The sequence below is a fragment of the Phoca vitulina genome, unplaced genomic scaffold (assembly GCF_004348235.1).
Source record: "Phoca vitulina isolate PV1807 unplaced genomic scaffold, GSC_HSeal_1.0 scaffold71, whole genome shotgun sequence".
Classification (NCBI taxonomy): Eukaryota; Metazoa; Chordata; class Mammalia; order Carnivora; family Phocidae; genus Phoca; species Phoca vitulina.
In genome coordinates this window covers 9,186,427-9,328,154 of record NW_022589774.1, presented here as the reverse complement: position 1 = coordinate 9,328,154, position 141,728 = coordinate 9,186,427, and the positions used below count along the sequence as shown (strand labels likewise).

Genomic DNA, 141,728 nt, shown 5'->3' with positions numbered 1-141,728 from the left:
CCCCCCCCCCCCCCCCCCCCCCCCCCCCCCCCCCCCGCCAAGACTCTGTGGTCACTGTCTCTTGGCCCAAGCCAGATATATTACACAGGCCATATCAATAGAAACCTGTTTTGCAAGCAGAAATACTACATATACCACTATGTTGTTAGATACAGGGTCCCAAGTAACAATGATACAGGGATATCCTACTCGTTTAGAAAATTTTAAAGATTTTATTTATTTGAGAGAGAGAGGGTTAGCACCTGCACCAGGGGAGGAGCAAAGGGGGAAAGAGAGGGGCAAAGAGGGAGGCAGTTGGAGAGAGAAGCCCTATGCAGGACTCAATCCCAGGACCCTGAAATCATGACCTGATCTGAAACCAAGAGTCAGCCACTCAACTGACTGAGCTACCCGTGTCCCCATTTAGAAAACTTTAACCAAAAATTGGACTAATTCAATGATTAGGAGGAAAATTAACACCAGGGACACATGGGTATATAGATTATAAATCCCACTTTAGAAAACATTCTTGGAATGGAGGTAACAGTACAAAATTTGAGGGAAACATTCAGGAACTCCTAAAGAAACAAATTATTATGCCTACTGTTTCACATTATAATAATCCAATCCAGCCTATTAAAAAGCTGGATGAGTGTTATAGATTTACAGTAGATTATAGGAATTTAAACAAACAACCTCCCCAAATTGGTGGGGGGAACCCAGATGTAGGTGCTATCATAAACAATATCACCACTGGATCTAGAACTGATTACATGGGGATAGACTTATCTGACATGCTCTTTGCTATTCCAGTTGCTAAGGAGAGCCACCCATGACTGCATTCACGTGATATCAAGTATACTAGGTTATCAACAAGATACCTTAACAACCCCAGTAATAGCTCATAACCTTCTAACACAAGACATCCAGGTCTTACAGCATTTCTTGTATTGATGACATCCTTATTTATGGAGATAACTTGGAACAGCAGACAAGAGTCACAATATAGTTAATAGAATACCTTACACTCAGAGGATGGACAAATGACTCAAATAATGTCCAAGGACCCCACACTACAGCAAGATTTCTAGGTATAATTTGGTCCTCTGAAGGCAGAAAAATAACTCACCCAGTTATAAAGAAGATAGCATACAAACTCCTATCACAAAAGCAGCAGGTCACAAACTGATAGACCGTTTCAATATTGGGAAGAGCACATACCACATAAGAAGATCATATTAAAACACATTTATAAAATAGGAAAAGTAGGGAATTCAGATGGACAGAGACTCAAGAGGCAGCCTTAACTTATTTCAGAAATGCTGTCAGAAATTTTAGTACATTGGTACCAGCTAATGAGGACTCTAAATATAAAGGAAAGTACCTATATTCACAGAGGATTGCAAATGGTGTCTGAGGATAAAAACACTACAGGACCCCAAATTTTACCTGATAGAATTTTGAGCTAAGTACCCATGCTCCAAGAACAGATACCAATCATTTGAAAGTCTCCCCTGGGCACTTGATAAGGCCCTACAAAATACAGGCCACTAACAGAAAATAAGCCAATTACACTTAAACTCCAACAGCCTATTCTGGAGTAAGTAAAGGAGACCCCTGACAGAGGGGGACGACTTCTGACCATAAAGTCCTAACATGGAAATTGTATATTTCTGAATGGGATAAATAGAGGGAGTGTTGGCTAAAACTGGTCATTTACTATCCTCCCAATTTACACTGTTTAATCTGTATTCACCTATGAGAAAATCAACAATAGATCCATGGATATCATGTCCAGATTTTAAAAGAACAGGAACACCTTGCAAGGTGTGTAAAAGATACATAGAAAACTTAGCATATAACACACATCACTGTCCTTCATGGAATACATGAGGCTTCTATCTTTTTTTAAAAATTTTTTTTATTGTTATGTTAATCCCCATACATTACATCATTAGTTTTAGATATAGTGTTCCATGATTCATTGTTTGTGCATAACACCCAGTGCTCCATGCAGAACGTGCCCTCCTCAATACCCATCACCAGGCTAACCCATCCTCCCAACCCCCTCCCCTCTAGAACCCTCAGTTTGTTTTTCAGAGTCCATCGTCTCTCATGGTTCTTCTCCCCCTCCGATTTCCCCCCCTTCATTCTTCCCCTCCTGCTACATTCTTCTTCTTTTTTTCTTTCTTAACATATATTGCATTATTTGTTTCAGAGGTACAGATCTGAAATTCAACAGTCTTGCACAATTCACAGCGCTTACCAGAACACATACCCTCCCCAGTGTCCAACACCCAGTCACCCCATCCCTCCCACCCCACCCCCCACTCCAGCAACCCTCAGTTTGTTTCCTGAGATTAAGAATTCCTCATATCAGTGAGGTCATATGATACATGTCTTTCTCTGTTTGACTTATTTCGCTCAGCATAATACCCTCCAGTTCCATCCACGTCGTTGCAAATGGCAAGATCTTATTCCTTTTGATGGCTGCATAATATTCCATTGTATATATATACCACATCTTCTTTATCCATTCATCTGTTGATGGACATCTTGGCTCTTTCCACAGTTTGGCTATTGTGGACATTGCTGCTATAAACATCGGGGTGCACGTAGCCTTTCGGGTCCCTACTTTTGTATCTTTGGGGTAAATACCCAGTAGTGCAATTGCTGGATCATATGGTAGCTCTATTTTCAACTTTTTGAGGAACCTCCATACTGTTTTCCAGAGTGGCTGCACCAGCTTGCATTCCCACCAGCAGTGTAGGAGGGTTGCCCTTTCTCCGCATCCCCGATGAAGCTTCTATCTTACACCACATGTTTCTACCCCAAGAATATGGGAACCTATGTTAATAAAACCTGTCCTGGTCATATTGGAACTTACAATAATAGGCTATGTTCTGAAATTTAATATGCAGGATTTTCAAACCAGATATAGATAGCCAAATTGTGGTCCATTTTATCCATTTTTGTTTATGCTGAATGCACAACTTACACCAGAACCAGATTCATTACAAGGAAGGAGACCTTTTTAGTTTATTGTTGGACTGGTAGGAGGTTTAATTGGGAGAATAATGGCAACTGCCTTTTCTCAATTTGAAGTAGATCAAATCACATTAAACTTAAAAAAATTTGAAAGCCAAACAATCTGAATTTAACACAATGCAATGGCATTGTTGGGTATACATAGATAAAATTAGCAATGTATTATACAAAGCAAATTTCAAGTGAAAGTAAATAGAACAATGGAAATCTAACACAAAAGTTGGAGAGAATGGTAGAAATAATGAAATACTAAAAAAGGACATAAAACATGTTTCTTTATAGATTGTTCCATTTCAGGTTGGTTGATACGCGGAAAAGTCTTAGAACAGCTATAATCTCAGGGCAATACTGGTCACCTTAGATAACAGACAGCCCAACCAGAAGTAGATACCACATAGCCTAATGGCTGTGATTCCTTGGGCAACTATGAAATTAGAATATTGGCACTTAAAAGAAAAAAACACGATAATGAGTTTCCACACTTTTGTGGCTCCCCAATACCAACAGGGAAAGTGGAAGACTACAGGCCTCAGAAAGCACCCTTATAATTGAAGGAAAACATGTTCCTAAGGATATGTTGTTGGAATGGAACCAAACTAACTTTAGCACTGCTAGCCTGTGGATATAAGTACCTGTGACTATGGGCTTGATGACTCCTCCACAAATTCTATACAACATGGGAAACTGGACCAGGATAATGTGCACTAAGCCAAACTCCACCCTAACCTATCGGAGTCAAAGGAAAAATAAGGAACATAGGATGTGTAAAACCATAACAGGTAATGAATCCCACTATAGAAAGAACAAGATGTTATTCCAGATAATAGAAGATAGAGGAACTATTAAAACACCTGGAGAAATATTTCACCTTGGACCTCTTCAAATTAATCTAATAAGTGTAAATCATACATTAGAAAACTTAGGACAGGTAAAGGCACATTTGGAAGATGAGACCAATAAAGTCAAAATAACTTTGCAGGGATTGAAAAAGAACAAAAACATGCATTCCTTAAAATAGCAGCAGAGTTGAGTCTGATACTGTGGCATTCAAAGATGTGCAAGCTTGTATCCCCAGGAGTTTTATACAAATGATATTTACTTAGAAATAGATGTACAAAGGCCTGACATAGAAAGTGGTGAGCCTGGAAATGCTAACAGGACATCTCATTTAGTCAGGCATGTGCAAGGCTTGTCCTGTATATGGTCACAAATGTAAAGATTCATTTTGTAGAAATCTCAGCTAAAATTGAGCAAAACATGACCTCAGAATGTCCAAAGGAAATGCCTTTTGTGTGTGTGTGTGTGTGTGTGTGTGTATGTGTGTGAGAGTGACTTAGGACCTTGTTAAAAACTTAATTTTTGGGGCGCCTGGGTGGCTCAGTTGTTAAGCGTCTGCCTTCGGCTCAGGTCATGATCCCAGGGTTCTGGGATTGAGCCCCGCATTGGGGTCCCTGCTCGGTGGGAAGTCTGCTTCTCCCTCTCCCACTCCCTCTGCTTGTGTTCCCTCTTTCGCTGTGTCTCTCTCTGTCAAATAAAATCTTAAAAAAAAAAATAAATAAAAAAACCTTAATTTTCCCTCCAAGAGATTCCAAGACATGGCTGAGTGACATGCTTTATCATGTGATAAATGGACTTGTGAAAATAAGTAGACAATGCACAAGAATGGTGGTGGTGGTGGTGGGCTGGGATTCATATTTATTCAACATGTGTCCAGTATTTTATTAGGCTGTTACATATTTTTTACGTTGACACAATGCTTTCCAGCCTACAGAATACTTGCATTCTTTCATTGAATCATCCTTGACATAATGTCAAGCTGGCTCCCTCCTTTAGTTCTTATAAAATTTTGTTTATTGACTTTAATTAAGTGACCCCACTTAGAAGTATACAGGTATTTATTAGAAAGTTTGAATTAGTCTATGAAGAAGATAGCAATTCCACAGGGGGATCTGGCATCACCATCCTGGCCACTTGAAGATGGTGGCTGGACCCCAGGGTTCTGAAGTCACTGATATATGGAATAGATTGTTTCACAGTATTACACTTCATTTTTTTTTTTTTTTTATGCTGGAGAATTTAATTTCTAATTGATGACCTCCAGGATTGCAACCCCCCCCCCCCATCTCAGATGGGGGCGGATAGGGCTTTGCTGATTGTCACAGTTGAGGTGCCAGGACTGAGTTTGGGGGACCCCACTTGGCCACCCCCGGCCAGGACAGAGTGGCAGGTGCGGATGAAGCTGGAGCAGCAGCAAGAGGAACACAGGTGGGTTTGCGGGAGATCGGGGCACAGTGGCGGCCAGCTGGGCCCATCCGCCCACCCACCCTCAGGGCCCCAGACCCCCTTCCTCCAGCCCCAGCCGGCCCTGGCTACCGGGGGCTGGGGCCTCCTGATTAGGTCCGCAGGAACCCCCACCACCAGGGTCGACGGTCTCCAGCGCAGGGCAGGCAGCAAGCCGAGGCTTCGAGGCACAGACGATGGGAAGGCCCAGGGACCGGGCAGCCCAGAGGGCCCCTCCTCATTACTGCCCTGGCTGCCACCGTCATTGCTGCTGTCGGGGGCCACCCGGGGCAGGCGGCGGCTCTGGGGTGAGGGGCTGTGGCTGGCAGCACGGCGTCACGGGATGAGGGCCGCAGGACAAGGCCAGGGAAGCGGGCCAGGCCGGGGCTGCCGCTACGGTGTCTCTTGGACTTGCCAGGGCTCGGGCTACGGGACTTGGGTGCGAGCCGCTCCAGGGTACTGTCATCCTCATCCTCTGAACTGGCGCTTGAGCTGTCTGTGCTGCTGCTGGCCGGCTCCGAGGTGGGCAGCGCGATCTGGAAGGGCTCAGTGACACCGATGAGGACGCTGTGCGTGTGGCTTTAATAGCCCAGGATGAACTCTCCACGGCCCTCGGGCAGTGACTCCTCACTGACAGTCACCTGGTAGATGCTCCCATCCACATCCTCGTGTGTGGCTCACACATAAGCCACGTAGTCCTTGCAGTGGTGGAAACCCACCTGGGGTGAGAGGATTCAGGATGGTGTCTCCTCTGTTTCACCGTATTACACTTCTCTTCACTTCTGCTCTAGACTGGAAGCCACCCCCCCAAGACCTCCTCTCTGTATGTACATCCTTATCCCCCCATGGCTGATTCAGGCAGCCCTTGTAGGCAGGTCAGTGGCCTTAAAAGCAGCTTCTTTCCCCACCCCAGAATTACAGACTGACTGGCGTTTCTCCTATGCCATTTAGAACAACATGAAAAACTAGTGAGTGGGAAATAAGGCAAAGAGTTCTCCCCCCAAAAAACACTGGTCTTACATACTGCTGTGCCAATATCCATGGCAGCAAAGAGTCTCCAGAGGGCAGAGTTTATTTGCCATTGTCCTTGAACTGTGTCTTCAGTTTGCTTCTCCAGTTTGGTGACCCAAGGTAAGGAAGAAATCATGGTCCTCCATGGTGAAGTTCTACTAGCCCCGAGGTGTGAATAGCAACCAACCTGCCTCTTTCCCAAGTTAGGTGGTGTCACGCCCATTCAGTGGATGCAACACAGATTCAGATATGTTCAATGATTTGCCCAATGACACAGCCAGGGCCAAGGCAGGTCAAGGCCGGGGTCCTTCCAGATTTCAGTCCAGATTCCAGTCCAGATTCTTGTATGTTCTTGGATGGGAAGTGAATTAAAAGCAAAACAAGACTTGTTGGGTGTTGGGTTTCTTTTTTTTTAAATAAGTAAGGTGAGTCAAAAATAACCAGAACAGAAATAAACTTGAGTTTTAAGATACAAATTAATTTTTAAAAAGAGTAATCAAATTTATTATAAGATGAATTGTATCTTATAAATCTAATTTGTATTATAATTCATATTATTTGATAAATAATACCATGAGAGCATCAGAAATTAAAAAAAAACACCCACACACTCATTATGATAACAAAGTACTTTAATATTCCATATTCCACCTCACTTTATTTACATGCATGGAAGAGTTTTGCATAATTGACATTCTATTGTATTGCTCCATTGTGATGCTGCTTTTTATTTTTTTATTTTTTATTAACATATAATGTATTATTTGTTTCAGGGGTACAGGTCTATGATTCATCAGTCTTACACAATTCACAGCGCTCACCATAGCACATACCCACCCCAATGTCCATCACCCAGCCACCCCATCCCTCCCACCCCCCTCTACTTCAGCAACCCTCAGTTTGTTTCCTGAGATTAAGAGTCTCTTATGGTTTGTCTCCCTCTCTGGTTTTGTCTTGTTTCATTTTTTCCTCTCTTCCCCTATGATCCTCTGCCTTGTTTCTCAATTTCCACATATCAGTGAGATCATATGATAATTGTCTTTCTCTGATTGACTTATTTCGCTTAGCATAATACCCTCTAGTTCCATCCATGTCATTGAAAATGACAAGATTTCATTTTTTGATGGCTGCGTAATATTCCATTGTATATATATATATATATACCACATCTTCTTTATCCATTCGTCTGTAGATGGACATCTAGGCTCTTTCCATAGTTTGGTTATTGTAGACATTGCTGCTATAAACATTGGGGTGCATGTGCCCCTTCAGATGTGATGCTGCTTTTTAAAAAACTTAATATATACAAGCATAGAGTCCCCCCCCCCAAAAAATTGGTCTTATATACTGGTGTATATTGATTTATAGTATTTAAAATGACTGAATAATATTCTATCAATTATGTTATCAAAGATTATTTAAACATCTTTTGACTTATTTTTATTTGCTTCCTTTTATTAATATGAATAACATTCAAAGAAGCTACTCTAAGCACATAACTTCATCCTTTTGCAAATAAAAAATTATAGTTGTTGCTTGAAATATGTGAAATATGTGTCTAAATGTGTGTGTGTAGGTTTAATTTTAGTTCATTGAAGGAAAGTTAATTTAACTTAATTTTTTTGAAGATTTTATTTGTCAGAGAGAGAGAATAATCAGGGTGAGCGGCAGGCAGAGGGAGAAGCAGGCTTTCCACTGAGCAAGGAGCCCAATGCACGACTCAATCCCAGGACCCAGGGATCATGACCTGAGCTGAAGGCAGATGTTTAATGGACTGAGCCAACTCGGGGTTCCAGGAAAGTTAATTTTAGAAAAGAAGAAAGGAGACAATAGATACCACCTTGTAATCCCAACACTTAGAATAATTACTGTTAAACTTCTGGTATTATAAAGATGCATATTCTTTTGTTTTGTTTTTATTTATTTGACAGAGAGAGAGACAGCGAGAGAGGGAACACAAGCAGGGGGAGTAGGAGAGGGAGAAGCAGGCTTCCTGTGGAGCAGGGAGCCCGATGTGGGGCTCGATCCCAGGACCCTGGGATCATGACCTGAGCCAAAAGCAGACACTTAAACGACTGAGCCATCCAGACACCCGAAAGATGCATATTCTTTATGTAGTTATCAAGTAATATTTGGGACTCATATATATATATATTATTAATAATAGCTTGAGTCATAGCATAATACTGCTTCTGCATCCACTTCCATTCGTGAATATTTTCTCATTTTATTAAATATTTGTTTGTAGCCTGCACCATGATTTATTTAATTGCATCCTTCTTGTTGGACACTTAGTGTTTTTTTTTTTAATTCTCTATAGTAATGACACTACAATTATTTTGAAATTAGTCTTTGTAAATACCTATTATTAGTTCTTTAGAGTTAAATTTCTAGAATTGGAATAACTGATTTAAGGGTCTTCATATTTTTGTTTTATATTACAATATTGCTTTCCAGAAGAGTTGTACCACATAAACTTCTCCTTTTTCTATATGAGGGTGTCTTTTTTCCCTCAGGCTGGCAAGAGGAAGTTTCTTTATTTTAAAAAAAGAAGAAGAAAAAACCCCCCAAATATCTCTGTCAATTTGGTAGGTAAAAAATAGACTCTCCTGTATAATTTTGGATTTCTGTGACTACTCTGAAACCAAAAATTTATATCCTCCATTTGTGAATAATATTTTCATGTAAATGTTCATGTTATTTCTCCATTTAAAAAAATTTGAGCTGCTCACTTTTTGTCATTTTTAAAGAGTTCTTATATAGACTAATGATATTAATTCCTTTATCAAATATGTTCTATGCATTGCTCCATTTAAATTATATTTGAATTTTGTTTATGTAAAATTTTGATGAATAAAAACTTTAGATCTTTATGTATAACAATATATCAGCAGCAGAACACTCCTTATGCTCAAGTTCACATGGAACATTTAGCAATATAGACCACATTTTGGGTCATAAAACACACCTTAACAAATTTAACAGAATAGAAATCATACAATGTGTACTTTCAGGCCACAGTGCGTTTAAACTAGAAATCAGTAACAGAACGGTAACTGGAACATCCCCAAATACTTGGAGATAAAATAACATACTTCTAACAACACACAGGTCAAAGAAGAAAAATCAGAGAATATTTTAAAATATTTTTAACTAAATAAAAATCAAAATACAACTTATCAAAATCTATGAGATACTGCAAAAGCACCACTTAGATAAAAGATTATATCATTGAATGCATATGTTAAAAAATAAGAAAGACCTAAAATTAATAACCTAAGTTTCCACATTAGGAAACTGGAAAAAGAAAAGCAAACTAAATCTAAAGTAGGCATGAAAAAAATAAATAAGAACCAGAGCAGAAATCAATGAAACTGAAAACCAGAGATTAATAGAGAAAATCAATAAAATCAAAAGCTGATTCTTTGAAAAGATCAATAATATCAATAAACCTCTAGCCAGGCTACTAAGAAAAACAGAGAGGACAAAAATCATGAATATCATAAATGAAATAGAGGACATCATTACAGATCCCATGGACATTAAATGGATAATAAAGGAATACTATGAACAGCTCTAGATGACAACCTAGATGAAATGAACCAATTCCTTAAAATACACGATTTGCCAATAATCACCTAAGAGGAAATAGACAATCTAAATAGGCCTATATCTACTAAAGAAATTGGATCAATAATTAGTACACTTCCAAAAGAAAAATCACCAGGCCCAGATGGGTTCATTGGTAAATTCTATCAAATATTAAAGAAAGAAATTATACTAATTCTCTACAGTCTCTTTCAGAGAATAGAAACAGAGGGAATACTAACTCATTCTATGGGGTCGGCATTATCCTAATACCAAAATCAGACAAATGTATTACAAGAAAAAACACATAATCAATATCTCTCTTGAACACAGATGCAAAAATCCTCAACAAAGTAATAGCAAATCTAATCCAGTAATATATACAAAGTGTTATATACCACAACCAAGTTGGATTTATCTCAGGTATACAAGGCTTGTTTAATATTCAAAAATCAGTTAATGTAATCAATTACATCAACTGACTAAAAAAGAAGAAAAAACTACGTGATTATATCAATAGAAGCAGAAAAAGTATTTGCAAAGTCCAATACCAATTCATGATAAAAATCCTCAGTAAACTAGGAATAGAGAACTTTTTCAACTTCATAAAGAACATCCACAAAAATGCTACAGCTAACATCTTACTTAGTAGTGAAAAACTTAAGCTTTCTCACTAGGATTAGAAACAAAGCATGGATGTCCCCTCTCACCAGTCCTTTTCAACATCATACTATAAGTTCTAGCTAATGCAATAAGAGAAGAACAGGAAATAAAAAGTATACATTTTGGGAAGGAAGAAATAAAGCTGTTTTGTTTGCAGATGACATAATTATCTATGTAGAAGACCCAAAGAATCAACAAAAAATCTGCTGGAATTGATAAGTAGTTAAAGCAAAGTTGCAGGGTACAAAGTTAATATACAAGCACCAATCATTTTCCTATATACCAGCAATGAACAAGTGGAATTTGAAATTAAAAGCACAATACCAATTACATTAGCACCCTCCAAAATGAAATTCTTAGATATAAATCTAACAAAATATGTGCAAGATCTATATTAGGAAAACTACAAAAATCTGTTGAATTAAATCAAAGAAAAAAGTAAATGGAGAGATATTCTATGTTTGTGTATAGGAAGACTCAATATTATCAAGATGTCAATTCTCAACTTGATCTATATGTTAAATGTAAAGTCAATAAAAATTCCAGCAAGTTATTTTGTGGATATCAACAAAATTATTCTAAAGTTTATATGGAGAGCAAAAGACCCAGAATTGGCAATATAATATTTAAGGAGAAGAACAAAGTCAGAGGACTTAACTTCAAGACTTATAATAAAGCAACAATAATCAAGACAATGTGGTATTGGCAAAAGAACAGACAAATAGATCAGCAGAACAGACAAATTTATCAATAGATAAAACTGACAAATAGATCAATTTTCAGAATAGAGAGTCCAGAAATAGACCCATATAAAGGACAAAGGAGCAAAGGCAATACAATAGGGCTAAGGTAGTCTTTTCAACAAATGGTGCTGGGACAACTGGAATCCATATGTAAAAAAATCAATGTAAGCCCAGACCTTACACCCTTCACAAAAATTTACTCAGAATATACTACAGATCTAAATTTAAAGTTAAAAATGATAAAATTCCTAGAAGAAAAACACAGGGGAAAACCTAGATGACCTTGGGTATGGCTATGACTTTTTAGATACAAAACCAAAGGTATCAACCATGAAAGAAAAACTGATAAGCTGGTCCTCATTCAAATTAAACACTTCTGCTTTGTGAAAGACAGTATCATGAGAATGAGAAGAGAAGCCACAGACCAGGAACAAATATTTGGAAAAGACATATCTGATGAAGGATGTTCTCTAAAATTGTACAAAGAACTCTTAATTCAAAAATAAGGTAATGAATAATTTAATTAAAAAATAGGCAAAAACTTTAATGGGAACCTCATCAAAGAAGATATACAGATAGACAAAAAGCATATGAATAGATGTTCCATATTATATGTCATAAGGGAAATACAAATTAAAACAAGAACAAGACACTGCTACACACCTACTAGAATGGCCAAAATCTAGATCACTGACAACACTGAATGGTGGTGAGGATGTGGACCAACAGGAATTCTCATTCATTGTGGATGGGAATGCAAACTGGTACAGCCATTTTGGATGACAAAACTAAACATATTCTTACCATATGATCCAGCAGTCATGCCACTTGGTATTTGCCCAAAGGAACTGAAAACATGTCTACCCAAAAACCTGTACATGGATATTTACATCAGCTTTATTCATAATTACTAAAACTTGGAAACAACTAAGATGTCCTTCAGTAGGTGAATGGATAAACAGACTGGGACATCCAGGCAATTAACTATGATTCAATGCTAGAATGAAATGATCTGTCAAGTCATGAAAAGACATGGAGGATCCTTAAATGCATTTTACTAAGTGAAAGAAGCCAATATAAAGAGGCTACATATTGTATGATTTCAATTATATGACATTCTGGAAAAGGCAAAACTATGGAGACAGTAAAAAGATCAGTGGTTGCCAGCAGCTATCAGGGGAGAAGAGATATATAGGCAGAGCACAGAGGCTTTTTAGGGCAGTAAGAATACTCTGTATGATACAGTAATGATGGCATGTCATTATACATTAGTCCAGACCCTTTAGATGTACAACACCGAGAGTGAACTCTAATGTAAACTCTGGACTTTGGGTAATTATGATGTGTTAACGTAGTTTCATCAGTTGTAACAAATGTACCACTCTGGTGGTGGTGGTGGGGGTGCTGATAATGGGGGAGTTATGCATGTGTGTAGGGTAGGAGTATATGAGAAATCTTTGTACCTTTCCCCAATTTTGCCCTTAACTTAAACCTGCTCTAAAAATAGTCTTAATTAAGAAAATAATTTGATATAAGGATGGATTTTTATTCAACTATTACCAAATTCAGCTGCTGTAGAAAGCAAGACATACCTATAATGCTGATTTTTGTTTAAGATTATATAAGTCTCAGTGTTATTATGCTAAATGGAAAGATGCTTCATGTTCATGGATTGGATGACTTAATATTAAGATGGCAGTACTCCCCAAGTTGAACTGCAGATCACAAAAAATGTTCTAAAATTGTTTGTATTGATGACTGTACAACACTGTGAATATATTTTAAAAGATGTAAAATGTCATGTAGCTATTTCCTTTGATGATACCAAAAAACTGGATCTAGCCCAGAGAAGGCTGACTAGAATGACCAAGAAGACAAAGCCCTCTGTACTTATTCTCATTGCCTATTTTCTCTCCTTCAGCAGTAAAATGTATGTGGCACCTGTCAGTAGTTCTCAACCCTGGCTCTATGTTAGAATCACTTGGGCTCCATCCCAGACCAATTAAGTCAGAACCTTTGCGCGCCCAGGTTCAATCTTTTAAAAAATCTCCCAGGACTTCAGGTTTCTGATCCAGCATATAAGGAGCTTAGAAGTCATCACCCCATTCTATCAATAAGTAAAAAAACTGAACAAACTAAAAAATCAACAAGCCTTCTTAGATCAAAGGAGGAAGATCACAGGGCAAACTGAAACAGACAGGTGAGTACAGAGAATCTCAACTTACCAGAGCAGAAACCCACCTCAGTGAGAACCAAAAATGGGGGGAGAAATTCAAGCTGTAACTGATAAATTGCTAGAGGTTCTGTAAGGACAAGTTGGGGATATAAAACAAAACAAAACAAAACAAAACAAAACAAAACAAAATCCAGGAAGACTCAATCACAGGGGCAGGACTCACAGTTTTGTGCATTTTACCTCCAGGAGCTCTACCAGGTTCTCACAGTAAAGATCAGAGAAAAATCCCTTTGGGCTTCCAGGAGAGGGAGGCAAAAAGTAACCATTTCGAACACACCAGAGAATTCTGAGAAAGGCATGCCCACAAGAGAAACTATTTTACCAGATCTAACATATTGGGGTTTTATCAGAGTCTAACCAACCCAGGTGAAAGAAAAATAGCCAACTCCAGCTACTCTAGACTTCCATATGGGAGAAGGCAAATACACAAATCCAGCCCCCTCTGGCCATCCTGGACCACCTAAATGGGTAAAGATTAAAAAAAAAAAAAAAGGAAAAAACTGCTAAGCATTTGCAAAATTGACAGCCCAGCAGCACAGGCTCACTAAAAGCCTACAATCTAATCATAAGACTATGCAAGCATACCTTGGATATATCGTAGATTCAATGCCAAACCATAACAATAATGTGAATAAAGTGAGTCAAGTGAATTTTTTTGTTCCCACTGCATATAAAATTTATGTTTGCACTATACTGTAAACTATTAAGTATGCAATAGCATTTTGTCTAAGAAACCAATGTCCATACCTTAATTAAAAAAATACATTATTGCTAAAAATGCTAACCATGATTGAAGCCTTCAGAGATTCATAAGCTTTTTGCTGGTAGAGGGTCTTGCCTCCATGTTGATGACTGCTGACTGATCAGGGTGGTGGCTGCTGAAGGCTGGGGTGGCTGCAGCAATTTCTTAAAATATGACAACAGTGAAGTTTGTCACATCGATTGACTGTTTCACAAATGATTTCTCTGTAGCATGCAATACTGTTTGATAGCATTTTACCTACAGGAGAACTTCTTTCAAAATTGGAGTTGATTCTCTCAAAGCCTGCCATTGCTTTTTCAACTAAGTTTACACAATATTCTAAATCCTTGGTTGACATTTCAACAACCTTCACAGCATCTTCACTGGGAGTAGATTCCATCTCAAGAAACCACTTTCTTTGCTCATCCATAAGAAGCAGCTCCTCATCCATTCAAGTTTTACCATGAGATTGAAGCAATTCAGTCACATCTTCTGGCTCCACTTCCAATTCTGGTTCTCTTGCTCTTTCTACCACATCTACCATTATTTCCTCTACTGAAGTCTTGAACTTCAAAGTCATCCATGACAGTTGAAATCAACTTCTTCCAAACTCCTGATAATGTTGATATTTGGACCTCTTCCCATTAATCACAAATGTTCTTAATGTTCATTTGTGAATAGTTTCCTGAAGGTTTTCAATTTACTTTGCCCAGATCCATCAGGGGAATCATAGCAGCTATAGCCTTAAGAAATGTAGTTCTTAAATAATAAGACTTGAAAGTCAAAATTACTCCTTAATCTATGGGCTGCAGAATAGATGTTGTGTTAGCAGGCATGAAAACAACATTAATGTCATTGTACATCTCCATCAGGACTCTTGGGTGGCCAGGTGTATTGTCAATGAGCAGTAATCTTTTAAAAGGAATAATTTTTTTTTCTGAGCAATAGGTCTCAGTGGGCTTAAAATATTCAGTAAACTATGTTATAAAAAGATATGTTATCATCCAGGCTTTGTTGTTCCATTTATGGAGCGTAGGCAGAGTAGACTTAGCAAAATTCTTGAAGGCCCTAGAATTTTTGGAGTGGAAATGAGTATTGATTTCAACTTAAATTCACCAGGTACATTAGCCCCTAACAAATGAGCTTTGAAGCTAGGGTTTGACTTCTCTCTAGCTATGAAAGTTCTAGATGGCATCTTTCAATATAAGACTATTTTATCTACAATCAAAATCTGTTGTTTAGTGTGGCTACCTTCATTGATTATCATAGCTAGTTTTTCTGGATAACTTCCTGCAGCTTCTACATCAGCACTTGCTGCTTCACCTTGCACTGTTATGTTATGGAGATGGCTTCTTTCCTTAAGCCTCATGAACCAAACTCTGCTAGCTTCATACTTTTCTTCTGCAGCTTCCTCACCCTTCTCAGCCTTCATAAAATTGAAGACAGTCAGGGCCGTGCTATGATTAGGCTTTGGCTTAACGGAATGTTGTGGCTGGTTTGATCTTCTATCCAGACTACTGAAACTTTCCCCGTATCAGCAATAAGGCCATTTTACTTTTTTACCATTTGTGTGTTCATTGGGATAGCACTTTTAATTTCCTTTAAGAACTTTTCCTTTGTGTTCACAACTTGGCTAACTCTTTGCTACAAGAGGCCTAGCTTTCAGACTGTCTCAGCTTTTGACATGCCTTGCTCACTAAGCTTAATCATTTCTAGTGGGAAGACATGTGACTCTTCCTCCCACTTGAATATATAGAGGCCATTGTAGAGTTATTAATTGGCCTAATTTCAATATTGTTGTGTCTCAGGGAACAGGGAGACCTGAGGGGAGAGAGGCAGGGGGATAGCCACTTGGTAGAGCTGTTCTATCAAAATACACATGATACTTATGATTAAGTTTGCTGTCATATATGGGCAGTTTGTGGCTCCCCAAAACAATTATAATAATAACAACAACATCAAAGATCACTTGATCACAGAGAACCATAACAAATATAGTAGTAATGAAAGAATTTGAAATACTGTAAGAATTTCAGGAATTCCAAAATATGACAGAGACCTGAAGTGAACAAATGTTGTTAGAAAAATGGTGCCAATAGACTTGCTCAACATAAGGTTGCCACAAACCTCAATTTTTTAAAAAATGCAATGTCTGCAAAGTGCAGTAAAGTGCAATAAAACAAGATGTGTCTGTAGGATGTTCTTTCTTCTTTCACACCATACCACTACATTATAAAAGGCCTGTTTACCACAGTCTTTTTTTTTTTTTTTTTTACTAAGTACATCATGTGTGGCTTTCAACAAAAAATTACAAGGCATACTAAAAGGCAAACAACTCAGTCTGCAGACAGGGCAAGCATCAGAAACAGACCAAGATATGGCAGGGATGTTGGAATCATCAGACCACAAATTTAAAACCACTATGCTAAGGGATCTAATGCAAAAAGTGGCCAAAAGACAAGAACAGATGGGTAATGTAAGCAGAGAGATGAATATTCTAAGAAAAAATAAAAAATAAATGCTAGAGATAAAAAAAAAAAACTGAACAGAAATGAAGAATGCCTTTGATGGGCACATTAGTAGATCGCACATGGCTGAGAAAAAATCTGAGCTCGAGGTTTTGTCAATTGAAACCTCCAAAACTGAAAGGTAAAAAGAGAAAAAACTGGAAAAAGGGAAGAGAACATCCAATAACTGTGGGACAATTACAAAAGGTATAACATTCATGTAATGGGAAAACCAGAAAAAGAAGAAAGGAAAAATATAAATATTTGAAGCAATAATGATTGAGAATTTCCCCAAATTAATGCTAGAAGCCAAGCCACAGATCCAGGAAGTTTAAAGAACACCAAGAATAACTGCCAAAAAAACCCTACACTTAAGCACATCATATCCAAACTACAGAATATCAAAGATAAAGGAAAAAATCTTGAAAGAAGCCAGAGGAATAAAACACTCTAGGAGCAAAGATAAGAGTTACATCTTACTTCTCAGTAACCATGCAAGCAAGAGGCAAAAAGAGACTTCTCTACAGACCTCCATTAGTTCACCTGTAAAATAAATCTTGTGATTTCCATCCCAGCTCTCACATAGTAAATGGTCCATGAAGGGTCTTGGATATTTTAAAGTATCTGTTAGGGGCTCAGGAGGAAAAAAGATTTTTTTTACCTCCTATTAATAGTAGATTCATAGGACATAAAGAAATCCTCCAAGTGACTATGTAGAAATTACACAGAAATTCATGGGTTTGTGGATGTCCTGGCTACTCAATGCTCATGAACCACATGAAGAAAAGCATTCAGATTTTTTTCAGGATTTAACTCTTCAACTATGTCACTCCTGGTCAATCATTTCCTTCATGTTCCAGGAAATTTAGGGAAAAGGTAGAAAGAGGGGGAGCAACCAATGTCCTCTCTGCCAGCTCTGTGCCTGGCCCCATGCAGTGCACTTGGCCTACATTGTTCCAAGTTGGTTTTCAAACAAACCTTGGAGGTAGACATTAACATCTTTATTTTACACTTGTTGGGACTCAACAAGGTTAAGTAATTTGCTGATGATTGCAAAGGTACTAAGCAGTGGAGATGGGATTTAAAACCAGCCTGCCTCATGGAAAAGCATAAGCTCATAGGAATGGCAGCCGGGCCTCCTGGCCTGGACTCTTGTTCAGGGGAGGGCCCCATGTGTCAGAGCTTCTGGATGGGCCTGGCTGGTCCATGGTCTTAATCCAGAATGGGAAGTAATATTTCCATGAATTTCTTGAATTGAAAATGACCTTAAGAGCCTCTGGGGAGCAACATATTGTTTTCCTGTGCCCTTTCCTTTAAGAAGAGTTATGGGAGGCCCACCAATTGCGAATATGGATATCTTTTATTCTGGTTAATGATCTGCAGCTCTGGTTGAAGTATAGGGGTGAGGACTGGCACCCCGAGGTACTACACACAAGCTGCCCCTTCCTCTGCAGCAACACTTTGGACCAGTTGGAGGCTTTCAAAATGAAGGACAGACATCTTTTCACACTTTTGTAAAAAGAGGGAAGATTTTTATGTCATTTCCTGACACATGCAGCTGGAAGGCTTCTGAAGATGGAAGGTGGAAGGTGGATCTCTGTCTCTCTTGCTGTTTTCCCCTGCCTCTTTCTGTTACTGTTTAGTTTGAATGGGTTGTATGAACTTCCTCAAAAAAATAGAGAGTTCTTAAAGTATCAAGAGTTATTGGAACATAAAAAAAAATTCATAAGGACAATTTGATATTTCTTCTTTAACGGGCTAGTCACAATTAGATTTGATTACAGATTTGATTTTTCTGGTAAACATCACGGTCTACACTAATTGTGAAGTCAGCATGATTAATTGGAAGGTCAGGGCAGGCATAAAGTGCACATTCTCTTTTTTCCTCTATATTCTCAAACCTAGCACTGTTCATTTACTCATACAATCAGCATGTATTTATGGGGCAACTATTATCTGCATGTCACTATGCTAGGTATTGGAGGCATAAAGAAAAACAGAACATGGTCTCTGTCCTACAAAGGTTTATAGTTTAGTAGGTGAGGGATCTATATAAACAAGGATCTCCAAAGAGGGAGAAAAAGTGTTGCAGAAGCAGAGGAAATGGTGGGAAGAGAGAGGAGACAACCAGGAGGTGTCACTGTTGCGATGTCTCTTATCACCAGGTGGAGTGGGAGAGGGAAGGACGTTTTACACTATGTTGCCGGGGAATGGAATGCATAAGGAAGAGAGGCAAGAGATAAATCTGGAAATCCAGATTGGGGTCAAATTGTCAGTGGTCTTATATAATATGTCATTAAGGAGTTGAGGCTTTTTCAGTCAGGCAAAGAAAGGTTGACAGCCAGCAAGGAAACAAAACCTCAGTGCTACAATTACGAGGACTGAATTCTGCCAACCACCTGAATGAGCAAGGGGATGGATTCACCCCCAGAGCCTCCAGAGAGGAATGCAGTTCTGCACACCTGACATTAACCTGATGAGTCCCAGGTCAGACTTCTGACCTATAGCACCATAAGATAGTAATTTTGTGTTGTTTATTGGTAATTTGTTATGTTAGCTAGAACACTAATACTAGAGGAGGCCAGCATCCTTCCCTGGCCTTTTCCTTTGATGCCAGTGACCCTCATGGGCCTATTGTTTGGACTTCTCTTCCTCCCTTCTAATATTTTCTAAGATAGACCCAGGACCCAAATATAATTACAAGGGGAAAGAAAAAGTTTAAAGCAAAGATTGCATTTGTTGGTCTGTGGGCCAATGTTGCCCACAGCCAAGTTTTGTTTGACTTGCATAGTATTATAAAAACTTTAAATTTCATGTTCTTTTTCTCTTTTCCTTTTTGCCTTTTCTCTCTCTCCTCCTCTCTCTCCCTCCCTTTCTTCTTTTTCTTTCTTTCCTTATATTTGTCTTAAGTTAGGAAGCTCTGGCCACACTGAGGGTGACCATGGGATGAGAACTAGCCAAAGATTCAGAAGTGGTGTGTTCTAGTCCAGACTCTGCCACTTACTACCTGGTGATCTGGGGAAAGCCACTTACCTTCTGTGTGTGTCAGTTTCTTTATCTGTTTAAAAATAAGTAATTTTTAACTTGGTTACTCACAGGGTTGTGAGGATTTCCTAAGAATGGAGGTGAGTCATTGTCCAAATGGGAGATCCTAGCATTAAGATCCCATCTGTTTACTGTTGATAAAAACAGCACCTTGTTTACTAGAGTGTTTAATGCCATCTACATACATTTGTCATGGGATTCTTTGACAACCGTGAGTCAGAGATTTGCTCAAGGACATGCATCTCCAGAGTGAATTAAGAACTCAGGTCTTTTGACTCCAAGAGTTAGGTGATCTGGTACATGCCCATTGTGGAAAGACCATCTCTGACAGGACCCCCAGGATCAAGGAGGGTAGAGGTGCTTCTGTTCATGCTCTCTGCTCACATCTTATCCACTGAAGTCCCATCCTACCATGTCTGGGCTGACATCCCATTGATCATTCCAGGGCAGATGAGACCAGGGCATTTCATTTCTGACCAGAAAGTTTCTGTCAGTGTTAGGAGGCTTCTGAAAGATGATGTGCCTCTGTTGGGAGCCTGACTTGACTACTTTTTCTCCTTTTTGGTGCCAGGTAATTTTGGTCTGAAGGAAGAGAGAAGAGTGGCCAGTTATTAGAATGGCAATGAGGTAACTGGCATACTCTGCTGGTTTGTTGCTGTCATTCCCTTTAGGAATGGCAGTGGTCCAAACCAAAACCCTTTGACCTCAGGATAGAGCTCCTTGCATTCTTATTCTCACCTTCCTCTCTAAGAACTGTTAACCCCTGAAGCTATGCATTGTCTTTCTGTACAAAGAACTCCAAAGTTCTTTCCTTTCAGGCACCAGCACAGGCAAGTGATACTGGGGCAGCTCTAAATTCCTGTTGGCCTTGTAGAAGGTCTGAGAAGGTGGGACAGCTGGTGAGGAAACCAGGCCTTCCAGTCATGGAGCCTGCTATCTATAACCTTAACTTTCAAGCAGCTCTTTGGCCCAGTTGTGTTTTCCATGACCTCCTGGGGATTTTCTCAGAGCCCTAACTTAGCATTAATTCCACTTTGGTGTTTGTACAGAAGTGAGTTAGGCTGAATCAGATTTTGACAGGCTCAAGTCCTTTTTGCTTTTATTGCCAATATCCTGCCCAGTAGAACAATTCTTCTTCTTCCCATTTTATGCACCTTACCTTGAAGGCTGGAGTATTAGGGAGGCTGGTAATAAAACATCATCTAGGATACTCTTCCCACAGCAATAATGTTCTCCTGGAAGGTGGGTCAGGGGATCCAACTTCCTAAAAGTGCCTGTCTTAGTTGGGATACCCACAGAGAAACACTTCCCTAACTATCTTGACTATAGGACTCTCTGGAAGAAGCAAGCTCAACTTCTTGGTTTCCATATGCTAAGGAGTGTCAGGATGTGGAGCTAGGTCTCTGGGAAGTTTCTCCCCCATCTCCCATTGTACACTTGGACAAAGCAGCTCTGAACTGAGGAAGAGGACTTCTGACTCATGTCTACCCTAGGACAGGACACAGCTGCGTGGTGGAGAGCACATGTCTTGATGGGGTAAGGTTGCTAGATGAAGCTAAAGATAAATATAGAGAAGCACCGCTTCAGAACTCAGGGCACAGGCACTCACTGGAGGGCCTCCAGCCCAGGAAGGCCATCCCAGAACAGCTTCCAGGGAAACACCTTCAGGGAAGGAGTTGGGAAATGGAAGGTGAAGCAGTGATGCTCCAGGGACATTAAGGAGACCTGGTTTGAATGCTGCAAAACTTTTGGTCTTAGGAGACATTTTATCTGGATGCAAAGGTCATGATGCCAACCCCATAGACCCAGGGAAGTAACATAAGGAGATTAAGCCAGATGAACACTAGAATCACAGAACTTTAGGGCTGTTCGGACCCTATGGATCATGGGCAATATTCCATAGTGTCCTTCCCCATTAAGCAATGAGGGGACATATGCAAATGGGCAGAAGAGGCAAGCTGGCATTTTATGTCTATAAGCAGTAGAGAGAAGCAGTATCTCCAACCTGGAAATAAAAGTGAACAATTGGTATAGAAAAAAAAAAAAGCTTGTCAGGAGAGACCATGTGGAGACCAAGGCAACTTTAATACTTGGAAGTGGGATTAACTCCTTGAGGCTGAAGATGGGGGAGAAAAAGGATATAACATGGCTCAAATATGGGAGGCTAGGACAAGAGTGTTTATTACAGGGATAAGACGATCAGTAGCAGGCACTTCCAGGAAGCAGGAGGTATGGGGTAGAGGTCCTGTTCAAGCCAGCAGGTGCTCTCAGAGGGAGGGGAAAATAACAATTGGGACGTTATGATTGTGTCTTCACAAAGATCACACACCACACACAGAGAAGCCAGCAGAGATACAGAGGAACTTAAGGCACATGCCTTCAAGGGGCTATAAAAGAATTAGGAAGATACAATTATTCAGATGAGAGCTGTGCACAGAGCCCCAGAAAGACAGTCAGGAGACCTGCTTCTCATCCCATCTCTGCCACTCACATGCTGTGTGGTTTGGAGCAAATCGCTTCACATTTTGGGGACCTCAGTCTCCTTGTGGTCAATAAGGAGATTGGCCAAACTGGATTAGAGTCACCATCTAAGTAGTTAGATCAGTGGGATTCCAACTCCAACTCACAATTTTGGACTGGACTTGTTACTACTTCTCGCTGTTGAGGCCGAAACCACTCAACACCTCTGAGTAAGGTGAATCTTAAGATGGCATGGTCTCCTGGAGAAGAAGGAGAGGGAGTATTAAAATCCCTTATAACACTCAACAAAATAAATGTTTATATGTAAGCAAGGAAGTTCTTGACAATATTCCCTGGAGTATAGGTTGTTAATGATAGACATTATCTAAATCCAGACCTCTGTATTTGAGGTCAGGGGTCTGGGGTGGAAAGAGGAGAAGCAAGATGCTCAAGGTCCCTCAGCTCATACACAGTGACTCTTCAGGCCAGGGACCCAAGTGCCCTGACCCCTTAATTTAGGGCATCCTGTTACCCTCTTCCAATTTCAGACACAGAAAAGATTTGGGGATTTACTTCCCTGGAGCTCAGCAATAGGAAATGAGCCAAAGGTGGAAGCTCTTTGGTTGCCACTAAGGGACATGTTCTTGCTCTTCTGAGTATCATTTGCCCACCCTGCCTGCTCACCCCCCTTTCCTTTCCCTCTTATTATGCCCCACCTCCACCCCTCCACCCTCACCCCAAATAAGCCCTTTGTACCCCCAGGGACACTTTTCCCCACATACTGCAAAGACTGCTGATTTCTGTCTACTGATATGACATTTTACAAGGCAGAGACAAGGATAATGAGCAACATTCATTGACCATTGGGGCCGCTGTAGCCAGGGAGGTAGAGGATTTATTTCCTACTTAAGTGAGGAACCTCTCAGAGGGGCAGGAACTTAGCTCTACAACCAGCCAGAGCTGCTTCTCCCACTGTTCATGCAAGCTAGGGATGGGTTAAGTTTCAAAGGCCTCATTTGTGTTCCCCAAAGGGGGTGGGATACTTGTTTGTGAGGAGGCTGGAAGGGGGGCAGGGTTAAGTATCTGCAGAAATGGACATGAGAACTGCATAGGTTTGAGCTAAAACCATGGAATATTCAGTTCTCTCACAGGACAATTCTCTGGTGTCTTTAAGACTCCTGTCTTATCTCCAAATTTTGTTCTGATGCTGGTACTGTTTTCAGACTCACAGACCTGTTCTCTTTGGTTCTCAGAACGTTCCACTGCAGTGACATCCAGCCTTGCCCTCTCAAGGCATTGCTCTGTGCACCCTCCTCCCTCTCTTTAAAATTTCCTTTTGCTTAAGGATTGATTTCAGTGCAGATATTAAGAAAGGGATTGAGTTCAACTGCTCTGCTAAGAAAACATATGTCTGTATATGTTTTCAAACATATCTATTTGCTTATTTATAAATATATTAATAATATACAACATATGAATAACATATTAAGAATATATTAATAATAAATATGTAAATCTCTCATAATCACAGCATACAGAGATAATCCTATTAATTTATTTCTGAAATTTTCCCATGCTCTCATAAAAATTATATAATGCATAAAGATATATATATACTGACCACATAAAAATCATACCCTACATCCACTTTTTAATTTTCTCACAACACTATAAAACAGATGCTTTTCAAATGGTAGGATTTCTGGAGATAGTTGGAACAGGGGGCTTCTTAAATAGCAGTAAAGCAAGTCACCACCTCCATTTACCCACCACATGGACCATGACCTACATCCTGAGGCTACTGAGAGGTACTGCTGGGGAGTGTGGTACATGGGTGGGGTACCCTTTTGCTGGTACTGATATTAACAGATAAAACACACTTTAATGCTTCTCTGAGAGCGAAGTTAATGAGATGCCCACCCCTCCAGGAAATATCCTCTATGAAGTCTTAAGTTGGTCCTTTGGACCCTTGCTTTCCCTTCATGAGTCTCATTTGCTAGAGAATAGGGCTATAGGTCATGGTAGAGCTTACCTCCACTCCAAGGAGAATACTTGTGCACGGGCTTAGGAGAAGTTTGTTTATCCTTGTATGTCTTCCCCCTGTACTGGAAGTAAGAGCGGGTTGCCTTCCAGGAACAAAACCTGTGAGAAGATTGGCTTCTGGTCACATGGAGAAAGCTACCAGCTGAGGAGGCTGGAACACTGAGCATAGGGCAACTGGGTCAAGACCACTCCTCACAGAGAGTGGAGTGTCCAATAGAGAAGAGGAAAGATTTGGCCTTGGAGTTCTGCCTGTCAGGGACCCTTCTTCTGAGCCCTCTCTGTGTCTAGGCCTAGCTCCACTGAGGACCTGGTATGGACAGTATGTTGGGATTCCCTTCTGGAACCAGTGACTGGAGTCTGTAAAGAATCTGCTATATCCAGGTCTGAGGAGGAGTCAATCTCTCTGATGCTTGCTTGAGCATCAGACTATGAGCTCCCCACTTAACTTCACCTGGTGCAGCCAGAGCGTCTGACTGGTTTCCTCCCAGGTCCCAATCCCTGGTTTTATCCTGTCCCTTACTGAAGGTCGTGACCCTGTCATCACATTCCCAGCAGCCCTTTCCCTGGAGTAGACCCCTGCTCCTCACATGAACTTGCATTGATATACCCACTGCAACCTGAGAACTGTTGCTCCCTGGAATCGCTCACAACACTTTTCATCTCTTCCTCCCTGGCCCCTAACGCCTTGCTGTCCCTGAGCCTACCCTTGCATTGGACCCCTTGGAGGTTGGTCTTGGCTAAGATTGGATTTATTTTCTATCCTGCCTTTGCTCTGATGGTCTTAACGGGGTGCCCTCTTTCCCTTCTCCAAGGGGCATTCTATTTGATCACAGTTGGTTTCTCTCATTCCACTTGCTATAATGGGTCTCCCTCCCATCATGGAGCTCCCAGTGTGCCACAATGCATTCTTTATGGTGTTTAAGAAAATAAGAGACCTGGTTTCTAATCCTGGTTTTACCACTTCCAAGTGATCCTAGGTGTCTCTTACCCCTTTTGAACCTCAATTCACTCATCTATAAAATAGGGATAATAACACTTTGCCTCACCCACCTCATAGGGCTGTTGAGAGGTTCATCTGGGATAACATATGTAGACACAGTTTGTGCAATATAACACTCTTTATATAGGAGTATATAGGAAAGTAAGTGAAGAACCAGTTGCATAAAGATTAGGGATTCAAAGCCTCCCTGAAGCACTCCTATACTTCCTAAATAGGTATGAGGCAGTGCTGAGCACTGATTCAAGCCAGAAGCAGCATGCATTTCTCAGGGGTTTCTGATCCTCTAGAAAGTTTCAGGACAAATTTCTATTTAATCCTGATTGGTAGAACTAGAATCAAGTCTAGACTTGGTGCTAGATAACAATTGGTGTTCAAAGGATAAACCGGTTATCTTGAACCTTGATTTTTAATTCTTTCAATCCTGTATTAAATAATTTATTATCGTAGAGATTTTATTTTTTTTAAATGGAACTGAGTTATATTTATTTATTTATTTTCTTCCAAATTTTTATTTAAATTCTAATTAGCTAACTTATAGTGTAATACTGGTTTCAGGAGTAGAATTTAGTAATTCATCACTTACATATAATACCCAGTGCTCATCATAACAAGTGCTCTCCTTAATATCAATCACTTATTTAGCCCATCCCCCACCCACTTCCTTCCATCAACCCTCAGTTTGTTCCCTATCATTAAGAGTCTCTTATGGTTTGCCTCCCCTCTCTCCTTCTCTCTTTTTTTTCCCCTTCCCAAACATTCATCTGTTTTATTTCCTAAATTCCACATATGAGTGAAATCACATGGTATTTGTCTTTCTCCGACTTATTTTGCTTAGCATAATACACTCTAGCTCCATCCACGTTGTTGCAAATGACATGATTTCATTCTTTTTGATGGCTTAGTAGTGTTCCATTGCATATATATACCACATCTTCTTTATCCATTCATTAATTGATGGACACTTGGGCTCTTTCCTAGTTTGGCTGTTGTTGATCATGCTGCTATAAACATTGGGGTGCATGTATCCCTTTACATCTGTATTTTTGTATCCTTTGGGTAAATACCTAGTAGTTCAATTGCTGGGTTGTAGGGTAGTTCTAGTTATCATAGAGATTTTAAAATAAAGGTTGGAGATTGGTAAGCAACCTTTATCCTTCTCTTCTAATAAAGTAACATTTATGCATGTATGTGTATGTGGGGGGGAGGGCGTCCCCTAAGAGCTGGAATCACATCATAATCTAAATATCCTAATTAGCCCTGTCTTGGAACATTTCAGCCGGTTGTCCTCTGGTCACTGTCATACAGGGCACTGTCATTCACTATGTGGAAGGTGTAAGCTGGTGCTACAGTGCACTATAAGAGTAAATAACCATCTGGGAGAACCTGGGCCAGTGTCTCAATCCAAACCTTGACAGGCTAGGTTAGAAACCAGTGAGCCACAGGTTGCATTTGTCCTGCAGATATTTTGTTTGTTTCATTTTTGCTCTTTGGCCTTCATAATTTCCTCACCATGTTTTAGTTTTGAGTTAGTTGCCACATTTGCCACTTTAACATTGGGAGATATGACATAAAAACCTAAATTTCTGGGGCACCTGGGTGGCTCAGTTGGTTGAGTGATGGACTCTTGGTTTTGGCTCAGGTCATGATCTCATGGGTCATGAGATGGATCCCGGTGTCTGGCTCTGTGCCCAGCGGGGAGTCTGCTTGAAGATTCTCTCCCTCTCCACCTCCCTGCACTCACTCTCTCTCTCTCAAATAAATAAGTCTTTAACAACAAAAGAAACTCCTAAATTTCTAAGCTCCTCTTGAAAATGGAAGTATCTAGCAACTGTGCCTCTAATGGTAATTATGGGATTTGGACATAACAGAGTAAAACTCTTCTGTCTTACTGTCTGAGTGAAGCTCCTTAAGCACAAGTACAGTTGTGTTAACCTTGACAGAATTTCTTCCCAGGTAGCTATGGTCCATACTCATTCTTAAGTGAGGAACCTATGCCTAAGAAAACTAACATCTTAAAAAAAAAAAAGGAAAAAAAGAAAAAGAAAATTAACATCCTTTTTCCAAACAAGCACAGGGGAGGTGGGGGTCTGGCACTCTGATCCTCAGTCTTAATTGGCCTTCCATCCTCTGATTCAGTTTCAGCGTGGGAGTGTGAGGGATGGAGTGTATCAAGTAGGATAAGAATACACCATTGTAGTTCCCAACAGACTGGGAACTGTGAAGCAGAGGGCTAGAAGAAGACAGAAGACTCTCTAGAAAGTCAAATGTGTTTTCCTGCCCTCATGGTCCTTGGGCAAGGGGAAATAGTTACCTTTTCCAGAAGTACATAATGACAGGGAAGAGAGACATGATAGTCCCGTGGAAGATGTTCCGATCTAGGTGGCCCTCTGCAATGGCAGCAAGGATGGCATCCTTCTGGGATTCAGAGATGTTCACCTACCCATAGAATGGGAGCCTGTTACTGGCAGATGCTCCAGGGAAGGCAGAAAACCTCTCTTGACCCCCAGGACTTATAAGACCACCCCCTCCCCAGAAGGCAGCAGCTTTTCATGCAACTGCTAGATAAAGGACATCTGGTTGACCCAAGACTTAGGAGGTGCTTTCAGAGTTCTTGTGGGAGAAATGCTTCTTGGCAAAAGCCCAGAGAGGAGTGGGAATCCCCTTTACCCTCAGCCTTGGAGGGATTTCAGAATGCAGGTAGAGCTTTAGGATGATGTTAATTTTGGACCTCATTAGGACCACATCATTCTCGTTGTATGCCCGGTTGGCTTGCAGCACCTGAGCTGAACTCACCAAATCATTAAATCTAAAAAGAAGCAGTAAGTAGGAAATCAGCGAGGAAAAGATAAAAGCAGCAGCTAAATAGGGCAGCCAGCCCAGACCCATTTCTGACCTAAAAATGACAGGGCCAATCCTGGGTCAGGTTGCAATTTAATTCATTCAATCATAATGCCTCCATAGGCAAATACAAATTGAGCACCTACCACATGTCAGGTGATATGCTAAGTACTTCTTCAAGTGTATTTCTTTACCATAAACTCCCTTATGCATCTCATCCTGCCTCCATCCTTACCTCTGTACCAGTTTTGCCTCTGAAGACTTTAAGGGCTAAGGGTTATCTTGCTCTTTCTTTCCTCTCCTGTGCTGATGCTCTCACAATTACAACCACTCTTTGAAGCTGCATATTACTTAATTTTTTTATTACAGTAAAATATATGCAATATAAAATTTACCAGTTTAACCATTTTTAAATGTACAGTCAGTGGCATTAAGTACATTGACTTTGTTGTGCAACCATCAACACAATCCATCTCCAGAACTTTTTTCATCTTCCCCAGCTGAAACTCTATGCCATTAAACAATAACTCTCTATTCTTCCCATATCCCAGCCTCTGGCAATTACCTTCTGTCTCCTAGCAACATATTCTTTTACTAACCATCAGATACCTGTCAGTTATACCTTATCTTGATTTAAGTACACAGTTTATTTCTCTCAGGCCTCTTTAAATCTTAACCATTTAAACTTTTCCTAAGAGTAGAATACCAAGATTTTCCCATTATAAGCTTGTTTTGCATATCCACTTATTTATTCCATCAGTGGACATTTAAAAGGGTTTACTCTGTGCCAGGTGCAGTTCCAAGAGCAGGGATTCAGCAGTGAACATGGTAAACAAAGTCCTGCTTTTGTTTTTAGTTGTCTAAATGCACTTATTGCATCTATCATCCTACTTCTTAACTCTCACTTGTGTTTTGTCTGCCATCCAGATTGGTTTGCAGGATCTTAGAGAATAGAGAGCATGTCTTTTGTATCTCCAATGTCAAATCCAGTGCCCAAGCAATCAGTAAGCATTTGTGAAACTGAGCTAAATGCTTCACTGGGGTGCAGTGGAGACCTCTTAACCAAATTCCCCTAACTAGTGTGCTGAATGACCAGGTGCTCTTCTGAAAACACACTGACTGATGCCTACGACATGCTCACTATATACACACTGGTTGTTCCTTCTGTAATATACTCTCACATGTTCCCAGTGAGTTGAGGCAGATATATACTGAGAATTAGTCATGTTTCTTCTCAAATATTTTTGTCTGTTGTACTTGTTACTGTAATTTGTAATTTATGAAAATTGATAAAATATGAACATAAAAGGAAAAGGTATTTGTTGTTTCTGTGAAAATAAATTTGAATGTATTGGGATGTTCCAGTAAAGGCAAGTTGCTTTTTAAAAAGTTGCTATTGAGTTAGGTATGACAAAGCAATTTAAAACTTTGAAAAAACAAATATAAAAATCCAGAAGGATTAAATTGCCTTTAAATTCTCACTCCACTTTAAAAAGAGAAATTTTAGAATTAGCAGATAGCATTTTGGATATAGTTTATGCAAGAAAAATATGTGGATCTCCAGTTAGAGGAATGGCTTTGACTTTACATCAAAAGTTTGTCAGGTGAGTGAAAGTACATCAGTATGATTTAACATAGTAATATCTCTTTAAGTATGAATGTTCCTCACAAAATTAAAAATAGATTTACCATATAATCCCACTGCTGGGTATTACCCAAAGAATATGAAAACACTAATTCAAAGAGATACATGCACCCCTATGTTTATTGTAGCATTATTTATAATGGCCAAATTATGGAAGCAGTTCATGTGTCCATTGACAGATTAATGAATAAAGAAAATGTAGTATATTTATACAATAGAATATTAGTCATAAAAAGAATGAAATCTTGCCATTTTCAACCACATGGATGGAGATAGAGGATATAATGCTAAGTGAAATGTCAGTCAGAGAAAGACAAATACCATATGATTTCACTCATATTTGGAATTTAAGAAACAAAACAAAGAAAAAAAAGAGACAAACCAAGAAACAGATTCTTAACTATAGAGAACAAACTGATGGTTACCAGAGGGGAGGTGGGTGGGGGGATAGGTGAAATAGGTCATAAGAATATACTTATCATGATGAATACTGAATAATGTATAGAATTGTTTAATCAATATATTCTACACATGAAACTAATATAACACTGTATGTCAACTATACTGGAATTAAAATTTTAAAAAGCTAATCAACCAAAGGCAAGCAAAAACAGTAATAATAATGATACACAATGAGTGAAGTAATATAGAGGATTGAATAACCTGTATGTATGTACAGGAGACTTCCAAATTATATCAACTTAAATATCATTTATGCATCTCTATCTTTATTTTTAAATTAGTTTAGAACTTTTAACAGTTCTCAAAAAAAAAAAAAAAAAAGAAAAAGAAAGAAAGCCCACCACATTCTAAAACATAGACTCATAAGCCATTCTACTTCAGTACATAAGATACCTAACATAGTACACCATTTCTATGGGGGAAATGTATTCCAAATTTCAAGTCAGTATTTCAGGAACATGCCCTTCCTGATAATGGCAAAGATGTTCCCACTGATGAGGACAGAGAAAGAAGTAGAGACTCTTATTTCTCTTAGAGTCACTTGTTTCTATCTGCAAATGTTCAAGAAAATTTTAAGTCAATTCTCTCTTTCAGATGTGCTAGACTCGTGTTCCCAACTGTGCTGCACATCAGAATCACACGAGCAGCTTATTAAAGTACCAGTTCCCAGGCTCTACACTGGAACAGTGAAATCCAAATCTCTGGGACCTTGGCGTTGGCAGTATTCACAAGCCCCCAGTGACCCTGATGTGTACCAGTGTTGAGAACCATTGACTAACTCCTATACCCCAGTATGACTGTTTTGTAAGTTCAGGCCCTGGGCTCACAAATCAGAGAGCTTTACACATGAGACACACGTGATTAAGAATATTTCTGAGTAGAGAGGTGCCTGGGTGGTTCAGTCACTTAAGCACCTGACTCTTGATTTTGGCTCAGTCATGATCTCAGGGTCGTGAGACTGAGCCCCGTGTTGGGCTCTATGCTGGGCATGGAGCCTGCTCAGGCTTCTCTCTCTCTCTCTCCTTCTGTCCGCCCCCCCCCACCCAAAGAAATATTTCTAAGTAGAAACCGCACTAAACAACAGGTAAGAATAATCTGACCCAGACCAGAAAGATGTTTTGCTCTATATATTTCACCAAAGCTGTAATGGAATGACCTCCATTTTTTCCCTACTACTTGCTTTTTTCATAAGATGCATGAATAAAGCAAAGAATAAATAAATATATATAGATTTTATTCCTATATATCCGTTTAATGTCATGCATACACACACAATATTTATTATTATAATTCTTTGTTCTAACTAAGGAACTATTGGCCCTATGGTGCTCCATAAGAGGACTTCTATCATATTAACAAATAATTAAAAAAAAAGTGCTCCACTTCCTGGGTATAAATATATTTCAATATTTCAATCATTTCAATATTGGCAACTCCAGAATACTGAAGAGCTTCTAGGACCTAAAGGGAAGAATGGCAGAAATTGATACAGTGACAGACAGAATTCAGTGAGATTTTCAGTTGGAGATTGCTGCCTGGCAGGGCTGAAATCACTTATAGGCCACTCAAGACTTTGCTGGATGGTACTAATCAGGGAAAGTCATGATAGGGAGAGATGGGAAACTTACTTCTCCATTTCAGAAAAAAAATACAAATCATTGATTGCAAAGTTGACAATGATAATTCTGTGGCCAAATATACGGCGCTTCATAAGTGTTATATCACCATTCTCAAGGTCTGCATTCCGGACGTTTGTGGCATATGCGGTTGGGCGTCCTGATATATTTGGTGATGTGGAGAAATCTGAGAGAGAAAGAGGAAGGAATTAAAATCTAGTTTGATGAAGTCACTCTTAAACTTGAAGCCTTTGACTTGGGCATAACTAAAATGAAGAAAGGAAACTGTGGACCCATCTTTGGGCCTATCCAAATAGTGATTTCCTACCCTTGGGCTCAACGTTTTACTTTGACTTGAAGGACTGCTGAAAAAGCCATCTGCTCAGATGGTATGACCACAAACACACACACACACACACACACACACACACACAAATCAACCGAGTACCGAAAGGTGTTTTCCTGGTGCATGTCTCATAGAAATATAATTGCACTGTAGGTATGCTAATCCCTAACATTTCTGCAGAAACTGAATATGCAGATGTGACCTTCAAAATGGAGTTTGTGGTTCTGATGATGCTTATTCTAGGTTTATCAGGGAAGTAATTTAGAAGGAAACTGGGAAAGCAGCACAACAAAAAAGTCAAAACATCAAGAGTAAAGAAGTTTATTGAAACAGAGAGTAGGGCGGTAGAGTAGAAAACAGACAAATGAGTAAAGAAGAAGATAGAAGATTCAAGAAGGTTTGGATTGTGTTTCAGAAAAACAAGACACTTATTTTAGAAAGTTTCTTGACTAGGATATATACAAAGAAATCCATTCATAGGAATTTAGGGCTGTGAAGACAACAGTTTTAGGCTGTATCTGGCAAGTAAACCCTGGTTAATTGCCTGGCTGGGTTTAAGAAAATTGTCTAATCCAGCTCTAGAATTTACTATTCTTCCTATAAAAACCATTATTCTGGATATCTGTTCAGGAATCATTGATGTGCGTATGGTGCTTCCTATTGGTGTAAGTGGGATTCCTTTTGGAGAAGTGTTATATATAAAATGGGAGGGTACTACAACATTGAATAAATAGCTAGCACCTCTTATGTTCCAGACCCTGTGCTAGGTCCTAGGGTTACAGCATCAAATAAAGCAAAGCCTCCTCCTTCTTATCTTACAATCTCTCTTTATCTCTTAGACTTGAGTTCGAAGGGGAAAAAAAAAGTTTGAATAGTAGTGGAAGTTGGTATGATGATCAGGGATTTTAGGAAAAAAGTGTGCTAAATCCACTCAAGAAATCTGGGAGCAGTGATATACTTGCAAACCAGCTCTGGTAGGGGTGGGGGAGACCTGATTGTGGTATTTGCTGATTTCTATAATAAATACTTCCACCATAGTTGATTTCAGCTATTGATGGTTCACAAAATGTCATGAATATTTAACAGTTGACTCTCAACTGGGTTAAGATTGTCAGCTTGTTTTATTTTTTTAAAAGCAAGACCCAATTCTATGCTAGCTATAAGAACACTTTAAATGAAGGGCAGAAATAGGTTATAAGTAGAGGAAATGAAAAAGATAATACATGCGTGTTAACACTAATAAAAAGAAAGCTGGAGTGATTATCTTAATCTACAAGGTAGATTTCAGAGAAAAAATATTGCCAACGATAAAGTATTTTTTTGTAATGATAAATGGGTCAATTGATTGAAGGACATAACAATCCCAGAAAAGTCTAAATGATAGTGAAAGAAAACAGACCACTGGCAGGTAGATCTCCCACTGAGCTACAGAAGCACTCTTCTTGGGCTGTCTCATACAAAGCTAAGGATGTGGGAAGTTGAAGTAGGGTGAAATTAGACTTTCTACCATTCTGGGGCATAAGGGTTTGAACTAATTTTATTTAAAAGAAGAAACAAAAGAGCTAGAACTATTCAAAAATCCTAAATGTTTGTGAAGCAGTTCCTAAAACATATATACAAAAACTTTTGCAAATTAGAAAATATCATAATATTAAAATTAAAATTTCAAAAGAAAAATAGACAAAGGACATAAATAATTCAGAAAGGAATACGAATGACCAACAAATAAAGGTACTCAATTACTAAAGAAATATACATAAGAATGGCACATTAGTTTTCATTTACCAGACTGTCAGTTTTTAAGAAGTGCTTAATACCCCAGGTTGGTGACAATGTGGCACTTACTTATACTGTTGGTAAGAGTTTAATTAGTGTAATGTTTTTAAAGCGCTGAATTTTAACTATTTTTTTTTAAGATTTTGTTTATTTATTTGACAGAGAGAGAGACAGCTAGAGAGGGAACACAAGCAGGGGGAGTGGGAGAGGGAGAAGCAGGCTTCCCGCTGAGCAGAGAGCCCAATACGGGGCTCGATCCCAGGACCCTGAGATCATGACCTGAGCCAAAGGCAGACGCTTAACAACTGAGCCACCCAGGTGCCCCTGAATTTTAACTATTTTTAACCATTTACCCATTTCTCCCATTTTAGGGAATTAATCTCATAGAAATACACGATTGCAAAATATGTATGTTTTGCAGCATTATTTGTTATACTGACAATTGAAACAACTCAAAAGTCATCAAGAGAGATGAAGGTGATGGGCATTGAGGAGGGCACTTGACATTATGAGCACTGGGTGTTATATGCAACTGATGAATCACTAAATTCTACCTCTGAAACTAATAATACACTATGTTAATTAATTGAATTTAAATTAAAAAAACTCAAAAAAATAAGAGATGAGATTTGTCATTATCAATTCCCCTAGTATTATCTCAGGCACTTTTGTCATTTCATTAATCTTACTTAATTAATCATAATCATTAATCTCCAGTCCAACTGGCCTGATTGCCATTCCTGCAATGTGCCATGCTCTTTCTTATTTTAGGATTCTATGCAGACCTAGAAATTGCTCCCCACCTATTTTGCCTGTCTAACTTGCTCATTCCAGAGGACAAATTTGTCATTTTCTAGAAGTCTTCCCTGATCCTCCTCCTTGACTAACTAGGGTCTCCCTACGATTATCATTGGGATTACTCACCACATAATAATAGCAATAACACTGGCTAACCCTTTTATAGTAATGGGTAAAGATACTTTGTATGTATTAACTCACTCAATCCTCACAATAATCTATGGGATAAGCACCATTATTATTACCACTCTGCAGATGAAAAAACTGAGGCACAGAATCACTTTCACAAGGTCCTTCAGTTAAAAAATGGCATATTCAAACCCAGGATATTTGGCTCCGAAATCTGTGGCTCTTACTTTCTGTCTTGCCCTCAAAATGTAAGTGCCATGAAGACCTATCCTATACTGCATGTTTACTACTGTATCCCCAGCACCTGGCAAAGTTCCTGCCATGTTGTAGATTCTCAAAAAGTGTGTTGAATGAATGAATGAACTAACAAATGAAGTAGTTGAATAAATCTATACTATGGACAATAGTTTAGTGAAATGTAAGATCTTGCTGCACTTTAGACTAATCATTTTTCACTCTTGCTGACTCTGTCAGCAGAAGCCCCTGGACTCACATTCTCTCTAAGCAGGCCTGAGCTTGGCTTTGCACCCAGGACCTAGAGCTCTTGCTAGACCCCAGGTTAACACAGGCATGACGCAAAGCAACAGCTCTGCAGCTTCTTACCTGGGCTAACCCCTGTATCTGAAATGTCAACAGGAAAGACAGTAAATAGAGAACTAACTTACTTTCCTTGTTATTTTGTAGTTCTAGGTGAAGATATTCTTCAAATTCCTGGCGCTTCCTGGGATCAGACACAAATCTGCGGTACTTGCAAAAGCTCTTAATAAAGCTAATCATTTTCATCCAGCCTCTTCCCTGGGAAAAGAGAGACGGGTATGCCACATTCATTAGTATAGCTGCTGTTCCCTGGAAGTCTACTATGTGCCAGAAACTTGACATTTATTATATTTAATCCTCACAACACCTCCTTTATGAGGAATAATCTTTAGCTCCAATTTAAAGGTGAGGAAAAACAGAGAATTGCAAACCTTCTCCAAATTAAGTGCCTAGTGGGCAGAAGATTCTGGCTTTACCCAGGCACGGGGCCATTGGCAATGCTCCTTCGACTACAGTCTTTCAGCAGTAAGATTTGAGATGCCATGATTAGGAGAGAGAGGGTGAGTGCTAAAAATAGGAAGAAACAGGGGTCGGAGATAAGCATAACTCACAAGAAGGGAATAATGGCTCAGGCAAATTTGAAATGTTGAAGAAATAAGGAAATGAATAAAATCATTTCTAATCATTAAAAAGAGAAAGTATAATTACATGCACATACACACCACACACACACAAATGCGTTTTATAAGTTCCTTGTCTGTTTCTTAATACCCAGTGACCATTCTGTAATTCATTTACCCCTTGGACAAATCGATATTCGGAGTCAGAAAGAATCTTATTGATCAACTAGTTGTTTCATTCTACAAAGAGGGATCTTCAATGTAAGCATGGCTTTAGAGGGCCAGTAGTGAAATACAAAAATCACTGGATTTGGGATAAGAAACTTGGGAGTCTGGAGCCTAGATTTTCTCTAATTGTGTAATTTGGGCCAATGTACTTAATCTGTGTCTCAGTGTCTCCATGCGTAAGAGAGAAACAATAGCCTTCAGGGTTGCGTGAGGATTAGCGATTATATATGTAAACTCCAATGTAGTGCTCGGTACAAAGTAGGCACAAGTACGAGACAGTTTATTTTTATCTTTTCTTATCTAAGAGCAACTGGAAGATGTGAAATTAAAACAAAGTCGTTCTGGGTGCAATATTCTTTTTAATGTCCTACATCAGCATTCACGGTACCCTGACATAGAGCTGACTCATGCATGGAGGGAAAAAAGAAGAGAAAGCAAGGAGTAGACATTTTCATATGGGCATAGTCCATTTCTGTTTTCAGAAATATCTTAGCATGATTTTTGGAGTCAGAGCTGGGCTCAAATTTTTCTGATACTAACCAACTCTACAACACATCGGGCAAGTGATTATTTAAAAGGAACATGTATTTTTTTTTCTCAAATCATATGAAGAGACTTTCCTGAGTAACATTCCTGTCTGGGGGGAGCATGTGTCTTACTGGACAGGCGTCTGAAGTGCACTGGAATTTACTGATGAAACTTCTTTGTAAAGACGATATTTAATTATTGCCATTTTCTTACAAAACTATATTTTGGAAAATTGTATACTGTCATTTAAAATGCTTTTGTGTAAACTGGAAAAAAATCCTGTCTCTTCCCCCCCTCCTTTTTTTTTTTTTTTTTTACTGCTGGCATGGAGAAAGAATGAGCTAAATAACTGATGAGTTTGGAAGAAGAAAATGGACATGTTCTGCTCTCAACCCTCTGCATTCTCTGTTTGCAGGATTCCTGTGCTTAGGCCTGCCCTTTGTCATTCAATAAGGGGTTCACCCAGGAGGCCTAAGTTGTTCCGTTACACCAGCGGCTGCACATGTGACTGAGTTTAATTTGGCTGCAGAGAGGATTATTAAACCCATCTGGCTTTATGGCCAACCCATGTGCTTCAAACTAGTTTTTTTTTTAAAGATTTTATTTATTTATTTGAGAGAGAGAGAATGAGAGAGAGCACATGAGACGGGGGAGGGTCAGAGGGAGAAGCAGACTCCCTGCCGAGCAGGGAGCCCGATGTGGGATTCGATCCAGGGACTCCAGGATCATGACCTGAGCCGAAGGCAGTCGCTTAACCAACTGAGCCACCCAGGCGCCCTTCAAACTAGTTTTTAGCGGTAAAAAAACCTGACATTTCGATCTCCATGTATCTGACCGCTGTGTCTATCACACAATTGGTTCTAGTAACAGAGTGAAGGCAAGGATTTTTCCTTAAATTCCCACTGTAACAATTTCGCTGAGCCTCAGGGTCCTCCTTTGTAAAACATGAATTAAGAAACATAACCAAAGAGTAGTTGTTTGGGTGAATAAATAAACTAACAGGGAAACTCTTTGCATGGTTGACAATGCCCAAGCAGTGCTTTCCTTGTCCCCAGTGTCTTATCTTCACTGTCTTCCTCACTGACCTGGGATTCCTGTAGGTGAGCTGCGGTTTTTGAGGGCTTCTTAGCAGTTTGTACTTCAATATGCCCTTCCTGAGGATAAGGTGGGAACAGCTCTTGGTAATCTTTAAACCTGCCAGAAGGAGACCAAGAACATCAAGAAGGCAAACACCTGGTACATAAAAGGTAACAAGGCAAACCTATCTCAGCTTTTGGAGGAAGGCCATGTGGGAACTGGGGAATGGTAAGACGCTCACAAATACTCTTCTTACCATTTCAATCCTTTGCTAATGTCAGCCTATCAATACTGTATTGTTCCACTGTTCAGGTAAATGAACTGAAGTGTGTATGTGCATGCACGCACGCACACACACATGCATGCACACACATGTGCACAGGTAGGTAGGTAGAGGATTCAAGATAAATTTGATTTTTCTCTTGTAGGGAAGCTCTGGAAGTGAACTATAAGAATAAATTTGAGACTCCTTGAGTACTATGGCTTTCAGAAGCCAATGAGCAGCTCCAGAAAGAATTATCGCCTTCACTGAGCAATACTTACCACTTTTCTTCCAGAGATTTCATGACAAAGCTCTGTAGCATTAACAGTGTGGTTGTGCTGACATGACGCATTTGAGAGATTTCTTTGATAATAGGGGCATCACACTGCAGTATCTCTTCTAAAAAATGCAAGAGAGAGAAAAAAGTCATCATCTCCTTGTCTACTTTTTCTGAGGTAGCAGGTGTGTTTTTCATCTTGGAGACTCAGTCCCTTATCCTTAATCTGGTTAGACTCTGAGCTCTCCAAAATTTGTTTGAAAATCTCAAAAGCATAATTGTAGAGCAAATACAGTCCTGGTTTACTTCCATTCAAATTTCAAAAATGAGTGCTTAAGGGGAAGGAAATATTTAAAAGACTCATTTCTGCAGCTAGCTTAAAGTGTTTGGTTTAGGAAGAGAGCAGAAGAGTAAAGGATTAAAGTTAAACTGCTGGGGCAGATGGGGAGGGAATCCAAGATTACAAATAAGTATCATGAGGGCAATATGCTCCAGGTGTTCAGAGACTATTGTGTTCATTAATAAGACTTGAAAACTTATCAAGGACAAGATCTGCAAACTCTTCTTTGTCTTATTCCTGAGAATCAACAAGTAAATATTTCTTACAAGTAAACATTTGCCAGTTTTACCTCTTTTTTTACTTTCATAAAATTTATAGCCTTATCTTGGTTATCACAAGTAAATACACACACACACACACACCCATTTGTTCATTTGTGCCAAAATAAAAGACTTTATCTTCATTGCTTCGCTATAGATTTGTTTACTTCGAGGATGGGATTATGCTCACCTCCCTTTTTTCCCTCTAGAATAAGAGGTCAACACTTTACTTGCAACTTCTGTTTCTGGCCAAGATGAATTTACGTGGGTCAGATTGCCCTCCCTCCACAGGCAAGTAAACAAAATTTATTAAACAAAGATTTTCAGGGAGACAGTTCTTCCCAGGACAACTCTCTCTATAACCCATAATAGGTGAATACTCCAACTTTATATACAGCTAACTCTTGCTTTTGTATCTAAATTACTGTCTAGTTGATTTAAGGGTCAAATAACTTGAGTTTGAATTCGAGATTTCTGTGTTTCATCGTCCTCATTAGTAAAATGGAGGTATTCATTTCTATCTTATAGAGATGAAATAAAATTCTATTTTCAGTGCTGAATAGAGTTAAATGAGAGGATATATTTCACATTTAAGTACAAGTGTCTTGTGCTTGACTTATCATAGTAGTATTTACTTTAGATTTATTATTGTTGCTCTCTCCTTTTATTGTCCCTCTTAATCTTTGTCTCAGTACTGCCCATGTGGCCACTGCTCTGTTCTGCTCTTTCAGGGGGCTCACATGAGGCAGGTTCTCTGCCAAACTCTTCTCCTAAGATACTAAAGGGAGAAGGGAGCAGGGGAAGAGGATGCATACCAGCAGAGGCTTTGCCATGGAAGAAAGTCTTGATTATATTTTCAAAGAGAGACTTGTACATTTTTTCGTTTGTCTCAATACTGATCTTATGTATGGCTACCAGGAATTGCAAGGGGCTTTCAGCCTTCCGTTCTTTGAGGAACTCTCTGAAGAACTCCAAGTGGTGTGTATTTAGGAGGACTTCTGTTAAGTTTCTGGAAAACAAGAAAGCATCATTGGTGAAGAGAAAAGGATGGTGACCCCAGACTTTAGCCATGTGTGAAAAGTGGAGTGAATAAATTGGTTACTATGCCTATTTCCTTGGAGATAAATGTAAACTTTTATATATCTACCCTAAGCGTGGTCCAATCATTTGACAACCCCAAAACAAGAGGAGGAGAGGTATTTTAAAGGAGATAATGTCTTTTTTTTCCCAAGGAAACCCTCTTTTTACATTGTCAATTCAAAGCAACCTCTAACTGGCACTCATTTCAGTGAGGCAGAGCATGAGTGATCAGTTGTTATTGATCAATATTTCTAAATTTCTTTTGCTGACTTATTCTTTCACATTTTCTTAAATATAGGTGCTCCTAATGTTTTATCCTCAATCTTCTTTACTTTTGCTTTATGATTTTTTTTCCCCTGGGTAATGTCTGCATCCTCTGGGGTTTCAGTTTTCATTGATATGAGGAAATGGTTTCATTTCATTTTGATTTTCATTGATAGCCTATCTCTAGTTCTCACGACCTCCATTTCAAAATTTCAACTGTCCATTCAACTTCATCTTTGTCATAGTTATTATTTAAACCTCTATACACACATCCACATGTTGTCCAACTTATTCTTCCTCCTTTATATACTTATTTCTTTAACTATGATGTTAGCTGTAAGTTTTTTTAATAGATGACCTCTATTTGAATAAGATGGTATACTTCCATTTTAATTTTATTGAGAATTTTTATCATGAATGGGTGATGGATTTTGTAAAATGCTTTTCATTCACCAATTGGGATAATCATGTGGAGTTTTCCGCCTTATTTTATTAATATGGCATATTGTATTAATTGACTTTTGGATGTTAGAGCAACTGTGCATTCCTGGGATAAATCCCATTTGGTTATTCTGTATAATATTTTCTATATCTTTCTGGATTTGGTTTGCTAATATTTTGTTGAGGATTTTTATATCTAGATTTGAGAGGGAAATTGGTCTGTAACTTTCATTTCTTATGATATCTTTGTTTGACTTTGGGATCAGGATAATACTTTTTTGACCTCATAGAATAATTTAGCAAGTGTTCCTTTTCCTCTCTTTTCTCAAAGAGTTCATGGACTATTATTGGTATTATTTGTCCTTCAACTATTGCATAGATTTCTCCAATGAAGCCATCTGTATCTAGACTTTCCTCTGTGAGACTATTTTAAGTTACTAATTTAATTTCTTCTCTTGTTACAGATTTATTCACATTTTCTGCTTCTTGAGTCAGTTTCAGAAATTTGGTTATTTCTAGAAACTTACTAATTTCATCTAAGTTGTCTAATTTGTTCCTTGCATTTCTTCAAAAATCTAATTAATTTCTGTAGAGTCAGTGATTATGTCCTCTTTCAGTTCAGATTTTGGTGATCTGTGTCATCTCATTTTTCCCCCTTGACCAGTATAGCTAATGGTTCATCTTTTTTTTTTTTTTTTTTTTCAAAAAAACTTTTTTGTCCTTTTTTTTTTTTTTTTTTTTTTTTTTTTTTTGGTCTAGATTTTGTTGACTTCCACTATATTTATTATTTACTTCCTTCTACTTTCATTGAGTTTAGTTTGAATATATCATTCCAACTTTGGTCTCCATTATTTCTGATGTGAAGTAAACTTTAATCTTTTTGTAGTTCCCTTGAATATAAGTCAATTTTCTCTTGTAGCATTTAAGATTTTTCTCTTTGTCTTTCAACATTTTGACTATGATGTGTCTAGATGTGGATCCTTTGAGTTTTTCCTACTTGGGGTTCATGAAGCTTTTTGTATGTCTTAATTAGGGCTTTAATAAAATTTGGAAAATATTCAACCTTTATATATTCAAAAAATTTTCTGCCCCTCTCTTTCCTCTCTTTCTGGGATTTCCATTATTTGCATGTTGGTGTGCTTACTAGAGTCTCTCAAGTCTCTGAGGTTCTGTTTATGTTTCTTTATTCTTTTTTTTTCTTCAGACTGGATAATGTTTATTGAGCTATTTTCGAGTTCACTGCTTCTTCTGCCAAATCTGCTGTTGATTCTCTCTAGTGAGTTTTTCATTTCAGTTATTGTACTTCTCAACTCCACATTTTTATTTGGTTCTATTTTACAATTTCTATCTTATTAATATTTTCTATTTGATGAGTCATTGTCCTAAGACTTTCCTTTAATTTTTTAAACATGGTTTCCTTTGTTTCATGAAGCAATTTGCCTAGAAGACTTTGGTAAGTCCGATATCTAAATCACCTCAGAGACAGCTTCTATTGACTGCTTTTTTCCTTCTGTGTATGAACCATACTTTTCTATATGTTTCTTCTTGGGAGGTGGGGGGTATGTCTCATAATTTTTTGTTGTTGTTCTTTAAAACTGATGTTTTAGATAAAATAATTTACAGAGTTCTGAATTTTTTTTTGAAAAGTTTGTCCAGTTTTATTACTGCTTTAATGGGGAGACAATTTGTGACGTTCTTACTTCACCATTCCAGAAGTCTGATTCTTCCTCTTCAGTCATTTTAAAATCTGTATCTTCTCTTCCATTTCTACTCCTACTGTTTAATTAAAACTTTTAATATCACTTGTCTAAACAGCTGCAGTGACCTTCTGACTATTATTTCTGTCTTCAATCTCTGATTCTCAGACTCCTTATATATCATTACTATTTCTGCCAGGGTAATGTTTTTAAAATCCATATAACAGTTATTTCTGGTACTCTTGTTGCAACAAATGCCAAGGAATTCTCATTTCCAGTTAAGCAATACAAATTCCTTAATAATTCATTTAAAATCTTCTTTCTATTATTTGGTCTCAATCTGGCTTTCTAATCTTATGCTTTATGTCCCTTCACCTCATGCATTCTATGCTTTAACACCACTGGACTATTTTTAAGTTTTTAAGTATTTTTATATTTGTGAGTTTATATGTTGGTGTCATTTCTTTAGCTTGGAAGGTTTAGCCCTACCCCCAAAATACTCTCATTTCTTTGCACATGCACATGAATTTGTACATGTAGTTTGGGGCCTCTTCTGACTCTAACTTTTCCTAGTCCTCACTCAGAATTTCCTTCTCTTTCCTATACTCTTATAGTAATTAGCCAATATTTTATTATAACATTATAAAGTCAGCCTTGTATTTTATTTAGTTCTGTATTAGATTAAAGGCAAGGACTATATTTCATTTTTTGTAACATTAGTGTCTGGGACCCAGTATATGATCAATGACTGTTTATTATATTGAATGAGGGCTAGGGACAAAATTTAAGAGAATTGCAACTGTGGTATCCCTGAGCCATTCTCTTTTGGTCTTAACTGAAGATATGAAACTGAACTATATGACTTCTGTGATATTTATACTCAACTAAATTGGAAAATAAGTATTTCTGTAGACATAATGGAGAGTGGTGAGTGGTACAAATTGGAACAGCAAAAGGAATAAATGATTGATGCTCAGAATAATTTCAGTTCCCCGAAGGGAAGGGAGGTCTATCTAGTGTATTTAGAAGAGACAGAGGACTTACCACTCTCAATGAATGTTATCAGTAACTGAAAGCATACTTCAGAAAGCTTTCTCTGTGCAAAATATTCTCCCAGTGACTTTGACTACCAAATTTGTATGTGTTACTATATCTTTATCTTCTTTAAGGACTTTTCATATACCTAGTAATTAATAGGTAATTACTGAATAAAAAAATGAATTATTGAATGGATGACATGGCCTACAAGAAAATCATAGTCAAGTTGAGAAGATGCAAAACATACTTAAAAAATAAAGAGCAGTAAAAAGGAGTACATGTTAAGTGTTTGTGTTGTATTTCAGACATTTAGTATTCAGAGAAGAGGAAATCATAGCATACATATAATTGAAAAAGTTTTAATGTAGAGGTGGCACTTATGCTAAGGTAAGTAGAAAGAAAGGTGAGTGGACACCTCTGAAAGAAATGGCCACAGAGTTTTTTCCTGGCAGTAAAACCTTAATGAGATTGACTCTAGGACTGATTATAAGGGGGAGAGACATGAAGTAAGGAACCATTTAGGAGGCTACTACAGTAGTACACAATCCAGAAAAACAAATAGCAGGGATATATGTATAAAGATGTTTATTGTGGTACTGTTTATGGCCATGAAAAATTAAAAATAATGTAACGTCCATTAAAAAGTCCATAAAAGGGCACCTGGGTGACTCATTCAGTTAAGTGTCTGACTCTTGATTTCAGCTCAAGTCGTGATCTCAGGGTCATGGGATCCACCCCTGTGTCAGGCTCCTTGCTCAGTGGGGAGTCTGCTGGAGATTCTCTCTCTTCCTCTCCCTCTGCCCCTCCCCCCACTCCGTGCTCATCTTTTCTCTCTCTTAAATAAATAAATAAATCTTTTTTGTTAAAGTCCATAAAAATGTCCATAAAAAAACTTGCTAGGGATGCCTGGGTGGCTCTGTCGGTTAAGCATTTGCTTTTGGCTCAGGTCATGATCCCAGGGTCCTAGGATTGAGTCCCACATCAGGCTTCTTGCTCAGCAGGGAGCCTGCTTCTCCCTCTGCCTGCTACTCCCTCTGCTTGTGCTCTCTCTCTTTCTCTGACAAATAAATAAATAAAATCTTAAAAAAAAAAACAAAACACAAACATGCTACATCTATACCATGAAAGGAGGTAGAACTCTACATACTGATATGAAACGATGTCCATGATAGTTTTTTTAGGTTAAAAAATGTTATTGTATAATATATATTGCATGGTGTCAATTTTAGAAACAAATAATGGGTTTAAAATACAAAGTGTGTGTGGGGAGGAGTTAAGATGGCAGAGTAGTAGGGGGACCCTAAGATTTTCTTGTCCCTTGAACACAGCTAGATAGTTATCAAATCATTGTGAACACCGAAGAAATCAATTGGAGGTTTGAGAGAACAAAAACTGCAAGTCTACAAGTAGAAAAGCAGCCTTATTTGGAAGGTAGGAGGTGAAGAGAGTTGACTTGTGGGAGATACAGCTGTGGATACATCGGCAGGGAGGGAGCCTGCTTATGGAGTCTACCACAAAGTATTATAAGGAGCAGAGTGCAAAATCTGAACTTTTAGAAGTCTGCTACTGTGAGGGATGTGCCTGGCTTAAAGGTACTCAGGTGGCAAAGTGGGGCAGAATCTGAGGAGTCACAGCATGGTCTCAGGATCCCTTGGGTTGCAAGAAGAATGGGTGGCACTAACCTGCTGACTGTTCCCAGGCATAGTAGGGGGTAAAGCCTGCTGAGAGCTGTGGGTCTTGGTGCTGGCTTTTGCTCTTTTTGCCATAAACTTCAAACTACTACACAGTCCTGCTATGCACGGTCATGTTACTGCTTTCCTGGGACTCCCTGGCAAAGGGCAAAAGTGCAGCAAGACCCTCCCCCGGAGGAGCAGCATGGATCTGTGTTGCAGGAGTCCCTAAAATTTGGAGTTTTGAAACTCAGCCATGTGACTGAGATAAAAAAGCTTGGACACAGACAGGGTGAATTCAGGGTTCAGATGGAAACTGGGGATACAAGTGAGGTGACTGATTGCTCTTCTGTGAGGGCTCACTGAAGAGTGGGGGCCATGAACTTTCAACTCCAGGGCTAGAGAGCAGGGTGCTGCCATATTCATCCCATCCATAAGTGCTGAAAGCTTTCAGGGAGCAAAACAGCACCATCTAGTGGAAGCTGGAGCTGCTTACAGCAAACCCCGCCCCCTGTGCCCTGGAGGTGCATTTCCACTGAAACAAGTCAGCCAGAGAATCAGGGCCCAGACCCTTTACCCAGAAGACCAGCACAAACAACTGCTTGCACCAAGTCTACTGATCATAGAGTGCTTTTTCATTTTTCTTATTTTTTTCAATTCCTCTTGTTAATTTTTTATTATTTTTTAAAAAATTTTATTTATATATATTACATATATATTTTTTTCTTTTTTTGGTTTATTTTCAGGGTTTTTTCCCTTTGTTTTTGAAAAATTTTCTTTTTTTTAATTTTGGGATCTACATTCTTTTAACAGGCTGACCAAAACACACCAAGGATCTAGGGGTTTTGTTTGTTTGTTTTGGGGGTTTTTTTTCATTCTTTTTGTTTGTTTGTTTTTATTTTTTCTTTCTTCTTTTCTTTCCTGAACAAAATGACAAGATGGAGAAATTCACCCCAAAAGAAAGATCAGGAAGTAGAACTCACAGCCAGGGATTTAATCAATACACATATAAATAAGATATCTGAACTAGAATTTAAAACAACAATTACAAGGATACTAGCTGGACTTGAAAAAAGCATAGAAGACACTAGAGAATCCCAGAGATAAAAGAACTAAAATCTAGTCAGGCTGAAATTAAAAATACTATAACCAAGATGTAATCCCAAATGGAGGCCATAAAAATGAGGATGGATGAAGCAGAGAAGCAATTCAGTGATACAGAAGATAAAATTATGGAAAATAATGAAGCTGAAAAGAAGAGGGAAAGAAAGGTAATGGACCAACGAAGGTAGACTTAGGGAACTCAGCAACTTGTTAAAACATAATAACATTCATATCATAGGAGTCCCAGAAGATGAAGAGAGAGAAAAAGGGGCAGAAGGTTTATTCAAACAAATTATAGCTGAAAAATTCCCTAATCTGGGGAAGGACACAGACCCCAAAATGCCCATTAAATTCAACAAAAGCCGACCATTGTCAAGGCATATCATAGTCAAATTCACAAAATACACAGACAAGGAAAGAATCCTGAAAGCAGGATGGGGGGAGAAAGGTCCTAAACCTGTAAGGGAGACAGATCAGGTTTGCAGATATCTGTCCACAGGAATGTAGCAGGCCAGAAGAGAGTGGCAGGAAATATTTAACTTGCTGAATGGGAAAAATATGCAGTCAAGAATTTTTTATCCAGAAAGGCTGTCATTCAGAATAGAAGGAGAGATAAAGAGTTTCCCAAACAAAAACTAAAGGAGTTTGTGACCACTAAACCAGCCCTGCAAGGAATTTTAAGGGGGACTCTTTAGGGGAGACAAAAAGAGCGAAAGCAATAAAGACTAGTAAGGACCAGAGAATATCACTAGAAACACCAGATCTACAGGTAACACAGTGGCAATAAAGTCATATCTCTCAATAATCACTCTGAATGTAAATGTATTAGCTGCACCAATAAAAAGACATAGGATATCAGAATGGATAAAAAACCAAGATCCCTCTTTATGATGCCTACAAGAGACTAATTTTAGACCTAAAAACACCTGCAGATTGAAAGTGAGGGGATAGAGAGCCAACTATGATGCTAATGGATGACAAAAGAAAGCCAGAATAGCCATACTTATATCAGACAAACTAGATTTTAAAACAAAGACTGTAACAAGAGATGAAGAAGGGCATTGTATCATAATTAAGGGATCTATCCATCAAGAAGATCCATCTAGAAGATCCCAAATTGGGAGCACACAAATATATAAATCAATTAATAATAAACATAAAGAAACCCATTGATAATAATACAATAATAGTAGGGGACTTTAACACCCCACTTACAACAATAGACAGGTCATTTATGCAGAAAATCAACAAGGAAACAATGGCTTTGAATGACACACTGGATCAGATGGACTTAACAAATATATTCAGAACATTTCATCCTAAAGCAGCAGGATACACATTCTTTTTGAGCGCACATGGAACACTTTCCAGAATAGATCACATACTGGGTCACAAATCAACCCTCAACAAGAACAAAAAGACTGAGATCATACCATGCATATTTTCAGACCACAATGCTGTGAAACTTGAAGTCAACCACAAGAAAAAATTTGGAAAGACCTCAAATACATGGAGGTTAAAGAACATCCTACTAAAGAATGAATGGGTTAACCAAGACATTAAAGGAGAAATAAAAAAAAAATACATGGAAGCAAATGAAAATGAAAACACAACAGTCCAAAACCTTTGGGATGCAGCAAAGGCAGTCCTAAGAGGGAAGTATATTGCAATACGGGCCTATGTCAAGAAGGAAGAAGTCTCAAATGCACATCCTAACCTTACACCTAAAGGAGTTAGAAAAGGGACAACAAATAAAGCCTAAAACCCAGAACAAGGGAAATAATGATTAGAACAGAAATAAACAATATAGAAACAAACAAACAAAAACCTAGTAGAATGGATTAACAAAACTAAGACCTGGCTCTTCAAAAGAATTAGTAAAATTGATAAACTCCTAGCCAGACCTGAAAAAAAAAAAAAAAGAGAGAGAGAGAGAGAAAGGACCCAAATAGAGATCACAACCAACACCACAGAAATATAAAAAATTATAAGAGAATACTATGAAAAATTATATGCCAACAAACTGGGCAACTTGGAAGAAATGGACAAATTCCTAGAAATCGACAAACTACCAAAACAGAAACAGGAAGAAATAGAAAATTTGAACAGATCTATAACCAGCAAAGAAATTGAATCAGTAATCAAAAATCTCCTAATAAACAAAAGTCCTGGGACAGATGGATTCCCAGGGGAATTTATTTGTTTGTTTGTTTATTTTGGGGAATTAATTTAAAGAAGAGTTAATACCTATTCTTCTCAAACTGTCCCAAAAAAATAAAAATGTAAGAAAAACTTCCAAACTCATTCTATGAAGCCAGCATTACCTTGATTCCAGAACCAGACAAGGACCCCACTAAAAAGGAGAATTACAGGCCAATATCCCTGATGAACATGGATGTAAAAATATCACCAAAAATAGCAGCAAATCTAACTCAACAGTATGTTAAAATAATTATTCACCCTGATCAAATGGGATTTATCCCTGGGCTGCAGGGGTGGTTCAATATTCACAAATCAATGAATATGATACACCACATTAATAAAAGAAAGGATAAGAACCATATGATACTGTCAATAGATTCAGAAAAAGCATTTGACAAAATACAGCATCCATTTAAAGCCCTCAAGAAAGTAGGGATGGGGGAACATAATGCAACATCATAAGGCCATATGTGAAAGAACCATAGCTAATATAATTCTCTATGGGGAAAAACTGAGAGACTTTCGTCTATGGTCAGGAACAAGACAAGGATGTCCACTCTCACCATTACTATTTAACAGTACTGGAAGTCTTAGTCTCAGCAATCAGACAACAAGAAGAAATAAAAGGCATCCAAATTGGTAAGGAAGAAGTAAAACTGTCACTATTTATAGATGACATCATACTCTATGTAGAAAACCCAAAAGACTCCACCAAAAAAATTGCTAGAACTAATACATGAATTCAGCAAAGTTGCAGGATATAAAATCAATGTGCAGAAATCTGTTGCATTTCTGTACATCAGTAATGAAGCAGCAAAAAAAGAAATCAAGGAATTGATACCATTTGCAATTGCACCAAGAACAATAAGATACCTAGGAATAAACCTAACTAAAGAGGTAAAAGACCTATACTCTGAAAACTATAGATCGCTTATGAAAGAAATTGAAGAGGACACAAAGAAATGGAAAAGCATTCCATGCTCATGGATTGGAAGAACAAACATTGTTAAAATGTCTTTACTACCCAAAGCAATCTATACATTTAATGCAATCCTTATCAAAATACCACCAACATTTTTCACAGAGTTAGAACAAGCAATCCTAAAATTTGTATGGAACCACAAAAGACCCCAAATAGCAAAAGCAATTTTGAAAAAGAAAAACAAAACTAGGGGCATCATGATTCCAGATTTCAAGCTATATTATAAAGCTGTAGTCATCAAGACAGTATGGTACTGGCACAAAAACAGACACATAGATTGATGGAACAGAATAGAGAGCCCAGAAATGGACCCTCGACTCTATGGTTAACTAATATTCAACAAAGCAGGAAAGAATATCCAATGGGGAAAAAAGACAGTCTCTTCAATAATGGTGTTGGGAAAACTGGACAGCAACATGCAGAAGAATGAAACTGGACCACTTCCTTATACCATACACAAAGATAAATTCAAAATGGATGAAAGATCTAAATGTGAAACAGGAATCCATCAAAATCCTAGAGAACACAGGCAGTAACCTTTTTGATCTCAGCCATAGCAACTTCTTAGTAGACATGTTGCCAGAAGCAAGGGAAACAAAACCAAAAATGAACTATTGGGACTTTGTCAATATAAAAAACTGGACAGCAAAGGAAACAATCAAAAAACTAAAAGTCAGCCTATGGAATGGGAGAAGATATTTGCAAATGTCATATCTGATAAAGGGTTAGTATCCAAAATCTATAAAGAACTTACCAAACTCAACACCCACCCCCCAAAAAAATAATCTAGTTAAGAAATGGGCAGAAGACATGAATAGACACTTTTCCAAAGAAGACATCCAATGGCTAACAGACAAATGAAAAGATGCTCAACATCACTCATCATCAGGGAAATACAAATCCAAACCATGATGAGATACCACCTCACACCTGTCAGAATGGCTAAAATTAACAACACAAGAAACAACAGGTGTTGGTGAGGATGCAGAGAAAGGGGAACCCTCTTGTGCCGTTGGTGGGAATGCAAACTGGTGCAGCCATTCTGGAGAACAGTATGGAGGTTCCTCAAAAACTTAAAAATAGAACTACCCTATGATCCAGCAATTGTAGTACTAGGTATTTACACAAAGGATAGAAAAATACAGATTCAAACCGGTACATGCACCCTGATATTTATAGCAGCATTATCAGCAATAGCTAAACTATGGAGAGAGCCCAAATGTCCATCAACTGATGAATGGATAAAGATGTGGTGCATATATACATATACAGTGGATTATTACTCAGCCATCAAAAAAAAAAAAAAAAAAAGAAGGAGAAGAAATTTTGCCATTTGCAATGACATGGACGGAGCTAGAATGTATTATGCTAAGTGAAATAAGTCAGTCAGAGAAAGTCAAATACCATATGATCTCACTCATATATGGAATTTAAAAAGAAGACATGAACATAGGGGAAGGTGGAAAAGAAAAAAGGAGAAAAAGAAACAAACCATAAGAGACTCTTCATGATAGAGAAAAAACTGAGGGTTGATGGAGGGAGGTGGGTGGGGGATGGGCCAGATGGATGATGGGTATTAAAGAGGGCACTTATGATGAGCACTGGGTGTTGTATGTAAGTGATGAATCACTGAATTCTGCTCCAGAAACCAATATTGCCCTGTATGTTTACTAACTAAAATAAAAAATTTTAAAAATAAATACATAAATAAATAAATAATAAATTACAAAGTGTGTGTTGCATATGTGTATGATATATGGAAAGAAGTAAAAAATCCATATACAAGAAGATAAATTCAGAATTAAACATGTTGAGATTAAAGAGAGCTTGTGTCTGAAAAATATTGCTTTAACTAGATCCTATGTCTTACCTGGGTCTTAATGAGGGCTTCCTTGCACCAGTCTTTCTTAGGAAGGACATTTTCCTATGTGAGGGTGAAAACACCTTTGGTTCTCTGACAATTTCCACTGCAAAATCTAATGAAAAATCACAAATTTAGGTAACACCATATTATAAAGAACATTTTAGAGAACAAGAAGGGACAAATTAAAAAGGATATTTATCAGACATTGAGTACATGTGGAAAAACCACAGTCCCCACAACTGCCAGCATCTCAGGACATTACTGCTGAAAAGAGACTTGGGGATGATCTTTACCCCTGACTTCAGTCCAGATTGTTTTCTAGGTCTGTTGGCCATTAGGCCAAGAACCCACCTTCCTCAGAAGACTCCTAAGACCAAGTCCATTGTATTTCTTTTCATTTTAACACCAAATGTTATCTATCCTTCCCCTAATCAGCCATTTTGACTAGACCATACTCCACAAGACATTCAGTCTGCCTTGACACCTCTGTTATCCCATCCTATGCCCTTTCACTTGCTTTCTGGAACTCCTGCTCTGTAATCAGCAAACTGTCACAGAATCTTGAGCTCTTTGTTAAGTGTTTCCTCTATCTTCTTGCTTTAACTGAAATCATTCTCTTTCCTGAGAACACTGTTTCCACTGCAAGCTTCTTAAAAGGTATTCTATCACACCATACACAATTTAGAGTGGGTGTCTGGTTCCCTATTGCCATATAAAAACCATTATTTCAAAAAGTATATTAAAACATTACTACTGAAGAATAATAGATTCCAAGGATCTCAGTATCTTAGGAAAGCCCTTTGAGGTGAGTATTGTAGAAGAAAATATAGACTATCAACTCATTAAGGGCAAGGATGATATATTACTTATTTCACCCCCACAAATTAGAACATGTCCTAGTTATGTAGTCAATGCTTTAAAATGTTTATTAAATAGAATATATTCCCACAGAAAATTTTTGTATGGTTTGGTAATACTAGCAGTGATAGCATAGAAAAAAGATAGAAAGCAATAGAAGTATATACTGGTTCTAAATAAATGCAATTGAATAGGTGAAAAAAATAAAATCCAGACTATGGAAGACTAGATACAAAGAAAATCCACACAAAAGAAACCTGAAAACCTCCTGATACAAATACTTATAAATGCTGGATAAAAAAATAACACATTTTTAAACTCATATATAAGCTTGTAGAAAATTACAACAAAACAAAATAAAAACAGAAATTAGAAACAAAGAGGATGTTAGAAACCAGAAAGTTAAGCTGACACCCTAGAGGTATTTGCAGTATTAAAACCACAATAGGTCAGAAGACAAAACCATTGGCCTTTAGAAAATGAACAAAAAAAAAACCCTGGCACTGCTTTTCTTCTCAAGACACTTATCAATTATGACAGGTGCTACTGAAAAATTTAACAAGGCTTTTGACAGAGTCTCAGGGTAGAAGAAGGCAAAATTGCAAACCAGCAAAGGAAAAGGGGCTCTGATAAGTATCCCAGTCTTTCAGTTGTGATCCCAAGAAGTAAGGGAAACCAGAAATAGCTCATCCATCAAAAGGAATAAAAGCCAGCTTTGAACCAACTCAGTCCCTAAATGGATTAAGGTTATTTGGATGCTACTAGTTTAGTGTATGTCAGATGTTAGATAAAATCCTCTCTAGAGGAAAATAACATTACCCAGAGACTCAAGTTATCTCTAGAAAATTTTTTTAGCCAAATATGTTCACAAATAAAGCAGGAATAACAAGGTATTTAAAAGGACCTGACCAAAAACCAAGGGGAAAAAAATTGATAGTTGAAATCAATATAGAAAATCCAAATATGGATTTTAAAATTACTATTATTAATATAGTTCAAGGAATTAAAAGGAGTAAAATATCAACATAGACTAAGTATTATACAAAGAAAAAATTCTGAAAATAAAATTTTAATGACTGAAATTAAGAAAATTAATAATTAGTAAATTGGTTTAGTGACAAATTATACACAACAAAGTGAGAATTACTGAACTAGGAGTTAGATCAAAAGAAAATATGCAGATTGAAACATATGGAGAAAAATATGGAAAATAAAGAAAAAATCATATAAGACATAAGCAGTATAATGTCAAAAATATGTGTAGTAAGATTATCAGAAAGAGGGAAGAAATAAAATGGAGCAGGACACATATTTGAAGAGATAATAACTGAAAATTTTCTAAAACTGACAAATGACATCAAATCAGAAATGCAAGAAGTCCTGAAACCACAAGTAGTATAAATACTTAGATATATCTTAGCAAAATTGCATGAAAGTAAAAACAAAGAGAAAATGGGTGGGGGGTGGACAGTGAATAAAATAAATATTTCCTTCTACTAAACAAGCCAGTGAAGACTTCAGGCTGACTCCTCAAAATGAACTAAGGAAGACAAGAGATAGTAAAATGATATCTTCAAAGTGTTAAAAGAAAATAATTCCAACAAGAATTCTACAGCCAAAGACTGTATTCTTAGCAAATAAAACCAAAATAAAGATAATTTTAAAATTCACACTAAAGGAAATGCCAAAAGGTGTTCTTAGAGGCAATTTAGAGGAGTAGGAAATGATGAAAAAGAAAGAAAAAGTGAATATGTGAGTAAGCCTAACTGAATATTGATTTATAAAACAATAATATATATGCAGTAAAAGTAGTAACTTACATTAAACTTTAATATGTCAAGGATGCATTTTGAAATCTATACGGTAACCAGTAAGAGAAGAAAACATGTAAAAACAACACATTAACAGAAAGAATATATAGAATTATTAACCAAAAAAAAAAAAAAATTGTAATCTTAAAGAAAGCCAAAAGGAGAGAAAAGAGAACATAGAACAGAAGGGACAAATAGAAAACAGTAAGGTAACATTTAAAACCTAATACATGAGAAGTTACAGTGAATCTGATCAGACTAAATAATTAGAAGGCAATTCTCAAATTGGATTTAACAAAAATGCAAATACCAAAAAAAAGAGAGATTCTGCTTAGAAGAGGCTCACCTTAGATACAAAAGAAAGAGATATTAAAAAATAAAAGTATGGAAAAGGATGTAACAAGCAAACACTAGCCAGACAGAAAGGTGATGAGTATTAGATATAATTAGATATCTAATTAGATTAGATAATATTAGACAAAGTAAACAATAAAGAAGCATTATTAGAAATAATGAATTGCTTTACCAGAAAGCTATAATGATTCCAACTTTGCTTGTATCTAGAGGTGTAGCCTCAAATAATATAAAGGAAAAACTGCAAGTTGTTTTTTTTAAAAGAATTATTTATTTATTTTAGGGAGAGAGAAAGAGAGAGAGTGAGTGCGGGGAGGGGCAGAGGGAAAGAGAATCCCAAGCAGACTCCCCGCTGAATGTGGAGCCCAGTGGGGCTCAATCTCATGACCTTGAGATCATGACCTGAGCTGAAATGAAGAGTTGGATGCTTAACTGACTGGGCTATCCAGGGGCCCCAAAACTGCAAGTCTTAAAAAAAGAAGGAAAAATCCAGAGTGGAGATTTAAAAATTTCTCTTTCAATAATGGATACAAATGTAAACTAAAACTAGCATCAGAAATATAGAAAATCTGGGGCCTGGGTGGCTCAGTTGGTTAAGCATCTGCCTTTGGCTCAGGTCATGATCCCAGGGTCCTGAGATTGAGCCCTGCATTGGGCTCCCTGCTCAGCAGGGAGCCTGCTTCTCCCTCTCCTTCTGCCCCTCCCCTCCACTCACGCTCTCTCTCTCTCAAATAAATAAATAAATAGAATCTTAAAAAAAAAAAGATATAGAAAATCTGAACATACTTAGTCAAATACATCTACTTGCATATACAGAACACTATCCAACATTATATGCCTTATAGATAATTAATTGTAATAAAAGGGTATCATAAACAACAAAATATTTGAAATTTCAAATGAAATCAACAAATTTGTAGAAAATACAAAATATTAAAATGACACAAGAAGAAATAGAAAGTCTGAAAAGTCCTATATATTTTAAAGAAATTAAGTTTGTAATTAAACCTCTCCCTGAGATTGAGACAAGTGTGCTTGCCAACACCATTTCTATCTAAAAGGGTAATGGAGGACCTAGTAAGACCAATGAGGTAATGAAAAGAAATCAAAGGTACAAATATTTTAGCACAATAAATAAAACTCTTTATTGGCAGATGGCACAATTGTGTGTATAAAAATCAAACAAATTTATAGACAAATTTTTAGAATTTATAATTCAATAAAGCAGTAGAACACAAGACCAATATGTGAAAATCAACATATTTCTATATGCCAGACACAATTTAAAAATGAAACTTTAAAAATTATACCATTTACAAGTGTATCAGAAAACATCAAAGACCTAAAAACAAATGTAATGGAAGCTATAAAATATTACATGGAAAAACATAAAACATTATTTTTTTAATTTTAAATATTTTATTTATTTATTTGTCAGAGAGAGAGAGAGAGAGAACAAGCAGGGAGAGCAGCAGGCAGAGCAGGCAGAGGGAGAAACAGGCTCCCTGCAAAGAGCCTGATGTGGAACTCGATCCCAGGACCTGGGATCATGACCTGAGCTGAAGGCAGATGCTTAACCCACTGAGCCACCCAGGTATCCCCATAAAACATTATTGAAAGAAATTAAAGAAAACGTAAATAAGTGGAGAAATACACTAAATTCGTGGATTAAAGTACAACAGGGAATGACATCACAGAAAATGATAAGTAGGGAGCTCTAGGGACCCATCTTCCATAAAAGCAACTAGAGATGTGGCAAAATGGTCATAATCAGGGTTTTACAGAACTCTGGACCTGGTCAAGAACTTATAAGAACCAGGGGAAGGCTTAGTGAAGAAAGAAGAGGCTGAAGTCTGCTAAGAAAGTGTTGTGGCATTTTAAGCTGTCCACCTACCATTCCCCCATCCCACATCAGTGGTGGCCATATGACAGCAGCCTACATTTCAATGCAGGTTGCTATTGCCAGAGATAGCAATATGGATCTAATTTTCAAATAATGTGTTTGTCTTTTTTAAAATGAAGTTGTCTCTTGGCTCCCTGAAGGACTGGCATAAGGACTAGCCTTTGTTTTTCCCTATTTAGAGTACTTTCAGGGCTGAGAGGCATCTCATGTGACATTTGTTGAAAGCATTTATAGGCACAAGTATGGGCTACAGTAGTCTGGGCCTACAGTTGGGACATCAGACAACACAAAGTTGGGGAAAGGTGAGGTTGTAAAAGTAGATACATGGAAGCTCCCACATCTACTGGGGAGTCAAGAAAGCTATTCACATGCCCAAAACTGGATGTGTGCTCAGAAAAGTCAGGAGAAGATCCAAAACTTTCACCTCTGGCTGAACTTCAGGGTCCAGGCAAATGGAAAATGAAGGCTAAGGCAGAGTTGTAAATAGCTTGATTGAGCATTGAAAGAGTATTCCAACACATAGCCAATCTGCAAAGACCAGTAGAGTAATTTTTCCTTTTGTTTTATTTGTTTCCTTTTCTTTTTTCTTTCTTTCTCACATTTAAGGAAACTCTCAAAACACTGGTTGGCCACAAGCTAGCAGAACATGAACTTCAGTGGTCACACATAACAAAGAATACAGACTTTACAAAAATAGTCGAGAAATTTCACCAAAGAAAAAACAACACCCACAAAAGCAGCTGTAGCAAACTTGAAGGAGAGGGGAGAATCTGATTTTCATAGTTGCCACATTATAATGTCCAAAATGTCCAGTCTTCAACAGAAAAACTATAAGGCATATAAAAAAAACATGTATGGCCCATTCACAGAAAAAAAGAAATCAATAGAAAGTGTCCATGAGAAGTCCAGTCATTGTACTTACTAGATAAAAACTTTAAATCAACTGTCTTAAATATGCTCAAAGAGCTAAAGGAAGTCAAGAGAATGGTGTCTCACCAAATAGAGTATCAATAAAAAGATAGAAATGGCAAAAAGAAATAAAATAGCAATTCTGTAGCTGAAAAGTACAATTTTGAGCTAAATGAAATAAAAAACATCACATGCCAAAACGTATGGGATGTAGCAAAGCATTGCTCAAAGAGAAATTTATTCTTGTAAATGCAGATATTGAAGAAAAAAGATACCAAATCAGTAAATGAAACTTAACATCTCTAGTAACTAGATAAAGAATAGCAAGCGAAACCCAAAGTTAGCAGAAAAACAGAATAATGAAGATCATAATGGAAGTAAGCAAAATAGGGAATAGAAAACCAATAAAGAAAATCAACAAAACCAACAGCTTTTTCTTTGAAAAGATAAAAAAAACTGATAAATATTTAGTTAGACCGAACAAGAAATAAAAGACTCAAACTACTAAAATCAGAAATGAAAGTAGAGACATTACTACCAACCTTACAGAAATAAAAAGAGAATATTATAAACAACTGTATGCCAATAAATTAGATAATCTAGATAAATGGAAAAATTCTAAGAAATGTACAACTATCAAACAGACTTAAGAAGAAATAAAAAACGTGAACATACTATAACAAGAGACTGAATCAGTAATGACAAACCTCTCAACAAAGCAAAAACAAGGACCACATGGCTTCACTGGTGAATTCTGTAGTATAACATTTAAAGAGTTAAGACTGTAGATCTTAACATTAAAGGCAATGCAAAGAAGCTTATGGTTAAAAACATGAGTATCTCTATGGAGTAAAGCTACTTGGAGTAAAGAAACAATTGGATTTAACTGGATTATAATTAAGAGATTCTGTTTGTTAGAGATACCATTGAGAGAGAGAATATTATCCTTATAAGACATGTGACTGATAGGTGACTCATGTATAAGATATATAAATAACCCATACAAATCAATAAAAAAAAGATAGAAACCAAATAGAAAAGTAGGCAAGAGACTTAAATAAGAATGTGACGACACACACACACACACACACATACACACACCATATCCAACTAAATATTAAACAAATATAAAGCATTCAGTATTATTACCCAATAGGGAAATAGATGTCAAAACAACAAATGAGACATCACCACATATGCACAAGAATAGCTAAGAATAAAAATTTGGTACATCATATATTGGTGAAGTTGTGGAGCAACTGGAATTCTCATACCTTGTTGATAAGACCATAAACATGTACAAACACTTTGCAAAAGTATTGGGAACTATTTACCAAAGTTGAATATATGTATATCTTATGACCCAGAAATTCTAGGTACATATTCAACAGAAATGTGTTCATATGTGCATCAAATAATATGCACAAAGATGTTCATAAGAGCATTAAAAACTGAAACTCAAATATTCATCACTTTTGAATGAATTAAAAATGGTATATTCATATATTAGAACACTCTATAGCATGCATTCTCAAAGGACAATATTGTTTCCAATAGATGAAAATTAGTTTTTTAGGGTCAGAAAAGTCTTACTCTTTTATATATCACAGATATATAGTATATCTGTGGCATTAAAATTCATGTCTAAAGAGGCTCCTTGGGGGGGAAATAATGAAAAAAAATTGAAGTGAGGGTTATGCAACTGCTCTGCATTACTAAAAATAAGTCAACAATGGCTGCATTCAACATGATTGAACTCACAAACATAATGCTGAATTAAAGAAGCCAGTCATAGGAGTACATACTGCATGACTTAATTTCTATAAATATTTTAAAAATTATGTAAATTTAAAAAACCAGATAAAACTAAATTACCATTACCTTTGGGAAATAGGAAGGGATTAAAAATTGGGAGGTAACATAAAGGTGACCTTTGTTCAAAAGGGCAGTTGATGATCAAACATATTCTTCCTTTTCCTATTCTTCACAATTATTAGTAATTATTAGGAAAGAGGCAAATAAGGGCTAAGAAGAGAGAAAAGAACAGAGGCTGGGTAATTTGAAGTAGAAATTTTTTAATACCATATTGGGAAAAATTAAAAAAAGCCATGATGCTTTGGCTCTTGATTCCCTTCTGTCAGGGAGAACAGAGCTGAGATATTGGAGTGGGAGCATGCTAAATGCATCAGGTCACAAGATCAATATTAAGAGATTATTAAGCTATGCACAGAATAAAGTTATATAAACTATGTACATAGGAGCAGAGCCTGGAGAAACAATCAGAGTAGACAGAAGTTCTCCCTGTGACTATACTGATTTAACCATGCTCGTTAATATATCCTAAGCTTCTTCTGGGTCAAGAATACAGCAGTAGATGCTGTAGTATGCAGCTCAGATCCCACCCCACCCCATCTGAGTTGAAGCATTCCTTCTCCTAACCTGCTCTAAATTTTGCCTGGTGATGGTGCACAGTTGAGGCCCTCAGCTGAAAGAGGAGCTGCTCAACCCAGGGAAGTGAGCCTTTCATAGGAGCAGTGAACCTAGCCAACATGTATTGGCAGAAGCTAGGAGACAATGTATGGAAATACTGCTGAGGGTGCTGGCTCAAAGGGGACAGAATATAAACTTGGTTAAGGGAGAGTTGATTAATATGGGATCGTTCTCCTAGGATATAGGATTTAAGAGCCTAGTAGGGATCCTGGGAAGCAGTGCAACACTGCTAGGCTGACTCTTAGAAGTTTGGAGAAAGCAATGGCTCATAATAAGTAGAAATTCTAGTGGCCAAAACAAAGAGGTGAGGAAGACATCAAATGGCTCATAGAACTGAGACTGCTGCAGAAGATAAATTACATAAGACTAAAAAACCCACCAGCCAACAATGTGCCACAGAAGGCTCAATCCTTTCACTAAAGCCAAAGAGTGGGGGGCGGGAGGAAGGAGGGGGAAGCACTGATGAGAGCAGCATTAGCCATCCACTGAGGAGCTTCTTGGTGACTTTCTGTGATGACAAAACATCCATTTTGAGTAGCTGCTTAGGCATTTTTCAGTGTGACAATTCTGCTCACACCCAGAGTATGGACATTTAGATAAGGACCCAAGCTTAGGATTTTCACCCCAAGTTCCCGCTTTGCTTTTCCTGGGGTATCTTTAAAAATGGCCATTCAGAGTTGGGTCCATGAAAAATTAGTGACAGCTGCCCCAACCTCCTTATAAGTAATAGGTGTTTGCTACCCTGCTTGTGCTCTCTCTCTTGCTCACTGGTGACCTGGGATGTAGGAATGCTTTTCCTTTCTCTCATTGCACCCCATTTTGGGACTTGAAAGTAATAAATTTTGTGACTTTACTTTTTCTGTGTGAGTGTATTGAAACTGTATTTTCAATCAAAATGGCCCTAGGGTTTTCTCTTCCCTACAGTGGGAGCTCAGATGCCAAGGGAATTACCTGCCAACCCTGTGGGGGTGGCTTGTGCTTTCTCACTCAGCAAGTCATAGTCTGCATATTCTTAATGCACCAACTCTGGGTTTTCCAACAACACACTTTTCTCTGTAGGTCAGGGCTAACTATTACTAAATTGAGGTCTCTGATAGTAATGGAAATCAAATCCCAAAATCATAGAGGTGAGGTGGAGGCACTTTACTGCCAGAAGTAAGGAAGATGCTACTATCATAATGAACAATCAATTGGCAATAGAACAACAGGGTGGTAGCTAGGACCACCTGACCCTCAGAAAGCTGTGGGTATGGTTAATAGAATATGGTGTTCCTAGAGGTTAAATAGATAGGCAGCCAAAAAAAATTACTACTTAATATCTACAACCAAAAGACACCAAGGATAAATAACTGAGAGCACTTGCACCAAGGAAAGTCAACAATCCCTTGCTCAGTTTCTAAACCTGAGTCAATTTTCAGACCTTGAATGCACTGACTGAAGAAAGGTCTCCATGAAGGAAGACCTTACAACATTATGGAAAGCAAATTCTAATGATACTCATAGTCCTTCTTCAATGGGACCTTTGGGCATTTATTCCAGTAACTGGAAGGAAAATATCCAGTCATTTTAAGGACTATTGAACACAGGGTCCTAGTTAACACTATCTGGATCCCCAGAATGTCATTATCGACTCCACTAGAGAAGGCACTTATGAATATTAGGTAATAAATGGAGTCCTGGCCCAGGTACAGCTCACAGTGGGCACAGTGGGTCCACTGGGCCCACAAATCCATTCAGCAGTCATTTCTCCAATCCCTAAATGTATACTGGAATGGAATTACTTGGTAGTTGCAGGATCCCCACATTATTTCCTTGGTCTAAGGAGTAAGAGCTATTATGGTGAGAAAGATCAAGTGGAAGTCTCTTAAACACTTTTCATGCCTCTACTCAAGATGATAAAAATAATATCACATTCTGGGGATAATGGCAGAGACTAATGCCACCCTTAAAAAACTGAAGAGATGGCTTTATACCCTAAATAATTAAGTTATAAAATCATTCCTAAGGGCAGAACAAGATAGGTGTCAGCACAAAAAGGGAGAAAGAGCCACAGATTCCAGGTACGGTAAGGGGGGCTTTCCCCACAGAAGTACTGCCTTACACTGGGTGCTGAAAGCCAAGCTGGGTGAGAAGAGTATCCACATGAAGGGCAACTTGGATTGGAGAATTCAGAATTCAAGAAGGATGAGGAGGGCATCTACACAAAGGGAGGCCCAACATATGAAGTTCAACTGAGGTGAGAAGGGCACCCACATTGGGATACAAAGGAGAAGACCAGCATGAAGTGTGGAAACTTGAATAGAATGAGAAAGATAAGGGCACCTGGGTGGCTCAGTTGGCTGTGTTTGACTCTTGATTTTGGCTCAGGTTCTGATCTTGGGGTCATGGGATCAAGCCAGGTGTCTGCTCCATGCTCAGTGGGAAGCCTGCTTCTCTCCTCTCTCTCTCTCTGCCCCTCCCTGGCTCTCGATGTCTCTCTCCCAAATAAATAAATAAATAAATAAATCTTAAACAAAAAAGAATGAGGAAGATATCTCATTAGGTGTGGCCTAGCATAGGGTATCAGAACTTGAGCAGGTTGAGGACGTCCATGTTAAGGGGTCACCTGGTGCCTGGTGACAGAGTTCAAGCAAGATGAGGAGAGAGTCTACACAGGAAATGGGTGCAGCCTGGTATGGAGCATCAGTTCCTGAGAAAAATAAGGAAGACCTCTCCATGGGAGAGGGATGGCCAGGTGTGGGAAGTCAGAGCCCCAGTGGCAAGAAGGAATGGCTACATGTAGCAGCATCCTGGCAGAGGTCATCAGAACAGAGTGAGGAGTGTTTCCCCAAGAAGAAGCATCCTATAAATGGTGTTGAAATTCAAGCAAGGTGAGGAGGGTACCATGCATGGAAAGGGCCTGGTGTAAGGTGTTGGAGCCCAGGTAAGGGGAGGAGGGCATCAGCAAGAGGAAGGTGGTGGCAGTGTAGACAAGGTGTTAGTTACATAGAAAGAATTAATCAAATAAGTAAATACATTTAGGGCAATAGGAGTCAATTTTCTCATTGTCAGAGAAGAGATGTAAAAATATGGAAAAGTAGAAAACTAGAATGAACTCAATTGTGTTGGATTAAGTTGGAGATATTGGTGGGATCTCATGGTTTTCTTTATATAGATATGGAAAAATATAACTATAAATGTGTCTGTGTATGCATATGCACATACATACAAACATATATGTTCTCTAGTTCTGTCCATTGAGAAGATCTGATTGCAGTGATCTCAATAGCAATGAACTAACCTAATTCCTGGATCTTGACTTCTAAATATCATTCTCTAAGAGAAGGAATCACACTCTTTAGAGAAATGGCTGATTCTAGGGCTAGATTAGGGAGAATGCAAGATGAGCTTGGAACAGATATCTCATACAAGAAAGCAAGACAATGCTCAAGAGACATGTCAAGAGGAGACAGAAGCCAGATTTGAATGGAGTGACACTGACCAAGTAGGAGACAATTTGAACAACAAAATAAGTAATCACAGTAATAGATTAAAACCCATCAAATAATATCAGTAAATACTGAATCTCTGTATCTATTTATCTATCATCTATCTATCTATCTGTCTATCTATCTATCTATCTATCTATCATCTATCTATCTATAATCTATCTATCATCTGTCATTTATATATCTAAATGAATAAGTTATAAGTGTGGTAAAGAATGGGATATTTACATAATTTCAAAGTACCCTCTCTCTTCCACACACATAATATTTATTAATTACAAAAGGGAAAAATTAATTTACAGTAGAAAATCCTAGAAGGCACCATATAACTAAGTGATCAAAGAAAATATTACCAGTAATGGAACAAAGCAAAACTGTGCACCACCTACTGCATTGAAAAGGACTGCAATGATAGTTCTGAATAACCTGAATGTATAATCCAAGTTTAAACATGAGAAAACATCAGACAATACATTGAGAGACATCTATAAAAATAACCTTGCAATTTTCAAAAGTGTCAAGGATATGAAAGTCAGAATATTTGAGGAACTGTTCCAGATAAAAAAGAGACATTTGGTAAAACTTGAGCATAGCCTGAAAATTAAATGGTAGTAATGTATCAGTGTTAATTTCCTGGCTCTTTTTAAGTTCACAGTCCAGAGGCATAGGCTTACTAAAAGACTGAGACCTAGAACTATAGAATGCTTGCCCTCCCCCCAACACCTCACCACCACATTACTAAAGATCAATTTACAGCAGTTCCTTTTACCTGGTACATCATGTCCTACTATTAGGAAAAAAAAAAATATGAGGCATACCAAAAGGAAAAAGCCCCATAATCTAAAGAGAAGAGCTAACATAAGAACCAAACATGGCAGGGATTTGGGGATTATCAGACTAGGAATTTAAAACAACCATGACATTTTTCAAAGTGCTGGAACAAACAATCCTAAAATTTGTATGGAATCAGAAAAGACCCCCAATCGCCAAGGAAATGTTGAAAAAGAAAAACAAAGCTGGGGGCATCACATTGCCCGATTTCAAGCTATATTACAAAGCTGTGATCACCAAGACAGCATGGTACTGGCACAAAAACAGACATACAGACCAATGGAACAGAATAGAGAACCCAGATATGGACCCTCAACTCTATGGTCAAATAATCTTTGACAAAGCAGGAAAAAACATGCAATGGAAAAAAGACAGTCTCTTCAATACATGGTGCTGGGAAAATTGGATAGCCACATGCAGAAGAATGAAACTCGACCATTCTCTAACACCATTCACAAAGATAAACTCAAAGTGGATGAAAGACCTCAATGTGAGACAGGAACCCATCAAAATCCTAGAGGAAAACACAGGCAGCAGCCTCTTTGACATCGCCCACAGCAACTTCTTTCAAGATACATCTCCAAAAGCTAGTGAAACAAAAGCAAAAATGAACTTTTGGGACTTCATCAAGATAAAAAGCTTCTGCACAGCAAAGGAAACAGTCAACAAAACAAAGAGGCAACCCCCAGAATGGGAGAAGATATTTGCAAATGACACTACAGATAAAGGGCTGGTATCCAAAATCTATAAAGAACTTCTCAAACTCAACACCTAAAAAACAAATAATCAAGTCAAAAAGTGGGCAGAAGATATGAAAAGACACTTCTCTGAAGAAGACATACAAATGGCTAACAGACACATGAAAAAGTGTTCATCATCATTAGCCATCAGGAAAATTCAAATCAAAACCACATTGAGATACCACCTTACACCAGTTAGAATGGCAAAAATGGACAGGGAAAGAAACAACAAATGTTGGAGAGGTTGTGGAGAAAAGGGAACCCTCTTACACTGTTGGTGGGAATGCAAGTTGGTACAACCACTTTGGAAAACAGTGTGGAGGTTCCTCCAAAATTTAAAAATAGAGCTACCCTATGACCCAGCAATTGCACTACTGAGTATTTACCCCAAAGACACAGATGTAGTGAAAAGAAGGGCCATATGCACCCTAATGTTCATAGCAGCAATGTCTGCAATAGCCAAACTGTGGAAAGAGCTGAAATGCCCTTCAATAGATGAATGGATAAAGAAGATGTGGTCCATATATACAATGGAATATTACTCAGCTATCAGAAAGGATGAATACCCAACTTTTACATCAACATGGATGGGACTGGAGGGGATTATGCTAAGTGAAATAAATCAAACAGAGAAAGTCAATTATCATATGGTTTCACTTATTTGTGGAATATAAGGAATAACATGGAGGACATTAGGAGAAGGAAGGGAAAAATGGGGGGGGGAACTGGAGGGAGAGATGAACCATGAGAGACTATGGACTCTGAGAAACAAACAGGGTTTTAGAGGGGAGGGGGGAGGGGGGATTGGTTAGCCTGGTGATGGGTATTAAGGAGGGCATGTACTGCATGGAGCACTGGGTGTTATATGAAAACGATGGATCGTGGATCACCACATCAAAAACTAATGATGTATTGTATGGTGACTAACATAACATAATAAATTAAAAAAATAAAACAAATAAAACAACTATGACTAATATGCTAGGCACTCAATTAGATTAAGTAGGCAACATGCCTGAACAAATGGGCAAAGTTAGCAGAGAGGTGGAAATTCCAAGAAAGAACCAAGAAGAAATGTTAGAGATCAAAACCACTGACAGAAATTAAGAATGCCTATGATGGCCTCATTAATAGATTAGAAATAGCTGAGCAAAGATCTCTGTACTTGAAGATATCGCAATAGAAACCTTTAAAACTTAAAAGCAAAGAACACGAAGAGACTGATAAAAACCAAAACTAAAACCAAACAAAACATCTAAGAACTGTGTAAGAACTACTCAGAAAGTGTAACATATGTATAATGTGGATACTAGAATGAAAACAGATAAACAGAAGAAATATTTGAAACAACAATGACTGATGATTTCCCCCAAAGTAATGTTGAATACACTCAGAGAACACCAAGCAGAAAAAAAATGCCAAAAAACCCCAAAACAAACAAAAAAACCAACCCCATCTACGCAAATCATTTTAAAACCATAAAAAATCAAAGATAACAAAAAAATCCTGAAAGAAGCTGGGCGGGCGGGGGGGGGGAACATCTCACTAGAGAGGAACAGACATAAGATAGACATAAGAATTACATCTGACTTCTCACAAACTATACAAGCAAGAAGAGAATGGAGCAAAATATTTGGTGTTGACAGAAAAAATCCCTCACCAACCTAGAATTCTCTATCTTGCAAAATTATTCTTTAAAAGTGAAGGAGAAATAAATGCTTTCTGAGACAAAAAAAGGGGGGGGAATGAGGGAATTTCTTGTCAGTAGACCAGCTTTGTAAAAAATGTTAAAAGAAATTTGTTAGAGAGAAGGAAAATAATATAGGTCAGAAGCTTGGACATACATAAAGAAGAGAGCATCAAAAAGGAATGAGTAAGGACAGTTAAAAACTTATTTTTCTTCTTCTTAGTTGATCTAATGGGTAACAGTTTGTTCAAAATAAAAATAGTAACAATGTATTCAAATAATAATAACAATGTATTCAAATGATAGTGACAATGAATTCAATGATATAATGGATGAGAGAAAGGAATTAAATTATTTTGTCATTATAAAGTATGCAAAATACCTGTGAGTGTTATATACTTATTTGAAAGTGTACTTGGATTAGTTGTGAATGTATATTGCAAACTCCAGGGCAACTACTAAAAAAAGTTTAAAAAAAGAAATAACCAATATGCTAAGAAAGAAGAGAAAATGGAATATAAAATGCTCAAATTATAATCATAAAAGGTAGACAGAATGGAAGGCATAAATAAGAACAAAGAACAAGGGCAACAAATAGAAAACAGTAACAAATATGGTACATATTAAACCAACTATATCAATAATCACTTTAAGTGTTAATGGTCTAAATGTATCAAGTAAAAAACAGATTGTCAGAGTGGATCAAAAAACAAGGCCCAACTCTATGTTATCTATAAGAAACCCACTTAAAATATAAAAACACATATAGATTGTAAGTAAAAGGATAGAAAAAATATGCCATGCTAATATTAATCAAAAGAAAGTAGTAGTAGCTATATTAATTTCAGACAGAGCAGACTTAAAGAAAAGAATGTTATCAGGGATAAAGAAGGCCATTACATAATGATAAAGGAGTCAATTCTCTAAGAAGACATAACAATCCTTAATGTGTAGGCACCTAACAACAGAGCATCAAACTACATGAGCAAAACTGGTAGAACTGCAAGGAGAAATATATAAATCCACAGTCATATGTAGAGACTTCAACATCCCTCTATCAGAAATAGATCCAGAAGGCAGAAAATCAGTAAGGACATGTTGAACTCAACAACACCATCAATCAACTGGATATAATTAACATCTATAGACCAAATCCAACAGCAGCAGAATACACATTCTGCTCAAGCTCACATGGAACATTCACCAAAATAGATGATTTTCTGGGCCATAAGACACATCTTAACAAATTTAATAGAAATTATACCATATCTACTTTCAGACCATAATGCAATTAAACTAGAAACCAGTAACAGAAAGATAATTGGAAAATCTCAAAATACATGGAGATTAACCAATATACTTTTAATAACACATAGGTCAAAGAAGAAATCTCAAGAAAAATTAAAAAGTATTTTAAACTAAATGAAAATAAAAACATAACATCAAAATTTGTGGGAATGCTGGGAAAGCAGTGCTTAGAGGGAACTTTATAGCATTGAATGCATATATTAGAAAAGAAGAAAGATCTAAATCATCTAAGTTTGCAATGTAGGCAACTAGAAAAAGAGGAGCAGATAAAATCCGAAGTTGGTAGAAGAAAAGAAATAATAAGAATCAGAGTAGAAATCAATGAAATTGAAAGCAGGAAATCAATAATCTATGAAATCAAAATCCAACACCCATTCATGATAAAAACTCTCAGTAAACTAAAAATACAGACACATTTCTTCAGTGTAATATAAATATACAAAAAAACCTTACAGCTAACACCATAATTAATGGTGAGAAACAAAGCTTTTTGACTAACATCATGTACAAGGATGTCCTTTTACCACTCCCTTTCAACATTGTGCTGAAAGTTCTAGCAAATGCAATAAGATAAGAAAAGGAAGTAAAAGTTACACAGAGTGGAAAAGAAGAATTAAAACTTTTCTTGTTTGTATATGTATGACTATCTATGTAGAAAATCCAAAAGAATTGACAAGAAATCTTCTGGAGTTAATAAGCAATTATAGTAAGGTTGCAGAATACAAGGTTAATATGCAAGTGTCAATTACTTTCGTGTATACTAGAAAAGAACAAATGGAATTTGAAATTAAAAACACAATGCCATTTATGTTAGCACAACCACAGTGAAATACTTGTTTCATTTAGGCATATATATAACAAAATATGTACAAAACCTATATGAAGAATTACAAACCTCTACTGAACTAATTCGAAGAAGAACAAAATAAATGGGGAGGTTTTCCCTGTTCATGGATAGGAAGACTCAGTATTGTCAAGATGTCAGTTACTCCCAACTTGATTCATGCAGTTACAATCAAAATTCCAGCTACTTATTTGTGGATACAGGCATACCTTAGAGATATTTTGGATGCAGTTCTAGACTGCCACAATAAAGTGTGTATCACAATAAAGTGAATGACGTGATTTTTTTGGTTTCCTAATGCATATAAGAGTTATGTTTACACTATTTTGTAGTCTGTTTGGTTTATTAAGAAACACTTTATTGCTAAAAAATGCTAACCATCATCAAAGTTTTCAGTGCATTGTAACCCTGGTAGAGGGTCTTGCCTTGATGTTAATGGCTGCTGCCTGATGCAGGTGGTGGTTGCTGAAGGTTAGGGTGATTGTGGAAATTTCTTAAAATAAGACAACAATGAAGTTTGCACATCAATTGACTCTTCCTTTCACAAACAATTTCTCTGTAGCATGCGATGCTGTTTGATAGCATTTTGCCCACAGAACTTCTTTCAAAATTGGAGTCAATCCTCTCAAACGCTGCCACTGCTTTATCAACTAAATTTATGTAATATTCTAAATCCTTTGTTGTCATTTCAACAATCTTCATGGCATCTTTGCCAGAAGTAGTTTCCATCTCAAGAAATACTTTCTTTGCTCATTCATAAGAAGCAGCTGTTCATCCACTCAAGTTTTATCGTGAAATTGCAGCAATTCAGTCACATCTTCAGGTGCCCTTTCTAGCTCTAGTTTTCTTGATATTTCTACCACATATGCAGTTATTTCCTCCACTGAAGACTTGAACACTTCAAAGTCATCTATGGAAATTGGAGCCAACTTCTACTAAACTCTTGTTAATGTTGATATTTGGATCTCTTCCCATGAACCATGAATGTTTTTTTTTTCCTTAAGATTTTTAAAATTTATTCACTTAAGAGAGAGTGAGTGAGTGGGAGAGGCAAAGGAGAGGGAGAAGCAGACTCCCTGCTGAGCAGGGAGCCCAGCTCGGGGCTCCATCCCAGGACCTGGAGATCCTGACCTGAGCCAAAGCCAGATGCTTAACCATCTGAGCCACCCAGGTACCCCAAATCATGAATGTTCTTAATGACATCCAGAATGGTGAATCCTTTCCTGAAGGTTGTCAACTTCTTTTGCCTGAATCTACTAGAGGAATCACTATGTATGGCAGCTGTAGCCTTAAGAAATGTATTTCTTAAATAATAAGACTATAAAGTCAAAATTACTCCTTGATCCATGGGCTGTAGAATGAATGTTGTATTAGTAGGCATAAAAATAGCATTAATCTTGTACATCTCCATCTGAACAATTGGGTGACCAGGTGCATTGTCAATGAGCAGTAATATATATATTTTTTTAAAGATTTTATTTATTTATTTATCAGAGAGAGAGAGAGAGAGCACAAACAGGGGGGAGCGGCAGGCAGAGGGAGAAGCAGGCTCCCTCCTGAGCAGGGAGCCCGATGCGGGACTTGATCCCAGGACCCTGAGATCATGACCTGAGCCGAAGGCAGAGGCTTAACCAACTGAGCCACCCAGGCGTCCCGAGCAGTAATATTTTGAAAGGAATCTTTTTCTGAGCAGTAGGTCTCAACAGTGGGCTTAAAGTATTCAGTAAACCATGTTATAAACAGATGTGCTATCATCCAGGCTTTGTTGTTCCATTTATGGAGCATAGGCAAGTAGACTTAGCATAATTCTTAAGGGACCTACACTTAAAAGTAAGAAAGGTAAATGAGCATTGGCTTCAACTTAAAGTCACCAGCTGCATTATACCCTAACAAGAGAGTTAGCCTGTTTGTTGAAGCTTTGAAGGCGGGCCTTGACTTCTCTCCAACTATGAAAAATCCTAAATGGCATCTTTTTCCAATATAAGACTATTTTGTCTACACTGAAAATCTGTTGTTTAGTGTAGCCACCTTCATGAATTATCTAAGCTACACCTGGATAACTTGCTGAAGTTTCTACATCAGCACTAGCTGCTTCACCTTGAACTTTTATGTTATGGAGATGGCTTCTTTCCTTAAACCCCATGAACCAACCTCTGCTAGTTTCAAACTTTTCTTTGCAGCTTCTTCACCTCTCTCAGCCTTCATAGAATTGAAGAGACTTAGGACCTTGCTCTGTATTAGGCTTTGGCTTAAGGAAAGGCTATGTCTGGTTTGATCGTCTATCCAGACCATTAAAACTTTCCATATCAGCAATAAAGCTGTTTTACCTTCTTATCATTCATGTATTCACTGGGGTGTTGCTTTCAATTTCCGTCAAGAACTTTTCCTTTGCATTCACAACTTGGGTAGCTGGTGCAAGAGGCCTAGCTTTCATCCTATCTCAGTTTTTGACATGTCTTCCTCATTAAGCTTAATCATTTCCAACTTCTGATTTAAAGTGAGAGATGTGTAACACTTCCTTTCAGTCAAACACCTAGAGACCACTGTAAGGTTATTAATGGCCCAATTTCAATATTGTTGGGTCTCAGGAAAGAGGGAGGCCCAACGAGAGGGAATGGCCAGTCATTGGAGTAGTCAGAATACACACAAATTTCATCAATTAAGTTTGTTATTTTATATGGGTGAGGTTTGTGGCACCCCAAAAACACTTACATTAGTAACATCAAAGGTCACTGATTACAGATCACCATAACAAATAAAATAATAAAAATGTTTGAAATATTTTAAGAATTACCAAAATCTGGCACAGATACACAAAGTGAGCAAATGTTAATGGAAAAATGGCACCAATAGTCTTGCTCAACATAGGGTTGCCATAAACTTCCAATATGTAAAAATGCAACATCTGCAAAGCATAATAAAATGAAGTGCAATAAAATGAGTTGCACCTGTGTGTAACTCTAAAGTTTCTGTGCGTAGGCAAAAGACCCAGAATCACCAACACAATATTGAAGGAAAGCAGTTAGAAGACTAACACTGACTTCAGGACTTACTATAAAAAAACAAAAAACAACTTACTGTAAAGCAACAATGATCAAGACAATGTGGTATTGGTGAAAGAAAAGACAAATAGAACAATGGAACAGAATAGAGAGCCCAGAAATAGGCCCACATGAATACAGACAGCTGATATATGACAAAAGAGCAAAGGCAATAGAATGCAGCAAAGATAGTCTTTTCTTTTCTTTTCTTTTTCTTTTTATTTATTTATTTGAGAGAGAGAGCACAGAGGGAGAGGGAGAAGAAGACTCCCCACTGAACAGAGAGCCTGACATGGGGCTGGATCCCAGGACCCTGGGATCATGATGTGAGCTGAAGGCAGATGCTTAACTGACTGAGTCACCAGTGCCCCAAAGATAGTCTCTTCAACAAATGGTGCAGAAACTACTTGACATCCACATGTCAAAAAAAAAAAAAAAAAATCAGTGTGGACAGAGACCTTATACCCTTCACAAAAAATTACTCAAAATGGATCATAGACCCAAAAGTAAAATGCAAAACAATTAGACTCCTAGAAGATAACATAGGAAAAATTTAGATAATTTTGGATTTGGCAATGACTTTTTAGATACAATAGCAAAGGCACAATCCATGAAAAAAAAGAATTGATAAGTTGTACTTCATTCAAAATAAATACTCTGCTCTGTGAAAGACAATTAGAAGACTAGAAGAAGGGAGAAGATAGTTGCAAAAGACATATCTGATAAAGAACTGTTTTCCCCAAAATATACAAAGAACTCTTAAGGCTCAACAATAAGAAAACAAATAAGCTGACTAAAAAGTCAAAACCTTAACAGATACTTCAACAAAGGAGTATACAGATAGAAAATAGCATTTTTAAGAATACTTATTTATTTGAAAGAGAGAAAGTGCACAAGTGGGAGGGGCAATGGGAGAGAGAATCTGAAGCACATTCTGCACTGAGCACAGAGCCCAACCTAGGGTTTGACCCCATGAGCCAGAGATCACAACCTGAGTCGAAACCAAGAGTTGGATGTCTAACCAACGGCACCACGCAGGTGCCCCGAAAATAGCATTTAAAAAGAAGCTTCACATTGTATATCATCAGGAAAAAGCAAATAAAACAACAACGAGATACTACTACACACCTATTAGAATGGCTCAAATCTGCAAAATTGACAACACCAAATGATGTGGATGTAAAGTAACAGAAATTCTCTTTCATTACTGGTGGGAAAGCAAAATTGTACAACCACTTTGGAAGACAATTTGGCACTTTCTTATAAAACTGAATATGCTATTGTCGTGAGATCCAGCAATTGTGTTTCTTGGTATTTACCCAAAGGAGTTAAAAACTTATGACCACACAGAAACCTGCACATGGTTGTTTATAGCAGCTTTATTCATAATTGTCCAAACTTGGAAGCAATCAAGATGTCCTTCAGTAGGTGAATGAATAAACAAACTCTGGTACATTAAACCAATGAAATACTATTTAGTGCAAAAAAGAAATAAGCTATCAAGACAAAATTTGACATGGGGAAGCTTAAATGTCTATTACAAAGTATAGGAAGACAATCTGGAGAGTTTATATATTATATGATTTCAACTTATATGATATTCTGGAAAAGGCAAAACTATGGAGATAGTGAAAAGATCAGTGGTTGCCAGGGGCTGGCAGTATGTGGAGGGATAAATAGGTGGAGCTTATTAGGACTTTTAGGGCACAGAGGATTTTTAGGGCCATGAAAATACTTTGTATGATATGATAATGATGGATACATGTCATTTGTCCGAACTCATAGAAAGTACACTACCAAGAGTAAACCCTAAGGTAAACTATGAATTAGGGTGATTATAATGTGTTAATATAGGTTCATCAGTTGTAACAAATGTAGCACTCTGATGGGGGATGTTGATGATGGGGGAGGTTGTGCAAGTGTTGGAGCAAGGGCTATCTAGGAAATCTCTGTACCTTCCTCTTAATATTTTTGTGAACCTAAAACTACTCTAAACAAAGTCTTTTTAAAAAAGAATACTGGGAGTAAGGAAGACACATGTGGATGAATCTTTGAGAGTAAGCATGAAGAACAAAAATGTTTGTGTTGTATCTTAAAGCTCACTAATAAACAACCACTGTGAAAGAATCACTAAATAACCAAGTAGACAAAATGACTTGGATGGTTGATGTCAGCAAATCTGTGTCATAATCCACCTCAGTGCTGGCATGATGAACTCATGAACAGAGTAGCTAGATGGCAGGGATGGAAATTGTATATGCACCCAATGGCATGGGCCCCATACTCACCAAGGCTGATTTAGTTACCATTGCTGCCAAATGTTCAACTTGTCAGTGACAGGGACAAATGCCGAGGCCACATATTTCAATAACTCTCATAGAAAACCGATCACCCACTTGGTAACAAATTGATGACACTGGATCACTTCTACTCTGGAAAGAGCATCAATTCATCTTGCCTGTAACTGACAAGGATTCCTGCCTGCAAGGCATCAGTGAGCATTGCTATCAGGGGGCTTACAAGATCCCTGAATGAGATCCCATGTAAGGCTTCCTCTGACCAAGGGATACACTTACAGCCCAGGAGGTTGACAATGGACATATGATGATGGGACCCCCTAGTTCTATCAACAATGAGGGCTGCTGGTCTGGTAGAACAATGGAGCCATTTCTTGAAGGTGCAACTGTGAAACCAGCTTGATTATGATCTTGGGAAATAGGACATCATCCTCCAGGATAAACTGAAGACCATTATAAGGTATTGTGTCCCCAATAAGTAGAATACAAGGGGCATGGGGACAAGGGATAAAAGTAGGAGTGATCCATTTAACATCAGTATCAATGATTTACTTAGGGAAATTTCTAATCCTTACAACGTTAGGTTCCGTGGGTCAACGTTAGGTTCCGTGGGTCTAGACCAGTGCTGTCCAATAGAAATATAACATGAATCACATATATAATTTTAAATTTTCTAGTAGTCACATTAAAAAAGATAAAACAAAAAGGATGAAGTTAATTTTAATAATATGTATTTTGTGTAACCTCTTTGTATCAGATACATTTTAAGTGCTCGATGGCCACATGATACTAGTGCTCCTGTACCGGACAGTGCTGGTCTAGAGATCCTGGTTCCCAGAGGGGGAATGCTTCTACTCGGGACAGAGTAGGCACTCAGTTGCTTTAAGCTCCTTAGGTTAAGAGGCTAGCAGGCAAGAAAAGGAGTTACTGTATTGAGAGGGTAATTGACTCTTAGCATCAGGGTCACCAGTAATACAGCAGGGGCAGTGGAAAATTCATTTGGCACTCTTGGTATTCTGCTGCCCAATTTTGATGATAAATTGTCAAGCGTAGTAACTATAGTCTGAGAAATCATGATGACCAGGGAGCTCAGGCCTCTTAGGGATGACAGTCTACGTCATCCTCCCAGGTAAGTCCCCCAAGACCAGCAGAGACACTAGCTGTAAATAAAGGGACGCTAGGATGGGTAGCAAAGGAGGGTGAAGAGGAGTATTCGTTGTGGTCTCCAGATAAGCTATAGGAGTGTGAGTCAGCCCTTCTAGTCTAAGTTCCCTAGGAAAAGGAACCAACCAGAATCCTGGGGTAGCTATTCCAAGATGGAGTGAAATTTCCATACAAAGAAAGTCAACAGGGTGCTGTGGTGCACAGCTGATGCACAGCTTAAATCCTCCTTTTAGGACCAAAGCATTCATTCCCAGCTGCCTGGGGTGTTGGCTACAGACAGCTCATAGTTGAGGTCCCCTCTGGGCATTGCCTCAGCCAAAGGGTGCTGCCTGACCCTAGGTTATATCCTCCCCCCAGGCAGTAAATCCCTTATGAGTCAATGTGAATGTAAAAAAAAAAAAAAAAAATCCTTTGTCTCAGTGAGGGACAACTCTGAAAGGCCATCCTAGTTTTAGAGCTTCTTCTGTGGATCTGCTGAGGTCTATTGTAACTGACTTGCAGTTCAGCATCTACCTTTCCAATTCTGCTTTCCTTATTTCTTTAAAGGGGTTATTACTAAGAACACACGCCAACGAACCTCCTTCCACACATCTCCAACTCTAAGAAACTTGGTAGAAGACAAATCTGCATTATAAAACCCCAGGATGATAACTAGGTGAGAAGGTAGGAATTAACAATTTTCATCACCACCCTCATTCATTTATAATTGCCTGTCAGTTTCATGATGCACTTCTGTGGCTGTGTAGGAGAAAAAAAGACGTGGCAATTCTCCCCTGACCATCCCTCATTTCAAAAGAAGCATGGTTCCTCTCTTGGCTTATGCCTCTTGCGGTTGGAGACTCTCTTACCGGATTGTCTCAACTCTCTCTCTGAGTTGTCAACACTTACCTATTTTAGGTGCTTTTTCACAATATATTTTGTAGTCATCACTGATCTTCTGTATGGCCACCTTTGGAAACTTATAGCAGAGTTCCTCAAAGGACATTTTCTCTATGTCTATCAAGTAGGGGAAAAAAGGGATAGAGCCTGGTTGTCAACTCTGGTTCAAAGATTCATACACTTTTATTGAAGATATTACCTTTAAAATGTTATTTAAGTAAGATAATAATGTTTTAATAAAACATTTACACAAGGAATATAAGCTCCTCAGGCCAAATTAGAAGCAAGGAAATAAAGCCTTCCCTCCTCTCCAGAATAGGGGGATTCTGCCCTTCTTGGGGACACCTGACCCATGGAGATTTTCTGCCTGAGGGAGACTAGGGTAACTGAGATATGATTTTGAAAGAGGTACTAATTGTTAACACATATACAAGAAGTAATTTATCCAAATGAATACTGACCCCTTCAAAGTAGCCATCTGTTGTGGGAAAGAATTGCAAATGTATTTCAAACATTCTGCTATTGCTTCAAAGAATCTGATACACTTAGGGATAATATATGGGAAATAACATGCTAGGAACTTTCTCTCTTGCTTGGCTCTGTCTTTGGGAATTACTTTCACAATTGACAGCTCATGTATGTGAATATCATTAATAGTTGCAAATCATTGTCCTTCGAGAGCAAATTATTTTTTCTAGAAATAGCATACATTATTTATAGCTATACATAGTTAATTGAGAGGGAATATCTTTTTGCATCCAAAATAAGATGAGGCAGGAAGGCTGAGACATCAAGGGAAGTTTTAGTCATGTACTGGACAATAGATGCAGATTAGCAGCACCTTGCCTCCTACCAAGGTGAAAACACTCAATCATGTTGTGAGTTCTGGGGTTTAAAGTAAGTCTAATTGCACACAGTTCTTCAGAAACTCTCCCAAGGCAGTACTCTCCCAGTACTTTCTGAAGATTATACTGTTGGGAGTCTAGAAGGAATGCTGGGGTACGGACCCACAAATGTTAGTCGTCCTTATGTCGGCATTGTCACTGTTATCATTATCATCTCTCAGCCAGGGGAATCTGGCTGTAAGTTGTAAGAGCAGTAGATCATTCCTACAATAGATCCAGGTTTCTAGTCCTGGACCAATCCCTCCCTTGCTAAGCAAACTTGGCCAAGTCTTTCCACTTCTCAGAGACTCATTTTCTCCATATAAAAGCTGAGAGTATTCTAGCTCTGATGCACTGTGAGTTTATGGTGTACCCTGAGTGGAGGCATCAGCCCACCTGGGAGTCAGGGCCCTGGGTTAGGCAAATATACAGGAGGACTTTTATCAGGCCAGACTTGCATTTCAAAAAAAGCAGTGGTGGAGGAAATAATGATGTGTGCTGGGGGAGGGAAGAAGCATCTTCATGGAGAGTGATTCTCACTCTTCCTGGCCATCCCTGACACTCCAAGGCCACCAAAGCAATGCCTATTGCCAAGTATGTGTGCGTAAATGAAATTTACCAGCCATCCTTTCTTCCACTTTTCTCTTGATTTCTGGGACAGGTTCTGGCATGTTCAGGATTTAGAGAGAAGGTGAAACTCTGATATGAAACAGAGGGTTTGTTCATGCTAGATTTAATAACTCATGCCCAAGCATGGCTCTGAGAGGCAAGCATTCAAGGCATCTTGTTTTGTATATGGAGTGCACATCAAAGTTTTAAAAAAGTTCAATTTTTTTAGTATAATCTAACAAGTACTTATTGAGCACCTGTTTGCTGTGTAAATGCATTGCCTCCAATCCCCTCAACAATCCTACCAAGTAGGGGCCATTATCCCCACTCTACAGTTGAGAAAATCAGGCTCAAAGAGATGAAGTAACTCTCCCAGGCTCACTGAGCAAGGAAGCAGTGGAATTGAATTTTCAAAGCTTTGGCTTATTCCTCTTCTGTGTTTTCAAAAGTGCAGGTCATGACTCAATAATATGTTGAAAAATTGTCATTGCCAGCTTTTACAAAATGAAATAGAATAAAATAGTATAGAGAATATTGGAGGAAATCATCTTATATAATAAGGGTAAGTATTGCTTTGTGAAAATGTTTTCCACATATATGCACACACATATATACAAGTACATGTTCCCTGACGTCAAATGTGTTTATTGTGGATTGAAGTTTGAGAAATACTGCAGTACTCTGACTGCCTCAGCATAGATAATTAAAGCACTTTGTTCAATTTGGATATTAATAGCTGACATTATTGGACTTTTAACTATTGCCAAGCATTGTGGTAATAGCTTTCATAGGTGACCTTGGAGCTTCTTCACAACAAACAGCAAACTTATTATGATTAGCCCCATTTTAAAGATGAGAAAACTGGGGCTTACAAAGAGGTTAAATACATTGCCCAAGTTTACAGTCACTAGCAGACCTAGGATATAACCCAGTCCTTTGGGACAGCAGAGCCTTGTGTTCCTACCCACTCCTCTCTACTGCCTGAGTGAGCTGCTTTTGTTATGTTGGGAGAGAGGAGTAGCTATTAAAAATATATTCACAGAAATGCTTTGGATCTTACTTTGGAGGAGGTGTGGTAAGGTGGAATATGCTTATCAGATGTACAAAAATGAATTATTCTGTAGCTAAGGTGATGCTTTGATAGGCATGAGTCTGGCCAAACTTAAGTGGCCAGTCAGTGAGATCCTGGCTCTGCCACTTACTGTGTGACCTTGGGAAGGTCACTTAACCTCTCTGTGCCGCTGTTACTCAGTACTTACCTCATAGGTTATTTTGAAGATCAAATGAGGCAATCTTTGCATTGCACAGTGCTGATGTGCAGTAAATAATCACTAAATGTTAAATATTAATATTTCCCAGTTGCCTATATGTTAGGGTCAAAAAATTATGGTGACTGCCCTTACCTGCTTGGAACACTGGAGACTTTAGTTCTACCTGGAGAGACCCGCCTTGTCTCAAGTCCTCAGTAGCTATCTTTTGCCACTGCATAGAATCCATTTCCTCCATGTTAGCCAAACCCTGGCTTAGCTCCAGGGATTCCTCACACCTCTTATAAAGAAGAATGTTCTCTTCTTTACTTATAGATCTTTTTTTATGCCATTTGCTGCTGATGAACTTGGCCTGAGTCTAAGAGAAAGGGATGGGGGCAAAGAGCATTTGCTATAGGAACTACACCAGCAGCAAGATTTTTGTAAACAGCCCAGTCCTCCTGTGCCTCCTTGTCACATGAACTTATGCTGATTGCTTTCATTTTGTTAAGAACCATTACTCCTTTACACACCAACCCCCACCCTCTTCTAATCAAACCCATTTCTATAAGGGAGAAATTCTATATGAATGTGACTTCTTCACAATCAGCTATTGCACTTGAGTCTTTTTCCTTGAGGTTTATGTTTAGAATATCGGGGACCATGTCAATGCCCAGTGGCCTCTAGGAAAAATAAAGATTTCATTTACTTTGACAAATAAGGCTTCTAAGAGAGCAGTTACTCTTTTTTCTTCCCACAACCTCATGATTCTTCCCCAACTCAAAGTCCCTCCTACTGTAAAAATGAGAAACCAGTAGTCCTCTTCATCCAGAAATTCATCATACCAGGAGCTGAGCATCTGAAATCCAAACAGGACATAAGCGTTATGAGGTGATGCTCAGTTCGCTGCATCTCTTGTGCTAGTGATCACGTGGGAGAAGAGCAGGCTGCAGATTCTGGATTCTCTAATTTGGAGATACAGTGGAACAGCAAACATTAGCCATGATCAACCAGGAGGCAACCTATGTCTCCCCGAATATGGCAGCTTGTGCAGTCTCTCTCTGAATCTCAGAGAATTGTAATTGATATTTGCCTAAGAAAAGAATAACAAATTACTGAAAGACAATTACTTGGTATCTTCATACTTCCTTGTTCTTTTCTTTTTTTTTTTTTTAAAAATTTTTTTTTTTTTTTAAGATTTTATTTATTTATTTGACAGAGAGAGACACAGCGAGAGAGGGAACACAAGCAGGGGGAGTGGGAGAGGGAGAAGCAGGCTTCCCGCGGAGCAGAGAGCCCGATGTGGGGCTCGATCCCAGGACGCTGGGATCATGACCTGAGCCGAAGGCAGACGCTTAACGACTGAGCCACCCAGGCGCCCCTTCCTTGTTCTTTTCTAAATAAAGTACCATCTCATTTGATTCTCAAAATGGTCCTGAAAACCAAAGATCTTTTTTGAAGTGTCTTCTCTCAATATCTCCCACTTGAAGACCTTACCCACTTGTGAAGAATATTTCATTACATTAAACAAACAAAAAACAACAACAACAAAAACACCTAAGAGCTAGTGCTCAGCTAGGTTTATTTGTCTGTACTCTCACCTTTATTCATTCATCTATTTGAAAAATAGTTTCTGAGGGCCTCCTTTCTGCCAGGCACTATGCAAATGGCTGGGAATACAGATCAATATGCTACAAACCTTGTTCTCAAGGAGCTCACCTTCTAGCATGATGAACAGCTCAGGATAGCACATGCTACAGTATAAGGGTGAACAAAGTTCTCCGGGAGCAGAGTCCAGGAAATCCAGAAAGAATTCATAAAGGCAAGGAAATTTTAAACAGAATTTGCATATTGCAGGATAAGTAGGAGCTCACCATGTGGAAGTTGAGTAAAGGGCATTCCAGGCAGTAGGAAACACTTAAGCAAAGGCACAGAGATGGGAAAGGACATGTTTGAGAAGGATGAGTACTCACTCCAGCATAGGTGGGCTATAGCATCCTGCAAAGAGCACAGGGGTGGCATAGTGGCAAGGAATGAGGCAGTGAAGTTTCGTTGGGACTATTCAGGAGGGACTTGAATACCTTGCTAAGTAGTCTAGGCATTATTTTGCAGGGAATGAGTCAACAACAGTAATTTTTAAGAAATATAAGATTGTTTCCACAAACCGCCCCAGTCATGCTGCCAAAAGATGAGTTGAAGAGTACGAGTTATATTAACTTCATCAGATCTCTTGGGCTCCTGGGGAACTGGAGTGAAATATATTCCTGAGAAAATTCAGCTCAGTGATTTAATATCAGCAATATATAATGTAATATGATGTGACTGACCAGTGGATAATCTCTAAATATATATATATTAAATATGAATAATAAATAAACATGTGTGAAATGAGTACCCTGTTAATGTTCCTTCTAGCTTAAAAGATTTATGACTAATAACTAGTGAATAAGTGATCTAATTGGTATCTTAACAAACAGTGCTTAATAAGCATTTTCCATTAGAAGAAATAGATTTGCAGCAAAATAATAGTAATAAATAATAGATATAATAAAACAATATCTAAACCTATAATTACTTTTTAAAATTTGACCTATGAAAAATGTCAACAGTATTTTGATAGGGATTTCATTGAATGTGTAGATTGCTCTGGGTAGAATAGATATTTTAACAATACTTATTCTTCCAATCCATGAGCATGGAATGTTCTTCCATTTCTTTGTGTCTTCCTCAATTTCTTTCATAAGTGTTCTGTAGTTTTTAAAGTACAGATCCTTTACCTCTTTGGTTAAGTTTATTCCTAGGTATCTTATGGTTTTTGGTGCAATTGTAAATGGGATCGATTCCTTCATTTTTCTTCTGTCTCATCATTAGTGTATAGAAATGCAACTGAGCTGGAACAAATAATCCTAAAATTTGTATGGAACCAGAAAAGACCCCAAATAGCCAGAGGAATGTTGAAAAAGAAAACCAAAGCTTGTGGCATCACAATGCTGGACTTCAAGCTATAATACAAAGCTGTAATAATCAAGACAGTATGGTACTGGCACAAAAACAGACATATAGATCAATGGAACAGAATAGAGAATCCAGAAATGGACACTCAACTCTATGGTTAACTAATCTTCGACAAAGCAGGAGAAAATATCCAATGGAGAAAGTACAGTCTCTTCAATAAATGGTGCTGGGAAAGTTGGACAGCTACCTGTGGAAGAATGAAACTAGACCATTTTCTTACACCATACACAAAGATAAACTCAAAATGGATGAAAGATCCAAATGTGAGATAGGAATCCATCAAAATCATACAAGAGAACACAGGCAGCAACCTCTTCGACCTTGGCTGCAACAACTTCTTGCTAGACACATCTCCAAAGGCAAGGGAAAGAAAAGCAAAAATGAACTACTGGGACTTCATCAAGATAAAAAGCTTTTGCACAGCAAAGGAAACAGTCAACAAAACTAAAAGGAAACAGTCAACAAAACTAAAAGGGGAGAAGATATTTGCAAATGACATATCAGATAAAGGGCTAGTATCCAAGATCTATAAAGAACTTATCAAACTCAACACCCAAAGAACAAATAATCCAATCAAGAAATGGGCAGAAGACATGAACAGACATTTCTCCAAAGAAGACATACAAATGGCCAACAGACATATGAAAAAAATGCTCCACACCACTTGGCATCACGGAAATACAAATCAAAACCACAATGAGATACCACCTCACACCAGTCAGAATGGCTAAAATTAATGACAGGAAACAACAAATATTGGTGAGGATGCAGAGAAAGGGGAACCTTCTTACACTCTTGGTGGGAATGCAAGCTGGGAGAGCCACTCTGGAAAACAGTATGGAGGTTCTTCAAGAAATTAAAAATAGAGGCGTTATTTGCAACTAATGAATCATTGAACACTACATCAAAAACTAATGATGTACTATATGTTGGCTAATTGAACATAATAATAATAAAAAAAATCTTAAAAAAAAGCTTAAAAAAAAATAGAGCTACCCTATGACCCAGCAATTGCACTACTAGGTATTTACTCAAAGGATACAAATGTAGTGATCCGAAGGGACACCTGCACCCCAATATTTATAGCAGCAATGTCTACAATAGCCAAACTGTGGAAAGAGCTGAGATGTCCATCAACAGATGAATGGTTAAAGATGTGGTGTATATATACAATGGAATATTACTCAGCCGTCAGAAAGGATGAATACTTAACATTTACATTGACATGGATGGGACTAGAGGGTATTGGGTTAAGCGAAATATGTCAATCAGAGAAAGACAATTATATGATTTCACTCATATGTTGAATATAAGAAACAGTGCAGAGGATCATAGGGGAAGGGAGAGAAAACTGAATAGGAAGTCATTAGAGAGGGAGAAAAACCATGAGAGACTCTTAACTATAGGAAACAAACTAAGGGTTGCTGGAGGGGGGGAGGGGGGGATGGGGTAATTGTGTGATGGGCATTAAGGAGGGCACGTGATGTGATGAGTACTGGGTGTTATATGCAACTGATGAATTATTGAACACTACATCTGAAACTAATGATGTACTATATGTTGGCTAATTGAATCCAAGTAAAAAATAAATAAAATTTGTCCTACTATTTTTTTAAAGATTTTATTTATTTGACAGAGAGAGACACAGCCAGAGAGGGAACACAAGTGAGGGAGAGGGAGAAGCAGGCTTCCCGCTGAGCAGGGAGGCCAATGTAGGGCTTGATCCCAGGACCCTGGGATCATGACCTGAGCCGAAGGCAGATGCTTAATGACTGAGCCACCCAGACACCCCTGACCTACTATTTTTAATATATATGTATTTTTTCTATAATTGTTTTTTTATTATGTTATGTTAGTCACCATACAGTACATCATTAGTTTTTGATGTAGTGTTCCATGATTCATTATTTGCGTATAACACCCAGCACTCATTACAACACGTGCCCTCCTTAATACCCATCACTGGGCTACCACATCCCCCCACCCCCCTCCCATCTGAAACCCTCAGATTGTTTCCTGGAGTCCATAGTCTCTCATGGTTCGTCTCCCTGTCTGATTTCCCCCACTTCGGTTTTCCCTTCCTTCCCCCAATGTCCTCTGTGCTATTCTTTATGTTGAGAAAGGGGAACCCTCTTACACTGCTGGTGGGAATGCAAGTTGGTATAGCCACTTTGGAAAACAGTATGGGGGTTCATCAAAAAGTTAAAAATAGAGTTACCCTATGACCCAGCAATTGCTCTACTGGGTATTTACCCCAAAGATACAGGAGTAGTGAAAAGAAGGGGCACATGAACCCCAATGTTCATAGCAGCAATGTCCACAATAGCCAAACTGGAAGGAGCCAAGATGCCCTTCAACAGATGAATGGATAAAGAAGATGTGGTTCATTTATACAATGGAATATTACTCAGCCATTAGAAAGGATGAATACCCACCATTTGCATCGACATGGAACTGGAGGTAATTATGCTAAGTGAAATAAGTAGAGCAGAGAAAGACAACTATCATATGGTTTCACTCTATAATTGTTTTCCATTAAAATGTATTAGGGTTTCCTTCAGAATTCAGTTTGTCCATCACTTGGTAAACTCTCCTGTCCCATCCTGAGAGCAGTGCATAAAAGGCCAGATAGTAAATAGTTTCCAGTGTCTGTGGAACTCCTTACTCCTGCCATCTTCAGTACCTTCTCTCAATCCTCCCCTCTTTGGTTAGAACCCAAGGCAATTTTTAAGCTGATGCTCTGTCTTCCAGGTTCACACCTACTTCTCTCTACCCATTTCCTTTTACAGTACAGTATTCTTAGTGTATCCATAAACTTATTAAATCCACAAATACAATGACAAAATATGATTTTGTCCCAATTCTCATTTTATATATGAGGCAAAGAGACCTAGGGAAATTCAAGAATTTAGACTTTGGGTTTGTTCAAGACCACATAGCCCAACAGTGACACAGCCAGAACTTTAAAAACTTTTTCCCCTACTGCTCATAGACTGTTTTCACATTGGTGAGTTGGAAGTTAGGAAATGGACATATCAGTGGGCATGCTATAGGCAATTCACAAAGGTTGATTGGATAATTGGAGGATGATTGAAGAGATGGATGAAAATCAGAGTTCTCACAGAATCTAGTTGTCTCCAAACAGAAAAGATAGCCCTGGGCAAGGCCAAAAGAGGGACCACTGCTAACTGGGATTGATTAGTTCAATAGATATCTATTGAGCATGAATGTCTATCAGCACTATCAAGCACTGAATACTATACCCTAAGGTAGTGTTCTAAATGCTGGGGAGACAGTACTGACAAAACAGATGAAAATCCCAGCCCTCATAGGGAGAAATAAGCAAAATAAGTTAAACATATATACATATTATGCATCTATCTGAAAAATAATACAAGTATATGTGTATATAATAGATGTATATTGTATGCACATATGCATACATGTACATTGTAAGGATTATACATGTATTATACACACACTCACACAGACTGTACGTATGTATGTACATATGTATGTAAGAATGGATGGTTGGATCTGAATAATGATAAATGCTAAGTAGAAAAATAAAGTGGGGATGGGATGAAATTTTCTATGAAGTGGCTAAGGAAGGCCTCACTGAGATGACTTGAGCAAACAGCTGAAGGAGTGGGGGGCACAGCTGTGTGAGCATCTGCACTTTATACACAGTTGGAGCACTGCCACTGAGTAGGCAGTATGCCTAGCATGGCTGGAGTGATGTGCCCAGAGGCAGTGGAAGATGAAGCCAAAGAGGGGAGGTAGAGGAGAAATTATGTAGGCCTTGTCAGTTTTGGCAAGGACTTTGTATTTTACTGAAGACAGAAGGCCATCTGTTTTCAAGGTCCCCACTCACTTCCTTTTACTTATTTTCAGTTAAATTATGCAATTTATGTTTTTGCAGAATCACCATGGCCAGTGTGGAAATGAACCTGCTTGTCATCTCCAAGGACAAATCCACAGGCATCATTTAGGAGGCCACTGCAGTAATCCAGGTGGCACTGAATGGGTCTTGGACAAGAGTGGTTGTAACAGGGAAGGGGAGGCATGCCAGATTCTGGATATATTTTTAAGGTTGAGCCAACAGGATTCACCAATAGACTATACATGGGTGTGAGACAGAAAGGCAAGTCATGGATGATATCAAGATTTTTAACCTGAGAAACTGTGATAGGCTAGTCTTACCTATATACAAATACCATCAATATCTTTGCTGAAGACCAAGGTCCAGGCAGGGGGCTTTGCTGTGTGTATCTGCTGATCCCAAAAGCACAGCCCCAGTCTAAGCCTCTAGCTCCAAATATCTCCACAAAGAAAAGCGGGGCCTCTGGCCTTCCACTAAAGAACTGTGCAAAGGAGAGCTATGGCTGTGCATCCACTGGACTGATCTATTCAATGTGTAACTGTTGATAACTAAGATGTACTGGAGATTGTACTGTTATTAGAGCCAAGACCTCCTGGGTTCTGATTCTGGTTTCTCCATTAGCCTGCTGTGTGCCTTTGGGGCTAATCCACTTACCCTCTAGGAGTCTCATTCACCTCAATTGTACAACAGTGGCAGTAGTACTACCCTGTCCGTCTCTGAGGTACTAAGAAGCCTAAAAGAGGTAATATGTTTACACATGCTTTATAAGGCAAATACATCTTAATGCACTAAATAAGTTGTTTATATCCACCTGCCCTTCCAGATCTACTCTCTATCCTTCTTCACTCTGCTTGTGCCTTGGGAAATTAACCTGTATGGACCACATCAACAGGCTCCCTTGACCTCACGTTGTATTGATCTAGTTAGGAGTCCTAGCAGGAGATGGGAAAGCAGGAGGAGAGTGAGCTTGGGATTAGCTATTCCCCTTGATCCCTTCTGGCCAGATCACAGAGGACTGGCTATACACTTCTACTGACAGTTACAGTTCCTGCCAAGTGTCCCACCCTATGCACCTCTTTCTCTCCTGATTCTGGTAATTACTCCCTCTCCTCAATTCTTCAGGCCTCGGAGGGAGAGAAGTGACCCACCCTTACTGGCCCTGAGGTATTGCACTATCTCCTGTGGTTTCCCTACCCTCATGCCCTTTCCTTTGTAAGCAGTCCCTTGTATCAGGCTTTCATCTGCTACCCAACTCGATTCTGCCATTTGTTTTCTGCCAAGATCTTGACCCTACAATATTCAGGCTATGGACCTCATCTCCTGTGAGTCTTCAGGACAGTTGCATAGTTTTTATCTAATGTTTTGGGATAAGAATAAACTCCTACCAATTGGCCATTTCCTTAATGGTTAGTCTAGTTTACCCTGCATTTCAATACATAATGTTTGGAATGGAATTCTTAGAACTTCCCTCAGTAGAACACTCTGAGGTTCCTGGTTTTGGGAGATTCCATATAAGGGGAAATTAAAGAAGAAATAAAATTGGATGTTGACCACTCGCCCACTTCCATTCTACTTTGGATTTTGGCTGTTTCTTGGAAATTTGTATAGCTTTTTCCTAAGAGATCAACCAAGTCTTCAATATGTGAAGAATTATGTAGGTAATTATATCATTAACTTAACCAGTCTAGATGACCATATAAGATTTTTGGTCAGTCTTGACCTAATCTTCCAGATACTAACCCACTTCTGTGAGGCATGGCCTACCTTGCAGATCTCCCTCTGGGCTCTGGGAATCCAGGGGTTTATATCCCCAGAAGGCAGCATCTCCTTCAGGCCTTCAATGGTTTGCAATTTAAGCGGTAGGCATGGACCAATCTGTTCATTCAGGTAGAGCTCACAAATTCGGTTGCCCAGCATGTGCCGAAAGGTGGCATTCCCAGTCTTCCTGTTACTCATCAGGACACTGAGAAAATGGTGCAGGTCCTGCCAGAGGTCCAAGAGTTGGATCTCCACTTTCAAATTCTGCTTTTTCAGGTGGTCCCGGAAGGGACTCCCTGCACAGGCATCAGCACACAAGGCCCAGTGGGTGTATCCTAAGGAGATGCTTTGCTTGATGGCCTTCTTGACTGTCATCTGGCCGGAGTGATTGATGATGGGGGTGACAGTCCTCAGGTGTGTAGAGAACGTTGTCTCAAAGAGGCCCTCCATGTGGAGGTGGCTCTTGGCTTTCTTCTTCATGTTGGACTTCCTGGCACAGAAAATATCCTTTTCCAGGGAACTGATTATTCTCTCTTTTGAAGAAGTCACTTTTGGGGAAGACATTTGCATATATTTGTATTTGTATGTGTCCTTCTCTGGAGAACACAACTCCTGGCAGGGCATAATGTTGGTGTCTGGCTTGGTATCCACTTCCAGAGTAGAGCCATGGTCTATCAATTGCCACATCCTCCTCTTGGTCTTCCTGCTCGAGTACTGCTTCTGGGGGTGGTGGCACTTCTTGATGCTCATGTTTAGAGGGAGTCCTCCTATGTGAGTACAGCAAATGGTGCACAGGCGAGTCTCATATTCCTGCATCAGACCTTGGCATGATTCCTCCTTGGCCATAACTGTCCTGGCATGGGTGTAAAAGTTGGGGAGCCAATAGCTCTGAATTTTGAACAGAGCCACTTTCTGCATGTGGCTCAGGATCTCCCTCCTGGTGGTTGACTGGTTGGGATGCCAGATGGAGAGGTTCAGGAGGGACTCTGGAAAGAAAAGAGACATGAAAGATGAAAATGATGTAGTGATGATGATGATAATGATGTTGGGAGTGTTTTTTTGAATTTTTCCAAATGTCATTGTGTATAGCATTTCATTTGTTCTTCCTGCAACCCTGGGGTGTGGACAGGACAAATATATAATAAACACATTTTTAGGGTTTTCTCAGGGAACGGTGACCCCTTTCTCTGATTACCTTCCTTCTTCCCCATAGAAATAAGCCAGTTTATGGGATTCCTTGAATTATTTTTTTAGACAACTGGATGTTATTGTAGAGAAAAGCAAAAGGCACAAGGAAATATGTTTAAGAATGGGATTTCTGAGTCAGATCTGCCTGTAGGAAGGGGTTTAGATTGGATAATTTGAAGGAGTCATTACTAGCCCTGATTTTAATGTCATAAATTCTCAATCATCTCTATGAATAGAGGAATGTGACTAATCCCAAACAGCAAATATTCTGGAAGACATTTATATTTGGGTTAGGAATGTCTCTTTACTTAATTAATAAATAAATAACTAAACAAACAAACAAATAAGAAATAAATAAATTTAGATGAATCTGATATTCTAGAGAAGAGGCTGGCAAACCTGTAAAAAGCCAAATAGTGAATATATTAGCCTTTGAGAGCCATATGCAGGCTCTGCTGCACAGTCGTCTTCCTTAACCCTTGAAAAATATAAATACTTGCTTAGCTCATAGGCTACATGAACTGTGTTTGGCCTGTGAGCTGTAGTTTGCTCTAGGGAATCTCAGTTTAAAAAAAGACAAGCCATGCAATCTCAGAAGATGCAGGAGCTGTTTAGTTACCCTGTCCCAATTCCTCCTCACTCCTTTCAGCCAACCTTTACTGGTGAGTAATATCTCAGGAAGAAGTTTAAGGATAACTGGTCTCTTGCAACACTTCCCTGTTAAGGGTTCCCAGTGGCATCCCTGATACATAGAAAATGGAGAGGGTAGCAGTCTGCAAAATGAGAGACTGAGTGTTATCAGACGCTGAATTGATTTCTTTGTTACATCCCCCAGTAATTTCAGTTCAGATATGCTTTATAATTCTTACTGATGTTCATGTTGCAGAGAGTTACCACTCTTGAGCCCTCCTGTAGATGGGTAGCCTTCAGCACAAGGAGGAGGGACAGATAGTGGTCTCTCATTTCCAGGTCCATCTCATCTATGCTCAAGATCTTCTCAGCAAGGATCCAGAAATCCACCAGCTCTTCACCTACAGATTAGAAAGGGTAAGCACAGAGCTACCTTGCCCTTTCAGTGGTTGCATCTGGGTGTAGCAGCTGATACCACTCCCCACCATCAGCCTGCTCTGTTGCATCCAATATCACCATTAGTCACTTCTTTAGGTTAAGCCATCGTCTCTAGTAATGCCATTATGTAGGGGCAGATGGAGGCATGCGGAAAAGGGACTTAACGGATAGGGATCTTTGTGACTTCTGTTGTTGTGAGAAAAACTGTCACTTTAGGGAAAACTGCTAGACTCTGAGGATGGATCATGAGACATTTGAGTTTTATCCAAAAAAATGAAGATGAGAAGAAAAAAGAACTTTTGCTATATCACGGACTAGGAACAGCCAGAAGAAGAATAATGGAGCCCAAAGGTGCAAAAGACTACATTCCCTGTTTCACAACTTTGCCAGGGCTGCAGTCTGAGTGACAAACTAAAAGAGAGTCTGTCTAGCTCTTCCCTGTCTGCTCCCTGGAAATACAGGATTTTACCCTTAAACTAGAGCTTGTGCTTAGATGAAACTTAACGTTGCTGAACTGGAGTGTCAGCTAGTGCTGGCTGCTGACCTCCCACACTCATCAACCACTGGACCCAACAGAACAGAAAGCACTGCATCCCAACACTTGTGCTGTAGGGATTTGTTTATTTACTTGTTCCTTGTCTGTTTCCCCACCATTGTGGCAGCTTTATTAAGTGGGGATTTATGGCTCTTGTTCAGTGCTCAACAAACACTGTTAAATGAATGGATGGATGGATGAATAAAAGAAAGGCACTCTGATTGCTTTTGCCCTAATCTACACTGTGGACCCATTTTCAAAGACTTTTACCCAAACAAAAATATAAAACATTATATTTCCCATATACATACATTACTGTCAATAAGTGCTCTGGGGCATCCTGGAAGCTGTTAAGAACTTGCAAAGGCTCCAGAAACAACTCCAAGAACCTACCTGTACTGCTGTTGAGGTAGGTACAGAACCGCCACATCCCTCTGACCCCACCAATGCACTTATGGAGTAGCCACTGGTCTGCTTTTCTCCATCTCATCATCTTGGCTGCCAGGAAAAGTCCATGCAGGGAGGGAGAGAGAGAGAGAGAGAGAGAATGAGCTCTTTCCCCAGCACCTCTCTCAGCCTTTCATAGCTAGACCCCCATTCAGTCAGAGTTAGTGAGGAAAAATAGTGGCCAGTTAGATGAGCCGGTTATGAGTATGTGGTACTTTTGAAGGTAGAAAACAGACCCTCTTGGGCACCTGGGTGGTTCAGTCGTTAAGCGTCTGCCTTCGGCTCAGGTCATGGTCCCAGGGTCCTGGGATCGAGCCCCACATCGGGCTCTCTGCTCCACGGGAGGCCTGCTTCTCCCTCCCCCCACTCCCCCTGCTTGTGTTCCCTCTCTCTTGCTGTGTCTCTGTCAAATAAATAAATAAAATCTTAAAAAAAAAAAAAGAAAACAGACCCTCTAGTAACATGCATAATACGAGGGACCCACAAACACAGTACAACCCACAGATTAAAAACACCCTTTGACCAAGACCTCTTGCCTTCTGTAATCCCCACCTGACAGTGATTTTGCCAATCCAATATATATATTGAAGGAAGGAGATGAGTATATTGGGTGTTTTATTACATTTTACTCAATGGTATCTCCTGAATCTTGACTTTCCCCAGGGTGGAGCTGAGAGTCAAATGATCAATTCAGCCCTAGATGGAAATGTTATTAATTCATTCTTTCAACAAATATTTATTACATGTCTACTACTTAGTACCATTCTAGGTGTTTGGGATACATCAGCAAAGAGAAAATCCCTGCCCTCAAGGAACTTACATTCTGGTGAAAGAGACAGATAATAAACAATAAGCATAATAAATACATTATCTGGTAAGGTTGAACGTTATAAGCACTACAGGAAAAAATGAAAAAGTAAGAGAGGGTAAAGGGGGGTGAGAGTGCTAGGGCAAGAGTTGGATGAGTGGACATTAGGGTCATCAGGGTAGCCTCCACCGAGGAAGTGAGATTTGCACAGAGATCTGAAGAGGTGAGAGAGGGAGCCAATGTGGATATATGAAGAAAGAGCATTCCAGGCAGAGTGAACAGTCAGTACAAAGCCTTGAAGTGAGAATGTGTACAGCATGTTTGAGGAACTGCAAGCAGGTCAAGTATAACTGAAATGGAGTAAGCAAGGTGGGGGGAGTAGGAGCAGATGAGGTCTTAAAAGTAATGGAACCACATCTCTAGGACCGTGAAGGCCATTGTAGGGGCATTGGATTTTACACTGAGACAGGAGCCATTGGTGGGGGTATGGAGCAGTGAGCAGAGGAGTGACATGATCTGAATTAAGTTTTAAAAGGCTCTCTCTGGCTGCTGTGAGCAGAAGAACAAGAGAAGAAGCAAGGAGATTAATTAAGAGATGATTTCAGTTGCTAGGTGAGAAACGATGGTGGCTTAGACCAGGTTGGAGCAATGATGGTGGTGAGCTATGTTGATTCTGGATATATTTTAGGCAATTTTGCCATTTTGTGTATCCACCAGTAATTCTCTCATTTCTGGCTGCAGTGAGACAACTAATACACATAACCTATCTGATTCCTGCTTATTGCTCTAGGTACCAATTTTTCAGCCTAAGATTTCACTTACTGCTGTAGTACAAGCTGAGACACCCTCACATCTAAGGCTACAAAGGTGGCCAGTATTTGTACCTTACTATAGAACTAACAGGGACAGGATTATTATGAAGCCTAGTTTCCCACATTTCTCCACACACACACTCTCATGCTTACCTCCTTCTGGGGAGTTAATGAAACTGATGAGCTCCTGACAGAGAATGTAATGGAAACACAAGTTGGTTTTACAGAAGAAAGGTAACCGGTATTTTTCCAACCAGGTCAATAATCCTTTGTACTTTGCCATCTAGAGTCCAAACAAAATGGGAACAGAAAAGAGAAATGGAACTGAACTGCTAAGAAATGCAGCTTAGCAAGGGGCAATAAATAACTTCATACTTGCAGTATCTGGCCCACAGCAGAGGTATGTTGATTAAAAATAGTATCTAAGGGGAGTGAAGACTTGAGCTGAGGCTCTCAAAGGAGTGAATGAATTGGTAGGAAAGAAAAGCCTTGGTCTTTTATCCAAAAATTTTCCTTATTCCTGAGTGAAGTTGTTTAAGAAAAGATCTAAGTCTTGCTGTGTAGAAGAGAAGCAGAAGAGATTTTGATCTGTGGCGTCAAGTCGTAACTCTATTCAACTTGCTTCTTTGTAAGCACACTTAAAATTTCTCACAAGTTCCTAACCCATATCAAATGCATAACGTACAAAAAGACACAAAGACTCACACTTAACATCATTTAGAGTACAGGTTGGATCCCTGAGGGATTGAGCCACCAGAGAAGGAAGAAGAATATAATTTTTCTTTTTGCTTGTACCTCTCACTTCTCTTCATCCATTTTTTTCATCCCCCCATCCACTTCCTAACTGGCAACCACCAGTTTGTTCTCTGTATTACAGGTCTGTTTCTGCTTTTATTTGTTCATTTGTTTTGTTTTTTTAGATTCCACATATAAGTGAAATCATACAGTATTTGTTTTTCTTTTATTTATTTCATTTAGCATAATACCCACTTAGTCCCATCCATGTTGTCACAAATGGCAAGATCTCATTCTTTTTTATGGCCGAGTAATATTCTATTGAATATATATCCCAAATCTTCTTTATCTATTCATCTATCGATGGACACTTAGGGTGCTTTCATATTTTGGATATTGTAAATAATGTATAAACATGGGTGTGCATACATATTTTCAAATTAGTATTTTCATTTTCTTTGGGTAAATACCCAGTAGTGGAATTATTGGATTTTATGGCAGTTCTATTTTTAATTTTTTGATGAATCTCCATACTGTTTTCCACAGTGGTTGCACCAACTTACATTCTCACCAACAGTGAATGAGGGCTCCCTTTTTTCCACATCCTCACCAACACTTGTTATTTCTTGTCATTCTGACAGGTATAAGGTGGTATCTCATTGTGGTTTTGATTTACATTTTCTTGATGATTCATGATATTGAACATCTTTTCATGTGTACGTTGGTGATCTGTACATCTTTTTTTGTAAGATTGTATTTATTTATTTATTTATTTTAATGAGTGAGAGAGAGCACAAGATGGGGGAGGGGCAGAGGGAGAGAGACAGGCAGACAATCTCAAGCAGACTCTACACTGAGTGCAGAGCCTTACACGGGGCTTGATCTCATGATCCTGAGATCATGACTTGTGCCGAAATCATAAGTCCAATGCTTAACTGACTAAACCACCCAGGCATCCCCATCTGTACATCATTTTTGGAAAAAATGTCTACACAGGTCTTTTGCCCATTTTTAATTGGATTTATTTTTGGTGTTGAGTTGTATAGTTCTTTATATTTTTTGGATATTAACCCTTTCTTATATATATCACTTGCAAATATCTTCTTTTTTCACTAGGTTGCCTTTTTGTTTTCCTGATGGTTTCCTTTGCTGTGCAAAAGGTGTTTATTTTGGTGTAGTCTCAATAGTTTATTTTTGCTTTTGTTTCTCTTGCCTGAGGAGACATATCCACAAATACTTTGCTAAGGCTGATGTCAAAGAGATTACTGCCTATGCTTTCTTTCAGGATTTTTATGGTTTCAGGTCTCACATTTAGGTCTTTAATCCATTTGGAGTTGATTTTTGTGTATGGTATAAGAAAGTGGTTTCATTCATTTGCATGTAGCTGTCCAGTTTTTTCAGCATTACTTATTGAAGAGACTATCTTCCCCCCCATTATATTTTCTTCCCTCCTTTGTCATAGGTTAATTGACCAGATAAGTGTGGGTATATTTCTGGGCTCTATGTCCTATGGATAGACCTATGGATAGATTTATCCATAGATCTACTCACATTGATCTATGTGTCTATTTTTGTGTCAGTGCAATACTGTTTTGATTTTTATAGCTTTGTAGTATATTTTAAAATCTAGGATTCTGATACCTTCAGCTTTGTTCTTCTTTTGCAAGATGGCTTATGTTTTCTGGAGTCTTTTGTGGTTCTATACAAATTTTAGGATTATTTGTTCTAGTTCTATGAAAAATACTATTGATATTTTGATAGGGATTACGTTGAATCTGTAGATTTCTTTGGGTAGTATGGACCTTTTAACAATATTAATTCTTCCAATCCATGAGCATGGTATGTCTTTCCGTTTGTTTGTGTTATCAATTTCTTTCATCAGTGTTTTATAGTTTTCAGAGTATAGGTCTTTCACCTCCTTGGTTAAATTTATTCCTAGGTATCTTATCTTTTTTGGTTCAATTGTAAATGCAATTGTTTTCTTAATTTCTCTTTCTGATATTTCATTAGTAGTATATAGAAACACAACAGATTTCTGTTTATTAATTTTGTATCCTACAACTTTACAAAATCCATTTAATACTTCTAACATTTTTTTGATGGAGTATTTAGGGCTTCATATGTATCATGTCATCTGCAAATAGTGACAGTTTTACTTCTTCCTTACCAAATTGGATGCCTTTTATCACTTTTTTCCACTCCAACCAGTAATCTATTATTTATTTTTATTATTATTATGTTATGTTAATCACCATACATTACATCATTAGTTTTTGATGTAGTGTTCCATGATTCATTGTTTGTGTATAACACCCAGTGCTCCATGCAGAACACGCCCTCTTTAATACCCATCACTAGGCTCACCCATCCCCCCAACCCCCTCCCCTCAGTTTGTTTTTCAGAGTCCATAGTCTCTCATGGTTCATCTCTCCCTCCGATTTCCCCCCCTTCATTCTTCCCCTTCTGCTATCTTCTTTTTTTTTTTTAACATATAATGTGTTATTTGTTTCAGAGGTACAGATCTGTGATTCAACATTCTTACACAATTCACAGTGCTCACCATAGCACATACCCTCCCCAATGTCTATCACCCAGCCACCCCATCCCTCCCACTCCCCACCACTCCAGCAACCCTCAGTTTGTTTCCTGAGATTAAGAATTCCTCATATCAGTGAAGTGATATGATACAAGTCTTTCTCTGATTGACTTATTTCGCTCAGCATAACATCCTCCAGTTCCATCCATGTCATTGCAAATGGCAAGATTTCATTCCTTTTGATGGCTGCATAATATTCCATTGTATATATATACCACTTCTTCTTTATCCATTCATCTGTCAATGGACATCTTGGCTCTTTCCATAGTTTGGCTATTGTGGACATTGCTGCTATAAACATCAGGGTGCACGTACCCCTTTGGATCCCTGCATTTGTATCTTTGGGGTAAATACCCAGTAGTGCAATTCCTGGATCATATGGTAGCTCTATCTTCAACTTTTTGAGGAACCTCCATACTGTTTTCCAGAGTGGCTGCACCAGCTTGCATTCCCACCAACAGTGTAGGAGGGTTCCCCTTTCTCCGCATCCCCGCCAACATCTGTCATTTCCTGGCTTGTTATTTTTAGCCATTCTGACTGGTGTGAGGTGATATCTCATTGAAGTTTTGATTTGGATTTCCCTGATGCTGAGCGATGCTGAGCACTTTTTCATGTGTCTGTTGGCTATTTGGATGTCTTCTTTGCAAAAATGTCTGTTCATGTCTTCTGCCCATTTCTTGATTGGATCATTTATTCTTTGGGTGTTGAGTTTAAGAAGTTCTTTATAGATTTTGGATAGGAGCCCTTTATCTGATATGTCATTTGCAAATATCTTCTCCCATTCTGTCAGTAGTCTTTTGGTTTTGTTGACTGTTTCTTTTGCTGTGCAAAAGCTTTTTATCTTGATGAGGTCCCAATAGTTCATTTTTGCCCTTGCTTCCCTCACCTTTGGCAATGTTTCTAGGAAGAAGTTGCTGCGGCTGAGGTCGAAGAGGTTGCTGCCTGTGTTCTCCTTTAGGATTTTGATGGACTCCTGTCTCACACTGAGGTCTTTCAATCATTTTGAGTCTATTTTTGTGTGTGGTGTAAGGAAATGGTCCAGTTTCATTCTTCTGCATGTGGCTGTCCAATTTTCCCAACACCATTTGTTGAAGAGACTGTCTTTTTTCCATTGGACATTTTTTCCTGCTTTGTCAAAGATTAGTTGACCATAGAGTTGAGGGTCCATTTCTGGGCTCTCTGGTCTGTTCCATTGATCTATGTGTCTGTTTTTGTGCCAGTACCATACTGTCTCAATGATGACAGCTTTGTAATAGAGCTTGAAGTCTGGAATTGTGATGCCGCCAGCTTTCCTTTTCTTTTTCAACATTCCTCTGGCTATTCGGGGTCTTTTCTGGTTCCAAACAAATTTTAGGATTATTTGTTCCATTTCTTTGAAAAAAGTGGATGGTATTTTGATAGGGATTGCATTGAATGTGTAGATTGCTCTAGGTAGCATTGACATCTTCACAATATTTGTTCTTCTAATCCATGAACATGGAATATTTTTCCATTTCTTTGTGTCTTCCTCAATTTCTTTCATGAGTATTTTACAGTTTTCTGAGTACAGATTCTTTGCCTCTTTGGTTAGATTTATTCCTAGGTATCTTATGGTTTTGGGTGCAATTGTAAATGGGATCGACTCCTTAATTTCTCTTTCTTCTTTCTTGTTGTTGGTGTATAGGAATGCCACTGACTTCTGTGCATTGATTTTATATCCTGCCACTTTACTGAATTCCTGTATGAGTTGTAGCAGTTTTGGGGTGGAGTCTTTTGGATTTTCCACATAAAGTATTGTATCATCTGCAAAGAGTGAGAGTTTGACTTCTTCTTTGCTGATTTGGATGCCTTTTATTTCTTTTTGTTGTCTGATTGCTGTGGCTAGGACTTCTAGTACTATGTTGAATAGCAGTGGTGATAGTGGACATCCCTGCCGTATTCCTGATCTTAGGGGGAAAGCTCTCAGTTTTTCCCCAATGAGAATGATATTCACTGTGGGTTTTTCATAGATGGCTTTTATGATATTAAGGTACGTACCTGCTATCCCTATACTCTGAAGAGTTTTGATCAAGAAAGGATGCTGTACTTTGTCAAATGCTTTTTCTGCATCTATTGAGAGGATCATATGGTTCTTGTTCTTTCTTTTATAAATGTATTGTATCACTTTGATTGATTTGCAGATGTTGAACCAACCTTGCAGCCCAGGGATAAATCCCACTTAGTTGTGGTGAATAATCCTTTTAATGTACTGTTGTATCCCATTGGCTAGTATTTTGGTGAGAATTTTTGCATCCATTTTCATCAAGGATATTGGTCTGTAATTCTCCTTTTTGAGGGGGTCTTTGGTTTGGAGATCAAGGTAATGGTGGCCTCATAAAATGAGTTTGAAAGTTTTCCTTCCATTTCTATTTTTTGGAAGAGTTTCAGAAGAATAAGTATTAATTCTTCTTTAAATGTTTGGTAGAACTCCCCTGGGAAGCCATCTGGCCCCGGGCTTTTGTTTGTTGGAAGATTTTTGGTTACTGCTTCAATTTCCTTAGTGGTTATAGGTCTGTTCAAGTTTTCTATTTCTTCCTGGTTCAGTTTTGGTAGTTGATACATCTCCAGGAATGCATCCATTTCTTCCAGATTATCTAATTTGCTGGCATATAGTTGCACATAATATGTTCTTATAATTGTTTGTATTTCTTTGGTGTTGGTTGTGATCTCTCCTCTTTCATTCATGATTTTGTTGATTTGGGTCATTTCTCTTTTCTTTTTGATAAGTCTGGCCAGGGGTTTATCAATCTTGTTAATTCTTTCAAAGAACCAGCTCCTAGTTTCGTTGATCTGTTCTACTGTTCTTTTGGTTTCTATTTCATTGATTTCTGCTCTGATCTTTATTATTTGTCTTCTCCTGCTGGGTTTAGGCTTTACTTGCTGTTCTTTCTACAGCTCCTTTAGGTGTAGGGTTAGGTTGTGTATTTGAGACCTTTCTTGTTTCTTGAGAAAGGCTTGTATTGCTATATACTTTCCTCTTAGGACTGCCTTTGCTGTGTCTCAAAGATTTTGAACAGTTTTCATTTTCATTTGTTCCGTGAATTTTTTAAATTCTTCTTTAATTTCCTGGTTGACCCATTCATTCTTTAGTAGGATGCTCTTTAGCCTCCATGTATTTGAGTTCTTTCTGACTTTCCTCTTGTGATTGAGTTCTAGTTTCAAAGCATTGTGGTCTGAAAATAGGCAGGGAATGATCCCAATATTTTGGTACTGGTTGAGACCTGATTTGTGACCTAGGATGTGATCTATTCTGGAGAATGTTCCATGGGCACTAGAGAAGAATGTGTATTCTGTTGCTTTGGGATGGAATATTCTGAATATATCTATGAAGTCCATTTGGTCCAGTGTGTCATTTAAAGTCTTTATTTCTTGTTGATCTTTTGCTTAGATGATCTGCCCATTTCAGTGAGGGGGGTGTTAAAGTCCCCCACTATTATTGTACTGTTGTCGATGTGTTTCTTTGCTTTTGTTATGAATTGGCTTGTATAATTGGCTGCTCCCATGTTAGGGGCATAGATATTTACAATTGTTATATCTTCTTGTTGGAGAGACCCTTTAAGTAGGATATAGTGTCCTTCCTCATCTCTTATTACAGTCTTTGGTTTAAAATCTAATTTGTCTGATATAAGGATTGCCACCCCAGCTTTCTTTTGGTGTCCATTGGCATGGTAAATGGTTTTCCACCCCTTCACTTTCAATCTGGGGATGTCTTTGGGTCTAAAATGAGTCTCTTGCAAACAGCATACTGATGGGTCTTGTTTTTTTATCCAATGTGATACTGTGTCTTTTGACTGGGGCATTTAGCCCCTTTACATTCAGGGTAACTATTGAAAGATATGAATTTAGTGCCATTGTATTGCCTGTAAGGTGACTGTTACTGTATATTGTCTGTGTTCCTTTCTGGTCTATGTTGCTTTTAGGCTCTCTCTTTGCTTAGAGGACCCCTTTCAAGATTTCTTGTAGGGCTGGTTTTGTGTTTGCAAATTCCTTTAGTTTTTGTTTGTCCTGGAAGCTTTTTATCTCTCCTTCTATTTTCATTGACAGCCTAGCAGGATATAGTATTCTTGGCTGCATATTTTTCTCATTTAGTGCTCTGAATATATCATGCCAGTCCTTTCTGGCCTGCCAGGTCTGTTGCCAATCTAATGTTTCTACCATTGTAGGTTGCAGATCTCTTCTCCCAAGCTGCTTTCAGGATTTTCTCTTTGTCTCTGAGACTCATAAGTTTTACTATTAGATGTCAGGGTGTTGACCTATTTTTATTGATTTTGAGAGGGGTTCTCCGTGCCTCCTGGATTTTGATGCCTGTTTCCTTTCCCAAATTAGGGAAGTTCTCTGCTATAATTTGCTCTAATATATTTTCTGCCCCTCTCTTGCTTTCTTATTCTTCTGGGATCCCAATTATTCTAATGTTGTTTCATCTTATGGTATCGCTTATCTCTTGAATTCGCTAATCCCTCGTGATCCAGTAGTTGTTTATCTCTCATTTTTTCAGCTTCTTTATTTTCCATCATTTGTTCTTGTATATCACTAATTCTCTCTTCTGCCTCATTTATCCTAGCAGTTAGAGCCTCCAGTTTTGATTGCACCTCATTAATAGCCTTTTTGATTTCGACTTGGTTAGATTTTAGTTCTTTTATTTCTCCAGAAAGAGTTTCTCTAATAACTTGCATGCTTTTTTCAAGCCCAGCTAGTATCTTTAAAATCATCATTCTGAACTCTAGTTCCAACATCTTATTAATGTCGGTGTTGATTAGGTCCCTGGCAGTCAGTACTGCCTCTTGTTCTTTTTGTTGAGGTGTTTTTTTCCATCTTGTCATTTTGTCCAGAGGAGAATAGATGAATGAGAGAATAAAATGCTTACAGGGTAACAATGTCCCCAGAAAATATACACTAAACAAATCAGAAAAGACCTGAAACTGGGGGAAAGAAAGGGAAAGAAAGAAAAAAGAAAAAGAAAAAGAAAAAGATAAAAACAAACAAAAACAAAACAAAGCAAAAAAAACCAGAATATGATCAAATATGATCAGGTTGGTGCATAGATCAGTGCCACACACTAGATTTTGGGTGTATTTTGGTGTGTTAGAAGAAAGTCCGTCCCTAAATTTTAAAGAAAGAAAAACTTATATATGTACAAAAATAAGGGTTAATACGATGAAGGGATGGAATATGACTGTAAAGGTGAAAATTATAAAAGATTTTATAAAAGGAATTGATAAGATAAGAAGTTGGTTGAAAAAAGAAAGAAGAGGATTTTAAAAAAAAAGAGAGAGAATGTGATCAGGCAGGAGACTAGAACTAAGCCATACACTAGAGATTTAGGGTATATTTTGATCTGTTAGAAGAAACTGTATCCCAAAATTTTAAAGAGAGAACAACTTATATATATACACCAAAAATAAGGGTAACTACTATGAAGGGATAAAATATGACTCTAAAAATGAAAAATAAGAAATATTTTTTAAAAAAGGGATTGATAAGATGTTGGTTGAAAAAGGGAAAAAAAATTCAAAAAAAAAAAGACAATTAAAAAAAATAACTTTGAAGGACTAAAGAATCATGGGAAAAAAGCCATGAATTCTATGTGCAGTATTCCCCTAGTGCTGGAGTTCTGCCATTCTCATTGATCGGTAAACTCGGTCTTGGCTGGCTGTTCTTGCTGATCTTCTGGGGGAGGGGCCTGTTGCCATGGTTCCCAAACGTCTTTGCCAGAGGCGGAATTGCCCCGCCCTTGCCAGTCTGGGCTAAGTAATCTGCTCGGGTTTGCTCTTGGGAGCTTTTGTTCCCTGCAAGCTTTCCGTACAGCTTTGGAGGCGGAGAGTGAAAATGGCGGCCTCCCAATCTCCGCCCCGGAGGAGCCGAGAACTTGGAGCCCCGCTCCTCAGTGCACCCCCAGAGAAAAGCAGTCAGTCACTCCCATCTCCCCAGTCTCTGGCTGCACTCCATGCTCACCTGGCCTGTGACCTAGTGTTTCTATCTCTGGCACCCGACTCGGTGTGGAGTCTCCAAACCCAGCAGATCCCTGCGGTGCACTCCCGCGCCGCTCCTCCTGGGGGAGGAAGGGGAGTCTCCCCGGATCTGCCACCTGTTGGGTCCCTGCTGGAGGAGCGGTGGCCCGACTGTGCCGCGGATCATGGTTTATGGCAACCCTGAGCTCAGAGCCCGCTCCTTGGCTCCGTCTCTGCAGCTGGCTTCCCTGCTCTGATACCTGGGAGCTCTGCCGCACTCAGGCACCCCTGGGCTTCCTGTGACCCCGAGGGTCCTGAGACCACACTGTCCCATGAGGGTTCCACCCCCCACTTAGCCACCGGAGTGACGTCCCTCAGCGGAGTTGACTTCTAAAAGTTCCAATTTTGTGCTCCGCGGCTCTATCACTTGCCAGAAGCTGCTGATGGAGGCCCCCTCCCCTGCCGTCTATCCTCCCGAATATCGCCTCGGATTCACTTCTCCGCACGACCTACTTTCCAGAAAGTGGTCGCTTTTCTGTTCAGAGAGTTTTTGCTATTCTTTTCTTTGATCTCCTGTTGAGTTCGTAGGTGTTCAGAATGGTTTGATCCCTATCCAGCTGAATTCCTGGGACCAGATGAAATCCAGGTCTCCTAGTCCTCTGCCATCTTGCTCCCAACCATTGGATGCCTTTATTTTTTTATCTGATTGCTGTGGTTAGGACTTCCAGTACTATGTTAACTAAAAGTGGTAAGAGTGGACATTCTTGTCTTATTTCTGATCTTAGAGGAAAAGCTCTCATTTTTTCATCATCAAGTATGATGTTAGCTGTGGGTTTGTCATATATGGTCTTTATTATGTTGAGGTATGTTCCTTTTAAACCAGCTTCGTTGAGAGTTTTTATCATGAATGGATGTTGAATTTTGTCAAATGTGTTTTCTGCATCTATTAAGATTATCATATGATTTTTATCCTTCATTTTGTTAATGTGTTATATCATGTTGATTGATTTGCAAACACTGAACCATCCTTTCATCCACAAAATAAATCCCACTTCATGATAGTAAATGATCCTTTTAATGTATTGCTGATTTCAGTTTGCTAATATTTTGTTGAGGAGTTTTGCATTTATGTTCATCAGAGATATTGGCCTGTAGTTCTCCCTTTTTGTAGTGTCTTTGTCTAGTTTTGGTATCAGGGTAATGCTGGCTTTATAGAAGGTATTTGGGAACTTTCCTTCTTCTGTTTTTTAGAATAGTTTGAGGAGAATAGATATTAATTCTTCTTTAAACATTTGGTAGCATTCACCTGTGAATCCATCTGGTCTTTGGTTTGTTGGAAATTTTCTCATCACCAATTCAATTTTATTACTAGTAATTATTCTGTTCAGATTTTCTATTTATACCTGATTCATTTTTGGAAATTATATGTTTCTATGAATTTTTCCATTTCTCCTGGGTCGTCCAATTTTTTGGCATATAATTTTTCATAGTAGTCTCTCATAATTCTTTGTATTTCTGTGGTGTTGGTGGTTATTTCTCCTCTTTCAAGAAAATAAAGATTTTAAGTTTCGGGGTTTTCCTAGGGAATCAGAGGGGAGTGTCTTTCTAAGCTCTCCAGGTCTCATAGAAAAACAAAATCTTGTTGTGAGTATGGCTTAGAGTGATCTTTCTGATCCCACCTGCCACTGGTACAGCATGCTGAAGTCATTGGTAAGTCTAAGGTGTATGTAGTGGAAAAGGAGAACAGGAAGGGGGAAAAGGAGAAGAGAAAGACAGTAGACAAGGAAAACATATAAAGAGATAAAAAGATTGGGAGAAAGGCATGTTTCTGAAGGAGAATCGTAGGGTAGTCATTAGGAATTGCAGAGTAGCACCTTACCTTAGCTATAATTTATAATGCAAATAATCACTATGTGGCCAATGGGCTGCCACTTCCTATCCTGTACCCATGGCAGACATTGACAATCAATTCTCAGAGTTTTTCTTGATTAGGTGCGGCTCCAGAGTTCTAAATGGTGTTCCAAACATTTGCTACCCAATTATCATAGTGACATGAAAGATGGATATCATTTGCTGACCATAGACTAGATTATACAGGAGATAATTTACCAGCAATTGTCGCCCAAGTGGTAAAAACACAAAAAGGAGAAATGTCTACTTGGCTTGATGCTGTTTGTAAGGTCCTACTTACCTGCTTTATAGTTTCTTCCAGAGTCACCCTCTGGGCCTCCTCTTCCTTTTATCTCTCCATCTCTCAATCTACACTTCAAATTTAGCTCCCTCTCTCCCCATCCCAAATGCTCTGCCATTCAAGAATCTTACCAAGTCATAAGGTATTTCTGGCCACAAGCTCCACTGTGAATTTTCAACAGTATAAAATGGTGTCTGACCAAAGACCTGCAAAAGAAAGCTAGGAAATAGCCAAAGAGGTAGAGCTTCTCTTCACAAATGTGTTACACTCCAACGGTAGCCACAAGGGAAGGGGGTTCCATTGATTTCCTATTTTAAGTGACATTAACTCTTAAATTCATTCCCCTAAATCAACTTGCCTTGCAGAAAAACACCCAAAATAGACTAAACTGCAAGATTCATCAATCTTTTGGGTCTGCCCTGTCCCAACCTGGGAGTTATCTTGTCTGTGTATAAAGGCCAAAGCCCATGATATTAAAAGGTATTTACTTTTGCATTGAATTATTAATTTCTTTTTTTTTTAAGATTTATTTATTTATTTGGGAGAGAAAGAGAGAGAAAACATGAGCGGGGGAAGGGGTAGAGGGAGAAACAGAATCCTCAAGTAGACTCCCCAGTGAGTGCAGAGCCTGATGCAGGGCTCGATTCCAGGACCCTGAGATCATGACCTGAGCCAAAAATAAGAGTCAGACACTGAACCGATGAGCCACTCAGGCGCCCTGCATTATTCATTTCTGCATGGATTTAGAGAGAGCAGACTAGAAGCCTTTTTATGAAGAGAAACAGTTTTGGATTTGCCTAAACTCTTGAACTGGAGAAAGTAGAGGGACCTAAGGATGAGGATTAGGGGTACAAATTACTTAGTGGGGTCATTAAGAGTGTCCAAAATTGATAGATAATTCTATGTTACTGTCCTGAAGAAGGGACTGTGACCCAGGCAACCAGCTTTGAGACTAATGGGCAAGGGCTTCTATGTTTACAGGTATGTAAGCTTAGCAGTCTCACCATAGGCACCAACATGTCTCAAAGTATCCCCACATCATTTGTGATAAACTAGAGGGGCTGAAGCCCCAAGTCCTGGCTGCACTTTTAGCACATTATGTCAGCCTGACCATCTCCCCAAGACTATCAGCCCCATATTTTGTCAGTCTGAGGCCCTCTCCTTTTCTCCCCTTTGTCCTTGGCTATGAGATATAAAAGGAAGGCAATGGTACTGATTGCTTACAAATATCAGCCTGTGAAGGAGGCTCAGTCCTTAGTGACCCCTCTCTGCTCGGCACTCGGGGTTTGACATGACACGCCCTGCCCGGCATGTGAAGTTGTCTTTATGAGATGTATAGTAGGGCTATGTAGTCATGAGATTATGTGGGAGTAGTGCATGGAAGCAGTTTCACCATGTGACATTTGTACCACAGAGGGCATGAGGCTGATGCCAGGTATATACATGCCAGGTATAAAGCCTCAAAACCTGGTCAGATCCCAGAACTTCCCCAGACTTGCCATGTGTTCCTAGTCAAGTCATTTAATTTCTGAGATCCATCTGTAAGAAGAGAATGGTGTCCATCTCACAGGGTGATTATAGAAATTAAATGGTCAAAATTTATAAGTTGACAGTGGTATTCAACATGAACTAATACTGTCTCTCTAAATAGACCACAGCTGCCTAAATGGCCAAAACTTTCTTACATTCTTGGCTGGGATTCTACTTCCCACATCATTCTCACCATTTCTAGAACATTATTGTAGGCTGCATGAATTGTGTTGATGAATTAACTAACGAAAATGCCTCAAGATTACTTCTGTAACCTTTCATTAAGACAGTGATACCACCTTCCACCCAGGCACCTGACTCCTCCCCTCGTTACCACCTCTCCCCGACATTCAAACAGTGACAAATCCAATATTTTTCTTTGTAAAAAAAAAATCTCCCTTACTTGTTCCATTCTCTTCATTCTCTTGCCTTTAGGCCCCCATCACTGAAATAATCTCTTAACTGGTCTCCCTGCCTCCACCATGATCCACCTGACAGCCCAACCTGTGGTCAGACTTCTGCAGAAATAATTTTCCCAAATGAAAGTCTGATCATGTTACTTCTTTACTTGAAGCCCTTCAATGGCTCTCTAGTACCTTCAGGATGATGCTCTCAGAGGCTATCTATGCAGTTTTGTCTCTTGCTATGTCTGCCTCTCACAACTTTTTCTTCAGCCTGCCTTAGTTGCATAGAGTTTCTCCCCAAGTACCATAGGATTGTTTTCCCTGGTACCTTTACTTACTCTATTCTGTTTGTAAGGCCTCTGCTTCTTAATACTCAACCCCTCCCCCCACCCCCGTCTTTTTCTCCTACCTCTTTATCTACATTTTTCTCATTTTCTTCCCCAGCCAATTGTCAAATATGTTGTCTTCTTTAAAAACTTGGCTTGTATCACCTATTCATTGAAGCCTTTCCTGACCTATGAGGTAGGAGTGGCCTCTCCAGCTCTGATGCACTTATATACTCTTCCTGCCTTCTAAACACTCCTATCATGTCACCTGGAACCCTTTTTGCACTCACCTTAAATACTACTTTCTCTCATTAGACTGGGAATTCCTTGAGAACAGGGATGGCATCATTAATATCTGCATCCCCAGTACCAAGCCCACTGGCTGGCACAAACTAACTACCCAATAAATGTTTGTGAGGTAGTATAAAGTGTTCTTCCCCCAGTTGCATGAATTTCACCTTTTAATAGGTAGTTTTCCATGGAAAAGGACACACTGAGTCACAAATTATAAGGCACCAACCTTAAGATATAACCAGAAACTTAAACCAAAAAAGATATGGAATCAGTCTAGGTTTGGATCTAAGAATATTTTGATGTTCGAGATTTTAGTTGCACAGGTTAAGAAAATACATGTTTGGTTTCAGGCAACAGCTCAAAAAGTGCTAGGTTCCAAACACCTGGTAAGAAGAATAGAGCAAAATAAATAATCCAAGGTCCTTGTCCTGCAGGAATTCACATTCTCACAATTAAGTGGGAGAGACAACACCCATATAACACAAGAGGGTTGGAAAGTGCCAAGGGGCACAGAGGCAGGGAGAAATAAATTCTGATTAGGAGAAGATAAGAATTTCTCAAAAACAGGATTTAAGTAGAGATTTGAAAAATGGTTAAGACTTTGGTAGGTGGAGGGGTGCCTGGTGGCTCAGTCAGTTAAGCGTCTGCCTTCAGCTCAGGTCATGATCCTGGAATCAAGCCCAGCATGGGGCTCCCTGCCCAGCGGGAAGTCTACTTGTTCTTCTCCCTCTGCCCCTCCCCCGCTCATGCTCTCCCTCTCTCTCTCAAATAAATAAAATCTTAAAAAAAAGACTTTGGTAGGTGGAATTATAAAAACTAACAACACAGCCAAGAAGTGGTGCAGAGGTGAGAGAATGCCAGGTGTACTCCATGAGGGCACAGTTGCTGTCACTGCAGATCTGGGTACCAGCAGAGGGTGTGATGGGAAATAACTGGACAGGCAAGGGCAATCAAGGAAGCTGAGGATTTGGGATTTATCCGTAACGCGAAGCTCCTAGAGATTTTAAAGGAGATTCGGGTTCCTATTTATTTCCTCAAATTTAAATAGTTTTGAGTTAGTAGCAGTTTATTTTCTTTTTTTAATGTACTCAGCTCTGTGAGATTCACTATTTGGCTGTTGATGAAACATTTGAATTTAATTCTGGGAATACTTACCGGAAGAGAAAGAAATGTGTTGAAAAAATCAGCAAAGATTTCATCCTCTAGCAGAATTATAAGATTTGTAGAACCGATTATCTCTATATGGGAAGAAAAAAAAAAAAGCACCCCATGAACTAGGGTTGCATTCAGGATGAGAAAATGAAGCAATAGAATGGATTATTTCATATGGCCAAATCTCAGCATTTGATGACCCTTAGGGTCATCTATCTTGATTTTTCCCTCTGCAATACCACTCTGCAATATCACTCTGCTTAAACACTCCCAGCTGTGGGGACCTCACAGACTTACAGGGCTACCATTCCATTTATGAAGAAATGAAATTATTAGGAAGATTTTCCTACTGTAAACTGCCTTCTTTTATCTTCTTTCCATTTGTAGAAATTCTGCCTTCTGAAGCTCAACAGAATTCATCTAAGTCCTCTTAAATGGGTCGATGCTCCCATATTTATAAAAACATCTCAACCTTCTGTCCACCTCCAACCCCTCTGGCTAGGCAGTCACTAAGCCATTCTTCAGCCATTCCTCACATGGCCTCCTTTCTACCTGGGTCCTCCCTCTCTGGCTAGAGTGGCACCCACAACTCAAATACTCTGCATGCTTCCCAGGGAAGAGCATAGACAACTTTGCCCATTTATTTGTTCTATTAGTGTGGCCCAAAATGGGATTAGCTTTGGGTGCTCTCACATTATACTATTAACTCCACTATCCTTTATTTATGCAGTCACTTTTCAGAAACCAAGGGCAAGAATTTACATTTATTCCATTTGAATTTCAACTTGTTGATTTGGGCCCAAAAAGAACTTTTTTGAATACTGATTTGGTCATGCAAAGTATTTATTACTCCTTTTAGGGTTGATCATTGTGTAGCAGAATTTAATCTGAGGAGATGAATGTTGAATGTCATGAAGCCAAGCATAGAGACCATAGGTGGACTAGGTGCCCCCTCAAAGTTTGCTCTAACTCACTGTCTATGCTCTTTAATGCACAATATTCAACTAGTGAATAATCCAGTTGTTTCATCAATGCCCAGCATTTTTCTATCAGACCAAAAGTTTATAATGAAAGACTTGTAAAATGAGCAACATAAATACTATATCAGTCCTATCTCTCAGTCTAGTTAAATGTCTGGTGAGAATAATAAGTGCCACTCACAATTGCTAGAGTGCAGTTACGATAATTTAAGAAAACTAAACAGTCCCCTCCATCATTTTTCATGATGATGGTAGTTATTGTCTTTGTATAATAGAAACAGGAACCCAGACAATCAAACACTATTGTAACAGAGCCGATGTCAGTTTTTGCCCTTTGCTACACAGATGCCACTGCTCTTCTTTTTAGAAGCATTCCCTGATCTATTTCATATATTCCACATGAATGATTCCAAAACATATGTTTTGAGTCCATACTTTTCCTTGGCTCTAGTTCTAAATACCAAATGAGCTATGGGACATCTCTCCATGGACATCTACCAGCACTTCTATCTCAACATTTTCAAAGCCGATCTGATCATTTTGCTTCCTAACCTAATCTTTTTCCTATATTCCCAGTCTCAATCACTAGAACCACCCTCTTCCAGTCATCTAAATCAGAATCCTGAAAATCATCTTTGATTACCCCCTTGTTCTTTTTCTCTTCCTCTCAAACACTCCCATATGCAATGGAGGACCATGTTATGTGGTCTCTCCTACATATCTCTGGAATCTATCCTCTCATCTCCATCCATTAAGTCACTGTCTTTTTTAAGGTCCTATCATCTCTCACCTAATGGTCTATCTTTCCTTTCCAAGCATTTTCCACACACTGCCACCATAGTCTTCTAATGCTGTTATTGTTAAAGCCCTTCAAAGACTACTCACTGTCCTACAGAATCTAAAGCTTCACCAGATCTGACTTTTGGGTTGTGTGCCAGCACCATCTCCTACTGCACCATACCATGCTTCCTCCTGTTTGCCAGCCAAGATATTGCTCTTTCCTGCACATGCTATACACTCTCACTTCCAACCTCCATATCTTTGTTCCCATATTCCCATCACTTAAAATGTCTTCTCAACCCATCTCCTTTGCACATCACTAGTCATCTCTCAAGAACTGGTTTACATATGATCTTCTTGGTGAACCAAGCGTGGTAGAATCTACCACAATGGTAAAATCAATCACTACTCCCCTGCACCATTATTTACATCTCCCATAATTATAATTAACAAGTCACTGTTTTCTTCCATTGATGTATCATCTGTCTTCCTCAATAGACTGAGCTCTCTGAGATGAGGAACTTTGTCTTTTCACCTTTCTTTCCCTAGGCACTAAAATTGCTTACATAATATCTAAATTCTATAAAAGTTGAACAAATTGTTCTTTCAAGAGTTCTTCGATCTTTTGAGCTTTTGTTCAGTTGTTGGTTTGTCATTCATAGAGCCTGGCATGGATTTTTTAAATAAGATTATTGAGACAATCTGAATGCAGGAAAGTAGGGTTTGCAGAAATTTCCCAATTGATTGTGTTCCATAGCTATACACACTGTTGGTGACAAGGGGCTTGACTATGACAGAATTTGCCATTAATAAGACAGTCTTAATGGGGTATAGCAACAAGGCTTTCCACATCTTCCCTTTCCCTAACCTACTATGTCTTCATTCCTGTGTTTCCATTATCACCTGTTCTGCCTCAAAACTTCCTAATAATTTGGGCAGGCCTTCAACATTCATTCCATACAATAAAAATACTGATTTGGGAACAAAAGAAATCATTGACCCCAAACCTCATGCTAGCCCTCTCCCTGGAGGAGACATGGCACATGATAGCCCAATCTGCATTTTTCTTCCTCCTTCTTAGTTGCCTTGTTGTTTTATGAATGGGGCTCTGTCCTATTCTTAAAGATCAGGTGGCATAAAGTGGGGGTGGGAGTTGGAAAGGAGAAGAAGAGAAAAAGAAAACAAAGGGCATAAAACATAAAAGCCACATGTGGTTTAAGACCCGGCAGGTGAGAGGTTTGCCTTATGTAGGAGGAGCTAAAACCCTCCGAAACATCCCTTTTAGATACTCACCAGCATTGCTCATGTTGCCATGCTTTCCCTGCCACTGTGATTGATTAGGAGGCAGAATTTTAGCCCCCAGTCAACAGAACTCCACCCCTTGTGAACACGCAGTGACATCCCTTCCAAGGGGTTCCAGATTCTATCAGGAAGTGGCCTATTTATCTTTGGTGTACACATCAGTCTGAAGATAAGTCTTTGTTACCTGATCTCCTGGATCTCCTGGAATGTACCAGACTCTTCCTATACTTAGGCTTTTAGTCCATACTATTTTGTGTGCACTGATAAGTTCTTTATAAATTGTTTTCCAATTATATAGATCCTGAGTTTTTTTTTTTTTTTTAATTTTTTTTATTGTTATGTTAATCCCCATACATTACATCATTAGTTTTAGATATAGTGTTCCATGATTCATTGTTTGTGCATAACACCCAGTGCTCCATGCAGAACGTGCCCTCCTCAATACCCATCACCAGGCTAACCCATCCTCCCAACCCCCTCCCCTCTAGAACCCTCAGTTTGTTTTTCAGAGTCCATCGTCTCTCATGGTTCTTCTTATAGATCCTGAGTTTTAGTTCTGTCTCTTTAACTTGATTCTATGCTTCAGGGAAGCAAAGATCTGTTCATTTATTTCTAATGTGTCTTTTGTATCTAATATCCTTCTAGAAATTTAACAGGTATTCAGTGAATGTTTAATGACTTATCTTTCAGATAAGCTGGCAAATTCAACCAAATATCCAAGTGTGTTTTCCACCCTGTCTCCTCTTTCCCAGATAGTTTCTCCTCTGGCTATGGGTTACTTCATAATCCACTGGCTTTGAAAAGAAATAGAATAAACATTCGTTGAATATCTTCCATTAGGTAAAACCTAGGCTAGGTATTTATACTTTGTTCTCATTCAATTCTTAGCCCCACAAAATAGAGGTTATTACCTCCCTTTCACTGAAAGATAGTAAGTACAACACAGATTTTAGTCTGCCCATTTGATGCAAGAACCCATGTTATTTCAAATATGCTAGTAAATCATACCTACTTTTCACATAAAAAATGCATTTGAATGGACTTAAAAATAAGCCCCTTGGACTTCCTCACAATGATCTATTTTTCTGTATCATTCCTCCTAACACTTCTTGTGTGTATCCTTCCATGTTTAATTAGACTTTCTTTCCTGCAGATGTTACAAAAGAAGTAAACCGTATCTCCAAATCTATATGGAAAGGAGATACTTAGAAAAAGTAATCCCGTATATCTAATAATTTACCAGAATATTGAAACAAAGCCATTTAACATTTTCATCAAATCATAGCATAGGCAACAACTGGAGATTTTCTGTGACCAATTTTGACCCCAAAGTTTCTAATCCTGATCAGTCCCCCATTCTTCTAGACCAATAATGCCAGAAAAGACAGAAGTAAGCAAGAAGCAATATGGGGAAGATTTGTCTTCCATTTTAACTTTTCTCAAGATGGTATAAAGTTTTTCAATTGTAAACTAGGCCAGGCCTGCTTATGCGCTATCATGACCAATTCAAAGAAAAGAGCAGAACACTTTATCCACATAGAAATGGTCCTAGAAATGAAGAACAATCATAAATGAAAAGAAAGGAGAAGGAAGAATTTTCTAGAATATTTCCAGTTTACCAAGGTTTAAAATGTTTGTTGCAAGTTGGAGCATAAGTTTGCTCACAGAGAACAACTTGTGGTAAGATAAATGTTTAGAATAGTTTAATATGGAAATTAGATTTTGTTACTCATTTTTTTATTGCCTTAAATGGGTTTGAAGATTAAGATCTTGTTCACTTTAAGGATAGGTAACTCATTTTTGGGTAGTCCAGGCTTTGGGTCTGATTTACCACATTTGGATCTTTCTTTGCACTGTCCTAGGATACCTGTAAATTAGCCCAAAGAGGGTCCTGAACACTGAGTGGGGTCAGGAGAAAGTATGTTTAGTAGGGTTTTCTGCTGTTTTGTATTGGTCACTCAGTTTCTGACCACTTGTCCTATTTGGATGAATCTTTCTGCCCTGGCAGAAAGGACATGACACCTGCCCTACACTCCACCCAGAACTTTTCATCTTAGAGGCATGACTCAAAATCTGAGAGGCAGTCAGAGACTATTTTTGATGGTGCTATGAAAACCAATGCTCAATGGTGGGGTGCCAGCAGCAGTGGCACACTGTGAATGGCCACAAATGCTGAAAGAAGATGCTCTACTTGAAAATGAGCTTTGAGGGACGCCTGGGTGGCTCTGTTGGTTAAGCATCTGTCTTTGGCTCAGGTCATGATCCCAGAGTCCTGGGATCAGGCCCTGCAATGGGCTCCACACTCAGTGGGGAGCCTGCTTCTCCCTCTGCCTCTGCTTCCCCTGCTTGTGCTCTCTCTCTCTCTCTCTGACAAATAAAATCTTAAAAAGAAAAAAAGAAAATGAGCTTTGATTTAAATGGGAGGTGGTGCTTACCACCAATGACAAAAATATATGTGGGTATCATAATAGCAGCTATGGCAATGTGGGTATCAGAATGATCTAACCCACAGATTCCTTGTGATGGCTATTGATCATAGGATCCCTTGGAAAAATGTGTGGGTAGGCCATTAGGATTCTACTTCAGAACATAAGCTCTGTGATGGCAGGGATTTTTGGCTGTTTTGTTTAATGATGCATCCCAAACTAGTGCAGTTTCTGTCACATGGAAGTGCTCAATAAATATTTGTGAAGTGAATGAATTAACATAAATAGGACACTATTTATAATTAGTATAAAAATGAGCCATCACAGTGGAATATTGGGTCTCTCATTCAGTTTTCAGTCCTGAGTCAGACACAGGAGTTTTAAGTAAAAAGAAAGCATTTTTGCCCTTTAGGAAGAACTTTTGCAATATTTTCGCAAGAAATTACTGTGAATCTCTTTCTTAATCTTTGCTAAAGAGATGTGCTGCCATTTCCAGGGTAAAGATACATTGGGGTAAAGGAGACACCCAGAGCTTTGGGAAATCATTGCATTGTAGATCTGACCCAACACACAGCCACTAAGTATCAGAGCTGAGATGTGAACTCCAATCTATCTAATTCAAAAATTTCCTGTATTTGCTGGACAATAATAATCATCTTGGGTCACTTGTAAAATATATGGATTCCTGAGCCCCACCCCTGCCCTTCTAAATCAGAATTATCAGAGGAAGGACCTGGTAATGTACAAGTACCCCAGATGATTCTTATTATCACACAAGTTTGGGAGATATCTGATTCCCTTTCCTTTCGGCAACTAGAAGGTCTTGAAGGGTCAGGGATCAAGCATTTCAAGCCTGTAATTGGTGATGTTGGCTTTTAGTCCTTGCCATTGTTGGAGTGACAACACTCCCTTAAGTTGTTAATGGCTCTAGTAGTTAACCTCTGGGCTGTGGGGAAGATGGTGGATCAGTGATCAGTAGAGAATGCCTGCACATAGCTTCACTGAAGACAAGTCTGAAAGCACACTGTGTTAAGGAATGTGGGTATATATCAGTGTCATATATGCCATTCTTTTAGGAAGAGACTGAAAGTTTTTTTTGTTTTGTTTTGTTTTGTTTTGCCCAGGTTGTGATAGCTCTTTTCCAAAGAACATGATAAGATAAGGAATAGATGAGATTAGTAAACCATCCAGGGCTTCATCCTGATCTCTTTTAAGATGTGTGTGTGTGTGTGTGTGTGTGTGTGTGTGTGTATTATACTGATTAACAAATGAGGTAGTTGATAATTGATTGTCATATGATAGGCTACCAACTCATCTTGGAACACAAAACATCAAGATGTAATGAATCTCTTCACTTTAAAAATCAAAATCACTTTAAAAAAGAGTATTTGGTCTTTACATATACTAAAGAAAGTATAAAACTTTTTCAAATGTAAATGATATATTTTTGGTGGTTCATTATTAACATTCCTTCCAACTTCCAAAGTTCTTCTCTTCTATGGGACAACAAGGTTTTTTAGATATGACATGCTTCCCAACCTAGAACTTTTCAAGTCTTTTAACCCTCTCTTGGGTATGACATTGAATGACTCTCTTCTCAGTAACTTTTGGCTAAATTACTAGGGTTTATAGAGGTTATGGTCTTTCATCTGGATATTCACTTCCTATGAGAAGAGAGCCAGAGAAATGGAAGAATTATTTAATAAGATAACAAAGTGCCTGACAGCCCTTTAGAGAAAGGGAATTCAAGCCTCTTGTAGGCTGATGTTTTCAGTGAACAGAGTGTCCAGGAGATATTACTTGTCAAAATAATATTAACTAGTTTACAAAACCCTTGGAAGCTGAGTTTAGTGATTCAAAAGTCACAAGGTTGGAGAGGATGGAGTCATCTGGAAAGGGACTTAAGAAAGGTTGTTAAACAAATAGAAAGCTGGATGATAATAAATTGAAATAGCTGCCCCCTTGCAATCTGTTCTCTCAAACTGGCATCTTATTTTAACAGTAGGAAAAGAAATCACAACAATCAGGAATTGGATGAACTCAGCTGAAAGGAAATGGCATAGAGGCAGTGGTACTCCACGTCCTGTAGTGCCCAGCAGTAGTAGGTGCTGGATAGTGTTTGTTCAGTTCAGCTGAGAAATGGATGTGAAGGCAATATGGAAAGCTTGAAGTCCTGCACAAATATAAAGACCTAAAAACTGTGATTGAGGGATGGGGACACTGAAAGAGGGTGAGGGAGAGACAAAGCAAGTAACATAGAGTCATTGTCCAACTGTTAACTTACAAAAGCTTTAGATATAATATCGACAGACAATAGACTTCTAAGCAAACTATGCTTTCTGATTCGGAACTTTGTGTTCATTGCTGCTCCTTGTTAGCTACCTAAGGAAAAGATACAGCATGTAGAATTTAGACCTTATTCCTAACTGTTGCCATCTTTGCTGATGTAATAGATTTCAATCAAAGACTTCAGAATGGTGGTCAATGCAATACACGTAAGTTTTAAAGTCAAAGGAGGTGCAGTCTCATCCTAGATAAAGGGTTCGAAATGCTATTGGTACATAATAGGTCTTGGTGCAATTATCTACAGTAACACAGAAAGAGAATAAAAACTGGAAGTCTTCCACTAAGATACCCTATTTAGCTAACAATTCATTTTAAGGAAAGATACTGAGTTATAAGAAGTACAATCTTTTGTGACTGATGATTAGTGAAGTCTTGGCCAAAGGCAAAAACAAAACAAAACAAAACAAACAAACAAACAAAAAACCCACAAAAACCCCCAAAAAACCTCATGGATATAATCATACAAAGGGTTAGTCTTGATCCTATACTCTTTGACCTAAAATATGTATTAAAAATTCTGAGTTTTGGACAGAGAAGCCTCAAGAAGTTGGCAACAGTAATTTTCTTTCTTTTGGTTGATTGGGTAAATTTAAATTTTAAATTTCATAATATGAAATGACTAAGGAATTTTAACTAACAAAATTTGGAAATGGTATCTGTTTAGGAAAATTTGATTTATCAAATGCATGATTTTATTGAAATATAATGAACAAATGATAGCAATTTTAAATAATATTACATTTATAAATAATTGTATATGTCAATTTTAAAAATTTAATAATTAGTATATTAAGTGTATGCCTAATATATTGAACGTTGATTACAATACAAGTAATTGCAATTATTTTTGTTGTTTTGGCACAATAGTCCCCTTCAATTAGTAAGAGCCCATTAATAATCTTCTGCCTTCAAATTGAAAAGTAAATTATTAAACTTTTCATAAAACAATTTTGTGTGGTTCTTCCTTAGCCACCCACCCTAAGGGACAGGAACTTGGTAGTTTTCTCTGTATCATTGGGCCATGAAATTCCGTCCCTGGAACTGCACTGCTAAGCTTGTGTTTGCTGAGCTTTGGTGTCTGAGCATAGGAACATATAAGACCTCAAAATTTCTGCCCTGAACTCCTCTAACAAACTCCTACTTATCCATCAAAACGCAGATCAGAATTAAACCAACATTTCATCTATGTTACACCTGTACTAGATACTTTATTTACTCATTCACCAATTATTTGTTGCATACCTATTATGTGATGAGCTAAATAAGAACATTTTGATTATTTTATAAAGTTGCTAAAAAACAGTAGCCATTTCAGCTCAAAGGGCATTGTACACGGTTTTGTTTTTGAGATACACACATATCTGTATATATATGCATAGACATCTATACATGTATATACCTATATACGTTATGTATCTATGTATCTGTTTCCTTCATCTTATCCACATATAATCTATATTGATTGAATTCTATGCTTATTCATGTCCACACATCTAAGTTTAACAAGAAACAGACCTTCATTATGTTTACCAGATGCCTGCATGACACTTGGTTATGTATTTTTTCCCCTCCTCTTCATCCCTTCATTTCTTTTAAATTGATACTTCAATACCAAAAGGAGAGCAAGGGCCTTTTCCAGGCTCATGTAAAGATGATGGCCTCTGGTGGACAGTGGTGAATATTACACCTTTCTCTCCAGAACTCTGGGTTTTGTTGTTGCTGTTGTTGTTTCTAAACTTACCTGCAGTTGGCTTTACATTCCAAAATGGTTAGGATTACTTTCAGAGTGCTCATACCGACTGTGATGTGCTGTGAAGAGTACAGAAAGGCCCTTTCATCCAAACATCAGGCCTGTCCATTCCGCCATTATATCAGGCCTCAGTAATAATTCTTTGTGGCTTTGTAGGACCCTGCTAATATTTATTTTATCTCAAAGGTACATATTGTGAGACATGATAATATTGGGAGGCACTAATTTACTACAAGAGATGAGTTTATCAGCATCTAACAGGAGCTCAAAAGTACTCAGAAATGGGCAGATCTGTCAATAGATGGCTGTGGTATCTCTCGAACTTCTATCTTTGTAGAGAGATAATATCTTGAAATATTAATATATTAATATTAGGCTTTGCTTTTCCACCCTTGTAAATAACTTTTCTCCCAATTAGTGACAGACATTCTCTCAAGATGAGGTCTGATTGTAATTGTAAAAAAAGAAGAGTCGATTTTTAGTTTAAAAAAATCCAAAATATGCTCTTAATACAAAAATAGGAGGGCTGAGTGAAGTAGAAAATAGGGGTTTGCCATATCGGTAGGAAAGAATGTAGAGGAAAAACAGATTCCCTACTTTCCCCATCTCAGGACACTAGAGGAGGTTCAACTTGGGTTCAGGACGGAGATGCTGCAAAGCTAGGCAAGGCCTGAAAAATACCCAAGGTTGTGGGGGAGAAACAAGGGGAAGGGAGCCATCGGTGACAACCAGGAACAGGGAAGAACCTACAGGGAAAACTGCGGAGCTCCACTGGTCACCAGGACCAAGGAGAAACACAGAAGCTGAACTAATGCCTAAGAAATATTTTATTTCCACCCCAAGGACCACTGCTCATCTCCAGTGGAGAGCAGCATTGTTACCTGATTGGCTATCCCACTGGTGCAAGGTGAAAGCCTTCCATGGAGAGTTGCTGCCTGCTGGTCACATGCATGCCATCCCGCATTCGGAGACATTGCTGACCACCATTGAAATGGGAAGCACCTCCCCCTTTTCAGTAACTCAGAATGCTCACAAGCTCTTCAAACCACAGAGTAGAAAACCTTAACAACCAGACAATAATTCACCCCTGCTACACCTGAACTTTTGAACAAGAAAATTAACAAGGAAGATTAAGGCCAGAACCAAAGGAAGACAGGTACCTCTAGTCCTCCTGAGGACCAGAAGCAAAAGGGAAACTAGAAGGATGATGACCCCCTAGAATCCCTGCCCCAGCCCCACTCTGTCCTAAGCCTGGATATTAGAACCATGACCAAGAGTAAGGGAAGCCTAACAGATTGGCCATATCCTGTGGACAGCAGGGAAAGAAGCATAACAGGTGTCATAAAGACATTCTTTTCAAGTTGCCAACAATTTAACTCTACTACTCAGAATTCCACCTCCCTTGACACCCAGATATAGCATTATGTGACATAACTAAATAACTAGCCTTAAGCTAATTTTTTAACCCTTTTGAATTTTAGATTATCATCTATACACCTACATGATAAGATAGTTGTGAGGATTAAAAAGAAAATTTTGTGGAATAAATAATCCATTGAATTTTACTACACATGAGAACCAGAAAGGAGTGGTTCTAGGTGAGTCTACTACTTGGAAATTGATTGAGGTAAGTGCAGAATAATGGGCTGATTTACCCAGGTAGAAGAATCTGACAGATTCTACACTCAAGGAGACTGATAGATAAATTCTGGAAGCACCTGGATCCTTTTGTGTTCTCACTATGTGCAAAATGTTGCTCTGTTCTCCTAGACCCCGCAGAGGAAATTGACTTCAAGGAGTGTGGTGATGTTATCATGGTATCACATATGTCCAAACTCATCAAAATATATACATTAAATATATGCAATTGTTTGTAAATTAAGTATATCTCAATAAAGCTGAAAATAAAAGATCTCTTTGTTGGACAAATCATAATCTAAAGAAAGAATTCAACAATAGTTCTCTGAGTCCTTTATCATTAAAATAACAGTTTAGATTTAGTATAGGTATTGAAGAGATCCAGAAAGAGAAAGGGTGAGGAGGTGGTTATTATGATGGGTCAATTATTATGATGTACTAAACGTAACTAGTGGTCAGTATTATCTCTCTGAGGATATTTATAAAGACCCAAAGGCAGGATCTAATACATTTATTTTCATTTTCTCCTGGGAGGGATGTGAAGAGTACAGAGAGGAGAAAGGCAAGGAGAACACCTTGGCTGGAGTTTAGGAGAGGGAGGGGAGGTGGGGGAAATACTTGGGGAGCCGAAAGTGAAGTTTATAGTAACATGCCTCCTGTGTTTCATTTGCCTGTCCCGGCTCACTGCTCAGCAAATGAGACTGAGAGAAGCCAGAAGAGGAAAGGGGTATGTCCATCCCAGCAGAGTCTGTTGCCTTGGTCATCTTCCTCTCTAACACTCTCCACTTCCCACAACTTCTCATCCAGGTGTTCCAGAATGTGCAGGTGATAGGAACCATTCTGAGTTTACCCAGGTTCAGACATCAACAAATGTAACAATACCACAAAAAGGAGAAGCCATAGACCCAGATCATCAAAATGGCAATGAAAGCCACATGCCAGCAGAAGAAAGTGGTGACAAATATAATGTTGTTTTTGTCATCATCCATCCATTTGTAGCCAGAAATTGGTTTGTACAGCATGAAGCCTATCTGAATCAGCCAAGAGCCTGTCATCATATAAAAAAAGGCCTTCATCACCCAAAGCTGCAGCATATTGGGAGCCCACAGCTCTGCGATCACCACCAGCACCAGCAGGAATACGGCCTGAGTGAACAGGATGTGAGACTGCAGCTCCACACCTTCTGAGTCCTGCATGTGAGACACCATCAGAGGCAGAAACAGACACATGCCCAGGGCTTGGGCACCTTGCTCCAAAGCAGCACACCTCTGGGGCAGCAAGTTCTGGCTCACCACATCCACACACCCGCTCAGGAAGAAGGTCATATATAGAGTGAGATGTTGCCACTGTTTGCGGTACAAAAAGTTTCTCTGACGATATATCTTGCTGATAAGTACAAACTGTCCATGTATGTTATGTAGCTCTTGGGCTGCTAAAATGAAGGCACTTAATATCTTCACCAGCCCAACATAGTATATTTGCTGCAGTCTTGCCCATTTTCCTTTGCTCCAGGGATGGCGTGGCAGATATTGGACAGGGTAGTTGCATATTAAGGCCCTGGAGACTAGTCGTGCATGATAAAGTCCATAGAAGAAGAGAGACAGCCCCGGGTACAGATGACCCTCAAAGCCTCCCATGGAACTGAAGGTAGATCTGACCAAAGGTAGAGGCAAGCAGCTCAGGAATGGTCACCTCAGGTTCTAGAGTGTGGAGGGAGCTCCCTGAAGCCTAGTTATATCTTCTCTCCAGCTCATTGCATCCACATACACAGGGGAAATGGTTTTGGAGGAAACCCAAACTTATGGTGGGGTGGGTGTCATGGTTTCCGTTCTGGTCTTCTGCTCTGGTTCATTGATAGCTAACCAACCATTGCCAAACAGTAAAATAAGCATATTCTCCATCACAATGTCTGGACATCTGTAGTTCTCAGAGATTATGCTATGGACTTCCCTTCCCTCTCCTCCTACTTGTCCTTCATGCTATTGCTACCTTCCTTACTTCTCAAATTCATAGAACATAAGGAAGAACTGAGAGAAAGCATGGAGAGCATACAATGTAGGGCATATCCCTTAAGATTCCTCACATATAATCTCATATAAGTACTAGGTACAAATGTATTCTCCTGGGTATAAATAGTCTTAAGTAAACACATACAATACTCAATTTCTCTGATGTTGTTTGAGGTTTGCCAGAAAAATATTCACTCCTGAGAATCTGTCTTCTGCTGATCTCCAGATCAGAAATGAGGTGCCACAACTTGAGATTCTTTCCTTTGGGCTGAAGCAATGTTTTTCCAAGTTAAAATGCAGGTGACTAAGTTCTACTCAGAGGTACTGATTGGGAATTTCTTGAGGTTGGTGTCTTGAAATAAGCATTCCAAGACACCTTCTCAGGTAGCTCTTAGGCAGACTAAATTTTGAATCACTGAGTAAAATGTATGTACTGGTTAGAAAGAAGATCCTATTAAGCTAAGCTTAGTGTGAATTAACCATCAAATATTTTCTCTCATGAAATAAGCATTTAGTTAGAATGTAATGGTCATATTACTCTTCATGACAGTCAGTCAAGTACAGGAATGTCTCAAGCTAAATTTGTCTCATATTGATCCTACAGATTTCCATTTTGGTTTATTTGTTGGTAAATTCTCTTTTGTTCTTTGTATCAATGGATCTTCCATTTTATTTTATAATTTTTACTCATATAAAAAACCATAATTTTAGATTGATCTTCATATTAACCATCTTGTTGCATGGACCTACTGCTCTTACTAATTTTCAAATGATTTTATATAATCATATTAACTTCAATAATGAAAAAATGATCTCCTTTTAGATATACCTTTGTCTTTTCTAATTGTCTTTCCCAGTTGCATTAGCATGACAGAATTCTATTATTGTTTTAACTATGAAAGCTCCCCTCTCCTGGGAAGTGTTTCCTCAACCCATGTAGGTTAATGGGAGCTGTCATTTGCTGACAAGTCCTGCTTTCCTAGTCACAGATCAGTCAAGGGATTGAGCACCTAACCCAGTGAGGCTAATCTAAGCCCTTCACCAACAATTTAACTAAAGAAAACAGCTCTCAGCCCTTTCATAGATTATACAAATTCTGTTTAGAGAAGAACTAATTCGCATATTTGGATTATATTTCCTTCTCCATGGATCCAATAATGTATTCATTATCTGTTGCTGTGTAACGGTTTAACACAATTTAACTCAGTGGCTTAAAACAACATGCATTTATCTCCCTTTATGTGGGTCAGGATGCAGACAGAGAGCTTCGTTGGTCCTCTGCTCAGAGTCTCACGAGGTACAGTCATGGTGTCAGCCAGGCTGCACTTCACGCTGAAGCTGAGTCCTCTTCCAAGCTTACAGGGTTGTAGCAGAATTCAGTTCTTTGTAGCTGTAGGATTGAGGTCCCCATTTGCTTGCTAGCTATCATTTCTCATCCACCAGACTGACAAAAATTAGCTTGACAACTGTCTGACAATGTGAAACAAATAGAATAATTAATATATTGCTAGCAGGACTATAAATTGATGCAATCACTTTGGAAAAGAATTTGATGTTATATGGCATTATATAGAGAGTTGAAGATATACATCCTTACTTGTTTATACTATACAGTAACTCTCATACATCCATACAAGGATCATATGCAGGAATGTCCCTAGCAGCACTGTCTCTATAGCTAGCAGAGAGAAGGAGGAATAATCAAAATGTCCTTCAATATTAAAAATTTGTAAGATATTCATAAAATAAAATATGATAGAGAAGTAAAAATGAAAAATACAGCTACATTCAACAACATTGTGATAGTTAATTTTAATGTGTTGACTTGACTGGCCACAAGTGCCCAGATTAAACATTATTTCTGGGTGTATCCATGAGATTAACATTTGAATCAGTGGATTTAGTAAAGTAGATTGTCCATCCCAATGTGGGTGGGCCTCATCTAATCTGTTGGGGCCTGAACAGAACAAAAGGCAGAGAAAGATGGAATTCATCCCTTTTTCTTCCAGCCTGTCTACTGGGCTGGGACATAGGTCTTCTTCTGCCCTTACACTGCGGTTTATACCATCAGCTCCCTTGGTTCTCAGGTCTGTAGACTCTGACTGGAATTATAATACAATGTCTCCAGCCTGGAGACAGCAGATGGTGGATTTCTGTGCCTTTGTAATCACATGAACCATTTCCTCATGATCAATCTCCTTTATATATATCTTCTATTAGTTCTGCTGCTCTGGGGAACACCGGCTGATATCAACATGGAACCTCAAAAATATAATTTTAGATGAAAAAAGAATGTCACAAAATAATATATACTGTATGTTTCCAAATATATATATGGAATCTATCTATATATATATATATGGAGTCTATATCTATATCTATATATAGAGAGAGATGTGTATAAGTGTATGTGTGTAAGTGTAACTATAGAGCTGTGTATAAGTTGCATAGAGAGGTATCCTTCCTTGTTGGGAGGAGACAGTACTTGAGCTGAGCTTTGAAGGAGAAAGAAGGAGTTTATATATATATATATATATATATATGTTCAAAAACACACAAAATTAAACAATGTGAACACATACATGGAACCATAAACAAAATTCAGGAAAGTGGTTACCTCCCAGAGGGGGAAGAATAGGATAGATTTGAGAGGGACACAGGCATGGCAAATAACAATGTTTTTCTGCTCTTATAGTTGGGGGGACCACAGGAGTGTTGACTATATCCCAACTCTGTAGAGTTTATATGTATTCTATAAATGTTATTTTGTATCTACTCAATATTAATTTTTTTTACAAAAATAAGAATTCTAAGTAGAAGCACTGTAGCAGATAAGTGTGACTTGATGTCTATTCAGCCTACTTTAGAGGGAGAAGGTAGGAAGACAGCTGTTTGCAATGGGCCTTTCCCAAATGCCCAAATGAGTTTTTCTCTAGAACATCAACATTATATATATCATTCTACTACTGGCTGTTTTTCACTCAGTCATAATGTGTTGGAGACAGAACTATTTTGTTATATATATAGAACTATTTTGTTATATAGACAATAATACTGATGCATTTAATATTATATTCTTTATCTAGTCCCCTAGTGATGGACGTGTTGGTCTAGCTAAAATTTACTTTTTTAAAAAAATTTTTTTAATTTTTAAAAAATTTTACTTTATTTTATTATGTTATGTTAGTCACCATACAGTACATCATTAGTTTTTGATGTAATTACTGTTTAACAAACAATGCTGAGTAAATATTCTTCTTTAGAGGAAATAACCATAACTAGCATTTCTGAGTCATAGACTATTACCTTCTTAAGATTTAATACCTAACGACAAATCTCCCTTCAAAGTGGTGGTACCAATTTTCACTCACCCCTACAATATATTAATCAACAAATTCTCCAGATTCTTTATCTCCACCTATACTGTCTTTGTCCAAGCATCCCCAACTCTGCATTATTGCCACATCTCTTAACTGGGTTTCAATCCTCATCTATTCCTATCCACATTGCAACCAGAGTGAGCCTTGGGAAAAGAGAACTAATAATGCCGCTGGCTGATTTAAATTCTCTAGTAGCATCACATGGCTTTGTGGATAAAATCTATACCCTTAGATTACCCTTGAAGGTGCCTCTCGCTTTGGCCTGGCCTCATTTCCAGTCCCTTCCCACATGTACCATCATTATCTCCAGGCATGCCAGAAGCTTCCAAGTTCAGCCTGGAATGGACTTCCTGATCCACATTCTTTCTCTATTTGGGAAACTCCTCCTTTCTCCTTCAAAGCTCAGCTCAACTACTGTCTCCTCCCAACAAGGAAGGATACCTCTCTATGCAACTTATACACAGCTCTATAGTTACACTTACACACATACACTTATACACATCTCTACAGTCACATGGTTTTACCACTCCTTATTTACTGGGAAGCATTTGAAGTTGGAGACCATGTCCTGTCTTCTTTGTCTCTTTAGAATCTAGCCCCATGACTGGAGGTACTCAATGAGAGTTTGATGAATGAATAAATGAGTGAACTATCACATGAACACATGATCTCTACCATAAAATGCTTTATGATCTAATTATAAAGACAGAACAGATACATACAAATGATGCAAGGCCACTAATGCTAAGAGCTAAATGCCAAATAAGTGAAACAAATGACCAGACCTATTCAATTAGAGGAAAGAGCTCATTCCAGCTGTAGAAGTCAGGGCAAATATGATCATTCCCAGTGAACAGCTGGAGACGCTAACATATGTGAGGTCAAATTTTATCTTTGACTCCTTTGTTCTTGGATGAAAGAGTATGGAGGACTTAGAATAACTGTAACACAAATACTCTCTTAGGGGCAATATTCCCTGTACTGAGAGCACATAGTATAAACCAAGGGAAGAGTGTAATCCCAGCAAAGAGCTTGGTAATGCAGCACAGGGCTCATATTCAAAGAATGTTTGTCTTTCAGTGATAGGCATTGAGGGTTCATTAGTGAGGGGTAGACTAGATGGTCTCAAACCTCTACCAGGTTCTGCATGTGTGGCTGTAAGAGCCCACAGATTTCATGGTGAAAGTCCTGGTATAGTAACTAGAAAACTCATGTTCTATTAGAGGGACATAAATGAAAATTGCTCTCCTCTTACTCCTTTACAGCCAGTAACAGGGGGACAACTGTATGAAAGAAGAAAGTGTCATCTAAAAGGATGAAAGGAATGGTGATTCCATCTATTGATTTGGGTGTTTGTGGCCAAAAATAGGTGGAATGTAAATCAAGAGCTTCTGTTTGACCAAATGTGGCAGAAGCAAGGAGTTCCTCTTATTGAGCCAGATATACCACTGATGGGGCAGACACCTGGGATGGGGAAGGAGCAAGTGCCAAACTCACTAACTGAGGTTTCATAACCTACAAACAAGGCCTCCACCAGAGGCAACCCTCCTAGTACTGTAGTGGATACTTGGCTACTCATTGACTCACCCCTAGGGACAGGGTCTGGTGGGTACAGGCCCCAATAGTGAAGTATGAACCTTGCTGTTCACAATAATTATCTCAGAAGAGGTTTTAAAAATACAGAGTACTAAATTTTCACCCTGACCCTACTGAATAAAGTCTTTGGGTAGGGGCCTAGGAATCTGCATTTTGAGTTATAACCAACCACTGCCCCCTCCCCCCCATTGGTGATTCCAATGCAGCCATCTTTCCTGAGACTTGGAAACCATTGCACTATACTAGTAAACATCATCCTGATCATTAGGCCATGCTTGGGCACCATCTTCCTGCCCTAAACAACCCATAAATTCACCCAGGAGTATGGGGTGACATCTTTATAAAAGCAGAACCCACAACGTTTATCAAGAGAGGCTGGCATGCAGGAGGAGGAGGGGAGAGGGCAGAGGTGGGAGGAGGCTAAACGGGGGAGAGAGAGGGAAGGGAAGGTGGAGGAGAGAAAGAGAGATGGAGAAAACTGAGAGAGAACACAGGGAACTCAACAGAAAGGAAAGAAAGGGTGAAAGCAGCCCAGTCCCTGAGAAGAGAGACAAGGAAAAGGGGAATCAAGGGAGCCAGCTGCTGTGCTTTCTCTCCCAAGGGTGGGAGAGAAGTAAAAAACCCTCCTTGTCCCGACTCCAGAAAATCTTATCAGGTAGTGATTAAGAAAATGAGGAGTCTGACTGGTGTTTGAGACCTAGTTTGGCCATTTGCTAGGTGGATGCCTTAAGACAAGGTATTCATTTTCTATAAGATTCATTCTTCTCATAGGTAAATGTGGAATTGTGGGGTATCCATGAAATATTGTATTTTAAAGCAGGTTATAAATGTAAAGTATTTTAAGTTGGTAATCTTAGGGCTGGATGAGATCATAGAGCCTATTTCTTCCAAATCTCTGAAGATTCACAAAGGAAGGAAGGAACTGAAGCAGAGAAGGTGATTCACAGGATATCACATGGTTAGTGGGTTAGTTCGTAACAAAGTCTATGCTGAGATACTTAGTTAGTCACAAGCTGACTGTCACTAAGAAGTACAAGGCAAGTCCAGCTCAACTTGAGGCAAAATATAAGTGGGGCAAGGCTGTGAGCCCCCTTTTCACCTAGCTCCTCCACTGATGGGGCCCAAGACCCCAGAGAGACACAAATACTTGGAAACAAGAATGTATCTGTCTTTATCCAGCACCATCCAAGGAGAAAGACTATTGGGAGAAAATAAGTACTCTATTATAGAAGTAAAGTCTTTTTGGAAAAGGGACAATTTATCAAGCTTTTGTTTCTTTCTTAAGATTTTATTTATTTATTTGACAGAGAGAGAGCACGCACAAGCAGGGGGAGTGTCAGTCAGAGGGAGACGGAGAAGCAGGCTCTCTGCTGAGCAAGGAGGCCAATGCAGGGCTCGATCCCAGGACCCTGGGATCATGACCTGAGCCAAAGGCAGAAGCTTAACTGACTAAGCCACCCAGGCACCCCTGTCAAGCTTTTCTTTTACCTGCAAGTTCATTTAGTTATCTACATTCAGTCAAGGTTCTGAGCTAAATTATCCAGAGCCACTTTGATCCTAGGGTGAGGGGTTGTGGGACAGGGAGCATGGATGGGTGGTGGGGAACAGGAGAGTATCTCATTGGCCGACACTGGTATTTCCATCACTGGAAAGACAGATCCTCTAATGCTAATTAATAAATTGGCCTTCTGGTTTACATCTTAGTGTCACTCAGTCTTTTAGAACCTAAACAGACTGACAAAATTGAGTTTCTGGATCTGTAATGCTGATTTATTCTGCCTTCCTATGAACCCCAAATCCTGCCCCACCCCACTTTCTGCCACCCCAGCTACAGCTGTCTAATGCTGCCCAGATCCCATATTTGCATTTAAAGGAGACACCTCAGAAACATCAATGCCTTAATTTGATTCATTTCAATTCAATGAATGTGTATTAACTACATATAATCAGCCAGACACTGTGCTAAAAGCTGGTATTACAAAGATGAATAAGACATGACACCTGCCCTCAAGGAACTCAAAAGCAGTACCTTGCCATTCAAAGTGGCCCACAGGCCACCAATGTCAGCATCACTTGGGAACTTGCTAAAAATGCAGACTCCTAGGCCCAAATCAGACCTATTGAATCTGAATCTCTAGGTGATTTGTATGCATATAAAGTTTGAGAAGCACTGATTTAGTAGAAAAGACACAACTAAAGCCATTTTGAATTAAATTTTATGTTGAATAAACCAAGCATGATGGAAACATAGGGGAAAGTGTGGTTAACTCTGATGGAAAGGCAGACATGTGCACTGAAATTTAAATTCAACAGGCCAACAACTTGGGGCTGGGGACCAGATGAGAGAAGGTGGGGAGGATTCAGGTGTGGAAAATGGCATGAACACAGCTATGAATGTGTATGGTGTCTGAGGGCAGGGATGAGGGTGAAGGTAGGCCACATGCAGAGCCAGACTAGGACAGACTGGAACAAAAGTCTTTTAACAGCTTTTAGATCTCACCCTGGGATGGATGCCACTATCTAGGCTTAGATGCCGTACCCTCCGTTGCTCTGACTTGGATGGGGAGTCTCTCCCTACCCTTGTTACCAGTCTTCCACACTAGGAGCTGATCAGTGTGTGGACAGGGAGAGACCTCTTCTCAACCTCTAGCCCTCAGTGACCCCTCAGGAATGAGGGGCTGATGTTTGCAGTCAGCAAAGGATGCCGAGTCTCAGATCTCATGCCAGGCCACCTGGTCCCTGGCAGCAACTCTGAAGAGTGGCCTTGGGAGGGAGTGGATGCACAGATTCCCACACATTCCCATGGACTCCCACGAATTCCTGGCAGCCCAAAAGGCTTTTAGGGAGAGGAATTCCCTCTTACTCAGGTTGTTAAGGGAAGTTGACTGTGGAGAAAGTCAAGAAAGTAATGACAAATGTTGGAAAGGGATTGAAGCAGGGTCTGGAGGCTGGGTTCCAGTCCTGGCCTGGCCTCTAGGACATGAAGAAGTCTGGGCCTCAGCTATAAAATGAAGAAGATGTATATATGATTTCCAGGGAGCCCCAACAGCCTGTAATTATGGCACTTTCTAGTTTTAGAAAGGGCTGCCATTTTCCCATTTTTCAAACTACTTAGATTCTCTTGATATTCACCGCCCAGTGGCAAAATAAAACATTCTTCTTGGGGACACAGTCTCCACCAAACACAAGGGCATCTGGGTTAGATTGTCCATCAGGGTTATATTTAGGGAAATATATAATATATATATATTTTTACAAAGCCTCCTTTGCTCTGACTTGGATGGGGAGTCTCTCCCTACCCTTGTTACCAGTCAACAAAACCAAAAGACAACTGACAGAATGGGAGAAGATATTTGCAAATGACATATCAGATAAAGGGCCAGTATCGAAAATATATATTAATATATATATTAATCATGAAATATATATTAAATGTCTACTTTGTGTTTTGTTTGGTAGCTGAATTGGGCACCAAAGAAGCAGAAACTTGGGTTCTGGTCAAAAATATTCTCATATATATATTTGGAGAAATATGACACATCTTAGTAAAGAAGAAAGCAGTAAACAATTCCACAATGAAGTGTTTTATTAATGATAATTGTTAACATTTCACAGTGCTAAACACTTTATAGGAATTACCTCATTTATTCACATAAATCTATGAGGTAATAAATCACTTAGGATGTTTGGGATATAAATAATAGAAAACCCTGATTCCACTGACTCAAACATTAAGAAATGTATTCTCACTTAACAAGAACTTCACAGGTAGTGCAGTCCCAGAGCTGGTTAGTACAGTGACCGAGTGAAGTCATCAAGGACTCAGATTCTCTCTAGTTTTTCTCTCTACCATTCTCATTGGTCTTGTTCACAGATTAGCAACCATGATGGTTTCAAGCTGCTGCCACACTTCCAAACAGCACATCCTTACAGAATGTCCAGAGGCAGAGAAGAGAGCTTTTTTCTTCATTATGGGTATAAAGCCACCCAGTCTGGACATATATAGATATATACATAAAGGCTTTCCTTATGATGGGGACATTTCCCTGACTGGACCTGGATTTCATGCCCACACCTAAACCCAACACCAACAAGAGAATCACCAATGGGCTCAATTTGCTTCACTCTCTGCAGCTGGGGCTGGTGCCCAGGCCCACCTCCTCTGATACACAGAAAAAGAAGGAGAGTAACTAGCACAAAAAAAAAAAAAAAATTGGGGATGGGGGGAGGAAGATGTTTCTTTAGGATGAAAGAAGAGGCAGGGGGCTATTAAGAAGGCAAAAAATAATTGTTTCCATTTTACAGTTGAAGAAACAGAAGTTTTGAGAATTAAGTAATTAGTTCAAGGTCATACAACTTGTACACAGAAGAACTGGAATTAAAAATGGAGCCCACAGCTACAGACATGCTAGACATGTCTCCAAAGGTAAGGGAAACAAAAGCAAAAATGAACTATTGGGACTTCATCAAGACAAAAAACTTTTGCACAGCAAAGGAAACAGTTGACAAAACCAAAAGACAACCGACAGAATGGGAGAAGATATTTGCAAATGACATATCAGATAAAGGGCTAGTATCGAAAACCCATAAAGAACTTATCAAACTCAACACCCAAAGAACAAAGAATCCAGTCAAGAAATGGGCAGAAGACATGAACAGACATTTCTCCAAAGAAGACATACAAATGGCCAACAGACACATGAAAAAATGTTCAGCATCACTTGGCATCAGGGAAACACAAATCAAAACCACAATGAGATACCACTTCACACCAGTCAGAATGGCTAAAATTAACAAGTCAGGAAACAACAAATGCTGGCAAGGATGTGGAGAAAGGGAAACCTTCTTACACTGCTGGTGGGAATGCAAGCTGGTACAGCCGCTCTGGTAAACAGTATGGAGGTTCCTCAAAAAGTTAAAATTAGAGCTACCCTATGATCCAGCAATTACACTACTAGGTATTTACCCCAAAGATACAAATCTTCACCCCAATATTTATAGCAGCAGTGTCCACAATAGCCAAACTATGGAAAGAACCCAGATGTCCATCAACAGATGAATGGATAAAGAAGATATGGAATATATATATATAATGGAATATTACTCTGCCACCAAAAAGAATGAAATCTTGCCATTTGCAATAATGGGGATGGGACTAGAGGGTATTATGCTAAATGAAATAAGTCAATCAGAGAAAGATAATTAACATATGTTTTCACTCATTTGTGGAATTTAAGAAACAAAACAGAGGAATATGGAGGAAGGGAAGGAAAAATAAAACAAGACGTAATCAGAGAAGGAGACAACCCATAAGAGACTCTTAATCATAGGAAACAAACTAAGGGTTGCTGGGGGGAGGGTGGGGGATGGGGTAACTGGGTGATGGACATTAAGGAGGGTACATGATATAATGAGCACTGGGTGTTACAAACAACTGATGAATCACTGAATGCTACCTCTGAACCTAATAAAAAAAAATAAATGTGAAAAAAATAAAATAAAATGAAAAAAAAAAAAAAGAAAATGAAGGCAGAAATGGAGGTGATGTTTCTACAAGCCAAGGAGTACTGAAGACTGCAAGTAAACCACCGGAGACCAGGGAAGAGGCACAGAACAGACTCCTCCTCACAGCCTCAGAAGGAACAACCCTGCTGACACCTAGAACTCAGATTCTTCACCTGCAGAATTGTGAGAGAACAAATTTCTGTTGAAACTGCTCAGTTTGTGGTACTTTGTTACATCACCTCTAGCAAATTACTACAGTCTCCTTCAGCAGGGGGCCATAAATTTGATTGTGAACCCACTTCTCCTGGGGTTACTTTTTCCTTTTGGAGTTTCATTTGCTTCTGCTGGACACCCCATGAGTTTCACTAGGCTGGTGCTAACTATATTTTACATTAATTTCATGGCTTGAGATTCTTGTACCCCCCATATTTGAATAATGTGAATTCAGAGAGGCTTCAGATTCTCACTTGGGCCTTGTTTTATTTTCTACCCTGGGCTCTTAGAGAACAGCTTCCTTACTTCCTGAGCTGGTGGGAAGAGTTGGTTTAGTCTCTTTTACATGGACAGGACCATTTCCAAATCTAGTCTTTATGTAGAAATCTATGTTTTAGTTTTCCCAATGTCTGAGCCCAAGCCCATAACTCCTATCCCCCTATTGGCATGAAAACCTCAGCTAATAGGGCCTCTATCTGGGACTGGTCAAACCCTGCCTGCCACAGAATCAACTCACAATCTTGCCATCTATGTCGGCGCTACAGTTTTATCACCTGGGGATTGGGAGTTTGTTCTTTAGATCTTGGATAAAAAAATAATAATCTTGTTCTGCTACATCTTATTTATTTTATCTCCCATGTCTTTTCCTGTGGAGGTGGGAGGGGGGTTAGATCAGTCTGTTATGTTGCCAAAAACATAAGTCCTTACAGTAGTTACTAAAGAGAAGCTCATCTTTTAAAGGGAGCAAAGGTGTTTGAGTTGTGGCAGTTCACACATCTAGGTGCGTGCTTTGCTTTCTTCTGAGGGCGTGGTGTTGCTGGTCCAGCCAAGCCACTGTGTGCATGGGGCTGGGACAGAGTGTTCCATAGTCTAGAAAGAGCCTCCTCTGGGGGCTGAGGTTGCCCTGATAGGAGGGCCCCTAATGTAACTAACTCTCTTTCCTCCCACATCCATTCCTGTCAGGAGCTTTACAATACTCATGAGAAATCAGAGAACATTGCTGGACGGCAACAGGAGCTTTACAATACTCATGAGAAATCAGAGAACATTGCTGGACTGCAACATTGCTGGAATGCAAATGAAAAGGGTTTTGATTTCTCCTTTCATTGGGAGGATAGTCATAAGGGAGCCAATCACAGAAAATCCTAACTACTTAAGTCAGGGTTACAGCCATCAGAAATATCCCACTAAACCCATAATCTGTGTTAATGATCATAACTAAGGGGACCTACCCACTCTCATTAACATTATCTCCATCATGAGCTTAAGAGACTCAAGCCCACAACAAGCCCAATTTCTCATGTGAGGGAAGGAGTAGAGGGTCTATTACTTTAAGGCCTTCTGAGAACCTGAAGTCTCCTGAAGCGTTCTTAGCAATTCCATCTGCATCTACTAGATTTGGCACTGTGATGCTTCAGCCAGCAAGTTAGCCAGCCGAAGATGCTGACCAGCTTTCAGAATAACCCTAAAAACTACGAAGTACTCCACGCAGTATGGAAGCTCTCATTTCTCACGATGGGGAATTCAAGCAAGTTTCCTCTCTCAGAGGTACATCCAGGGCCCAGACTTGATTTTTATGTGTTGCAACACAAGGCTATTCTGATATATCTTCGGCTGGCTAACTAGCTGGCTGAAGCATCACACTGCCAAATCTAGTAGATGCAGATGGGATTGCTAAGAAGAAGAGCATCAAAATGACTCATCTCCTTTGAATAGCCATAAGAACGGATGGTTTGGTTATATGAACACCAGACATGAGAAGATCTAGCCCTTTTCCCTGGTCTCCTAACTATCAGATATAAAAAAATTATACATAAACAGTTTCACACCCTATGGACAGAAGTAATGTCACTCACTTCTGAAATGAAAATACAACTGGCTCCAGCCCCAATCTACCAGATTGTCAGGAAGTGGATCCTTCATCATCTACCACTACCTATCCCCCTCCTTCTCCAAGAACCCCATGACTAATGCAGTCCCATAAGTCTGTCAAACAGCCTTTCTCAGATAGAGGAGAGACATGATACGGTATTCTTGCTGTTGATACAGCAACAATGTCCCTGCCCCTCCAGCTCAGGAGGGGCACTGAATCTCTATGTTTCTGGTGATTTAGCTTCAGTAAGGTAGTGGCTGCCACAGTCCAGTCCCTGCTCAAGCCAGCAGAGGCCTTCGAAGGAGGGCCACTCTGAGCAACACAGTCACTTGGTACGGCCTCAGACACCAGTGCTTGTTACCTGGGCCCCAGGACCTTGTCTCTTCCATTCAAGCCTGTCGGGCCCCTGGTGTCCCCTCCAAGGCCCTACTCAGAAGAAATGATTGCATTTACTCCCAGTCCCTGGGATTTCCTCCAGGACTAGGCTGCTCCTCGTTTTTAACTTCCTGAAGCCCAAAGGTCCATTCAGACTTTTCTGCTTCAAGAGTCTGAGCACCACCAGGAAGGGTTTGCATTTTCAGGACAAAAAGAGAGCCGTCCACCCTCCCAAGGAGGAGGATCCAAACTTTAGGAACACAAAGGCCTATTTGCCACCCTGTCAGCGTAGGCAGGACAGTATCTTTTATTCCTTCTGGATGAGTTTCTACCTCTTTTCCCAGGACAGAAAGGGGAACTTTTACTGCAGCAGGGACACACACAACATACAAGTGAAAAGTCCCACCAGGTCTTCCTGATGCACAGAAACAGAAAACTCAAGGTGAGTTTTTAATGGCTTACTCTTTTGTAGCAGAAAAGGATGTGCCATGACTTTGAGATCTGACCCACTGGTCCTCTGCACTTAATAATGTTTATGCAAATGAATTACTTTTTAGTGACAATAAAACCTAAGTTTGTCTGCCATCCAATTGCCCAGGAAATTGGAATAAAAATAGGTTTTCTTTTTATTCAATTTTTTAAAACTATTTTTGCATGATTATTGCTAAAATATATTAAAACATATCTGCTACCTTTGATAAGGTATGATTAATATATTTTACTTTTTTATCTTTTTATGGCTCAGTTATCTTCTTCGGGCCATCATATAGGAAGGCACACCATGAAGCAGGGGAGGGAGCACTGCGAGTATGTACCCTTAGACCCAAACTGTTAAATTCTTTTAAGTTTTATTCCGCTTGTCACAGTTTCTTTTTCTTTTTCTCTTGTCAGGCCACCAACTAGTTCTTATCTGCTATCAATATGTGAATTTTCTTCTTCAGTTGCTACGCTGCTTCTAATCTATGTCCTAGGGAATGAATCAGTAAGACAAATTAACATTGCATATATAGAGAGAGTAAATTGGTTTTGAATGAGATTTTTAGGTACCTCTATGCATAATTGTCACTGCTTTAACCTTAGAACATTAACTCAAACTAAAATTTTAGGGGTGCTCCTTTCTTTTCTCTTGGACATTCTTTACATTCTGAATACTTGAGGTTCCTATATATGATCTTTCAAAGGTGAGTTGAATGTAACTACAGCTCTATTCTCAGAGATTCCACTAGTTAACATCTAATTCCGCATAAAAGCGCGGATTTGGGTGCCCTCTTGTTTTTCCTTCTGTGTGCCCTCCCATTCCCAATACTGCTCTGTCCCCTTCTTTCCAATCATTCATGTTGGCAGCATGTGGTGATAAAATAAAATTGGCATTGAAGTTGGACCACCCCATCGAATCCTAATTTTTCTTATGACATGAACTTGGGAAGTCACATAGCTTCTCTGAACCTCAATGATCTAATTAAAAGGAGTGATGATTCTTCTTATATATTAGGGTGTTTTGAAAAATGACAGTGATAATGCTTGGGAAAACATTTTTTAAAAATGTTGTTATTATCCCAATGTAACATTCTTACATCTCCTTGTTCCTAACATTTACTGAGGTACTCTGTGACAGACACTGAGTTAGGCTTTATTGTTTATGTGGTTTTTTTAAAGATTTTATTTTATTTATTTAATTTATTATTATTATTATTATTATTATGTTATGTTAGTCACCATACAGTACATCATTAGTTTTTGATATAATATTCCATGATTCATTGTTTGCATATAACACCCAGTGCTCAATGCAATACGTGCCTTCCTTAACACCCATCACTGGGCTAACCCATCCCCCCACCCCTCTCCCCTCTAAAACCTTCAGTTTGTTTCTCGGAGTCCATAGTCTCTCATGGTTCATCTCCCCCTCCGATTACCACCCCCTTCATTTTTCCCTTCCTTCTCCTAATGTCCTCCATGCTATTCCTTATGTTCCACAAATAAGTGAAACCATATGGTAATTGACTCTCTCTGCTTGACTTATTTCAGTTAGCATAATCTCCTCCAGTCCCATCCATGTTGATGCAAAAGTTGGGTATTCATCCTTTCTGATGGCTGAGTAATATTCCATCGTATATATGGACCACATCTTCTTTATCCATTCATCTATTGAAGGGCATCTCGGCTCTTTCCACAGTTTGTCTATTATTATTTTCTTAGATTTTATTTATTTATTTGACAGAGAGAGAGACAGAGAGAGAGAGAGAGAGAGAGCACAAGCAGGGGGAGCAGCAGATGGAGAGGGAGAAGCAGGCTCTCTGCTGAGCAAGGAGCCCAATGCAGAACTCAATCCCAGGACCCTGGGATCATGACCTGAGCTAAAGGCAGATGCCCAACCAGCTGAGCCACCCAGGCATCCCTAAGATTTTATTTTTATTTATTTATTTGAGAGAGAGAGAGAGAGCATGAGCAGGGGAGGGGTAGTAAGAGAGAGAAAATCTTAAGCAGTTCCACGCCCAGCATGGAGCCCGTCAAGGGGCTCAATCACACGACTCTGAGATCATGACCTGAGCTGAAATCAAGTGTCTGACACTTAACTGACTGAGCCACCCAGGTGCCTCTCGACTTTATAGTTTTTTGTCATTTAATCTTCACAAAAATATCTGAAATTATGCTAATAATAATGCTAATTATTATCTTCACTTCGAGAATGAGGAGACTAATGATGAGAAAGGCTAACTAGTTAGGGGTGCCTGGGTGGCTCAGTTGGTTAAGCATCTGACTCTTGATCTCAGCTCAGGTCTTGATCTCAAGGGTCATGAGTTCAAGTCCTGCATTGGGCTCCATGCTGGGTGTGGGGCCTACTTAAAAAAAAGAAAAAAGAAAAAGAAAGAAAGGCTAACTTATTATCACAAGTCCAGCTAATAAATGCTAGAGTCTGGGTTTGAGCTCCAGATCCCAGGTCTGGCTCTCCATACAATGGCAGAATTCAGGTATTTTGGTTCATGGAGATCAGGAAAAGAGAAGAGGCAACTTAGAAGAGATTCTGGAAGGCCCTTCAGATCACACCTTGGTGTGTGGCTGTCTCTCCACCTCTCTCTACAGGCACAGAGGCTGCCCTGGGCCCCGGTTCTCATGGCCAGCCTTCAAAGTTCTACTTGAAGAATAATTCAAACTCCTTTCCAGATGGAGGGGTCAGACTCAACTCCCTGACTGGCCATGCTGAATTCCTGTGGCTGCCCATATGTAGCTGGCTATTGCAATTTTTCCATGGTGGAATGGGGCAAGCCAGGCTCTCACACTCAAAGAAACGTATCTGGTGTCTCAATCATCCTAGCCAGCAGTGATGATCTAATAGAAAGCTACAGTTTAAGCTTCTTAGAGAGTCCAAAGTCACCTATTTACATTTTCTTTGCCTGCTCATTCCCTGCAGCTATGCACCTGCCTAATCTCTCTACGTAAAAAGCCCCAGGATCCAAAGAGATACTGATAATTAGATTATTGATATAATCTAATAACCTAAAAAATAAATCAGAAATGACTGCAATCTCCTGTTTGAGCTTTCCTTACAACCCGTACCTTGTGAACAAAATAGGATTGCCAAAGAGTGCACTATAATTTGAGGCATAGAGGGGTTTATCTTGGTGGAACCATCATGTTCCAGCCTAAAACTCTGCTTCTCCCCCATTGTTCTCCATTTACTCCATCATTTATTGCCTGGACAGAATTTAAAAACTAATGGCAGTAATAAATATTCTTCTTATCAGCAAATGCTGGTGATAACTAATCCTTGCAATCAGCATCATCTCTATTTGACAGATAAAGTAATCAAGGTTCAGGGACTTGCCAAAGGTCACATAGGCAGGAGGTAAAAGATTGGAATTCAAACTCAGGTCCAGATGGAGCCACTTAAACCCATCCTCACCACTCATTCCCCTGTGTCCTGGGACTGCACCAATCATACCTGGTCAGAACCTCAAGGCCATATGTGACAAGATGAATGGCCCTGACTCTAAAATATCCTGTGAGGTCACTGTTTCCTCACCCTGATTCGTGGAAATGGGAGAGACGCCATTAAGGTGTACACAACCCTGCCTCAGAAACCAGAAACAGCTGCTAATGGGGCTAGCTGAGACAGCAGACCCTGGATTTCTGCAGAAACAGTCTGTTTTTAAGCCAACATCAAATGTGCTTATTCAGAGGACCCCTTCTCCCCACACCTCCTTAAATCCCTAAAGTGAGTTTCTATTTTCTATTAATCTTTATCCCTAGAATTTTATTCCTAGGATTGTCCTAGCCTAGAGAAGAAACTAAAGGTTGGAGTTAGCATAAAAACATGTGCTTCTCATTAGATTGGAACATGAGTTGTAACCTGCCCAACTTCAACACTTGGAATAGAAGCACAGCACATAGTTAAAAATATAATTATGCTATATTCCCATCATGTCCCTGACTGCTCAAGATCTCTGGCCCCCTACTGATTCATCAGACTCAAAATAAATGCCACAGTCTGGCATTCAAGGTTTTCTGTCAGCTGTGTCTCCAGGTCCTCCTCTTCAAGCCTCCTATTTGGAACCCCCCAAAACTCCCTGGCTTGGCAGACATCTGTCCAACTTGGTTCCCTGGCTTGTGCCTGAAACACCCCCTCACCTCTACACTCCTCCTCTAACTCCATCATTTCTTTTAAAGCTCAAAAGAAAAGACCCCAAGAAGCCCTTCCTGACAAGCCCCTATGGCTACATGTCTTTTTATTAGTACCCAGTCAATAAACCATTTCCTGAGCACCTCCCATGGGTCATCAAGTCCTCTTCTGACCAACATGTACTGAGCCCTTTCTGTGTGCTAGGTATTGCGCCAAATGCTCTGCATATCAACCTATTGCTCTGCTCCCTGTTACAGAAAGCCTTCTCAAAGAAGTTGTTTATACTCCTGTCTCAACTCCTGTCCTCTCATGCTCTTTTGAACCAACTTCAAACAGACTCTTGTCCCCACCTCTGCACTGAAATTGCTCTTTTCAAGGTCACTAATGATTTCTATGCTTCTAATTCCAATGGTCAATTTCCAGTGCTCTTCTTCATTGATATCTCAGCAGTATTTGTACAAGAATCTGACTATATTATATCTTCTCATAATGAATGAGTTTTAAGAGAAGTTAGATAATATTCCAAAAAAAATCTTCATATTTGACCTTATGAAATAAAGGTGGAATAAATATATATACACAGGGCGCCTGGGTGGCTCAGTCATTAAGCATCTGCCTTCGGCTCAGGTCATGATCCCAGGGTCCTGGGATTGAGCCCCGCATTGGGCTCCCTGCTCCTCGGGAGGCCTACTTCTCCCTCTCCCACTCCCCCTGCTTGTGTTCCCTCTCTCGCTGTGTCTCTCTGTCAAATAAATAAATAAAGTCTTTAAAAAAATATATATATATATATACACATACACATAAAATCACTATAATTGTGTCAGCTATAATTGTAGTCTGACATAAGTACAGCTGCTTGAATAACTGGTGTTGCTGCTAGCAATGTATTTTTTTCCATAAATGGTAACTTTGATAGAATTCTAAACAAAGGAAAGTACAATGTTCCTTTGATTTAAATGATTAAATATTAAGTGTATAGTAAGCTATACTGAAGATATTTTGTAAAGTAGAAATAGAGTCTAGACTCAAATAATTCAAATAATTATATATTTTTTTCACTAAAGTGAATGCTTGACATTAAAAGTTGTATGGGACATGAGATAAGTCTCTTTGTGTGATATTGCCCATATATTACAGGATATCTAAAATCCCTGGCTCCTGCCTATGAAATGACAGTAGCACCTCAATCATTATAAAAACAAAAAGTGCCCCTTAAAATTACCATAGTGTTCCTTAGGGGGTGATACCATGTGAAGAAACTATTTTTCATGGTGTCTTGTGTTTCTGTACAACTCATGAGCAGAGATGATGACTGACTTTATTCTGAAGATGTTTGTATAGCAAACAGATTTTAAACACAGAGATAGTGTCCGCTCAGAGCAAAGGGTAGGCACACGTACTGCCTATTACAAAAGATTCAGGTTTCCTCAGCCTAGGGTTCCTCTCTTGTCATGCAACCCACTGCATTTCAGGTATCTCTGGCCCTTCCACGTTGCCCTGGGGAACTGAGACTCAGGGAACCAGGGAAGGAAAAAGTAGATACTCTGCCTACTGTGGTTATTGTAATAAAGGTCTTTATCTATGACCCCAGAGGCTCATGTCTTCTGCCAGCATCCATGATGCTGTGGGAGGCTGACTTGTTGGCTTGTAAATCAGGTAAAACTCAGATCCTTCAAAGTTCTTGACAGTCATTCCACTGACACTCACTAGAAGTATATGCTCACTCCCAAATTGATATTCTAGTCTTGACCTCTCCCTGAACTCCAGGGATTTCTAATTAATTGCCATCGTTACTTGAATAACAAACAGGCATCTCAAACTTTAAGTGCCCCAGGTAAACTCCTTATCTTTCTCCCAAATCTTTTTTCTCCTGAAGATTTTGCCAACACACAAAAAAATGCAAATTCATCTTTCCAGTTTTTCAGACTGAGAATCTTGGTGTCATTTTTGGTGCCTTTCTTGCTCTCAAATTACTCACCTAATGGCTCTCTCAATCCTTTTGACACTACCTTCAAAAAACACGCAAAACTGACCACTTCTCACCATCTTCACCCCTCCTCCTGGTCCACAACACCATCAGCCTCCATGTGGATAACTGCCATAGTCTTAACCAGTCTCTCTCCAAATATCCACGTGACTCACCAGCTTAGCACTCAGGTCTCTGCTCGAATGTCACCATTATCACATTGGCCTTCAAAGATGATCCCATTTAAAATAGCAATCTCTCACAGGCCTAGCAGGTCCTATTCCTTTTCCCCATTTCATTTTTCTCTCTAGCCTTTACCAGCATCTAATACATAGATGCTCATTTTTTATTGTATTTCTCCTTCCACTAATTTCTTTCCCATTTCCCTATATTCCATTGGAATGCTACTGTCAGTCTTTTTAGGGTGTGCCTTTTATTAAAGGTGTTCCTGTTCTTTAGCAGCTCCCAGATTGCAGGTACTGGGGTGTGTTCACCTTGTGACTCCCACAGCTCCTAACACAGTTGTGGTTATAGCATAGGCTCTAGTTGGTTAAATGAGCCCAACCTATCCAGGTGCAAGCTGGAAGCAATTTATTCTTTCCTACCATGGCCCCCTAAAACCTGCACTGTGGAACCAATTTTCTTTGCTCCTAGGCCAAAATCTCAGTTACTCAGATAAAAAAAAGTCCAGTCCGGCACATTCATCAAATAATCTAGCCCAGTTCATATGCATTATCTAAACTCTGAACTTTTGTCCAGTTTAAAACTCATCTCCTAGCTTGGGCTGCTTTAGGCTGAGAAGTTCGCAGAGGTGGTGGAGGTGGCTGAGGTGGTGTGTGGTCAGTCTCTCTCTCTTCCTTGCTTCACCTGTCCACTCTCTAGCTACCCTTCCTGATCTGTCCCAGGTTGGCTCAGGGAAAAGGAGATTGGGGAAAGGAGCATGGTCTTATGAGGCTAGTATATTTGTCCATGTCCTCTTCATGATCCTCTTTCTAGAGATACCTCTGTTGCTTCCTCAGAGATTGTGCACTGAGGCTACCTCAATGCTGGCTATGCCCTTCCTTCACATGACCACCTGTGACTCCCCCTTTCAATTCCTTAGGTCCCTTCAGGCCTCCAGGGGGCTTTCTAGGGAAATAACCCTTGAAGAAGCCCAGTCCTGCCAACTTCCATAGGGTTCATATGCAGACTTTGGACACATCCGCCATTGCCCTTCTGTCAGTGGGCATGCACCCCACTCCCTCGGTGCCACCTCTCACCACTCTGCACCAGGTAGGCACAACCCCATGAGAGCCTCTTGCCACTGGACTCCCAGGTGAGAGTCAGACTTAGGCCCTCCATCCCTCCAGGTAACACATGTCCTGCTCTCCTCACAGCACCGCCTGGAGTCCCTGTCACATTCTTGATGTAAGGGGAGTGGACCTTCATCCCTCCCACTAGCCAGTGAGGATGATGCAGGAAATGCACAGGACACTGACAATTCCCTGCAA

At 39.0% G+C, this 141,728-nt stretch overlaps 2 protein-coding genes across 2 annotated transcripts; both read right to left on the bottom strand.

Moving 5' to 3' along the window:
- Positions 1–20,387: 20,387 nt before the first annotated feature.
- RGSL1 (regulator of G protein signaling like 1) lies at positions 20,388–110,544 on the bottom strand. The gene is made up of 21 exons (XM_032393004.1): positions 110,532–110,544; positions 107,482–107,564; positions 103,904–103,978; positions 92,438–92,567; positions 89,484–89,645; positions 87,433–88,412; positions 79,567–79,629; positions 78,927–79,149; positions 76,040–76,147; positions 51,433–51,538; positions 39,900–40,093; positions 38,489–38,606; positions 37,954–38,062; positions 35,621–35,750; positions 31,919–32,093; positions 28,013–28,151; positions 27,657–27,781; positions 24,335–24,444; positions 22,470–22,562; positions 21,331–21,397; positions 20,388–20,424 (listed from the first exon to the last, which is right to left on the bottom strand). The coding sequence occupies exons 1-21, from the start codon at positions 110,542–110,544 to the stop codon at positions 20,388–20,390; spliced, it is 3,240 nt and encodes a 1,079-aa protein (XP_032248895.1).
- Positions 110,545–119,196: 8,652 nt separating this feature from the next.
- Positions 119,197–120,361, bottom strand: LOC116624840 (transmembrane epididymal protein 1-like). The gene has a single exon (XM_032393068.1). The coding sequence runs from the start codon at positions 120,335–120,337 to the stop codon at positions 119,564–119,566; it is 774 nt and encodes a 257-aa protein (XP_032248959.1). The 5' UTR covers positions 120,338–120,361; the 3' UTR covers positions 119,197–119,563.
- Between the last annotated feature and the right edge of the window lie 21,367 nt (positions 120,362–141,728).

Bases quoted from the DNA above. Each gene is read 5' to 3' on its own strand.
- RGSL1 (XM_032393004.1), bottom strand. The intron at 24,445-27,656 runs GTAACTATTTCC...ATCTTCTCACAG, and splicing joins ATTATGTACTTCTGGAAAAG to GTTTTGTTCCTGGAAGGCAA. The intron at 20,425-21,330 runs GTAGACATGAGT...CTCTTCCTTCAG, and splicing joins CAGCTGTGTCCTGTCCTAGG to ACCAAAATTACCTGGCACCA.
- LOC116624840 (XM_032393068.1), bottom strand. From the start codon at position 120,337: ATGGGAGGCTTTGAGGGTCATCTGTACCCGGGGCTGTCTCTCTTCTTC.